Source organism: Plectropomus leopardus, chromosome 5, assembly GCF_008729295.1.
Source record: "Plectropomus leopardus isolate mb chromosome 5, YSFRI_Pleo_2.0, whole genome shotgun sequence".
In the NCBI taxonomy this organism is placed as follows: Eukaryota; Metazoa; Chordata; class Actinopteri; order Perciformes; family Serranidae; genus Plectropomus; species Plectropomus leopardus.
Window position 1 is genome coordinate 25,576,828 of NC_056467.1, and position 101,074 is coordinate 25,677,901.

General features: G+C 38.4%; 1 protein-coding gene across 1 annotated transcript; it reads left to right on the forward strand.

Annotated features, from left to right (window-relative positions):
* Nucleotides 1–3,437: 3,437 nt before the first annotated feature.
* On the forward strand, nucleotides 3,438–95,174 carry b3glcta (beta 3-glucosyltransferase a). The gene is made up of 15 exons (XM_042487441.1): nucleotides 3,438–3,723; nucleotides 18,450–18,493; nucleotides 36,758–36,797; nucleotides 55,527–55,636; nucleotides 64,320–64,396; nucleotides 65,114–65,225; nucleotides 68,141–68,277; nucleotides 68,416–68,479; nucleotides 70,470–70,601; nucleotides 75,773–75,842; nucleotides 78,506–78,619; nucleotides 90,190–90,289; nucleotides 90,760–90,879; nucleotides 91,773–91,917; nucleotides 94,599–95,174. The coding sequence occupies exons 1-15, from the start codon at nucleotides 3,660–3,662 to the stop codon at nucleotides 94,764–94,766; spliced, it is 1,497 nt and encodes a 498-aa protein (XP_042343375.1). The 5' UTR covers nucleotides 3,438–3,659; the 3' UTR covers nucleotides 94,767–95,174.
* Nucleotides 95,175–101,074: the final 5,900 nt, after the last annotated feature.

The window sequence follows — 101,074 nt, forward strand, 5'->3', positions numbered from 1 at the left end:
AGTGATTGTGATGCATATATGTCGGACAGCGGGTGTGATTTAACAACTGTGATCAGAGACATTGAGACACGTCTCTCATTTCAACGGGATCATTAAGCTCTCAGCTTCATTACAGCCCTCAGAAAACCATTCCCTTTAAATTATGTTTTCCATAACTGAGCACATCTGTGAAAGAGACACAATTTAACTTTTATCTTGAATCTTTATGCCTCAGCAGAAGATGTTTGCACTACCAATGTAACAGGAAACACGAGAGTAAGTGTTAATGCTTAACTTAAAGGGACAGTTTGCCCCAAAATTTAAAAAAAAAAAAACAAAAAACATTTTTTCCTTCTTAACAGTCGTGTCATTTTTCAATTTAGATTTTTGGAGTTATCGGCCCTAGAGGTGTCTGCCTTCTCTCCAATAAAATGGAACTCAATGACACTTGGCTTGTAGTGCTCAAAGTGTCAGCTGAGGAGGACGCCATAAACGTTTACATCTTGCACTGCAAACACAAGCCTTGGAAGATGAGAAGATTCCCTCTGCACAGTGATGGTGATGCGGATGTAGTTTGGTAGAGAGAAAATAGTTCCTATATGAAACTACTCACGACAAGGTCTGTGATTTATCTTGAGTAACCAGGTCTTGATATCTGTAAATAAAAAATTGCTGAAGATTTTTTCTCTTTTTTTAAATGTTTAAATTGTTTTTGTACTTTGAGCACCACAAGCCGAGTGTCATCCAATTCCATTATATTGGAGAGAAGACAGAAATCTCTACGGCCAATATCTCCAACACTCAACAACTCACCAAAACAATCTAGATGATAAACAGCACGACAGGTAAGAGGTAAAACACGAAATTTTGATTGAGGTTGAAATGCCCCTTTAAATTTAGGTGTACCATTAAAGTAGCATGCAAAATAACTCAGCAGCACCTTCATGCAATATAGCCATTAGTAATTTCTGTTACTGGAAGTTTCACATGTGCTTAACAGGTAAAACTGTCAAACTAATAACTCAATAACTAACCATACTTATAGGCCTAGGACTTAGACACAGGTTAAAGTTATGCTGGGAATAAACTATGTAATCAAGCTTAATGTGCTAATAAGAATGATAAAGGTGAAAATTCCCACTCCAGTACACCAGTACAACTTATGTCAAAGAAAAGTGAGATAAATTAATGAACCTCTTTATGTACCCACACATTATTTTAAATAAATAATGTACATAAAGTATGACTTTAGTAAATGCTGGTCATGTTTCCTTTCCAAAAAATGAGACACTGTCAAAATATCTGGGTCACAGAAGTTTTGATAAGTTCTTCCCTGTGGCTTCTCCAAGTGGAGGCAGAGTATCCAACTGAGCATGTTTCTAACTGGAAGACACTGAGGTTAAATCGTTAAAACTGTGCCGTGGCTCCACACAGTATCACTGTCAGGGACATAAACTGTGGGACTGGCTTTTTTCATGTCAGACAGTTTGACTTGACATTGCAGGAAAAGCACATTTATAACGTTAACTATGGCAGCATCCCATTTAGGTGTTCCCACTCCAGGGAACACTGGGGAGACCTAAATGTGATGGAGCCATGCAATTAGTTACACCTGTGCCTTTCCTGCTGTGACAGCCAAAATGTAGGGCTTACCTTTGTCCTCTGTATTTTTCCTCAGAACAACCAAAAGTCGGACTTGCATGTAGTTTTAGAGGCTGGTTCTGATATTTGTTTAGCAGTGTGGATACTGAAACACCACTTAGACCATGTCATAGGATTATATTCACATGTTTTAGCAGCAGCATGAAATGTAAAAGAATTCATTTCAAAATTGAAAATCTTACAAGCATCAATCAAAAACGATGTGGTGGTTGTGCTTGGGTAGAATAAATTAATAGATTAAGTAATTTCTAAAACAAAAAGTTCAAACATTAGCTGATTTTAGCTTCTAAATTGTGATGATCTGCTGCTTTACTCTGTTGTATTTCATCATAAATTGAATAAACCTGTATTTGAGTTTTAGTCCAGTGGTGGACCTAGCAAATTTGGCACCCTAGGGCAAGCTTCCTCTGACCCCAGCCCCGAACACACACATTATTATGTTTTACATTTATTGTATTTATAACAAATAAGAACAAGAACTAATGAGAAATCAACACAAAAAAATCTAACAAACAATACTAATGAATAACAAACAAAAATGGTATATGCAAATCTCATTTTCCTTTTCCCTCTGTCTTTACTTTTTTTTGTACTGCACCCTAGATGATATTTGCCTTTTCTTTTTCTCTTACTCTCTTACTGTGATCAAGTCACTGGTGAATGACTAGGACTAAAAGTGATACCCCAACTACTAATTGGTCTTTGTGACTTTCTTTTGATTTAAAAAAAAAAAAATGTTGGGGGCACCCTACCCACCCCCTCCCCCTCTGTCAGTGGTGGCTGCCTAAGTTGCCTTTAGAAGATTCACAACTGTTTTGGTCAGACGAAACAAGACAAGATGATGTATTGACAAAGATGAGCATTAAAAAATAATAGACCACGTAAAAAAAATAATGAGGTAATTCATTAACTGAGAGATTAATCAATAAAACAATCATTTATTAGCCCTTATGGACTGTGAGTGCCTTTTATGTGCTTTTCATTATTCATTATTCATTTTTGATAATTTGCTGTATTCATGCATATGGCATACATTTTATGAGATTGTGTGTTTTTTATTTAATGGTGGAATTTCTAGCTCAGCTCCTATACACCCTGTAAACAAAATTGTTACATTTATACCGTACTTGCAAAAAATGCACCATTGAACCCATCCAAACTGCAATTTTTAATCCCACAGCCATCGAAGCATAAAAACATGCATTGTATTATTTGTGGGTGTCATTCTGGGTTTTTGCTTCGGAATTTGTAATTTTGCCTGTTTTCCACCCGATGATGTCAGATTTACTACATTTGGCATATGGAGAAAATAAATGCGGTTTCCACTAGGTGCACTATCACAATCAATGTTGCTGCTAATCACTGACATATCCCAGGCTGTGATAATCCACAGCCTCATAGTGGCATCATGACAAAAAAAAGTGTCATTTAAAGGGTTAAAATTCCGAAAATAATGATTTTTTATACTAAATGATATTATTATTTGATATGTATGAAAAGAACTGATGTTGGTTAAGAAACTAAATAAATGAAAGTAGAAAATATATTTTTTCTAAAGCTTGATTTTGAAAAGCGCATTTTGTGTGTAGAGCGATACAAGTGTGTGTAATATTAAAGCGGGGCCCTAAGGGTTAAAATAAAACAATAATCATGACATTATTTTTAAAAGCCTGGCTGCGGCCCTGATAAAGTTTTCTGCAGGTTTAAACTGCAGTTCTGTTCAAACTTTGCAGTTTCAACGAGAGTTTTCCAGGAGCACTTGAAGGCAGCAGCAGCAGCGAGCCCTCGCATGTGTGTTTTGTCTGTCAGCAGAGCTCAGTGAACGCGTCCCGCCAGCAGAGCGCGTCCCTGCGCCTCGCACAGAAAACGGGGATGCCTCCGAGTAGAGCACAAACCCACTCCCCGTTTTCCGTGAAACTGTGAAAAGAAAAAGCCCTGTTGTTTTTTTAACACTGTCAGAAAGCCCATGCACTACGAGCTTTCTCCAGCACCTCCGCCGCTCGCAGGACTCTCCCAGGATGCTGTCGAACAAGCCGCACACCGGGCACAAAGTGGCAGGCTGTTTGATTTTCCTCTCCCTCTGTAAGTACTCACTTTACTTTCTAATCTTCATGTCAGGGGGCTCCGACCACACAGCTGCGAGGGACTGCTGACACCCTCAACAGTAAACAGTTTGTGCTGCTTTCAAAGGTGAAGCTTGTGTTTGGGTTGAGGCGAGAGTGTAGCAGCTGCGAGAGGAGCCGAGCTGTGAGTGTTATTTCCAGAACTGTTGGAGAAGTGCGGAGCCATGATTTAACTTCCTGAGGAGTTGAAAGGCGAATTTGCACGTACTGGTTGCCATGTGGGTTTATGCAGACCGCTGACTGGAAGTTAACATTAGAGTTAATGACGGGAAAGGGCCGAAAGTCCTATCGTTTGGAATCACGGGGGTTCTGGTGAAATGTGTTCCCATTCGCGACAAGCGGCGTTAAGTAGCTTCTTCCTGACACATCGACGTTGCACTAGTGGGAGTCGAGCTCGCAGTTGAATGCACCTCGGGCTACAGCCACTGTAAGCTTCACCAAGTCACATTTCTCCCTGTCAGTGAGGAAGTGCACCAGGAATTTAGCAACTAAAGTGGAAGAGTAAAACACACACAGTGATTTGTTCCCCTTTTTGTTGCCGTAGAAAGGAGAAAATCATGTCCTACCAGCCAGTTGAAAGAGTCTCATTGTACATAGATTTAAAAGAAATAGTTAAATTTGCTGCAGAAACATGTTAAATTGTTGATAACTTGCATGTAACTTCCCTTCTCTTGCTTCAGTTAATGGCATAAATGTCAAATATTTCAGGTGAATTCAATTTCACAGGATTAAAAGCATGTTTAAGCCACAGGGCATTTCATACAGTGCTGTCTTGCTTCTCTTAAACTTGGTGATTTCACCATAAAAATCGGGAGATGCAATGATTAGTAGATTAACTGATCACTTGTTCAGACGAAAATCGGTTGTAGACTGTTGTGATAAATGGTATTCAAACAAAAATGTCAAACATTTGCTGTTTCTAGTTTCTTAAAATGTTAGAATGTTCTGTTTTTCTTTGTCATTTGTGATAGAAAACAAAGTCTGGGTGTTGATTGGACAAAAAAAAAAGCATGTTGAAGACATTAATTTGGGCTTTGGGATATCCTAATGAGAATGTTTCACTATTTTTGATGTTTTTTTGACTAAACAATCAATTATTTGTAAAAGATTATTGGTAGATAAATGGATAATGAAAATAAATGGTAGTTGCTGTATGCTCTGCATACAGTATGTCCATGCGTCCTGCACATGCAGAATATACTCAGTCATGTGTCATGGTGACGCTGTCATGTCCAGTGGATGGGGTGAAGGTGCTCAATGTGAGTGTCATTGTACATAGATTAAAAAAAAATCAGTTGAATGTGCTGCAGAAACATGTCAAATTGATGATGAATTACATTTGACTCCAATGCTTAATGACTTAAATGTCCACTTTTTCAGGTGGATTTGATCTCTCAGGAATAAAAGCATGTTTGACTGATAGGACATTGCATACTATGCTACGTCTTTCTATGAAGAATAAAGTTCTCTACATGAGAGCTGCAATGATTGGTCGATTAATCCATTCATCAAAAGAAAATCACCAGCTGTTTTGATAATTTATTAATCTTTTCAGTCATTTTTCAAGCAAATTTGTCTTGCTGCTTCTAGATGATGAAATCGTGAGAATTGGCTGCTTTTCTTTGTCATTTATGATAGTAAAGAAAGGTTTTGGATTGTAGGTTGGGAGAAAAAAGCAACTTGAAGGTGTCTCTTTGACCATTTTTTGCCATTTCTAACATTTTACAGACAAAGGAATCAAATAATTGTGAAAATAATTGGCAGATGAATCAATGTTGAAAGTAATCGTTAGTTGCAGCCCTCCTCTACATACAGTGTGTCCATGCACATGTTCTGCACATATAGAATCAACTCACAGATGTGTCATTGTGTCTGTTGTGTCCAGTGGGTGGGATGCAGGTACACAATGTGGCTGCAGCTGTGGAGAGAATTACAGTGAGTGACCAATATTGCATTGGCCCTGTGTACCATGCTGATGTTCTCCTGAACAGTGTGAGATAAATGCTGAGCGCAGGAGACTCTGCCTGCCTTACTGGGACTGAAAATTGTCACCGTAGGCTCATAAAAAATGCCAGAATACACAATGATCTGCAAATATTTTAGTGCAGCAAGAAAAAAGCAACATCTTCCTGAGTGCATAACACAGGTAATAATGAAATACTGTTGTGTTAAAGACCACAGACAGATTACAGGCTAGCAGTGTGTTTATGACCCCTAATACTGCAAGAAATTGATTCCGGTCACATTTATTTATTATTAATTGGATACGACTTAGGGTAATCAGTTTTTAACCTACAGTTAGTCACTCGTTGATGTTCCCTCTCTGCTTATTTTACACCTGATTGTGCTTATGTCATGTCAAAAATCAGCTCAGTGTGGTTACTATACAGGCTTTGATAATTTTTAAGCTCTCTGGGATCGCAAGAAAATTTGTCACATCATGTAGGATCATTTTTCACTCTAAAATCCTGGTTGTGCATGAAAAAAGATGTTTGTCTCAGTTTAATTTGTATTTAATGACTGGACAAGGCTGAAATGTTGCATTTTATTTCTGAAGATGTTGAACATTCAACTAAAACATATTTCAGAGCTGCTAGTCAAGCTTGAGGATATGTCAGAAATACAGTGCAGTCTGAGCAGTATGGGGACCCAGGGTCAATGTTGCAATCCACCAGTAGCCTGTGCATGTGTTAAAGCTGTGTTTGTGTGTTTGGCACTGGGTCAAGCACGTTTAGTTGGGCATCAGCCTCTGACAAGGCTGCTTGTCTGCTCCCCACTGTATGTAATATTCATGGACCAAGCAAAAGGGTGCAGGGGAGGTCTGGAGAGTGTCCAGTTTGGTGACATTACTGTGCCACCTCCGCTATTTTTCAATGAAGCCGTCCGTGAGACTTCAACAGTCATTTCTGGTGTGCACTGGAGCAGTTTGCAGCCGAGTGTGACGTAGAATAGCTCATTTTGCTTCTTTGCATCACAGGATTTTTTCAGTTTCCTACCAGTGGCGGCCTTTCCTTCCTTCACCTTCTTGTCAAGGTTGGTGCTGCGATATTTGCACATATCCAAAAACCTGTTGTTATCCAAGTCTTTTATAAAGTTTAAAATCAGGAGTGTTTTTTCCTCTGACCAGAAATGTGTTGTTTTTTTGTGCATATATCTCTTCCCCACAGCTTTGCAAATTGTTGGCCAGTTGGTTTGTTTACAACATATCCATGACAAAGCACAGAGCCAACCGTAAACAGACGAGAGGCCGTGTCTTGCAAACTGTGCTGAAAACCCCAGCTGAGACGCATATTCCAAATTAGCTGGGTACATGCCCAATAATGCTCCTAAAATCAAATAATACCAGCATATCCCACATATCTTGTTTGAAAAATGCTAAAGTTTCAGATTTTTATGTGAAATATGCTGTCTGTATGACTGTGTCAAATGCAAAATATTGTCAAACTCGAAATAATAGGGGAATATAGGTGTAACAGTAGCAACTGACAGCTGACTCCTCCCTCCTCTTAATCAGCCAGTAAGAGCCGTACATTTCCTTGAAATTGGCGCGGCTGAAAACAACAAACCGTACATGGTCTGTAGCAGGCCACATTTTGGCCTTCGTTGTGGCTCACAATCTGGCATCTGTAAGAGTTTGGTCTCATTTAGGACAGGAGCATCTGCAGATTAATTCCATACTCGATATGTTGATCTGCTAAAGTAAAGCAAGTTATGAGATGAATAAATCCTCAATTTTGTTATCTCTGCTGCCATCTTAACTGTAATGGAGCCAAGAAGGACAATTCCAACGAGCACAGCTTGGCCACGTTCCCGCTGCCGTGGTTGTGGCCTGGTTTTGTTCTGTCCACTGCACAGCAGCATAACACAGCGGGAGTGTTTCAGGAAGAAGCATTTTGCCTGCCTGATTTTGTAGACTTGCAAATTTTGTTAATATGGTCAGTTTTCCTTGATATTTGTGCTTCTAACAAGAAAGTAGGTTATGTAGTTAAAAGGATACTTCACTGATTTTCAACCAGCTTTGTATCAAAACAGCATGGGTAGTATGTGTAGATGAACTGTGGTAAACTTTGCTCCATCTAACCAGTGCCCAGATTTGCCTTCTCCCGCCGCAGCGAAACTCCTCCAAATGATGTACATTACATCATTCGGAGGAGTTTCGCTGTAGGCTGTACTTATTTGTATTGTGCATATTTTCATATTGCCCGCTGCCGGCCATCGCCTCAAAGAGTACACAGCTAATCGAGAGTCTCACCTGCCCCCCTATAATCTGATCAAACGGTAAAACTAGGCAGTGCTGATCAAATATAAACCAAGACTACGTTACTGCACTGCCTATTTCTTACCTAAAATGTTTTCAGAAATGTGTTTTAATGCCCCTTTTTGCCAAAATGGTGAGCTTGTGAATAGACAGTGGGCACACACTGCTTCCTGCGCAGTGAAAATGGAGGCCTACAAAATCAAACAATCAAATAAAAACCAAGGTTCTGTTACTGAGTTGCTTATTTCTGGCTGAAAATGTTTTCAGAAACATGTTTTAGCTTTCCGTTTCACTGTAATACAATATCCAGCATTGTTTCATGCGGACAAGTCTACATATTACGTCAACCACCAGCGGGCACAATGCATTCTGGTAGGCTGTAGATTTTCTTCCTCTTGAACAAAAGCACCCTTTTTATAAGTTTTTGTGGTCATGTAGCACCAATTTCAAAAATATTCATGTCTTTCTGCTGCAGAGACAGTCTAGTTTTACGTGAGGGTCTTCTTTATATCTGAAATACTTCTTTAAATGCTTTCTTTTTTTGTTATTTTTAATTGCTTTTATTGTTATTTTTCTACTTTGTTGTGCTGTTGCCTGTACAGGCAAAGTTTATACAGTTGTCCAGTTATGAATGACATGGATCACAGATTACTGGCTGTGTTTTAGTTATTGAAAATAAATTCCTCATAATTATATCATATCTGAATTTCATGTGAAGTGCCTGGTAGCAGGAAATCTGTAGACAAAGGTGTGTATTTGTGGGACAAAGAAATGGTAAAAATTGTCTCTAGTGGCTCCGATCAGCCTGGGCGGCCGCCTGGTTGCTTAGTGGATATCTGCTCTGATGTTTGGGGCAGAGAGAGTACTGTATATAAAGTGTGGATTGAATTTGTGAAGCTGAACTCGGAGTTATGTGAGTGTGGAAACACTAAAAATGGCACATTTATTGTGGCTGAAGATCATCTTCATACTCTGCCACTGAGAGCTGTGCCTTGCACCTGTTATTGCTGCTTTGTCATCTTAATATAAGCTTGAACATCTGGAAAGTTGCAGATTGCCATTTTATCTCGTCATCCCTCGACAACCCAATTCAAGTGTCTTATGCTTTCTCTCAAAAGCGACTATGAGGGCTGTGTGATTGATGTGGGTGATGAGCGTGAACTCAGTCAAAGAGAAACACTCTCAAACAACTGTTCTGACCGCCAGCTGTCGTCACAAGTTTTGGGTAGAAAGACTGTGATCGCAGACACGAGCAGCCGTGTGGAGCTCTCTCTGCAGGCTGGACGGCCTTCGCTGTGGGTGAGAGGGTGCGGAGGTCTGAGATTTAAGAGGGCTTGAGGGTCCAGCTGCTGCTGTGGCTCCCACACACTCAAAGGAGCCAGCTGAAGTGGATCAGACACCCGCTAAAGATGCCATCCGCCAAAGAGGCCAAACTGAGATGCAGGATATGCTGGTGAGATTACTGTCTATCTCTGACTGCTGAGGGAGTGCTGGAGGGTCCCGCAGGAAGAGAGCTGCTTGCATTTGCAATTCCATCTGGAAGGAGCAGCTATTGGCTACAACAAGAGATGAATGGATGTACGGAGGTCTCTGATATCCGAATAATTCATAATGAGAACATTTTAATGAACTTCAACTACTATCATACAAGACAAAGAAAAGCAGAACATTTTGGCGCTGGAACCAGAACATTTTTGCCATCAATTATAAAAATTGTTGAAATAAATTTTCTGACCATGAACTAATACATTAATCAGCTTAGCATTTCAGCTCCTCTATTAACAGGAGTGCTTTCAGGCAATGGATTTTTATGCAGTTTCTTCACCTGTGTGATAAAGTACCTTGATTTTTCACTGATTTAATTTCCTGGATCATCTAAAAAAAAAGAGGAGCGGGTTATTTTATCCATTTAAAATGTATCAATTTAATTCCCATGTAAGTGTTCACAATATACATTCACATTGTGATTATAAAATTGCATATACTGTGATGTAAAAATCTGCCCACATCAGCTACCCTTTGATGAACAGTGATGAACAGATTTGGGAGGATTTTTCTGGCATGTAGGATTGCAGTTTGTAACCATCCGAAACTTCTCCCAGTTACAAATCCTTCAGTGTTCATTGTTCTATAGGTTTTTACTGGGAGTTAAATTATCTACAGAGGTGTCTTCCTCTCCAAAACAAACCGATTGTGAAAGGTAAAAAAAAACACTGATTAGTTTTTTTAAAATGTTTTCTTTCGTCGATGGGCTGCTGGACCAGCACCTGCTAATGTTTGCTCAGTTTTTTCCTTGATAACTTAATATTCAGACGTTCAGGAGATTTTTCCTGGGAGCCAAATCATCTGCAGAGGTCTTCTCCTATCCAAAATAAATGGACCTCGTGATTTAAATCCGTGAAAATGCTGAATTAGACAGACTCATGTTCAAAAAATCTGTGTTTTTCTGATGTCCTTCTCTAAGTGAATGGCCTTATCTACAGCCAGTGTTTGTTTAATGTCGTAACATAACCTTTTCAACATGGTGGAGTCCATGGACAAGGACCCCGTCTGTAGATATAAACAGTTAATTCTAAGGTAACAAGGACATGATCTACACTAAAGAAAACAAGAAAACATTATATTACATCTCTGACAATATATCCCACTAAATCCTACCCACCGGACCTTAAGTGGTACCTACCAAAGAAAACACTAAAGACAAAATGATGTTATGTCTTTTCCTGTAAACACAGGCAGAGCCACCTTATAAAACTGTCAAAAATGCCACATCATTCAGTTGCTGACAGTAGCATTTAGAGGTTAACAGTGTGGCCACCGTAGTGAATGTTTTGTAATTTATGTAGTCGAAGTAGAAAGGTTTAAAAAATGACACAAACTGTATTTAGATAAAAATATGGCATTGAGAGAGCTCCAAATAGAAGCAATAACTGGGTTAGGAGCTGCCAGTACGGCTCCTCGATGGCTGCTGGCGGTACTTGAGTGGAAAGAAAAAGTTTAAATTTAATATGACACAATGCCAGATGAAGCCTGTGCTTCCTGCATGCCCAACATACAAATCAGATGCATTATTACGATTGTATGTGCAGTGCAAACTGTGTGCCATCTGTGCCAGTTCTTTGAGGAGCTACTCTTGTTAGAACAGTGTTTGCTGCCTCCGTCAGCACAAAGTGTTTATCCATGAAATAATTACAGAAGAAAACACATTTTGTGATTAACTTTACAGATTTCTTTCACAATGAAAAATGGGTTGAAGCTGCATTCAGTAATTTTTGATTAATAGGGACTAGAGAGTGGAATAAAAAAACTCACAGCAACACATTTATCACCTTTTTGAAATGTTTTCATACTAACACAAAGCAGCTTTTAAAGAAAGAGTGATTACACAAAACAAAAAGATATAGATTTGTTTTATGCCACACAAATTGAGGTCAAGACAGGTCTGAATGAGTTCAGAGTGGTTCTCGTTGGACAACAACTTCATTCTTTGAATGCTCAGAGACAAGAATAAAACTGAGAGGGGTCATAACAGACAAAATTTGAGTTCTTTATAAAGGTCGAGAACATAAAAAACCCTAACGATAAGAGCATCTGAATGAACGATTCTGCAAAACCCAAAACCGTTTCAATGACAGTGTGTTGTTTTCATCAAAGCCAACATTTTAGAAATTCTTGCTTCCTGTAATATCTGTGAGTAGTTTAAGGCCCCGATCAGACTCGCTTTAGCAGCCTCGGGTAGTGTTTTGTTATGGTCTTAAATGAGTGTGAGGAGTTTTGCTTGTTTTGCTTTTGTGATGATGAGCAGCTGGCACTTGCTTTCCACTCTATGCTCCTCTTGTTTTTGCAGGAGCACCCTGAGTGCCTCAAAAATCTTCACCTCAAGGGACACCCGTCAGCTCACCTATTAGGGCGTTTTCCTCATGTATGTATGTCCTGCCGCAGCAGCTGCAGGTTTGATTCCAACCCGTGGCCCTCTGCTGCAAGTCATTCCCTTTCTCTGCTCCTGTTGCTCTAAAGCTCTCATGCCAAATAAAGGCAAAAAGCCCAAAAAATAATTTTAAAAACCCAAAACTTGAACTCAGAGTGGAAAAGTGTCTAACATCATTGGTGGTCTTTCCCGATTGTCCAATCAAATGAAGTGAGAGGCAGGGCGTCTGTAGTGGCTGACCAATGGTAGCACTGAGATAGCTTTAGCTCACTTTAATTTTCCGGCAAGACATATCTGAACTCATTGTAGCCTCAACTACTTTATTGTTATTCTACTGGACAAAAAATCTCTACTTACCAATGTATCGTACATCTAGAGGACAGTACCGTGTGAAATACCGTGAAGCGAAATTATGGAACATGAACTTGAACTTTTGAACAGATTCTATGTCTTTATCCCAACCAAAAAGAAACTTAAAGTGGTTTGATATCAAAAACATTTTACTGTATAGGTCATAACTTTGTTGTGTGGCTGCTGTGTTTCTGTATAGTACTGATTTATTTGATGTTATGTTTATTTTTTGTCATGTTAACAATTTAAACACCTTTTTCACACAAACTGTTTTATATCCCTTAGCTTTTTCCCCTTTATATCTAAATGTGCAAATAAATAAACTAAACTAAACTGATATTTTACCAACTATAATTTGGCCCAACAAGACGACAGATTGTCAAACTCATTCTAAAATAAGCCTTGAAAGGAAAATCATTAAGTCGAAGTGATTCCTCCTCTTTCTGAGGGTCTCATATACCCACATAGATCTCAATTTCCCTTTGTTCGGTCTCCAAGTGCCCTTTGAATGTCCATTTTTATGCTGATTTTAAGGTACAGATATGTGGGTTTATTTCACAGCAAAATAGCTGGATAGGTTATTCAGTGGTTGCCTGGCAACATTAAAAACAAAGATGCAACACGCTGCAAGAAGCACTCTAATGTCTAATATCTCTAATGTCTAATTGGGGCCTATGTATGGTCAAGGTTGGCAAAGTCAATAGACATGGTTAAAATTTAAAAAATTAAAAAAGGTAAGCTTTCACTGATCACCCACCTTCTGCATGAAAGCCTGATTAACTACTCCACCCGCCCTGCACACTATACTTTCCTCCTCACTACATATGGGGCAAACCTGGGTATTCCTGGGTACTGGTGGAGGAAGTTTTCAGTTTCTTCTCTCAAGTAAAAGTACTAATACCACATTGTGAAAATACTGTTACAAGTAAAAGTCCTGCATTGAAAATGTTACTTAAGTAAAAATAAGCAAGTATATTCAGGAACATGTACTTAAAGTATTAGAAGTGAAAGTGGCTAGTGCAGAAAATTCTAAAATAAAAAAAGGAAACAATGCACCCCAAAACACAAAATTATTAAAAAAACAAACACACAGAAAAACACTCTAAAAACTGAAAAGTATATTAAAAAAAGAGAAAAAACCCCTAAGGTCAATATTATTAAAAAGAAACAATCACACACCTAAAACTCAAAATTATTTTTTTAAAAAGAAGAAAAAAACCCACTGGAATAGATGTTTATCAGAACAGTTGATAGTTATTTTTCTGTCAATCAGCTAATTGATTGTTCAACTAATTGTTTTGTTTGCACTTATGAAAAGTTTGTCATTTATTTCTAGTAAAACATCAGATTTTATGTTTCAGATAAATGTAGAGCAGTAAAAAGTACCCTATTTCTTTCTGAGACATAGTGGAATAAAAGTATGAAGTGGCATGAAAAGAGAATACTTACACCAGTACCATGTACCATACTAGAGTAAATGTCCTTGGTTACATTCCACCACTGTTCCTGGGTATACTGGGTTGCAGGCACAATCTGCACACATGCGGTCAGTTAGCTAACAGCTGCAACTAATTTCAGTAGTCTGCACTCATGCTGTGGTGACTGCAAAAAACTCCATCAAATTTGCATGAAAAAAGCAAGATTAAAACACACCTTACTGGCAGACACAGAGCGACATGAGAATTCCATTTGAGTCCACTTTGTCACCATCAGTCAAATTAAGGTTCAACATTCACTCCCATTTTATCTCTCACTCGACTCGTTGACTGCAAAGAAAAAAAGTCTCTTTGGTTTGCTGAATATTTGACTGTCCTCAACAGCCACTCTGCCATTTTTTGCCATGCAGATAGCGTTCCTGCATGAACTCCAGTGCTGGGAGCTGCTGTCTATGGTTTTAGAAGGGGTTGGTTAGAGCTGACTCCAGGTTTAATGGCCCTCAGCTTGGGGATGTTTGTGCACTGGTCTGGATCGCAGCCCCACCATAAATATCAACATTGTGAAACTAACATGATTTGAGACTTTATTGTCTTTGCCAGATTAAATAACTTTGTTTTTTGGGACCAGTGCAGCTGCAGTTCAGACTCTTCACTATTCAGCCTCTCTGGAAGCTTTTCGTTGTCTCATTTTGCTTTGAACACTCAGACACAGATGTGATTATCAGAGCCCTTTTAACGCTGACACTGACTGCTAATTAGCATTCAAGTTAATATAATACACCTGCACAGCCGCCTTTTGTTAATGTGATTTAGTTACTTCAAAGTACTTTCATGTGGTGTTTCCATTTATTTCCTCTCCCGCTGTACCCATTAAATCCTGGATGATGTACAAAGTTCAGTTAGACGCCAACCAACCGTCAAACAAGAAAATCATTGCTTAATTCCTATGAATCCATCAAGATTCTTACATTTTAGACAAGGAAATGACTCCTGGCAGAACAGCTCACCTCGAACAAAAAGGAGTTGTCATCCTGTAAAGTACATCGCCATTATGCATATTTTCTTCGCACACACCAACCTGATTCACTCCCGTTGTTATGAGCGCAGTGTGTCCTGGCTAATTGCATCGGACGTCTGCTTTTATTACAAAGACAATGTAAATTGAGGAGCTTGTTGAAAAGCATTCACAGCTTTCAGCGCGTAGAGTGATTTGCAGAGTTTTTTAAATCAAAGTGAGCGAGTTCCCCTCAGCGCGGCTCAATTGAAAACATGGTTGGAAACAACAGAGTTGATTATGCAGGCTGAGGAGGCGATGAGATGGAGCTGCTCCCATCAGCACTCCTGACACTGTGTAGGGAGTTACACCCCCTCTCCCTCTCCCTCTCCCACTCCGTGCATCTCTGCCTCTCCCTCTCCAGGGTAAGCCTTAAAAAGATGGGAAGTTCAAGCAGCTGGAGCAGAAAGGATTATGAACATATTCCTGTAGGAAGCTTTGTTTCACGCCAAATGTTGCATTTTTAATACTGACCGAAAGCGGGATGCCAGATGACAAAGTAGTCATTGTCCTCGCTCTGTGGTGCTCGTGATTTGCTGAATCATGTTTTATGTTTGTGAACTTCTCATGACAATTAGGATTCATAGATATGGTGATAATAATGTAATTTAGCCCGAATTTGGTTAAGCTGGCTTTTCATTGCTGACAAAAAAAAGAACTCCATGCAAGTTGGGTTTTTTTTGTTTTGTTTTTTTCATTTCTCCTTTACTTGCTCCTTTATCAGCAAGCACAAGCTTCTCTTTTCTTTAGGAGCCATTATGTTCAGAGATAGAGGACATTTGCTGAAAGAGAAAGTTGATAAGAAACGAGTGAAAAACTGTAAAAAAAAAAAAAAAATTAAATTAAAAAACAACAAAAAATGCATCGAGTGTTTAAAAAACAAACAAACAAGGAATTTCTTTTTGAGCTTTGCAGTTTTTTTTGTTAAGATATTTTTTGGGTGTTTTTGCCTTTAATTGACAGGACTGCACAAGTGTGAAATGGGGAGAGAGAGCGGGAATGACATGCCGCAAGGGGCCAAGGCCGGAGTCAAACCCGCGGCCGCTGTGGCGGGGACACAGCCTCTATACATGGGGCGCCTGGTGGCTCAGTGGATAGAGCAGGCGCCCCGTGTATAGAGGCTTTGCAGTTTTGTTTTTTACCTTGGAGATAGCAGTTGACAATCTACGCTTGATGTCCGACAACCACATCATGTCTACATTGGGAGATCGTCACCTCAGTTGTCATGGAGCTGTAGCTGTTTGAACTTTGCGTTATATTCAACCCTTTTATGACTTCCAGTCCATGATGGTTAAAAGTTGAGGGTGACAGTTTATATGATCAGTGATATTAACAATATGTTTATATCATTAGTAGAGCTGTCAAACAATGATTTTTTAAAATCGCTTTAAGTACTTCAATGGTTCTGAAATTTTCTTGAAGGAATACTTCACCCACAATGTGAACATTTGTACATCAGTTAATTATAAAATATTAATGCATTCTCATCCCAACTCGTCAAATACTGACACTTGGTTACAAACCATTAAAATGTGCAGTGCCAGGTACCCTCTTACATCAATTTCTGATGGGCAGGGATGGCCTGTCACTCATTAGTCTTTTCAAAATGTACTTTCATTTCCACAGTTTCTGGTTATTACATGCATACAATCTTTTTCAAAATAGGAACCACACCTGGGTTTTAGGTTTATTTGACCAGGTTTAGGTAACAAAAGCATACGGTTCTGTTAAGAAAAAAAACATTGTGGTTCTAATTTAATGTCATGTGACATATGTTACTAGCGTAGCAACATAAAAGCACACTTAGATGTTTTTAATATAACTCAATTGACTTATGGTTTTGCACCTGGCATGAATAGGGGGTTCCAGGGTGAAAGTCCAGAGTTTGTTTGAACCATGCCCCTCCTGCCTGTTCAATGTGGGCTTTCTCAGGCTTTATTATCTGTATTTGATGAGCTGGAGTGAGACCAGGCTTGCTATGTTACCTTGAATTTGTGAAGATAATGTTTTTCTCGCATGCCTCCACAGAAAACGGCGAACGTATGGATTTATTGATTGGCAACCGTCGTAAACAACAGCAAACCTACATCAAAACATCTGTTTACAAACTCTCACAAAACCAGTGCAGTATAAACCATGTGTTATTTCACCAGTCATATGCTCAGTACTTCACAAAATGCAAGATAACATACTGCAGTTGAAAAATGCATGTGCTCGTAAAGCACTGAGAATACGACTGGTTATATGAGACAGGAGGCAATCGAGAAAAACAGAGGCTTCTTCAGGAGTTCAAGGTAACACGACTAATTGATTTACTCGTTTGTTTTTTTGTCTGGGTGAAGTATTCCTTTAAGATGAAACTTGTCACAGAAGTGCTGTTTTTTACCAGTTTATTTTTCATTATTTCCAAGGACTTTGGTTGATATGAAGGATCAGCAGCAACTCTTTTGTGTTTCCTCCCTATTTGTCTCATCACTTTCTCTGCTGTCATCATCACAAAAGCACTCTATTACTGCAAACTGCAGAGAACACAGTCTCTTCCAGCAACAAACAAAATAGATTTTTGTAAAAAAAAAAAGAGAAAGAAATCCTTCTGTGCATCTTTCTGTGAGAATCAGCAAAGACCTGAGGTGTAATCACCACCTTAATGTGGGTTTTTCTTCTCTTTTTAAGACATCATATACATCTTCTTTTTAAAAGGAACATCAAAAAATAATATTCATTTGGCTCAGTTGCCAGATTTGGACTGTGTGGAAACTGGCTCGTATCCATTGTTGTTTTTTGGTGCTTTCATGACTAAAATAATTAGGTTCATTACACTGTTCGTTTGTTCTGAACTGGTGGCTTTACTCCAGGCTTTACACACTGGAGTGTTTTGAAGTTAAATCAGCTCTTTGAATAATTTAAGACGAGGGTTCCCTTGCAATGGAATTAATATCTGACCAAGTTGCTACAGATTGGGTCATAAAAGCAAAGTCACAGAGAATGTATCTGCCTTAAAAAATATGTACCTTTTATAATGGACTTTGAGTGTGTGTGGTGTGTGTATTGGATATCACACAGCAGCAGGAATTTCAGCTGGATTGTTCCTAGAAACTGTTGCTACTTTTAGGTTTTAATCAACGCTCTCAGTTGCCCTCTGATAGCTCCTGCAGCGAGTCAGGAGAGGAAATTTAACTCTTTCTCGGTTCTGTCACCTAATTAAAGTCAGATTTAAAGCTGACTGATGTTGGAGTGCAGGCTGATTTGATATAAACGGCTGTATAAATTCATTCTCAGAGACACTGCTGTTTTTGATGTATTGATTTGAAACCCTGGGAATCTTTCGGAGAAGATTTTCTCGTCTCAGAATCGATGGCAATGTAATTGGATAGAAGCACTCTGCGCTCTAATTATAAACTCGAATAGATGAGTGGTGCTCTCAGAGATCCAACATAGACTCAGCACCAAGAAATTAGGCTCTGAGTTATCTTTTAAATTGTATTTTTTAGATATAATAACTTTAAGCAGGTTGTTTTGTTTTGCCCTGCTTTTGTACAGCAGATTTTGGATGGCCTGAAGGAAAAAAAGGAGATAGTTTATAGTTCAACTTGAAAGGATTCATTGGTCTTTGCATGATTGTCTAAAAAATATCATTTTTCTCTTTCTGCTCTTACAGTTCATATCAACTTTTCAGCGTGCAGCTCAGGAAAAGGCTCACAGGTAAGAAAAAAACAACTTAACAAATGTGATTCTTTATTTCCTGTGTGCAGATAAACCCCTGCGTGTTTGCTAGTTTCTTGGTAATTAGTGTTAATCATTCATTTGTCCGTCTCCTCACCTCTATTAAAGCCTTAATTACCTGACCAACTGAAATTAACGAGCGTGGTTTTCTTTCAAATGGATTGATTATTGCCCTCAAGATTGGAAGCTTAATTTGCTCTGCAGTACAAATCCATTCCTTACCTCAAGTGCGAGATGATTTTCTTGCTGTTGCATTTTCTAAGTCTGCAGTTGCTGCTCAATAAATAATTAACATGTTCAGTTGCTCTACTTCTCAATGGTGTGAGAAGATGTTGACAGTAAGTCTCCTGGCAGAGGTGCTTAGCATCACAGAAATGGGAAATTACTTTCTCTTTAGACCGCCTTTTTCCCTGCGGAGGAGCTTTAACCCCTTTTGCTTTAACAGTTTTTCACTTTCTCTTTTTTTCAAAAAATGATGTTAGGTAGTAATTGTCATCAACTACCCCCCCCCCCCCCCCCCCCCCCCCCACACACACACACACACCGGACTTTGTCTGCAAAATGTCACTGAAATTAACTATCGAACAGGAAGAGAGACAGAAGAACACAAAGAAACACAAAAGACCCAAAAGACATAGAAAGGAACTCAATAACTATTCCAAGGGGCAAAACAATCAGGAAGACACAAAATTACATGAAAGAAACACGATGACTATAAAGAACACAAAACAACCACAAAAACACACAAAATGACCAAAAAAAGGCACAAACTACTAGTCAGAGACACAAAACAATCACAAAGTCACAAATTGACACAGAACAACTGAAACAGACACAAAAATACCAAAAAAGACAATCTACCACTAAGAGACACAAAACAATTACAAAGAGATAAAAAACGACTAAAAAAGACACAAAGTTTACTTAAAGAGACCAAAAATGATGACAAACAGACCCTAAAAATACAACAAAGGGACACAAAACAACCACTAAGTCACACAAAACAATCTCAAAGAGATAGAAAATAACCTTAAAAAAGACACAACAAAAATGACAAGAGACACTGAATTAAAAAAAGGGACATAAAATAACAACAAAGACACAAAACAACCAAACAAACCAAGCAAATTTCCGCATAACTACAAAGAGATGCAAAAAACAAGGGAAAAAACAGGCAAAGCCACCATACAATGTGTGTCTTGCTCCTGTCTATGAGAAGTGTTGGAGCCTTCTGTATGTCTGTGTCCTGGGTACCATTGTCTCATTATCTGTCCATGTTCCAGTGTAATCAAAGTGAAAATTAAAAACATCCTAGAATAATTGATTCTCTGTTAGGTTGCATTTATGAGAAGCACACAAGGATATTGGCCGTTAATTTCAACAAAAAAAGTTTGCCTAAGTCTGTTTTCTTCCTGAAAATAATTGTGCCACATTATCAGAGCGCCTTTTTAAGAAAGGATGATCAGTCAAAGCAAAGTCTAACACAATCTCAATTTTTTTTCCCCCTATAAAAGAACGATTAGGGACAGCTGCCTGTCAGAGTGATAAAGCATTAAGCAAAGAATTAAATGACATCCATTCAGGAGAAGAAACCCATTAAAGGAATGAAAAGAGCAGTGTTTTTGCAACAATGGAAATCAGGAAGAAAATGTCATGTGTAATATGCTGGAAAAAAAAGACATAAATGTCTAAGAAAAGCCTCAGAAAAATGTATTTTTCTGTCTTCTCATCCCCTCTTGACCCTGACAAGTGGTTGCTGGTGTTTTGTGAAGCTCATGGGGGGTGTTTAGTTACCACGGGACCAAGCGGTAGGTTGCTCACTGCCACATCAGCCCTGTGTTACTTAATACATTCACAATGCATCTGAATTTTTTGAAATCACAGTTTTGACAGGTGTCTCCCAGATGGAGAGTCGGGCCTAAGTGACTTACACCTTGTTTCAGGTATTTGTTGTAGTTACTTTTGTAAAGTGTTTTTCTCACCAAGCCCACCTGTAAAGTGGAAACCAGGTTGTTGCCCCCTTTTCAGATATCCCGAGCAGAAGCACAACATTAACAAATTAGAGAGGAATACAAATTTGTAGGTCATGGAAGCGCTCCAGTTTAGTTGTGGAGAGTCATGGCGTAAGGCAGGGCAGTCATTTACATACATTCTGCAGCACAAGCTTTTTAATGAGTGGACTGTAAAGTTAACACGCTTGATTTATTAATTCCAAAGTAAACCCGTTGCTGAATAAAGCAATTAATTATTACTCTTTCCACAGAGGATTATTGACTTTCTAACAAATTAGCAATTTACTTTATATGGGACCTTTTCCTCAGTGTAGCTTATAAAAGTTTTTGTAGCAAAAAAAAAAAGAAACACTAATTCTGATTCCTGCATCTCCACTTCATGTTAAAAAGATACTGTCCCCAAGAGTGTTTTTGTTTGAGCTAGATAATTCAGGAACTTGAGCTCATGACAGCCATAACTCAGCTGTTAAATTCTGTTAAACTCACCAGACACTGTCGACATACAAAGGTAGAGCTTAGTAAATGATAGTTGGAAGACATCATGCTGGCTTAAACACAGAGGCTGCTTGTTTTTCATTCAATGCTGAAGTTAGCATTTTGGGTGTTTTAATAATTCAGCCCATTTACTATAAATCAGTTACTCTTCATATTATTTTCATCCATTTATTCCCAAGAGTGTAGATAGCTCAGTTTCTTGATACATATTTAAGTCAGTCACTGGTGTCATTGCGGTCTTGCAGAGCTTCATTGTGATAACTGCAGACTACAGTTACTAAATGCTGGGCAGTGGTTTGCAGTTTTTATATTATAATTTAAATGAATGGTAGTACTGTTTAACAGTTGCTATTCAATGGGAGAAAAGAACTTGATAGTTGTCAGAATCCATTAATGATCATTAGTATGTTCATGCTGGGCAGTATGTGGATATTGTGTAAAGAGACTAGATGTCGTGTTAGATTTTAAGTATCATAATATAGCAAGTTTTTTAATTTTCCTGGTTTAAAAGCTGCATTACAGTAAAGTGATGTAATTTTCTGAACTTACAAAGTTGTATTATTTGTCTTTACCCTTTTAATCATTATATCCATCTTATTGATGATTATTTAGCATAAATCTTATTGTTTAAATATTATTTTGAAAGCATCAATAGCCAACCCTTCAATATCAATATCAAGGGTATTTGATCAAAAATATTGCAACGTTTATGTCTATACCCCATTTCCATCTTAAGTCTGACATTACGTCCACACTAATCAGCTTTAGTGGGGAAGGAGGATTTGAGTTTTACCAAATCAATCACTGGAGACCAAAGTATCTGCTTCTCACAGATTTTTATTTTTTATTTTTACCCTTTTAATGACAGGACAGGGCTGCAGGTTGAAATCAAACCCTGGCCACTGCAAAGGCCTCTGCCTATATGGGACACACACTCTACCAGATGAGCTAGAGGTCGGCCCAATGTCAGGTGATATTAAGAAGACAGGTGCAAAAGAACAGCCTCAATAGCAGCATTTATCTTGTCCGTGAAAACTGCTTGACAACAGCTTGACAGCAGCGTTAGCCGATGCCGCTGATTGGCTTATCAAGTCCCTCAGCTGCACTCATTGGTCATTTTTTTCTTTTAACCAAGAAACCAGCGTTTCATGTTGTATTGTCAGACGAATCAGTCAACTCAAACGTGTGGTGGACACATTCAAAGGTTTGGACCCAGGCAATAAGTATGTAATTTATCCACCTTGCTCCTGAGAAGGTCAGACTGTTGTGAGCTTTGAAAAATGGTTGAGAGTGATGTAAACTTTGTTTTATATCCAACGACCCATGGAGGGCTTTAAAGGGATATTTCACCAATTTTCAACCAGCTTTGAAGCAAAACAATATGGGTAGTACATGACATTAACTTACAAAGGCTTTCCTCCATCTAAGCAGTGCCTAAATATCCCTTCTCCCCGTGGCGAAACTCCTCCAAGTGATGTAATTTACGTCATTTAGCATTGTGTTGCTGGCTCTCTGGCTGTAACTCAAACTACAGGCTACTTCCATATTTACATATGTCAAGCCAATCATGCGTCAACAACATAGACAGAGAGTATACAACTAATCAAGAAACTTACCAGCTCCTCCCTCTCCGAAATCCGAAATCCGATCAAATGGTAAAACTAGGCCGTGCTAATCAAATATAAACCAAGGCTATGTTACTGTACTGCCTATTTCTCTCCTAAAATGTTTCTAGAAATATATGTATGTAGCGGTTTAAATAGGAGATGTATTAATTAATTAGCAATTAATTAAAATTATAAAATATTAATTAATTAATAAATCAATACCAAAATACGTAGCTATAACTCATAATGCAAAATTATGACTCAGAAATATGAATTGGTATAAAGATGAAGTGGAGTAATGGGACTCAACTTCGGCTATCAGGAACAATAAGTTTACATTAAAAATTAGAGTTTAAAAACCTTGGAGCACCACCCATTAAAATAGGAAGGTTGATAGCCCATTTTACCGTATAAATTATTCTAGTCTCATAATTTGAAATTTGCTACAGAGCTCTTTTTCCAGGTGTAAAGGGACCTGACATTATGCACACACACATCACAAGATCAAGTGTCTTTATAAATGAAAGGTTTAAACTACTAACTACACAGCAAAACTACTCCTAAAAGTACAAATAAATGAGTTTAAGAATAAGTATGGATAACTGATGAAACAGTGAATACAGCAAAGACACAAAGTTTATAAAATGGCTAAATGAACAACAAACTAGTAAATGAAGCAACAATAAAAATGAGGGGATGAAAACTAGCGAGGAACTGAATTAGATGTGACATCTGGACTCGATCAGGTGCACTGAAATAGTGCACGATGATCAAACAGATGAAAAGTTAAGATTAAAGAAAAGGCAATGTCAAGCATCGATCAACAGCAGAGAGGAAACCTGTCCCATAAAACATTTAGGTAAAAGATAAAGAAGAGGCCTGATCAGAGAATAACCCATAATTGTATTATTGGGAGATCCTGACCTAGGTTTAACACTTCTTATGTTTCCCTACCCTTTAAGAGCATCAACCTCATAACAGCACAGGAAAGATCATTTGACCTTCCTCAGAGGTCTCGATGCTGGGGAAACGGTTCGCTCCGCAAAGTTGCAGTGTGGTCCTTGTGAGGACACTGGACGGGCAGTTCAGTTACGCTCGTGCGGTTCCGGTGGCTGGCCTCGGTCAGTTTGAATGTTGCAAACTCAGCTTGAGTTTGTTTTCTCTATCTCTCCATGAACAGCTGGATCATCTTCTGACACCTCATGTGGCTGAGATGAGATCACCATGAAAGCTTAACAGACTTCGTCTCATTCCAAGTCTCTCTTTGTCTCACAGTCTCTCTCGTGCAAAGTCCTCTGGTTCTAAATCGTCGTTTAGAACACGTGTAGCACGGGCTGTTTCCAAAGTTCTCTCTTTCAAGGTAGATAAATAGCTGCTCACAGCATTTTAGGGCTGCAGCACAAGCAGACACCCCCCCTCCTCAAAGGAGGAAGAGGGCGTAAGGCAAAAGCCCCAAAGAGCCAAAAGAGCCAAAAGACCCTAAAAGACCCAAGTCCTTCAACTTCACTGAGGTTATAACTCCTGTGAAAAAAAGGGGTGTGGTGCTTGACAGTCAAAGCAGGAAAAATACACTCCTCCCCTCTATCACTTCTACTGTTTTAACTGTCTAGATCTAATTTCTTCCTAAAGTGTTGATAAAGTTCACTACAGGCCTTCAAATCTTCAATATTTGAAACCATGATGCTCTCCTCTGCTGATCGATACCAAACACTTATGAGAACACCAAATAATTATTTGGCAGATCATTAACAAAGTAAAACAGTATTAACCACCTTTAACAAACATAACGAATATATGTGAAAATGAGTAAGTATAATACCATGGTGTCAAAACACTGTTAGCAAGAGTTTGTGAGCAGGAAGTGTGCACCCCACTGCTTCCTGCATCGCGAAAAAGGAGGCTGAAGAAACGGAGATCAAACAGCAAAACTAAGCAGTGCTGATCAAATACAAAACGATATTCTGTTCCTGAGTTGCATATTTCCCCAAATTTCCCCAAATTTGCCCCAAATTTTTATGGAAATTATTTTATGAATTATCGTTTAACTGTAATACCAGACCGCTGACTGCCATTGTCTCACTCAGACCATTCCGCATTATGACACCCACCAGCAGGAGCGTCTAGTAAGGCGCAATGCATTTTGGTATTGTAGGTTTTCTATCTCTTGAGCAAAAGCATCATATTCTTTGTTTAAGTATTTAAGTATTTACATTTTTCTACTGCAGAGATGGCAGAGTTTTATCTGAGGACTCTGTTAATGTTGCTGAAATAGTTCTTTAACCCACTATTTGGTCAAGGCTTATATCTCATGAGTTTTGGACCAGTGGTCAGCATATGAGATCCTGCACCAAAAAAAAGAGGATTCCCCATCTGACTTCAAACAGTTGGGCTCATCCCATCACAATTAAAATGTAGGCTTGGTCTGCAGGGGCTCCTGTAGTGCATTATGGGAAACACTGATCTCAGAATGCAAAGTAGCAATAGCATCATAGCATTTCACCTCTGACAACATACATTTGCAATGCGATTGTGTAACACATCAATTTTTTGCCCCCACTATATGGTGTAAGAAAAATGATCATGATCATGTTTCAGGATCTTAAAAAGTTACATGCGCGGCTTTGATCAGTGAAGCTGCAACACAAAAGGGTCTTATGATATGTAAAGCAGGAAACACCGTTGCGGTTGTAAACATTAAAGTGTCATTTTCAGTGGTTGTCTTTGAACACAGTCCATGGCTTGCATACAGAGCACACTTACGCAGCCCCCCCCCCCCCCCACTCCTTTGAAGACAGCCTGAAGCCTGTGATGACTGGCATCAGTTTGAACTTAGAACGACTCAGAGAAGTTGGCAGAGGCAAGCACAGGTACCGTGATTATCTGCTGCTTCAGGGCATCATAAACAACCTAAACAACAAGTGTACTACAAGTTTGCTAATGTAAGCAGATGTGCCTTGATCTGTTGCACTCAGAAGGCTCAGAACAGTGAGGAGGATGCGTGAGGATGACACAGTGTGAGAAATTATTTACCAACTTCCTGCTGAAGGTCCTGCAAAGCCAACAAGTAACTTCAACTTGTTAATGTTCCTGTCACTTTGCCACCATTCAGGTTTTCTCAAGACACATGAGGACACCAGAGATTGCAGGGTCCAAGCAAGAAGCGTTAGGGGCGACTTAGCCTTCAGGCAATGTTCCTGTATGTGGGAAAAAGCAACAACCAGTCATACAACAAGAACACAACCACTACAGCAGAAGTAATTGAAAGTGCTGATCTTTGTGAGTCATGAAGTTATTTCATGTGCTTCCCAGGCTAAAGTGTTGCTTCACAAAGTTACATAATACAAACATTTTCTTGAGTTCATCTTTAGGCTGCAGGAGGTGACAGGAACAGCACATTTGCAACCCAGATAGGAGGCATAAGCACTTCTTATTTGCCACTCTCTGTTTTTTGAGTATAGATCTTCATCTCTGTGCAGATTGCACTCAATCCTAAAAGCTATTTAGTTGTTGACATAATGACCAGTCTCAAAGGAAAAGAGCTGCTGCCTCCTTTAACGACACACTCAATTAAACTCATCATGTCTGATTGGACAATAATGTCCTCTCTGTTGTTTGCAGGTTGTCGAGCTTTCTGCCAAACATAGTTTTGCAAAGATTTGTGTTTAAGCTGTCATCTTTGCTCCTTAAAAGGCTGTCATTGCATTCAAAAGAGCTTTTTCTTATTCTCCAGCATCTCTTTACCTTGGGCAGTTGTAAGAAAATCAAACTCAAGAGGAGTTGTGTGAGACTGCTGTCTACATCACTGCCTCAACTCCTCTGTAATGACGAGATTCTTTTTTTCAGTGATGGCAAAACTGCATGAAGGCTGCCAGTGTGCACCTGGAGATCCCACTGCCACTGCACAAAAACTGTGATTATCAACAGCTGGGCGGATGGTACATACTAACCTTCATCCATTAACATCATCTTTTTCGGAAAGCAAATTACATGGGAAAGAAAACCTGTGGTTCTTGTCAATACCCAGAAGATTAGCTGACAGCATTTCAACAGTACTCAAAGTGAAGTAACCAAGTTTATCCAACTCAAATTACGTTTAGTGACCATTTGCCTCATTATTATGAACTTAAAAACTTAAGAACCCCTTGAGGGAATTTCTTTAAATCTGGCACAAACATCCACTTGGACTTTACAATGAACAGGCAAGATTTGTTGGTCATAGGTCAAAGGTCACTTTGACCTTGTCTGTCCAGTTCTCATTAACACAATATCTATAGAACGCAACTTGATGTAATTTCTTAAAATTTGGCACAGATGTCAAGTCAAGTCAAGTCAATTTTATTTATAGAGCCCATTATCACAAAACATGGTTTGCCTCAGAGGGCTTTACAGTGTACGACATTTCTTCTGCCCTTAGACCCTCACATCACCCAAGGAAAAACTCCCGAAAAAGAACCCCTGAACAGGGAAAAAAAAAAGAAAGAAACCTCAGGAAGAGCGGTAGAGGATGATGAGGGATCCCTCTTCCAGGACGGACAGACAAGCAATAGATGGCGTAAATAACAAATGAAATACAATCATGGCAAAAAAGGAAAGAGAAAGACAGAGGGGAGAGAGGGGGAGAGAGGCACAGCAATAATAGAAACAGATGCATGTCATATTACAATAACGGTGTTGTGAAATTATTAATTGCATTCTATGATGATGTTGAGGGTGATGATAACAGTCTCATGCATATGCTGATAGGGAGGTGTCCAAAGGCAAGATCACAACATCAGCGCACCCAGGACCAGACCACAATCAGGGCCAGCGGGGGGGCACAGTATGTCCACTTTGACTCAAGGATGAACGGATTAGATTTTGGTGGTCAAGGACACTGTGTCCACGCTTGTCTCATTCCTTGAATGCAACATCTCAAGAATGCCTTGGGGACATTTCCTCAACTTTGGCACAAACATCCACCTGGATTTAAGGATGAACTGACTGAATTTTGTTTGTCAGAGGTCAAGGGTCAAGGTCACTGTGACTTTGTCTTTTTTATTCTTGTGAATGTGATATCTCATAAACATCCTGAAGAATTATGGCACAGACATCCACTTGGACTTAATGGTGAACTGATTAGATTTTTGTCCACATGAGACCAACATGTTTTTGAGCATAACTCAAGAAATTTTTACACTTGTTAGGACATGATTTTGCACAAATGTCTAATAGAATAAAAAGATACATTGATGGCATTTCATATCCAAAAGTTCAAAGGTCAACTTTACCATGACATCATAATGGTCTACAAAACACTTTTCCAGTCATTACTCACCATCAAATCTAATGAGGAAAAGGGAAGTCATATGGTCTAAATTGGCAACACTAATCTTGGATGTCCACCTTAAACTGTGCTGATTGTGTCGATCTTTTGTGCTGCCTGGTTAAAGATGTGTAAAGCACCCATGTTTTAGAATATGTAGCTTCTTTGCATAAACATCTGTATTTGAAGGATTGTTTGCTCTCATGGTAAGTTATGAGTCTAGACAGACATGGATGTAAACTGCAACCGCAACTTGACTGGTTTGCGGAGGCATACAACTGTGAGGCAGTAATTCCACTTTTTATTGTTAAAAGAAAAAAAAAAAGGTCAAGTTGCCGTCATGGCTTCTATCTGGCTCAGGGTGATGGTCTGCTCTGCCTGTGATACAACACTGAGGTTACTGCTTTATGACAGACTAGCTGCATATAATATCTCCACCTACATAGACAGATACCAGAGTTGTATTCTGCAAATTCATGCAAAACAAGGGAGAGCTGTCATGAAACCAAAAATATAAAATATAAATGTATCTCTTTTTGGCTTAATTATTTTTTGTTCTTCAATGTATTTTAGATCAAGAGATTAAAAGAGTGGATATGTGTGCTGTAGCAGCCAAAAAAGCTATTTAATTTCAATTGGTATTCAAACTTAAATGATTTGTTTTTCTATTTGTAAGACACTAACCACCCTAAATTAAAAAAAAAAAAGCTTCTGAAACAACTTCTATTACCTTGCTATATTTTATGGAATTGTGCCCTCTAAGTTACTAATAAGTGTGTGCTCATTTGTGTTTAGAGTTAGAGTGTGATCATGTACAGATATAGGTTTCGATTGCACGCAGCAGCAATTCTTAGCAATTATTGTCTTTTTGTAACTTCTTGATGCACGTTTAGAGCAAGGAAGGCCACAGTGCTGATTAAACTGTGGTCTAGAAAGCAGAGGCATTAGAGCCGAATATGTGTGTGGGTGTGGGTTTGTGTGTGTGTGTGTGTGTGTGTGTGTGTGTGTTGGTTTTTTAAAATTAAAACATGGACAAAAATATCTATCAGCTGTCTCATGTAGAGGCCAGTGAGCGCAATGTGACCCGAAATAACTTACACAGCAGGGCTTAACAGTACCAGTTGCCCCGTTGCCCCAGGCAACCAGATTTGGACCATTGCCAAAAATTTAGTGCGGTCTGGTCGCCTCTCTTGGCAACAATTTCTCGTCTGCTTAGAAAAACAAAGTGAGTCCCTCCGTGTACATTCTTCTAACTAAGTGAAAGTGCTGCTGATGAACAGTTCTACTGTGTGGGACTAAAATAATGGATGAAAAATGTCAAATTTTAATCAAGCAACTTACAGAGCAACACACAAGAGATTTGTATTGATCCTGAAACATGGGGTCCTGAAGAAAAGAGAAGTACACTATGTTTTTGATTAAAAGAATTGAAGACAATTTACCAAGCTGTACAACTTCCATCTCATGTGTGCTTTTCCAGGTAACACATTTAGAGTCACAGAGCTGATAAACAAGAGAGGGCAAACTGGGCTCAATAATGAGAGCACAGAAAATCAGGATCCTGACAAACTTTTAATATTGTTTAATACTAGTGTGTCAATAATTTGTCATTTAGTTGATTTAAAATTGCGATCCTTATCAGCACCACAAATACTAGTCATTAAACTTATCATTTAACTTATTTTTGTTATTTTTTTGGAATTGCATTCAAAAGTCCTGTTGTAATAATAGCTTATGGTTTTGAAGATTCATTTTCTGAAATGATAATATTAAGAAAATCAAAGAATATTTTTCAAATACTAAAAAAAATGCCCACTTTTACTTAGTGAGTGAGCTTTTTTTGAAGGATAATGACATTTCAGTGGCATTTCAATACAATTTGGTTCTTGAAAATGTGATTTAACAATTTAAAACAGCTCTGACGGTTCTGACAATGTTTAACCTCATGGACTAAATTGTGCTAAATTTGGACTGTTTTTTCATTGCTTTTGGAGTTGCTTACTACTCTAATTTCAAACTTCCAATGAAAGAGACAATGCAATTGCATGTGGCTAATGTGTTGCATCAAAGATTTATAGCTACTGCTATTATTAAAATAAACATTTCTGTAACATTATAAAACCACAATACACTATCAACATCGAGGGCACAATAAAATACAAAAAACAAAAACAGTATTCTACAGTGCACACACTACAGTACACATACCACAGTATATGCCACAATACACACATCCCAACAGATACCACAATATACAACTTACATACTAATTTGAAATAGCTCTTATAATATACTCAATGTTTTTTCAGACAGTGTTAATCCTCATATTAAATTCTGTTTGCAATTTTGATTGTTTTGTGATTGTTTCATTACTTAAACTAGTTCACTATGCTGAGTCTAAACTTCAGATTGAACAATAAGGAAACAATTTGTTAGGAACATCCCTATTTAATACGGTCTGGACAACATCAAGCCTTTTTCAAGGTTAACCTTGCATCTTCAAATCGAAAACCTCGGTGGTGCATTAGAATTTGCTGGAGTTAAATATTCAGCTGATTGTAATTTATCCTGTTAATTACATTACATACACATTGCAAATGTGAAATGACAGTGCAGTAAAAGTAGTTGTTCACTCTCATTTCTGTATTATTAAATTGCGTTGTTGTCCTTGACCATCCATGTATCTGCTTTCTGACGGCAGTGAAATAAAGTTGTGTTATTGTTGTTTTAAAGGTTGATTGATTAGTTGTTTTACAACACACAGATGCACATTGAAATATAAGTATAACTTCAGTGTTCACTGGTACCTACTTCACTGGGGACAGTGAAGTAGGGTGACACATAAACACAGCATCTAGTTGATTCCCCTACATATTAATGTTACCTTAAAATAGTGCATATAATTGCCATGCTTTTTGTGTTGTTACCTGCACTGTAAAATATATTAACAGCAGCTCAGCCAGCTCCAGTCTCCCTCTGCTCTTCACTGCACGTGTCTTCTCAAGAGGTACAGTGACATATGACAAGTAGAGCGAATCGACATCAAATGTACCTGTGACGGACTTCCCTGAGGTCTGATTACTTCTTCTCTATTTGACACAGAGTCCAACATCTTTTATATTTATCTATTTTTTATATTTCTCCATTCTTGATATCACTTATAATATAGGTAGGAGTTGTAATTGAGCATCCGCTGAACCTCTCCCAGCCAATGTCTAATAAGAGCTTGGCAAATATAACTAAGCAAGGCAGGTCTGTCAACCTCTGGCTTTCTCTGCATGCCAAAACAGTTTGCGTAGAACTCTTTATCAGAGCAAAGGAGTTTAGAAAAGGATGTCTTTTTTAGCCTTTCCAAAAGCATGAGCATGAAAGTAAGGAATGGATTAATCAGAGTGTTCATCTGCTCTAATGTGCGCAGTGGGAATCCCTAAAAACCTAGTATTTCACTCGGATGGGTGTGGTGTTGTAGGACATAGCAGTGCAGGCTTTTGTGAGCTCTGTGACTGTCTCAGCCTGTGCTCTGATTGTACATTCATGATTTTTTCACTAAATGTGATAAGTTGTGTGCATCTTAGTAACTGATGTGCAAGGGTGGTGGATGGTTGAAATTAAGCTGGACTTCGATGTGGGAGTCTGGTGTTTGCTTTCCGTTGATTGTGATGTTTTTTCCTTACACCTTACTATGTACCTCCTTACCCTAATCCTAACCATCCTTCACGTTGTCATCTAAACCTAACCATCCATGTGTGGTTTCTGAATCCTAACCATCCATGCCAACATCTGGTTTGTTGATGTCCCGGCATTAATTGCCATGTGCTGTTGTTGCCTGAACACAACCACATGCAGCATCATCCCACCATGTGCATTTGTTGACATTGTGGTAGCGGCGTCCTGCTATGTAAAGAGCAGATACAGAAGGATACTTAAAACATAATATGTCGACAGGGAAGTCCACTGCAAAGTTGCAACATGGAGTGACTTGGGATGAGAACATGTTGTCAACCACACCTCAAAGTTAGTGTCATGCACATCAATATACACATCATGGGGAAATTGTTTGAATCATTCAGAGCAAATTAGCAGTTTAACTTATCAGTTTTTAAGTTATTTTTTTTTCCGAACAAACTTTTTCCAGATTTTTTTCTCCTGTTGTTGAAGTCAACAAAATGCATAAAAAGGCTGTGAAAAAAATCCTGAAAATAATAGCCTGCTGATGTTCAAAGCAGCAGACGTTCCAAGTCATTAAGTCATCACACATTAAGAGCTTTAGCTTGTGTATGAAAAATGACTATTGAATACAATTTAAATCTGTCAGTTCTTTTGGCACCCTGACATGGAGAAAGGATACAAAAGGGGTTTTGATTCTTGAACCGCTCAATAGATCTGAAAGCATCCTCAAAATGAAGCTGACAATTTGCACTTAACTGACAAATCATTTTACTCCTCAGTCGATGTAAATATGGAGGGTAAAACATGAGTAACAGTGTTCAGCTCCTCGGGTATGTGAGGCGCTCAAAGTCCCTGAAGACAACCGGCTTCTGTAAACATCACACATTCTCCTCTCACATGTCAAAATTCAGAAATCCTGCAACCTTGAGTCATTCTTGCCGTCGCTGAACAGAAAGCTAATAGGACCTGACGGGTCACTCACATCAGTGGAGCGTCCGTGCCCTCGGGATTGAGAGATGTAGCAGGGGGCAGAAGCTCTGCCGTATTTGTATGTGAAGAGCCTCCAAATCAAAGGCTGAGCTCAAAGTGTTGTCTTTGTGGGTGTCCTTGATTACATAACACTCACATTATGTATGTTGACCATCGTTCTCAAGGAGTTTTCACGTGTGCACCTCAGCCAGGCCGCTGTGCTGCTATTGTTCTGAGGGCAAACTACATGTGGCACAATCTTTCTGTCTGTCTGCATCAGTGCCGAGGCGCCACAGACCAAAAGCGCTCAAGGCATGATGAAGCTAACCCTTTCAGATAGACAGTGTAGACTCAAAGCAATTCCTTTTAAACACCTATGGGTGTCTGATTCCAGCTGCAAATGGCTGACAGCATCCTGTCAGATGGGATTAAGGAGAGCGTTACCTGCGTGCAGGAGCATAGAAGGCCAAGAGGAGCCGAGTTCTGTGAGCTGGGAATAATTCATTTCTTGGTATTAGCGAAAATGATGTTAGACCTGATCTGAGTTCACTCTTCCGCAGAATATTGGAGCATTTACCAGAGAAAGATTTGTAGCCATGGTGTCACTCAACTGCAGGGATTTTTTTGAAGTGTGACCAAGGAGCTGGATTTAAATGGTATTTTGTTAAAGGTCCAATAACTTTAAAAAAAAAAAAAAAATCCAATGACGTTTTGCAGTCCAGTCACCAGTAGGAAATGTTGGCATTGAACATTTCTGCAAACCACAATTTTTTTAACTTAATAATATGCAACTGTAACATATCCTTGATTTGCAGAAAAGAACAATGCCATCATTCTTCCTGGTTGTTGAGTTGCTTTTTGACTATGCAGGTTTTAGGTACATTCACTTTGATGTTACCAGGTTGTTTGGATCATGCATTGTGCCTGTAAGGAAAAATACATCATGTAAAATATTTTTCCCTGAAAAGTCTGACATGTACCTTATAAGTATACTAGAATATTGTCAATAAACTAAAACAAACACAAAAAAGACAAAAAAGATTTGTTTTGGCTAAATGAAAATAACTTGACATACCTCAGGGATATTACTACCTCACCTGCAGTACATTGGAGGTTGACAAACTCTTGTGCAAATTATCACTGATAAAGTCGACCTGATATAGACAAGCATAAAAATAAGTCGAAATACACAATATTTCTATCCTAATTTAACCTGAGTCTGAGAGCAGAGTATCTTAACCCAAAGCGAGTTCTGTTTTTTTAATGTCGGAACATGACCGAGGCTGATGCATTGACTGTAAGGAAAACACTCCGCTCCAGTGCTGCCGGTCTTTACACTGCTGTGTCCATTTCCTCGCATCACTTCAACAACAAACTGAACATTGACATAGTGAAGAAGCAGATATTAACTAGAAAAGGAAAAATGAAGCATCATGTCATGTAGGACAAACCTGACCTGAACATCATCAGAACCCGGCCTTGACCAGGTTGGGTATTAGCGGTGAAACCTGGGCATATTGGCTTGATCTTTTCCAAAAATGTGGGAAGAATGCAATGAGGAAATGAAGAAAGAAATGACCCAGAAAGTAGCAGGAAAGTACAAAAAAATTACCTGAAAAATGGCACAAAAAAAACAAAAAAACAACAGCGACAAAATGGGAAAGTAAAAAAAAAAAAAAAAAACAAGGAAAGGAACAAGTTATAACAATTCCACAAAATAATTTTAAATATAAAATTGTGATAATAATAAATACATATTTCACTGGACATTTTTTCCTAGCTTTTGTAAAAATAATTTTCTAAGTCTACCAATTTCTTATAATTTGGGAGACATTTCTCGTCAGGTTGCTAATTGCCTTTCTTTCCCATGTTTTAAAAAGTAATGGCACCAATTTGCTCGGGGTTCAAAGGTTTAAGATACTTGTGAAAGGCATCTGAAAGCAACACAAGAAAAGTTTTGTCCAGGTTTCAAAGGGTTAAAAGGCAGTTCAGGCTTAAAAAATAGATATAGGTGAAAACATAAATTGAAATGATCCTGTACATGGGGGATGAGTAAAGAGTACAAAAGCTTGAGATGGCAAAACACTGCACAGTTGTTTGTATTACAGTGAGACAGATTTTAACAATCACAGCAACAATTATTCTATCCACCATCACAGCGATCGCTTTAAACTAGAATAACTAACAGTAAAAAGTGATCTACTATACAAATAACGTGCACTAGGATGTTACTGATTGGCCAAAGCGATTCTTTGCTTTTTGATGTTGTGTTGTAGAAAGACTGAGCCAGGTTCAACTTTATTGCCCGATGACCCCGTTTTTGTTTTTTTTTTGTTTTTTTTTCTGGAGGCAGCTGCACTGGGAGATCTGCTGTGCCAAAATAGTGGTCTAATTGAAAGGAATGAGGAGGCTGTCTTTGTTTGGACTCCACACAGCTTATATTACAACAGCTCATTACAAAACAGCTCCTGAATACACAGAACATTACAAATTGACATATAACAGTGAAGGGGTAGCTACCCCTAGTTTTAGAGATTTCTAATTAAAGCCTCATTAAAAGCTGTCATAAAACATTAGGTCTTATCTACAGTGGGGTCATGTAAATCATGTAGTGGACTCAGACATACGCACACAGTTGCACACACGCAATCGATATAATTGGTAACGTCTCACCGACCACTTAATTCATCACACTGGAGGTCCTGATTTATTTTGTTTGACAGTGACAGTGCAGTGATTTTCTGTTTCCCCTCCACCCAGTCGGAGACGGAGTGGAAGTCTTTACACCTGCCACTCTTCTGTCACAACCACCACATTCATCGAGACACATTTGTTTCATGATTATTTGTCTGATGTTCTTTTATATGTTTTTTCAAGTTGATAGAAGTGGGGGAAAAAAATCTTCTAAGACTAATTATATGATAACGAGTCAGATTCTCCTGGCTTATGAGGCGCTTTTTTCTTTCCTTAAGGTGCCCTCTCTCTGCAGTGGAGGAAATGATTTCAGAGGAGTAGTGTGTGATAAGATGAGACAGAAACCTTGCGGGCATGACTAATGCTACTGAGTCCAATTAAGCTGATGTCTTGTACCCACTGAATTAAATCACCCTGCTATGATCTTGTCTGCCTATGCATATATTTTCCTTTAACTCTGATCACCTGAAAAAAATTTGTCAAGACAGAGAGCCTCAACATATGCACAAATCACCGCTGTGCATATGGTGAACTTTCTATTATTTCTACATTTGCGCCCGCACTATGCCTGTCAAAACACTGAATTCAGGATTTGATGAATGTAATAGGGAAGATAGGAAGTGCAGGAAGTGTGTGCCCTTTCTAAACTGAATGATGTGTTGTTAAAGGGACGGAAACTCTTCATGGAATGGAAATTGACTGAATTCATAGGTTGTTCTCTATAATGAAAATGGCTAGCCCTCCAAATGTGCTGAGATAGCGGGTTACATATATGCTGTCTCCCCAACTGCCACCAAACTACAGTGATTCCCTGTAACCACTGTACCACACCCACTGAGAGTGAATTTATGACTTAGTTAGGCTCTCTGAAGGCTGCAACAGCTTGCCAGTAAAATGATTGTTAGTCTAAAGGAAGTCATAAATCAAAACAGGCCTCAGTTTGTCATTATCTATTAATACTCTGCCGCTCTCGCTCCAGAGTTCTGGAAACAGCCAGAACTTGCACGTTCTCGCCTTCTCCCAAGACTGCAAGATTTCCTCTGAAAGATGGAGGTAAAAGACAGCTCTTCAAAGTTTGCTCAGCTTGTGATTGATTTACCCATCTCTCCACGGTCTGCCTCGTGCGCTGACAGCTCTGGAGGTGGAACAGTGTTGAACGCCTTAATTGAGCCGAATGCGCACAGCTTAAATGCTGCAGGCACAAACCCACACAATTAGGGAGGACTAATGACGTGGGGTATCACCCATTATTTCTCCAAATAACCCACAGGGCTTTCCATATTTAGTATCACTAAGTCTTAATTAGTGATTAGGAGGATGAAATGGAGTATTTAGGCGAAACTGAGCATCTTCACACAAGCCTTTTTTCTGTCAGTTTCTGCATGTTTTGTTGAAACATAAAAGTGGATGTATATAGGTCATTATTTGAAGATCTGTTTGTAAGGTTTTTCTTTTCTGTTGCTGTAATAATTAAAAAATCTTTCTGTCTTTTCAGAGCCAAGATGATATGCATGTCATCCACAACAATCAACTGGGTAAGTCTTATTTTTTCCTTTTTCACATGTAGCAAAAGCCAAAAATAAATGGTTAACAGTTTAGATTACAGCCCATACATCACATTGTAAATATTCTGTACATATGGGGTGCCAGTGAAATATTAAAGCATAAGGAATAAGGAATAATAAATGTACATTTTTGAGGAGCCCTGAAATAAATGACTGTGTGTACTTTTATAATTACCCAGCACATATTTAATAATTACAGGGTACAGATAGCAGTCCTGTGGGCTTAGCCTTTGTGTCATTTAGCAACAGCTATAATAGCTATGTCATGAAAAGGAGCCAACCTACTTGTGCCTCTTTCAATTCAGTTCAGTTTTATTTATAAAGCCCAATATCACAAATCACAATTTGCTTCAGGGGGCTTTACAACATAGGACACCCTCTGTCCTTGGATGCTCACAGCAGATGAGGAAAAACTGTTGTATATTGTTTTATAAAAAAAATAATATATAAAAAGCTAGATAAGTGCACTCAGTAGAGTGCAGATCTCCGCCAGGCGACCACCCGAGCTGATCACGGCTACCCATGACAATTCTTGTAATTTCATCTGAGGCGCGGCAGCACGGTTCAGATGCGTCCCAGCAGCTTTAGAAAAATTCACGCCTTTTTTGAAGGAGCCTCTGCACGTTGCAAAGAGCAGATTGAGTTTTCCTGCTAACATTCACTGTATGTTTAAAAAAAGTATTATAATGAGGATGGACATACTTATATTAACGGAATCACAGCCACAAATCTCAGATCATGACTGGATTTTTAACAGTATTAACTTTGTCACTAGGCTACAGCACGGCGAAGAATAACAACAATAGGCACAATTAAAACTGACAAAAAAGAAACCATTTAACCACATAACCTGAATACTTACTTTTGGTAGAAGCAAGACAACATCGAGTAAGCAAAATACTCTGCTCTGAAATTTGAAATGTGAAAAGTGAGGAGTCAGCAGTTAATGATAATATAAAACAGTCAAGAAAACAGGCTGTTCAACAATTATGAATCACTGCAACTAAGAACAATCCTAGCATACATATATGGCTTATGGCCAGTCGAAGATAATAATATAATATAATTTAATCCTCCTTATAGTGTCTGTTGTCCAATTAACTACAATAAATGTCATTTCTTGCTAAATGTCATAACCTATATCAGTTTTGATCTTTAGATGGATTTCTCATTGGACCCCAAAACTACATTACTCTTTTATATCATTAATCATTATTTTTTAGACAATACACAGTTTTATTGCCAAAGCTATAAAGACACATCTGTCTTCTGAGGTTTAGTCTAATCATTTTGTAACAATAATTTTCACCATGTCGGTAGTCACAAAATCAACAAGCTTTTTTCTAATGTAATGTAGTGTGAATTTTATCTGTAAGCATATCATTTTAAGATAAGAGGATTATTAACTGCATTATATTTTCAACAATGAGTATCCCTATCTGATTACCCTAATGCAATATTTTTGTACCCTGTAATTATCAAGTACGAGTAAACACTTTCTCTCCTCAGCACAAAGGTGTTTTCTACATATTTGAGAGCCTCTACCAGGTACTTGATGTAATTTTCAGGCTGTAATAGAAGGTGATATGTCTTTTATATGAAATTATAATCCAAATAATATTTGTAATCCTTTAGATCAGTGTTGCTGTATTGCTGCTGTTTTTTTCTTCAAAGCTGCTATTCATAGCACAGGTCATACTTTGAGCACTGTTATTGTGTTTGGTATTTGAATCCGTCCACATCAGAAGATCTCATTTATAATGTTGGATGGCATTCAAACAGATGACCTATTACTGAGTATTTTCAGTTTTAACTCTGTGCTCAAAGGATTCAAACACATCATCACCTTGTATAATCATGAATAGTAAATTTTGAAATGAAAAACGTTGGGACAGAGTGAGATTTGAATAGAAAATGCTGTTAAATGAAATTGTGAAGGGGACTTTTGTCTGTAGTCTGCCTGGAAAATGTAATCTTCAGAGTTCTTCAGACTTTTTCATAAATATAGCCCCATCTCTTTATCAGTTTGACAGCAACCAGGAATTTCATAAGTAGAGCAAATACAACGAGCTCATGCATGCCTTTCATGCTACAGGGGGCTCATATACAATCACCATCTGAGAGTGATTTTCGGGAGCCTGCAGAGGAGTTTGGAGCCAGTTTTCTGGACCTCTGCCTGTTGTTCATTCAACTGGGTCACCACAGACGCAAAAGCACACAAAAGCAACTTCATAATGCTCTCATTTGGCACCTCGGCACAGGGAGGAAATACAAACAGACAGCTATCTGAAAAATGGAGCCTCACTATCTGGCACCGCCATAGTAATTCCCTTTGTCACAGCAGAAAAGCCACGCTCGCCTGCAGAGAATATTGTTTGTGGGCAGGAATTCAGAAGATGAGTAAAGGAAAGTCAGGCTTTCCATTGTTTTAACAATGCAGCGAACGTCAAAAGGTATAACTGGATTGTTTATTTTAAAGGAGCTGGTGACCTTTTTAGAAGATATTGAAAGTAATCACTCACAGAGTGCCTCGTGCAGCAACATTTTAAATTTCTCTTTTTATTCTCTTAATTTTCTGGTAAGAGAAAAAAAATAAGAGAAGTAAACTCCAGAATCTCCAAATCTTCAGACCCATCCAAATCTGCTCTCACCCGGGTGTGCTCAATGATGAATCCCACTTAATCAAAAGTCACCTATTCGCATAGGTAAGAGCGCCTAAACACCATATAAGGGCAGTTTTTGTGCTGTGTGAAAAAACTTGGCACATGGCCGAGACTGTAGACATGTCACCAAAAAGGCTGTAAGGAGAGGAATAACTTCTGCAGTAGTGAAACTGACGCCACTTTTAAATAAACCTAAACAAGGGGGGCTAAATGTGATTCGAGGGAAATTTACTGAAGTATTACAAGTAAAAAAAAAAAAATAATAACTCAAAATAATTACAAGAAAAAGCTACAAGTCCTCATACATATATTAGAGACTGGAACTGAGTTTTTTGCTGGAAAAAAAACTTAAATGATTATCAACAAAGTTGTCAATTAATTTTCTAATTAATCGACAAATTATATTAACTGCACTTTCATATGGTTTATGCACAAAAATCTTTCCCTCCAAAGTAGTGGGGTAGAAGTGAAAAGTTGCATGAGATTAATTTACCCAAGTAACTTAAAGGTTCCTTAGGTTTGTACTTCAGTTCAGTGATTGTGTAAGTGTACTTAGTTAGCATATATTTATAGCTTATTATATTATTTCTCTATAATTTTATAATACAGTCATTAAAATTACTCTAAAACATCCCTTAAATTTGATGAGATGATATTCATGCATTTGTTCATGTTCCTCAAATGTAAAATGTATCTTTTCTTATGCTGGGCAGCAGTTTGTGGACTGTGACTTTTTTTCTCTTATCTTGGTAAGGGTGCTCTCAACCACTCAAATGATTTTCTTTTACCTCAGAGAAGAGCAAAAATAAAATATTGGTAATTCCCAAAACTCAGTGCTTACTACCAAATAAGAAGATATCAGAGAAACAAGCAAAAATAAAAGAAAATGTGTTCAGTTTTCGTTTCTTGCATGCAGGCCCATTGTGTCTTAAGAGGGAACACAGAGTGCCAAATCTAAATGAAATGTCTCACTTAAGTCTGAATAAAATGAGGCTTTATATCAAGTTTGTACCCACTGCACATCTACATGATCACATTACAAAAAGCAGCGTGGGTCCTCGGGCCATATTATGCTGCATGTACTGTTTTAAAAATGCAACTTGCTCCCTCTCAACAGCTAAAGCCTTGGAGAACATCACCTACCAAAATGCCTCAGGAAAAGAAATTGTTCACACCAGACACAATATAAAGATACATAACTGCATAACTTGTTAAAATACAAGTGCTAAAGCGTTCTCCATCAGTGCCCAGGGCCCGAGTCTCCACTGAATTTAACATAATCTCTTTTGGCACAATCAACAAATGTCTGTTTCCCACACATTTTATTGCAGCTTCACAGTAAGAGCATAAATGTTAGCTGACAGGAGAACAGTTCCTCAATTGGCCATTAAATTTAGTTCATAAATGTAGAAATCTTACACTGAAACTGTATCTCCCGTCTCCTTCTCTAAATCGGTTTATATTAAAGGATATCAAAACAACATTATATTCTGCAGTCACGAAAAAACATAATAACAACAATCTTCTAAGGCCTTTGGCTGTCGAGTCCAATCAGTGAAGTCAGTTCACTTCATTCTCAGAGTTGTAGTCCGAAGAAGAATAGATAAAATGATGTTTTTTGCCGTGTCACAGTGATGAATAATAATGCATGTAGAACTTTTTCAATTTAACTTTTAAAGTTTGTAAGGTGGTTTCAAATCATGCCCTGTGTTTTAACTTCTTCTTTAAAAGAGCGATGTGTACAATTTAGGGGGATTTAGTGGCATCTAGCGGTGAGGATTGCAGATTTCAGCCAGCTGAAACTTCTCCAGGTTAGGATTTCTTCAGTGTTTGTTGGAGGTTTCTACCAGGAGATAAATTATCTGTCGAGGTCTCTTCCAATTAAAAACAAACAGACCAAGTGATTAAAACAGGTAAAAACACCAAATACAGCAGCTTGATGTGACAAAATAGTGTTTTTCCTACCTCGTTTGACATGTTGCAGAGGGGCTGCTTGCCCAACGCATGCTAATGTGTGCTCACATGTTTTCTCCAATTTAAGATCCAGATATTCAGGGGTATTTACCGGAAGCCAAATAATCTGCAGAGGTCTCTTTCTCTCCAAAACAAATGGGCCCAATGATTTTAAACCCGTAAAAACACAATATAAAGCCATTATATGTTAAAAAAAAAAAAGAAAAAGAAAAGAAAAGTAAGAAAAGTGTTTTTCTAATGCTGCTTTTTCAGAGGGGTCTATAACTGTGCTGGCCAACACAAATATGTGAAGGGCTGTATCTAGAGCCAGTGTTTGGTTTATCTGCACTGGGCCACTGTAGAAACATGGCAATGAAACATGGTGATCACCATTGGCAAGGACCTGCTGTCTGTGTAGACGTATATGGCTCATTCCAAAGGTAACAAAAAAAACAACTTTTCTTGTTTCCAGGTGATTATACACCGAAGAAAACATGCTTATTTTATTATATTCCATTTCTGCCAATACATGCATCTAAATCTTACACACTGGACCTTTAAGTCTTGCTTGAGAGCACTCATACTGCATACATATGTGCAGTGTGTGGCAGTAATGCATTTTGACAGAAGTAGCTTTTAAGCATTGGTCAAAGTCTTACGTTTTATCCTGATTCAGACATTTTGATGTCTTGTCTGCCAAGCTCAGCTGTTTCAGTAAGTTGATGTGAGGCAATAATGTTCTTATCTCTTATGCAATATATAAAGGAGGCAGCTTTGACTAGAATCCAGTTGGTTATTCACCCAGACCACAGAAATGTTTTACTTTACTGTTAGGCTGATTTTATATTCTGTACCTTTTAATTAAAGCATGTAATGTATTTCTCAGACTTTTTCATTTTAGTTGAACAGTCAGTGCAGATATATAAGACCTGGTAGGGAAAGCACAAGGTCCTAAAAAATCATAAAATTTCACCTTTCAGACTAGTGTTTTGTTGATCAGATTGTGTTTTAAACATTTTATGGTGAGACAGTGATTTTTGGAACATTAATAAAATAGAAGAAAATATCAAAAGGTTAAAATTGGAGTCTAGTACAACATATTTTGTGCTCTCCCAGTAACGACAATTCCTGCTAGTTGTACGGGTAATGCGTGCCTTACACCAAATGGCTTTTCAAGCCATTTCTGTGCTTCAGCCAAATTTCTAATGTCAAGAGTAAAATCATGAGAGTTTTGTCTCTGTTGTTGCGCGCTCCTTTTGACCTTGATCGTTTAGTGTAAGATGGTCATAAAACGCAGTACGACATGTCTTGACTCAGTCTTTTTCTCCTCTTGACATTGCAATCAAATCAGATATGTTTAAAAGTATTCCAAGTCTTGGCTGATGCAAATATGTCAGTTCATTAATGTAAAATCAACAACCAATGGCTGCGCTCTCTCCAGCAGAAGCAGCAAACTGGCTATACAGTAAACATAGGGGGATTTCCAGGGAGATGCAAGAATGTGAACAAGTCTCGGTTCCCTTTGGCTGTGGACAAGGAGGAGAGACTGATGTGATTAATTGTGCGTGTATCTGATCAGGCAAGCAGCACTTACTTTAGGAAGAAATCCTAATTTTTGAAACGGTTCTCCAATCAATCGCATCGTCTCCTCCCACTGAAATAGCGCAGGCTGGTAGTGAGTTGAGGTTGCAAAGTCCAGAATGTAGAATTTATAACCAAATACAGTTTATCTTTATGGAATATATTGATTCAGAATTGACAAGAATACCGTCAACATGTGACAGCTTTTATCTTGTGTTATGTGTTTTTGCAGACATGTAAGGAATTGTTAAAATGTCATTTTTCTCCGGTGGAGTTTGGTGTAATATTTTCCACCAGAAGCAGGATGGGAAAGAATATCAAAAAGAATGTAGTCATACTCTTGCAAGATAGTGACCCTGCTACATGATTTGTAAAAGAAAGAGTGTGTCTAAAAACTCACATTGTTTTGATGTAAGATGGTTTTAGACTTAAGCATTTAAAAGTATTGTCGAAGTCCTTTCAGAGTCTTCTGGTGAATAGAAGGCGTACATGGAAAGAAACCTTGATACAGATACAAGCAGTATTTTAACGCATGTCATTCATGATACGATCTCTTTATGTAAAACCACTTGGCTACATTACATTGTGGTCTAGTGGTGCTGCAATGGTGAATAAATCAGTATTTCACCCTTTTCTAGCCTGTTTTTCTTCCAGTCTCTTCTGGTCGTGGCCAGTATCTGTATTTCTCAGTATGATTGTTAAACTCTGTTGCAGAACATTCCCTCTTTGACCTTCAGGGAATAGCACCAAGATCAAGTGTTCATTGTTGATGTTGGAGAAAAATAAATGACCTTTAGGTTTTGGTTCTAGGAAAAAGAAAAATGTTCTAGCACACAGCAGATGCAAGGTGCATTGACAAAAGCTGTTTTTCTTTCAAGTAGATTTTTCTTTTTAACGTGTAGTGTTTGATCGTTGAGGTCGCAGGGCAACTGTGTTCCACAAACAATGAATGGTATTGCTTGAGAGCAAAGAAGGTGTGCCAGAATTTAAATCAGATTATCACTATAACAATAATTACGCCCAGGAAAGCAGTGCTACTGTCCCCTCAGCAGTTGTATTATATTCATGAAGTGGCTCGTAGCCAGCTCCTTCAGGCCAGGGAGATCCGCATTGTGTCCTCAAGAAGCTACAATGTTCACAAGATGTTGACTGAACTCTTCCTGTGTACCAACTAGCATTCCCTGTGTATTTACTTTTGCTTATTTTCTGTCTGTTACCCTCTCGTGTTTCTTGGTGACTGGCTGCGTGCCAATTCTGTTCTTTCTGTTTTTCTGTCTTTATTATTCTGAACACGGCTGATGACTTATTTTCAAATTAAAGAACACCATCCTCGGAAATGTAGCAAACAGTGGTGGTGTATATTGATGAATGGGGTATTAACTCATCCATCTTTCAAAACAAAAATCAGCTTTTCAGAGGTGAAATAATTCTCAACTACTATTATGGATAATGAATGGATTTCGTAAGCAAAACCTGGAATCTGTTAAGCGTTAATTGCCTTAGCTACCTGAATTATTGATGGAAAGTGACGGTTAAGGGTGGAGTTCAGCTCTCATTAGTCTTCGGCAGGGTTGTCCATAGAGTCATGAACTCTGGAGAACCTCTAATGAGGGTGATGATCACAGATTGTAGACGCTTTTTTCCCAACCTTTACGTGCTGCATCTGCTGTGTGGTTTTTCTGTATGTGTGTTTGTGCCTTACGACTCGGACTGAATTGTAATGAGCTAACTTTTACAGGAGAGTGACTTTTCTCTCTGTTGGCTTTTTCCTCATGCATAGCTCTCACACTCTCACAACCCTGTCCTCCATACTTGTGAGGACCATCAGTTACATAACGCATTCCCCAGCTTCCTTACCCTAACCTTAACCCTCACCATGAAATGCCTAGCCCGAACCCTAACCTAAATGTAATTCAAACCTGAACCTTAAAGGGTAATCTTGGCATTTTTCAACCTGGACCCGATTGTGTCTTAGTGACTGATGTGAACAACATTTTTTCTAAACTGGTCCAATATTGAGAAGGAGGGCTAGAACAACACCCACATTGTTACTAGATGGGTCAATTATGCACCATTACTGTACATCCATTGAAAGTTGTTATTTTAAGTAAGTGTCAGAAGTTACCTTTTTTTCAAATCTTTTAGCTGACACGAAACTATGTCTTCTGTACTTAAGCACAACAAACTATTCCTGGCACTACTCCCTCCACCTTTGACTCGCGTTTCCATTGTTGTTTTCCTGTAACAAGTCACGACCTGTGAAATCTGCCAGATTTTCAGGTGAGCGAGACCAATAAACCCAATAATAATAATAATAATAAAGAGATCAGATTTAGTAAATTCAGACAAATAATAACAATCTTAGCCAGGCTGTGGCAAAGATGACTACTTTTAAGGGATGTACATTAACAGTGCACTGGTCAAGCCATTTCTAGCAAGCTCTAATAATTTCCTTTTTTTTAAAAAAAAAAAAATCATGTTAATGTAAATAGTTTGGCAGCACATAGTGGAGGTTTCCAGTAACCACTTATTAAAAGCAGATGTGCTGAAATTCTATTGTGAAAGGCGCCACGGGGATACAATTTTCATCTGCTGTGTGGTTAGTTTATTCTTAGTTTATTGTTTGATAAATTTGTTTATTACAGGAATTGATTTGAACTTTTTTTTTTATTGTAAAAGTCTGTTTTTTTTTTTTATTTATTTTGACACAAATCAGTTTATATCTTAACGCAGATGCTCTCCATACACATTGGAGCTCACATTGTTCAGATCAAACAACTCTGACACTAACTGACCCACCCTGGATCATCAAACTGTGAGTAAACACAGTTAGTTGATCATATCTAATGTCCTGGCATCTGTAGGCGGCTATTTCAACCATGTTATTTAGAAGCCGCAATAGTGCATAATTGCCCCATCTGGTTACATTGTAAGCATTGTTCCCTTTCTCTCAAACCTGGACCCATTTTTAAAAAATGTTCACATCTGCGACTTAGACACAAAAATATGGGAAAATAGGGTCTAGGCTGAAAAATGCAGAAGTTACCCTTTAAAACCAAGTCTGAACCCTGGAACAGGCCCTTAAATGTCTTTATGAAGGTGAGTAAAATGTCCCAACTTTCCAAAAATGTCCTCAGTCTCAAGGTCTATAACCCAAATTGGTTCTCACAAAGATAGATGCACGCGCGTGCGCACACACAAACACACACACACAAACACACACAAACACAAACTTCCTTGCTTCCTTTGCAATCGTAGTGCATCTCCTTATCTTGCTCTGCTTCCTCATTGCACTCCCTTCCTGTGGGCTGCCCCCTCCCTGCTTTTTCCCTCACCCTGTTTTACTGAGAGATATTTATGATGCTGACCTTTTCAGCAGTAAGCTGAAAGTTAAATACACCATGCTCTTTATTGATATTGTGCGGGGCAATTAAAAGTCTGTATTAATATGAGAAGAAGGCTGATAGAAAATCATTTCACTTGCTGCATGACACATTGGGCCGATGCCACACTAGATGATTGCATATGGGGAAGGTAAATTATTTTTATATGGCTAAATCAAACTCTCAACAGCCTAAAAAGTTGGCTGTATTGAATTTGGGCTTCAAGATTGAATATCGCCGGATGTCTGCGGATTGGCTATTAAATCCTGGTGCTGTCTGGTGTGACGGTCATGCTTAGTTTGGTCGGGAAACTGCAACCCAATTCTCTTCGGTGCAGCATGTCTCTCAGATGCACCGCTTTGGACGTGAGGAAGCGAGAGATGGAGGGGGAATTTTTACGAGAAGGATGATTCTGGGCCATCTTGTCTCGGGGAGTCCAATGATGTGACTCACTGGAGTGTAGCAGGTTTTACACCAGCACAATCAGCTGCTGGATGAGAAAGTCAGGCCCGTCTACTATGGAAATGAGCTATTGACATCCTCTGTCATCTCTAAATATGTGCCGGCAATGAAGAGCTCTGGATCTGTCATGACAGTTTCATTGTTCCCACAACAGCCTAATGGCTCCACTTGCAGAATCTTATCCCTCTCGAGTTCTGCAGACATCTGTCATTTAAATTGCACTATTGATCTGCTTTCCCTCCTTTACGCTCCTCCTTTTTCTTACTGAATTCTGAACTATATTTAAAGTGCCACTCTCCCAAACGTACCCACGCATTCATTTGTGCATGCTTACTGTTGGTTGCCTTTCAATGGATGAGTGTTTATTGAACTGTGGGGCCGGAGCTACTCCGGGCTGGAATGAAACGCTCCTGTGACAGCTCTGGTGACCGCACACACCTGCTTCGTGACACTGATGGAGATGACAGAGCTCCAGGAGTGCCTAGAGGTCAGTGTGCTCTCGGCTCCTCTGCCACTTGGCAACGTCTGCCATCTCGCTCTAAGGAAGTGTCACTATTGATTTGTGCCAATGAGGTGACAACACTGCGGGGCCAGGCCACTACGAGAGCACACATCTACATTCGAGTGCAGATATTTACTACACCCTCCTGCATGGGTGCACACACCAAGAAATACAAACAGATTTTTATTCATCATCCTCAATCCTAGGGCTGTAGCTATCCATTATTTTAGTAGTTGAGTTTTCTACCCGTTAATCCATTAATTCATCATGGATAAGAAATACTTTTGCTTTGAAATAGAGCAAAAATAAATATGCAAGAGGAAAAATGAGTCAGGTTTCTTAAATATACAAGTAATGTTTTTTTCCCCCTTTTTTTCTGAAATTGGATGCAGTAAGTGAAGCTTAGGGTTTCACAAATTGACTCCAGCATTTTATTTTCTGTGGTTATGTCCCCAAATGTGACAATTTTGTTCAAGAAATGCTGCAGTCAATGTGAAAGTGTAACTAGCTGCCATATTGATTTACGTTCTTTAAAGGGAAATTTTGCCAGTTGTTCCTTTGCTCGTTGTCACTGCCGTGTGGGTAGTTTGTGCAGATGAACAGTGTTGGTGGCCTTCCTCTGTTCTGTTCAGAGTGCACTGCTCATTGCCTGGCGGGGGTTTCCCAGGTTTTGCGAATTATGCCGACGGATGACCTCCAGGAGCTGACAGACCAGAGGGAGGCTCCTGTTAATGTTGACATCACCCTATGTCAGGTCTACTCTGTGGACAGGATGCTCTCTGTTGAGATACAAAAGTATTGACATTATTGTGGTAAGCTAGTTTGGTGTTACAATAAACACATAGGGCAACGTTTTAACATTGTCTTCAATAAACTTGTGTGGCTTGGAGTAAGTTTGCAGGCGTTACCTCTTTTCCCTCATGAAAGTTGTTTTTTGATAGCCTTGCTCCTGTATGTGATGTGCATATAACTATCCTTTTTTAGCAATGAACACTCAGTACACAGTTTCTGATTTGTTTCAGGTTGACTCCCGAATTTCCCAAACTATGACAATATCTATAATTTTCTCTTTTTCTTTTCTCTCTAATAATTTTTCAGTCTGCACAGAAGTACATAGCATTTCATCCAATTTATTTCAAGGATGATACAGTGTTTTTTTTCTATGGAGTGCCCTCTGTGGAATACTGAATGAGTGAGGGGAGACAAACGAACACTAGACCCATGCTTTCTAGTTCCATCAGCCTGGCAAAATAAAATCATCTGTTCCAAGGTGACAGGGGCTTTGGCTTCAGCTCCCCAGAAACCTTCAATCTCTTTCATTCGAGGCATATTATTTTCAGCCAAGAGGCATCCTTTGATAATTTCACTTAACCACCGAAAAAAGAGCTTTGTGGCATGTTTGGCAGCAGGGTGCTGCTTCCCATCTTTGTTCCGCTATTAAACAGATGAATTGATAGCACACTATCACCTCTGGTAATACTGCTATTAATACATCTATAGTTGAAACTGCAGCTACTAATAGCATTACCACTGTGACAACTGGAGAATGTCTGTGCAAACATTAAATACACCTTGTCAAGCAATCAGAGTGACCTTAACAGCCATCGCAATGACTGCAAACACCTGGCATCAGCCACTGCCAAGTAAAAGTCAAGGTTTCAGGAACACAAGTTTTATAGTGCTTTAGAGGAAAAGAGAAACAGAGAAACAAGACTAAAGGCCTTTATCACACCAAGTAGTATTATGCCTTTTTTGAAATTCGTCATCAGAAAAAAAACAACATAAACCTTGCACTACAGCTGCCCCTTGAAAGTCAGAGACTCGAATCATCAGTCAGAGACCCCTCAGTTGACTGAGCTTCTTTCAAGCCAAACAGTCATTTTGTTTTGTTTTTGTGCTAGTCCCTGTGCTGTGCAGTGTACTTCTGGGGAGATTTTATAGTGGAGTGAGCGCCCTTGGGTTCCACACCACTCTTTGGTACAGGCTGCTGCGTAGAGGCAGGCAGCGACACAGAGGGAGGCAGCTCTGCACTGTGAGGCTCGGAGTTAACATTATTTTCTCGCTCTTTTGCTGAGAAGTGGTGAATGTGCAGCTCACAGCAACTTAATACGACACAGTCTCTGGCTTTTGTTTGATATCAAGTGTCAACATAAAAACACGCTGCCGATCTGTCGCTGTTAGCACTGTTAGCTTGTTTATTATATGAAAACAGCTGTCACACTAAATGTCCTGCTTACCTAAAACTTTATGCGGAAAAAGACAGATTGTCAAATAATAGTTGAATATTCATATTGATCAGCCAAATCAGATCTGACTGGCATAACTCTGAGTTAGGTATAACCCCATCTTGCACACTGAATCCTTTGTGATTTATTTTTTTTGTTGTTGCAAAAGTTCATAATATAAGATAAAAAATAACACATTTCTTCCCTTGCTCTGCTCCACAGGAGGTAGGCCTACCTCTATGTCATCACGCTCTGCCCACTTCATTTATTTGGCACAGCGGATACCTGAGTTATGAAATGATACTGTGCGGCTATTAAATACACTCTTCTGTAAGCATCATCATTGCTGTTTTACATTTTTGGATACGCTAACGTTACCCTCACTTGTCTTTGAAGATTTCAGGAAGGACACTGTTCCATCTATTTCCTCCAACTTTTCTTGCTGGCCTCCTGTCTACTTCTGCCCCGTTTCTCACTCTTCTTACGGCTGTATGTGTACTGCAGGTTTTGCCGCGTTTTCTTCCCTCTTCTTGATCAAACAGCTCTCAAAAGGCTTTTGACAGATGCGAAAAAATGCAAAAAAAATCAAACCTGTTCCGAAAACTTTGTTGATGGATGAAAGTTTCTTAGTCAGTGTGTAAACGTGATTGGCACAGTGATTTTTAAAGATGAACATACAGACTTGGTGTGCAAAGGCTTTAAGACTAGCAGCTCTGTGTCAGCTGTACTTAGTGGTGCTTTGAACTAAATTCTCACTCGGGCATTGATGGCACTAGAAAAAAGTCAGTGGATCACCAAAGCAGGATTCATCATCCCTGGACTACTGAGACCCAAGAGTATGAGAATTTATTTAAAGCACTTCTAGACAGTATGCACAAACCACCAATTTGATTAAAAACCAAGAAAAAAACAGGCCCTTTTAGATGCTTTTTAAAGATGTGCAGCAATTTGGCTTTTCTAAAACTCATACATGTCAGTGTGTTACTTTACAGATGACTGTCAAGCAGATGATAGAAGAACAAGTGTAGACAATAAAAACAAAAGAGAAGAACGTTTTAACAAGGGATGCACAATGATAGGCACATCATTGGTATTGATAGATATTAGCTTTAAAATGAAATATTGTAATAGCCAGCATATCGATTTCTGCCAATATCACAAACCAATATATTTTTATTTTATTGATAAAGTGAACATATAAAAAAATCCCAAGTTGAATTATTTTTCTTATTTTGCACGATAAATTAATATTAAATACGACAGGCATTGTTTTTTATATCTCAATCTGCTGGTTGGCCAACAAGATGAGAGTATGCAAAATATGAAGTTAAATCCACTAAATGAGAGACTGGATGAATTAGGATGAATTAGGTATGGAAAAAAAGTGTATATATCGATATGGGTAATTGGCCAAATGAGTTGTTATATATCGGCATATCGGATATTAGCAAAAAATCCAATATTGCGCATCCCTAATTTTAACAATAAAACAATAAATATATTTTTTTTTTATTTTATAATTTTATATAATAAATAAAACTAATGAATGCAAGACAAAATAATAATGAAAATGTAATACAATATACCTTAAAGCTATTAAAGCAACAAAAAGAGTGAAATATAAACTAGACTGAGGAACTAGATGAAATTGATTAAAAAGGCATAACAAGAATTAAATGGATGACAATTAAATCATGAAGTTGAGGAGCAAACACAGCAAAAGCATGAAAATGTCTGTGGTGCTATCTTGCCTCTGGAACAGTCAGAGCTACTCTGAAGACCTGAAAAGCCTCCCACTGGTCACATGACACAACATAAAGACGACAGCGCATAGTTGTCAAGGTTGTAAGCTTCGTTTCAACGTTGTGGGGGTCACATATGAAACAAGGGGAGGTTTCTTCCACCAGAAAATATTGTCCATCAAACTTTCATGTCCTGCATTTTTATTGTATTTTTCTGCACTATGTGTGCTTTTTCTGCATCAATTTATTGTGTAAATATCTTGAATTTTGTTAAAATAAAAGTCCTCCGCTACTTGCGTGTTTTTATTGTGGGCAACAAATGCATGTGCTCTAAATTATGAGGGGGACGAGCAATGCAAGGGCAAAGTGTAAAGCATGTTTACTTATTAATATTCTTCTCAGCCCAGAAACATCCCTGGGTAATTGCATTCATCTAGGAAAAAAGTGTTTTGTGGCATACAAAGGCTTTGCCCTATAATTAAATACAGGTAGACGTATTGATTGCACAGTTGTCATCTTGCATGAACTGCTGTGTGTGTCAAGGGAGTGCACAGAGGTGATGTTAACCTGATAGTAGAAGGACACAGGAATGATGGAGGTGAAGAGGAGCGTTATAACAGGATTTTTCCTTTTCTTGCCGTTGTTTGATGATTAATCGAAACCCATTAGTGTGGAGACGAGGCCAGTGAATTCAGTCTTAATTAGTTTCTTTTTTTACCCCTCATTCTCCTTTGCTTTGACACAGGGCGTACGCATTATCTACACAATGAGGGAATGGCAACCTGCTTATCTGATTTTGCCGTTAGTCTCACGCAGCTGGCATTATTGCTATACTGTGCAGTATCAGGGGGCTGGTACCTCACCTGGGGCTTTAAAATGCACTTCTTTATGTGAAACCAGATGCACACACACGTACACACACAGCCATTCATTTAGCAAACTCAGCAGAAGGACATTTAGAGGTGGTGTAGTGGTATTCACTCTTTAAGCCCAGCTCTCTGTGGAGGTTTGATCTGTTGGGAAATGGACATGCTGAGATTCAGCAAGTACATTCAACACCCACCCCCCCCCGCCCCCCCCCCCCCCCCCCCCCAAGCGCACTTCACAAACCAAACAAAAAAAACATAATCGCATACCACCCCCCTCCCCCCCCCCCCCTCCCCCCCCTACCCCCCCCTCCACCCCCCACCCCCCTCCTGCCCATCCTCCTCCATACCCCCTACCCCCAAAACCATGTGAGCTTTAGCAAGTACATTCAACCCCACCCCCCCCACCCCACCCCCACCACCACCAGGGCTCCAGGATCAATGTGATCTTTGTTATGAGCGCCGCAAAAGAGCGACACACCCACCAGCACTTAATTAAAAAAGATGTGACACAGATACTGTTCTGTGACATAGTGTCTGCCCCTGACCCCGCTGCTAATATCTGAACCCAGGGTGGGAATAGGTTCAAGTAGTGTAATTGAGGAGGAGGCAATTCATCTAATCCTGCCATTGTCAGCACTCGCCCTTCCCCTTTTCCCTTGTATTGCTTTTGCACTACTCCACAGGGAAGATTATAGACCTGTCAGCAGTGCTTTTGCTTATTTACGTTTTGAAACACTAAAATACACCAAGTCAGCATATTAGTCTGAAACTTTGAAGAAAAGCTCGTAATTTATGACGTGGTATGCCCTTTATGACTACATTCTGTACAAATAAAAGCTAATTAAAGTGTTAAAAACAACTGAGAATTTTTTGGCAGAAAGCCCTGTTTGTTTGAGCCCAAATTAAATAGAAAGCATGCATGAAAATCCCAAAACTTCCTCATTACTGGGAAGTTTATGAGATGCCTGTCAAAGTGGGAAAACTCTGCTTTTTTTCATACTTCACACCTGGATATTGGCTCCCACCTCTCAGCTCTAAATCCCTGAAAAGCCTTTTTGTTGTCACAGTCATTCCAGCCAGGTGCTGCAGACTTGAGGTTGATGTGAGGGACAGCTTACAGGATTTAGGAGTTGTCAAATGTAATTGTACAGAGCCAAAGACAAAATGACAGACTTTTTTTTCATTCCCTCCCCCTCCGGCCCTTTAGTCTAGTTTTGATTGTACTCGTCGTGAGAGCTGCAGGGTTTATGTGGACGTGTTTGTGCAGCCAATGTCATTCTTAGCTGAGCTGTGTCACTATTACTGCCCTGTAAATGGATTTCACATGAAGAGGAGCTGCAGCAAGCTGTGTCAATGACAAGGATGTATCTTAGCATTTTATCAGTGTTGAATAAGCCTGTCTGATCAGTTTTTTAAACTGACATTATTGATCAAGTGGCTCCCTCTTAAATGAGTATTTCACACACAAATGACCATTTGTATATAAGTGACTCATGCTGTGTTAGATTGAATTTGTGAAGCAAACTTTATTTTTCTTGCATGCCTCCATGGAAAATGGCAAACATATTGATTTCAGGGCCACTGCTACATACACATGCATCATGCACTGTGCATCAGGCATCAAGTGCTGGAGAGAAAACCAACCATCATCATCACAATGATGAACTATTTAAAATTAAGATGAAGAACAACAAGGCCTATAGTAGGAACCATTATACCATTAGATATGACTCATACATAGCTTGAAAAAATAAAATGAATTATGCATTAGGGTCATTTAAAAATGCTGCTAATGCCATACAGCTCTACAATACAATCAGCTCTACAATTCAAACAATCAATACAATGTCTTTCTCTCCCTTGTTGACCAAAACTTTCACTTTCGTGTTGTTATTTTGTGGATTGCTACAATTAAAAAATCGAATTTGTACCTTAAGTTCTATTAAAATCAACGGCAGAAATCAAGCAAGGTTGAAATATAGTGATGTGTTATGTCTTTCTCTCCTCCACTCCATTCAGTACCAGATTGTACTTTGTTGGATGGGTCAGAAAGTGACAAAGCAGCATTCTTGTGGTTAAAAACTCACAAAAACTTTGTGTGCAATAGTCCACGTTCACCGTCTCCACCCCTTTGTCACTCTCTCTTTCTATCTCTCTCACACACACACACACACACACACACACACACACACACACACACACACACACACGCACATACATGGAGAGCATGGAGAGCATTCTGTCCTAGACTCTGTCTGTACTAGTGTCACATGTGGTTATATGCAGAGGATTCCTTTTTTTTGGCTTTTTTTTGGCTTTTATTAAGGTTAGGACACTGCCTTCATTTATGGGGCGCCTGCTTTATCCACTGAGCCACTGGACACTAAATATATAAAGGATTCTGACGAGAAACTATGATGGGGTGAATTAAATTTAGTATCACTTTGATTCTGCTGCTACTACTACTAATAGTTGTAGTAATAATAATAATGATAATGATAATAATAATACTAATCCAATAGCCTACATTAATGTGAAAAAGAGACAAATTGTGTCTTAACAGCTATAGGTACCCGAATGGCGAACAGCAGCCATGACTGATTTATGGATTAATTTGGGACCACAATTAACAACAGCAAAACTACATTAAAATATCTTTAACACAAACTCTCACACAACTGTTCATTACAATCCTAGTCTCATCTATACAATCGTATGCTCAGTGCTTCCCAAACACATGCATTTTTGTTAATACCTGGAAAACTGAAAGTGAAACTCATCTATGATCTATTCAAAGCCAGACACCCATAATAAGTTGGGGTTTTTTTTTTTTTTTGTTTACCATTATCCATTGAGGTATGAAGAAAAAACTGTTTTCCTCACCAATTCAAAGTAACGCGACATGACTAATTGATTCACAGATGGTCATTTTGTATTCCTTTAATGTTGGCCCAAACATGCAGTAACAATAATGAGTTTTACTGCTGGTGCAGTTGTGTCATTTAGTCAGAAGTGGACAGCTGGGCCATGTCAACCTTTTGGGTGTTAAAGCACCTCAGAGGAACACTGTTGCAACTGCTAATCTTTTATTAAGCAACACAGTCTGGGCTGTGACATTTACATACTCTGTCCCCAAGCCAATTAAGCTCTTGATGTGCTGGTTATTATCACCAGGCCAATAATGGAGATTAGCAAAACCACCTCAGTTATTCAGACCGTGGTTCTTATCTTGTCTCGCTCTCAGAAGGTCATCGATTGCCATGATCCTTTTTCACACTATGTGAGCAGCCTCACATCTCTGTCCTTTGTGTTCCTCCAGACCTGCGGGAGATAGTGTTCGTCATCCAGAGTCAGAGCAACTCCTTCCACGTGAGGCAGGCGGAGAGACGGAAAGCAGACTTACTGAAGCAGGCACACAGTCTCACAGAGGTAAGAAGACTTCCTCACTCGAGCACATATGCTACTATTTTGGAAGAGCACATAAAATCCCAGTTTTAGAAGATATATGTGAAGGTAGTTATTGTCACACTATAGTGACATCTGAATACAAGTCATTGTAAGCTGTAACATTTTTTTTTTACTATTGGAAATTCATTTTGTTGACACATTCTCTTTTCCAACTTGTCAAATGCCGATGCTTGGTCAGTGGCCTACATGTCAAAATATGATACGTTAGGTACCCCTCCTGTGTCAGTTTTGGATGCTCAGAAACAGCGTGTCATTTCAGACTTGTTACATGCACTGTGTCTTTTTCAAAATAAACCTACAACCTAGGTAAAACACATTGTTTTTAGGTTTAGTTAGGTTTAGGCAGCAAAAGGCACTTGGTTAGGTTTTAGAAAAAAAAATCATAGTTTGTCTTACGGTAAGTAGTAGGGTTGCACATTGGATTTTTTGCTGATATATAACGACACATTTGGCCGGTAACTGATACCTATATGGATATGTCTTTTTTTACCCACCTAATTTTAGCATTTCAGGTTTCTTCTGCAGTGGAATTAACATCATACATGCATAGTCTTTTCATGATGCCCACCAGCAGATGAAGACACAAAATACAATGCTTTTCAATTTGTGTAATATTCATTCATTGTGCAAAATAAGAAAAATATTCCAACTAAGGGTTGATGTTTTGTGTATGTTCACTGTGTCAATAAAAAAAACAATATCTATTTATGATATCGGCATAAATCAGCATGTTGGCCGATTGCGATATTTTATTTTAAAGCCAATACCTGCTGATACCAAGGATGTGCTGATGTTATCGTGCATCACTAATAAGTATGCTTGTTACTAAAGTAATGTAATGTCAGGTAAAATATGTCACAAGCAAAATATGCCTCACACACTAGCACACTAAGTTGCTCTTAAAACAACTCTGGTTACTTTTGGTTTCCCATGGGACACAAAAAGCGGGCTTCCAAGTGAAAGTCGAGAGTTTGTTTGACCCATTTATCTCCACTACCCCTGTGTAGATTTCTCACTCTTTATACTACAGAATAGTGCATCTCGTCCCACAGCTAAAGGTACCTTGGCGCCTCAGTGCAACAGTGTCTGATGCAGATGGAGCACTGACCAAGTGTTGGTATTTAACAAGGTTTGAGCCAAGGTTGTCCTGAAATAAGAATGTTTTTTTTTTTTCTAATGCACTGTTAGGTCAGGTGACATCAATAACATGACATATGTCACTAGCATAGCATGCTACACATACAAGTACACTACGTTGTATCATACTGAAATAACTGGACTGACTTTTGGTTTCACATGGGACACGAACAGTGGTCTCCTGGGTGAAAGTCTGGAGATTAACAGATCCATCTCCCCTCCAACCCATCCCTACGCTGACGTTTTAAAAAGTCTTTTTACAATCAGAAATTGTGGCCACCTGCTGCATCTCACGAAATGACTGAACATTGATTTTGAATATATATACATATATATATATACATATATACATATATATACACACACACACACATATATGTGTATATATATATATATATATATTATATATATATATATATATATATATATATATATATATATATATATGTAAAAAACCATTTGGTAAACACTCCTAATTTTGAAAATTATTCATGGCACCCGCCATATTAAACCGCCTATTAAACCCGAAATATGAAAGTGTGGTTTGAAATATGCACCATTCTCAGATCCTCAGGATTGTAAACCATGTGCTGCTTACTTAGAATTTTATGTATTTAGGATATGCAGACATTTGTGCAGCTTTGATGCTCAGATATGTATCACTCCTCTCAACAAATCAGCCATCCATATTTGGCCTCTTGTAGGTAAATTTTTAATGTGAAGATGTGATGAAGGCATATGTTCATAAGTAATTCCTGATTATCATTCAAATATTCAAAAAAAAGCTGGAGGATAGAAAAAAAACCTTTATTTTCTTGTGGGACATCAGTTCACTATTTCATGCAATTTCTAAAATATCAGTAAGCTCATAGCATAATGTCAAAGGAAGACAGAGAGTACATGTACAGGTCAGAATGCCTTTTTGCTGCTGTTCATTAAATCAGATGAAATGTGGTGTAATCCATGAGTTATATTCCGTGTGGTTAAATAGCGAATGCAGCATCACTAATGGCAGTATTACAGTAAATTATATGAAGGATCAGCTCGCTGTGTTTCCAGTAGCAGGAGACCAATTAAGATCTCCTATCTGGGTTTATATTCTGTGGTCTGGGATTTGTTGTTGTTGTTGTTGTTGTCTCAAGTCTCTTTCACTGCTGGATGTCACATACCTTTTATCTGCACTATTGACTAGCTGAACCATACTGAAACTAATCACAGAGAGTCATTATTTCTCTGTTAGTGCTGTTGTTATGGTTAAATTATATTTAGTGTGCCTTACCATTTAAATGAGGAATGCAGCGATCCAACTTTTTCAGTTTGCGTGCTCTTCTGAAGTCAAGTTCTGAAACCTGGGCTTTGAGTACCCATCTGATACCAGTGTTAAATTAATAAGCTCTGAGCCTGTTTGGAAGTGACTCAATCATTATATTGTGTAAGGCAACTTTAGGCTTGACTTAAAGGGTTTCTTTGTTAATTTTTAACCAACTTTGTACATTAATGTTATTGGTGTTATGTGTAAATGAAGTATGGTAGACTAACCTCCATCTTACCAGTGCCCAAATTCCTGAGACCCGCCTCTCTCTTTTTCAAACTCTGATCAAACTCAATATAAGCCAAGATTTTGTCACTTTATCACCTATTTCTTGCTAATAATGTCTTCAGAACCCTATTTCAGTGCACCGTTGCAAGAATCTGTGGAAGGAACTGTCTCCTGCATTGTAAAAACAGTGGCAGAAAATACTGAAATCAAACTGTAAAACTTAGCATCTTTGATAAAATATAAACTGTTATTGTGCTGCCTATTTCTCACCATAAATGTTGTCAGAAACCTCAGAGGCTGAAAAATTAAGCAAATGCGGTAGTCCCAAAAAACTGAAGGTGAATTGTCCAACTTTACAGCAGTAATAAACATGTTTACAGCCTACTACAAAAAAACTGTTTTGTTCTCTGTAGGCCATTTCAAAATTCATGGAAACTGTACGGGGGTGAATTTATTTATAACTCATCCATTTAAAGTTTATCAAGCCCCAAATTATACATATTTAAGGACGGGGTTGCTTGAGTGACAGGCTATCCATGAATACCATTACCAGTCACTGCAGTCTGAAAGTCGAATCCACCCCTTGCTTCTCCACTGCTCCACCCTCTTATCCAAATATGGTCACTTCTTGCTCCAAAAAAGCCAAGATGGCGATGACCAGAATCCTAAACTCAAGGCCTCAAAACAGCCGTCCACAAACTAGTGGGTGACGTCATAGTCATAAGTCCAATATGCTCCCATTACGTCACCCAAGAGCAGAAGCATTTATTAGTCTGGTGCGGCACAGGGCATTCTGGTACTTCTACCTCTTGAGCAAAAGCAAATGCCACAGTGCTTTACTCAGTTTCCTCTGGTTGTATAGCACCAATTTCAAAAGTATTGTGTCTTTCTACTGCACAGATAGCCCAGTTTTATGAGAGAAACATATCTGCAGCAGTGAAATACTTCGTTAAACATTACTTTCCCAACTTTGTTAAACCAAAAGTAATAAATCGTGCTCCAGACTCCTGGTTAAAGATGTAATGTTTTTATTCAAAACTAACAGGCATTACACATTTTGTTAAAACCTTTAAATAGGAATCAAATATCCTGTGTAAAACAATGGACATGCATGTGTAATCAAACATAAACACATTACTGAATTGAATAGATCGGCCCCGATGTCACCAATACCTGATCTAGCTATCCGAGTACATGTACAATCTGTTTTGTCTGTCTCTGATAGTGCATCCCTAATTTGAATACCATGCTTTGTTTGTCTCCTATTTGTCTGCAACCCTGAAATCCTTCACTCCACCTTCAGCAACACAAAGACCAAAATACATTTATTATTCAAATCTGATAAGTCAGATTTGGTCCACGATTTGGAAAGATTGTTTCATGTTTCCTGTAATGAATAGTAGCATGAGTTTCTGCCAGTGGAAAAGATTTGTCTTGTAAAAATTTAGTTTCACTAATGGACATCAGATTTTATAACACGAGACAGACTTTATGAATACAACATCATGTTGTGTTTGCATTTATGATCTCAGAGATGTCTGGCGTTTTAGTATCTGTTGCTTGCAATTACATAAACTAATTCCAGGGAGAATTTTAATCAGCAACTTCTTCGAGAGGCGGCTGTAAAGGCTTGACAGCTTTTCAAAGAGATGTAAGACCCAAAGACTTCTTCTAAATGAGTAATCTGCACAGAATCAGAGTGAAAGCCTCATGTGTACCTGGAAAGCACTCAGAGAGCACATGCCTCACCTCCACCAAGGCTGCACAGTCCTCAAATGTATTTATTTATTTAATTGATAAAAGAAAATGGTAAAATTTGAATAGGATCTGGATCCAGATCTCTATAAAGGATCATTTTGCGTCCCAAAAACTGATATTTCTTTACAGCTTGAAAGGCTGTTTAAAAAGAGAGGGATGGAAATGAAAAAAAACACTTTAACTTTTAATATTTAATTCCTTCCAGTTTTCTCTAAATGTGTTTTTTATTTTTCATTACATGTCCGACTTTAAGCTTTTTGCATTTAAGCTTTTAATCATTGCATTTACATATTCTGTTTTCCGTTTCAGGACCTCAACATTCACTTATCTAATTACCATTCCACAAGTTTGTCAGATATAATACTGAAACTCTCCAATCCATCTTGAGTTTTACCGCCCCCAACTTCTTAAGTCAAACACCAGTTTCAACCAGACATCCACCAGTTCACTCCCACCTCGGAGGCACAAACACACACTCACTTATAATTCTGCAGTTTAACAGTCTTTGAGGGTGTTCAGGAGATGTGAGAGATCAAAGCCAAATAATACCAGAGATCCACTGAGTTTATAGCTGTTAAACATGTTTGATGTACAGTATCTTGTGGTGCGTTGCCATGAAGAAAGCTTTGCACAAAACTCTTTTCATATCTTGAAAATATCTTAAGATCAGAAACACAGTGCAGACATTAGAGAACTGCAATAACCTTTGATTTCTAGTCACAAGAAAAAAAAGTTCAGTTTTGGAGTAAACTGTTGCTATGCAGCTGTATTTTGTACTTTGTTTTCTATAGGTCAGAGACAAGGGCAAAAAATATTGTGGTCAAAAGCCTTTTAATGCAAAAATATTTGATTTAAAGCTTCTTAAATGATCTAAGGCTGACTCAGTGTTGGTAATTATGTGAAATTTCAGGCCAACATCGGTGATCAGTTGAAGATTTATTACCTGATCACTGCTGCTTGCAGATGGGAGACGCATGTGTTTTTTTCTGTCTCCAGGCCTTTTTCACCCTCTGCAGATATTTCAATTTTATCCTCGTCTGACTGTGCAGGGTTTTGTGATATCCACAGATTTACACAGACAGGAACTTGTGCATTCTATGTGGCAGCTCACATCCCGTGTTCCTGCAGTCTGACATTCTGCCTTCTGGGAGGAATTCACATTACATTTATACAGTATTTTTGTCGTTTAGCCAATGCTCATGTCCACAGAGACACACATGAACAACAGAATAAGATTCAACTCAGAAAGCTTTTTCAGCAGAGGTGAAAAACACCATGCTAAATTCTCACACATCACAGTATTTAACAATCATGCATTTTAAGGTCCAGTGTGTAAGATTAAGGGGTAATATTGGCAGAAAGTTAGTATTATGTAACAATATGGTTTTTTTGTGTGTGTAATCACCTGAAAATAAGAGTTGTGTTTTTGTTACCTCAGAATGAGTCATTTATATTTACATAGGGAGCAAATTATTGGAGATTGCCATATTGTCACTACCATGTTTCTACAGTAGCCCAGATCAGACAAACTAAGCACCGGCTCCAAGATTTTTTACATTTTTTTTCTGAAAACTGCTTTATTCTGTGTTTTACCAGTTTAAATCACTGGGTTTATTTGAGGAAGAGACCTCTGCTGACAGTTCAGCTCCTAGTCAAAAACTCATGAATGTTTGGATCTTAAATTATTAGAGAAAAAAATGAGCACATTAGTGATTTTGAAAATGAAACTGTGTGATTTTACTGGTTTATATCACCAGGTTTGTTTGTTTTGGAGAGGAGGAGACTTCTGTGGATCATTTCAGCATCTGGTAAAAACCTCTTGAACAATAAAAACTGAGGGAAGAGGGGAAGTTTCAGCTGGTTGCAATTTGTAATCCTCACTTCTAGATGCGACTAAATCCCCCTAAATCTTACACACTGCCCCTTTAAAAGGCCACTTAATATGGATCCCTGTTTCTCAGTGAGAGATTTGGCCCTCAATAACATCAATGTCATTTTTGACTGCTGCTCGTCACAAGTGGATTTGACAGGTTGCTATCTTCAGTCTCCCCCTCAGCCCCTCCTATGGCTAAAAGCATAGCTTCCTGTCCGTCCATTACAACCAGGTCTCAGTGACCCCCATCTTCTCCAAGTCATCAAACAATCAGTGTTGTATTTGTTGCATGCCTGTCCACATGAGGACCAGCTCTTACCTGTTTAGACGTCTGCAGCTTGCACATTGAATCAGCCTGTTTTTATTGAACGCCTCCTTCATCACAGGAGTATCAATAGCTCTTTGATGCAAAGGCTTTGTTTTTCAGATTGTGTTATTATCTGAAGACAATTCTTTTTTTTTATTTAACTTTTCTCTAAGTTGTTCTTTTTTCATGATGGCGAAGAAGAAAGCTGTTCAGTAGAACATAGAGGTGTCATATATAGCATTAGCGTTTAAATTAAGTTCATAACAGACAAGGGTTAACTGACTAATAGGGTTTACTGAGTGTACACAGTGTCAGACTCATCCCCTAAATCAAACAGGCTGCTGTTAGACAGAATGGCTCATAGGAGACTCTTCTCCCTGACTACCTGCATGATGAGTGGACCGTGCTATAATGAACCACAGGGTCTTTCGCTCTGCTGCTTTGTTTTCCTCACAGTGTGAAACACTGGCTCTCTCAGACAATCCTCTCACACCTTTTACTGTCTGTCCTCACTCTAGCATATTTCCTTGAAACAAATTCCTCTTATTTGGAAGTGACTGTGTGTTCTGTCCATGTCCTGTCATATCCGGTGCTTTTTTCCACTTATATATTTGTCTTACTTACAGTTTATTTCTTAGTAAAAGTGAGAGCAGAAACCTGGAAGGCAATATGGGCTTTAAAGGATAATATCAGTATGTTTACAAGCTTTATTTCCTTAAAGGGGCAGTTCACCCCTAAATGAAAAATGCACATCTTTGCTCTTACCTATAGTGTTGTTTATCAGTCTAGATTGTTTTGGTGTGAGTTGCACCAGTTGCAGAGTTAGAAATGATGACCTTGTTACTCAAGATAATCCACAGACCTTGTTGTGGGCAGTTTCATGTAGGAACTATTTTCTCTCTCCTGATCTACATCCGCCAACCTCATCACCATGCAGAAGGAAGCGTACATCTACTGCTAGCTCACCTAGCACCGCTGAGATAGCTAACATTACAGCTTAGCCGAGGATCCTCTCATGCTGTAACCACTCTCTTGTGGTTACAAGATGCATGCTCCCTTCAGCACTGTGGTACAGTTTGGCAAGTGTAGTACGGTAAAGTAGAATAGTGAAACTGCTCACCACAAGGTCTGTGGATTATCTTGAAAAGTCATGGTGATAAAGGAAAACGTCAGTGCAACAGGGATCTGTTTTTCAACAACAATGGTGATCTGTGGCACATTGAACTCTGACAACACAGCCAGTGGCTGTATGATATATTTATTGTTGGTTTTGATCTTTTCATGGGATTTGCTGACACATAAAAGAATATAGAAAATCACCAGCGTTATCAGACTTTTGCAACTTTGCAGTCTGTTTTCATTCTTGTCATCATTACACAACATTGCTGTGAGGTCAAGCAGCATTGATTTTTCAAATTGCATTACCATGCAGTGAAAATGTAACATTAACAGAAATAACTGCAGTCTTAATGTTCACTGAGATGGATTAATCAACTCAAGCCAGTTTTAGCAGAATCTGCTAATAGATCATTATGTCGTACACACGAGTAAAACCTGCATGATAGATTGGTAGAGAGATATATTCATGAAAAAAGCACAGTAGTCATGCAAATCTTAAAAATGTTTAAGGCAGATGCTAAAAGGTCAGCACACTGTAGCTCCCTTAAGTGCAGTTTATTTGCGCATCCACAGTGCACTGCTTCAGACTAGAAAAATATATTTTAAAAAAAGTAAAACTGGCCAGCCTGGATTGCATAATGGTAAGCTTTAATGTGGAGCATATGTGATTTGTATTAAAAAGGCTAAAATGTGCAAAACTACATTTCCTTTAAGAGACTGGAAGGTCAGCAGTGTAACGAGCCAGTTTTGGACCATGCCTGTCTCAGTTACAAGATAGCATCTCTTAACAGCAGCCCACCCTCGGGTACTGTGCTGCTGAGAAATTGCTTTTACTGTCTTTCGCTTTGTGTATCTGCAGTACAGTTAATAAGATTCACTGTATCTCTGTTTTTTTTTGTTTTTTTTTCAGAAACCACCGGTGGTTTTGCTTCTTCACACTTTATCAGATAACGAGGGAGATTGGAGTATCCTTCCTCTGCTGCCTTAGTGAGTATCCCTGAACTCTCAGGATCGAACAAGCATGTCATTAAAAACAGATTCAAAATGTGCACAAAATGTTCTAAACATTGTGCCTTTCTACAGTTGAGATTTTTGAGGTTATATATTGGTTTTGAGGACATTTTGACTGCCACTTTTTAGGGCTACAGATTGCCGGAAAGCAATTACCTCCACAAAAACTGTGATTGATTGCCTAACAGTCTGATAAATGCCTTCCTAATGTGTCTATAACTGCAACAATAAGCCTATTACTGCAGTTATCCAGTGGTCTGAACAGCATGATAATAACATTAGTTACAGTCGTCTACATGCTTGGACTTGTTCAAGAATCCAATATGTGTTCGATAATTGTTTCGGGGAGATGTGGAAGAACATATAAATCTGCTGTCTTCTTCCATCATAAAGATTTAGGACACAGATCACCAAAAGCACCCACATCATTACAGAGCCGCCCTCCCTGAAAGAAGTCTGTGTGCTTGTGATGTGTTTTTTTTGTCTTTCTGCCCTCTAGGGAAAAAAATGTGTCTGCCTTGATGTGACTGGGTCAGGAGCCTCAGTTAGATAGCTCCTCAGACTGGACTGAAATAAAAAAATATTTTTTAAAAAAAATGTCTTTTAGAGCTTTTCTGTGCATGTTCCGTTTATTCTTTTTTTGTTATTTAACTCAAGTTTTGATCGTACTTTATTTTTTGTGTGCATCTTCAGCTTATCGCACTCCTTCAGGAAAAACTCATCCTGGATTTTATTTCTTGAGGAAGAAACAAATGTGAAGATGACTAAGCTGGTTCAGGTCCTTGCAAAATTTGACAAGAATAAAGTAAGTATATAATATTCCTTCTAAACCAAAATCTCTCTTTGTGTCTCTGTCTGTTGCTCTGTTTCTCTTTGCCAAATTCATCAGCGAGCTCCAGCCTAGTTGATCATTGGTTCAATTAAGAGTACAGTATCAGTTTGGCTGCAGCTCAGCAGCTGCAGCCGAGCTCACAGTGTAACCTGTCACACATGTCACTTCAGTCTCTGCTGTAAACCTAATTTAAGCTCTGTCCTTCCACTCATGAAATTATTTTCTTGCATGTGTGTTGGTGTGATAGGTCGAATATAAATATTGGATAAACGCTGCAGTCAGAAAATCATTATGAAAAGATTTTCTCTTTAATCAAGCTTAGAAAAATAGCTTTCTCCATCAATAATTTGTTCGTTTATGAATTTTTAAAATAATCCAAATAACTGGCGCATTTTTATGGTTTATGGGGATTTGTTTTGCTATTTGTTCTTGTTGACAAGCCTTCATAACACAAGTTTGAGCTGCCTTTCAAGTGAAATAGGGCCAAAAGTGATGCTAATTACACTTTGATGTAAAGCCTTCAGGAAAAAATAATTCATTTTTCTAAGCAAATGGTGAAGTTTGCTTCAGTTTGCCTTAAAACAATTCTGCACAGAAATAACTTGAAACCTTTTTTAATGTCATCATGAAGTATTTCGACCCTGCATGGTATTTCACTCTCAGGTCCTCATCGTTATTTATAGGGTACCTTTCATATGGCATGCAGCACAGACTGCCTCAGAGAGCAAGATTAAAACAGCGCAGACCAAAGGGGTTATCTGTCCGTCAACCACCAGCTACTGTATATACTACAATGACTATACATAAGTATCTCATAAAAGCCCCAATAAAAACAAGAACATAAGACAACAATAAATACATTTAAGACTGAAAATTACTTTTTAGCATGTTATTGTTAACTGTTGTCATTTCCAGTCTTAAATGTATTTATTGTTGTCTTATGTTCTTGTTTTTATTGGGGCTTTTATGAGATACTTATGTATAGTCATTGTAGTATATACAGTAGCTGGTGGTTGACGGACAGATAACCCCACAGGGGTTGATATCAAAACGTATTTTAGCCACTTTTAAAAAAAAAAAAGCCTACTTATAAAATCAATATCTGTCTAAGTGGATGCTGTATTTTGAGTATTTTCACAGCCTTTTCCTTTGGGACTACATTTCTCACCACCGCTGGTCAGCTTTTTGGGTCACAAAGTGCTGTTAGTGGCTGATATACGATCCGACTGAAATGAAACTTCATGTTGAAAACACTCTCAATACAGCGTCCACCTAGACTGATAGTGTATTTTTTAGGTAGGCCACTTTTAAGTGGCTAAAACATGTTCTGATATCAACCCCTCTATACAGCATAGTAATGCTGAGCTGTGGCATGCGCGCATTTGTCTGTTTCTGAAACCGGGAGCACGTGGACCACCAGCTACTGTATGTAATATAATGACTATACATAAGTATCTCATACAACCCCACTTCAGAAATCCCAAACTATCCCTTTAAGTAAAAAAACAAATAAAGCAAGGCAAAAGCAGTTAGTCTTAACATTTCTTTTAAAAAGTTCACAGAAGTGGAGTCCTTCAGAGGCCTCAGAGGCGGACTGATTCAGAGACTATAAGGCCACAGTGGTTGGGGTCGGGCCAGGGTCAGAGGTGGAAGTCATTATTGTGAAGCTATCCATGACCTTTTCCTGAGAAAGAGGAGACAATGATTTGAAACATTCATGATTCATTTGGGCCCTAAAGAAAAGTCTTGTCTCTCAGGTGTTGCAGTGCAGTGTGCTCAGCCATGTATCGTGATAAGAAAGACAAAAACACCGCTCAGTATAATGCAATGTTAAATGACAGTGCTGCAAACTGTTTCCTCAATGAACACCTCTGTGAAGCACTTCTAAAATACCCTCAACTTTATAATCTTCTGTTATTTTTATAGTGGGGCTGTTGTTGTGACTATTGTTGCTATGTGTATTTAATATTCAATTAAAACATTTTTTAGCAGAATGACTACATGATCCCATCTTTTAAAGCAAAAGCATGACACTGTGGGGGGGTGGGGAGGGGGCATTATCCACAGGTACAATTGCTGCCACCCACCTACTTTAATTTAAGTCTGAAAGAGGCTGTTCGCACGCACATCTTCTAAGCTAGCATGAATGAGTATCTTTTTTTTCAAATTAGTTGACCTATCAACATGCCATGCAACCATGATGGCATGTGGCAAATAATGCTCCAAAGATAATTTTTAGTGAGGGACCAACTGGCAGAACCATATTCAAAGGGGCTCTTTGACCTCTGGATTATATAAACACAAAATTTAGGGTTTTAGGGTATTCATATGTGCCATAAGAAACCAAAGTATGTCAGTATGCCAATTTATCAACTCTCATATTGAAAGTTTCCAACTTTAAACTACAACAGCATAATTGAATTCCTGAAATTCAGTTATGGCTTTTGGTTATAGTGTGACACCCCAAGATTTTTGGTGGCCCTATCTGGCCGCCCCTCTTAAAAATTTCTGGGTGAGCCACTGATTTTGGCAAAGAAGCTTATTTACTTTCTGGCCGTGTTGCGTGAGATTGACACTATGCTCTAAACTCTTTTTCAAAAATTGATTTTTATACTTTGGATATGCCAGTAATGATGAGAGCCTTTGTGGCTACAATATCTGGTTTCTCTTGAACCTTTTTCCCATCAAGAAATCTCATTATTTTCACAGCCGGTGACAAACTATGTCACCGCAGAGAATTTCAACGATTTCCTGGCAAGTGTGGTGTTGAAAACTCCCAAATTAGGCCTGTTTAACAATAAAAAGTGTTTTAAAGACAAACATCACAATGTAAAGAGAAGTAACCTGCACTCATGCTGACATCCTGTTACCTACATCTCATTTATCAGGAGTGGTTTCTTGGTAAGCCCCTCCACGACAAAGAGTCGACCATCATCCATCACTACGCGTTTGCAGAGAATCCTTCCGTCTTTAAATATCCAGATTTTGCCGCTGCTTGGGTCCTAAGCACCCCCCTTGTTGTTCGGTGAGTATGTGCAGTAAATCTGTTTGTCTGTGAAATTGAGTCATTCAGTTTATATCAATGCACTAATGTTTCTTGAAAGGATATATTGTGTATTTATTGCATACTTCAACAAAAGAAATCTGTGATTTGTTATTTTAGGCTCGCAAACAAAGTGAAAGATGAGCCACTTAAGTCTGACTTCACCATTGATCTGAAACATGAGGTGAGACATGAGGCACATTCGGTTACATTCAGGCCTGTTGTCTATGGAAAGTGATGATGAGGCTGCTGGTTTTCAGCCATTTTCTAACCATTTTCTCATTGCTCACACTCAAACCAGCGGCGACCTACTGTAATTTATTTGCACAAAAAGCGCAAGGCATGAAATCCATCTAACCTTGAAGTGAAATCTCATTACTTTGGAGAATTGTCACGGTGCGGCATTGAGGTTCTTATTTTTATCACTGAAATTCAGTCAGGGAGGCATCTAGGGATTTCGTTGAGTAAACACGACATCAGACTTATCGGGTGCAGTGTGGAAAAGGTGGCTCAGTTAGAGATGGCAGGAGTTCGCTCCTAGAGATTCAATTATAATACTATATATTCTTTTGTGAAAATAACAGGATGTGATGGGGAATTTTTCTGCTGAGGCCTCAAACTGAATTAAGGAATTTTAAGTTGTGATAAAATAATGCCAGATTTTTTGCAGATGCACATGAAAAACATACACATGCAATCTCATGCAAGTCAAAATAAAGACAGCATATATGCAAATTTACAGGCAAATATTGCATGAATCCTCCGTGTCAATCAGTAGATTAGCTCCAGGCTGTAAGGCGGCAGAACATCACAGTTTCCAGTTTCTGTATTTCCTTATTCTGTGAGACAGTTGCCAGTATTCAGACATCTCTGATTGTACTGTCCTCATTATGTATTCTTTTACTGTAACGTCTGGATCTTTCCCTGTAGAATAGTTCGACTAAATCCTAGATTTTATTTTCTTCTTCAGAAAGAGGTACAGTAAACCCACCGGCTCTCAATTTCTCCTCCTTCATCATCCTCTTATATCTTTTGTTAGTCATCTTAAATAGAACATTTTCTCACTGGAGTTTTTTGTGGGAGCAAAATAATTGTTATTTATTGTTAAAAAAAAGAAAGAAAACATCCAACATCTCTTCTGTTACGTTTATGATAAAGCATTATTATCTGAAAGATTGTATATTCTGCAGGGCTGTCTGCATTTCTTTATGTAGTTTTAAAGTGTCCTATATTAAAATGTATTGATAGAAGGCCTTTAAAGTTGTTAATTACATTACATCTAATTTTGGGAAGTCTTAAATTACTTTAAACTCTTTGAACCCTAAGCAAATTGGCTTGATTTTTCTTAAAACCATGGTAAGAAGGCAATGAGCAGCCAAAGAAGTAATGAGCCAAAAATAAGTAAGAAATTAAAAGCAAATAACCTGAAAATTAGTCTAAGAAAACAACCACAAACAAATGAAAAATAACAAACAAACAAGGAAATGACTCACAAAAAGTGCTTAAAAAATACAGAAATTATATGGTGTATTAATATGTAATAATGATAGTTTTTCCTCTACCCCCCCCCCCCCCCCCCCCCCGCCACTCTCCTTTTCCTTTTTTTCTCGTCATGTTTTCTCTTTCCTTCTTTCTTTTTTAAAATAGTTTTCAAAATCTACCTATTTCTGGCAATTTGTCATACATTTCTTACCCAGTTGCTCATTGCCTTTTTCCATGTTTCTGAAGGAAATCAAACCAGTTTGCTCAGGGTTCAAAGGTTTAGATACTTGTGAAATATGTCTGAAAGCAGCATACAAAAAGTGATAGTGCTCCAGGTTTTAAGGGGACGATTTCTTTTTGTCAATTAAGTAAAGCTCTTTTGCATAAAAAAATTCTGATGTAATAGATCTTTAAAACCTATGACTGAACCTAACACAGTCTTTTTACCCATTTGCAAAATGCGGATTAAAGTAACCCATTTTAATAACCATATTTCTATATAAAATCTACCTTTGCAGGACCACATATATTTACATTTATTCTTACCTCCAATGCTTGAGTAAGAAAAAGATGATTCATCCAAAAAACAGTCTTAAATTTTGGTTAAATATGATCTTTAAGAGGTTTTTAAAAGCATTAAGGAGAAGTGTCTTGATACCTGTAGACACCCTGATCAATCTGTGTTATTCTAGGTCGCCCTGTATATCTGGGACAACGGGAATGGTCCACATCTCACTGCTGTTCCCGAGCTGTGCACTGAGCCAGAGGACTCTCCTCAGACCCACCACTGTGCCACCACTCTGAGTGCAGAGCCACCTCTCTGTGTGAGTATCTGATCTGTGTGCAGATCAATTAGATAGACCTCAATTCCCAGGAAATGTCGAAGCACAAAATAAAATATAAAACAGAGGGAGCTTCACTGTAAGATGTTTGCAGTTCTGTGATGTATGATATACGGCCAGCCGTCAGCCTTCGAGCTCACGGCCGCATCGAAGCAGCACCAATATTTCATGATGCAGTATGGCCTTGGAACGTTATTGCCCTTCATACACCGTTCAGTAGAACATTGTCCATTAAGCTAAAAAGATAGGAGTCTTTGGTTTGTTTGCTCGCTTAGTTTGATTCAGTTCCTCCAAGAGAGAAATTCTCCTCCATCGCTAAGCAACATCCATTTGTGTCCTCAAATTATATGGAGTTACGTGTGCCTTTTTTTAAACTTGTTTTTGAAACTCCTCTAAATGCATTCAAGTTCATTCATCTCTAACATTGAATGTGTATCAGCTTCTACTAACATTAGAAGAAGTTTTAACAGGTCTTTGGATAATCTTCTTCTGTTCGATTATTCTGTTCATTATTTCTGGAATAAGGAAATCACAATTTTCATGCAAATTCATGTTGTACCCAGCTGGTGACTAACCAGCTCCCAGTTTTATCCCCGTCATCTCTTCAGCCATCTTACACTCGTGCTCATCAGCATTTTCTGACATGAACACAGTGATTGTATTTGTCACAAAAAAAACATAAATCATTCCACATGTTTTGTGATACATTTAGACCAATTGATTTAAACCAGTAAAAACACTCAATGAAGCCATTTTACATTTAATTTTTTTTTTTTTGCTGCTTAACATGTTGGAACATAAAAAGCCCATCACCTGCTAATGTGTGCTCACCTTTTTTTCCTCTGATATCTTAAGAGACATTTGGGATGTTTTTTTAACAGGCAGCCAATTATCCGCAGAGGTCTCTTCCTCTCCAAAACAAACGGACCAGCTGATCTAAACCAGTAAAAACACAGAATAATGCAGTTTTAGGTTAAAAAAATCAATGTTTTTTGACAAAATTGTCTCGCAGGGGTTGAAAACTACAGTGACATAACAATGCAAAAACACAAATGGTCCTATAATGAGCTGTTTGGTGGTTAGCTCTGGGATACTGTCTCATGGCTCACTGTAACTTTTATTTTCAGGTGATTATACACTAAAGAAAACATTCTTATTGTATTACATTCCCTGTCTGTTAAATCCCCTAAATCCTACACACTGGACCTTTAAATGAAACTAAGCAGAATAATGACTATAAAAGACTCAGTAACTGGTGCAGCTATATTATATTTTTTAAATATCTCATCTTTTTTTTGTAACGAAAGCTTTACAACATTAGTAATGATTTTCAGTAATTGATCTCGTGTCGTTTGCTGTATCTCAGAAAATACCGAGAAAACTCATTGCAGTCTGTTTTATGTGCGAGGGAGAATTGTCAGGAGGCAGGCAGAGTCTTACTTTAGAATAATCCTGCAGGAAATAATTGGCGCTGTCTTGAGTTCATGCTTGATATTTTGTTGCATCTGAGTGGGAGCCAGTGAGTGGGTGTGGCTGAGGAAAAACATACAATGATCAGGTCACAAAGTATAGAGGCTCAGTACTTTCAGTGTCAGATAGAAGTAGCAATTTTAGTTTGCTTAAATCATGACTGCTCTTGGGTTTATTGTAACACTTTTAATGTTAGTGTATTATTTTTCAGACCATCTTGGAGTGTTATTATAAGCATGCTGTGCCACATGATCCATTGTTCGTATTATGTTTGCTCTGGTTGAAAGAACATTGTTTTGTGAGCTGATCAGGACGGTCAGCCATCCTTTTGCTGGCGGTTGTTTACCTCACATGCACCCTTAAACGATCAATAAAGTTGAGAAGAACGGATGTGTGCTCAGATGTGTACGTGACTGTAGCCTTGTTAAAAGCGGACAAGGTGAGTTGAATTTTGGGATGTCAGAATTGCAGTGTCCCAATTCTGATTAGTTTTTTCTCCCTTCTTAGATTTGACAGAGAAAAAAATCTGATCTTTAGTGATTCAAATCACATGCTGCATGTGCAAGTGGTCTTGAGTCTTACACGTTTTGGTATTTTTAAAGTTTTTTTTTAAGTCTGAATGTCAGAGTTATATTTATGTAGTTTTTACCTCCCAATGGAAATCACTATCCTCATAAAACTACATTTATTTGACCAGAAAGCAAGACAAAGGCTTGAGCAGCCAGTGGAGAGACGTGAAGGTCACAGGTTTAATAAGTATTCAGGGAAAAGTTTCCATTCATACAAAACAAGAGGGGACATTTTGTAATCGGCTAGTGTTCGAAACACTTGCGAGAAAAATTGCCAAGTGGGGGCCACGGCAGCACTTGGCTGCAGTGTCAACAAAGAGTCAAGAGTCTCAAGAGGCAGATTCAAGGAGGCAAAGGATGACAATCAACAAAGTGGCCACGGCAGCAAAACATGTCCCTTTTATTTCAGGCTATAAACTTATAGTGATGTTGCTGCTCTCGTCTTGTAAGACATTTCAGGACAGATGCTGGCTCAAATTTTTATCAGACGTGAGTCATTTTATAAAATGAGTAAAATAGAGTTCAAATATAAAAAGAGGCAACATGGTCTGATGAGAAAACTAAAAGCCACAATAAGAATGTATTTTGAGCTTTATAGAGTTTTGGGGGGTCTTAGGTCAACAAAGCATCTGTGCTCAATCCTGTAATATTTGGATGTGTTGCTGCCTGTCTGTCTTTCAGTACTGTAGAGCTCTTTTTGCTGCTAGAGACGTTCCAAACCATTTTTTTTTTTTTGATCTCTGAACTTGTGTATTGGCTGATACTGATGACCTATCCAATACCATTGCATTCAAAAAAATGAATAGCTGTTTGCTACAAACCGTGTATGGACATGGAATGATTCCTATCATAGTTGTATGACATGGCTCTTCTTTGTAAAAAATGAGCAAATGCATAGAGAATGAATGTCATAGAACTATCTAATCTGACATTTTGCTGAAGGCTAACAGTACAGTATTTATTCATTCATTATTTCAGTACACCCTGCACAGGTCGTCAGACTATCACAGGACTGACACATAGAGACAGATGACATGCTCACATTCACATCTACAGCCAATTGAGAGTCACCAATCATCCTAACCTGCATGTCTTTGGACTTTGGGAGGGGGGTCTGGAAAGCCAGGAGAACATCCACGCATATACAGGAAGAACATGCACACTCAAACCTGGAACCCCTACAGTGCTAACCACTACATCACTGTTCTGCACTGCAACGGTATACTATTCACCCAAAATATATGCTTCCTCACCGCACTAAAGTGGTGAAGAATCATTTATGTCTGACAAAACTAGTGTGAAACTACTTTTAAGTTTATTCATAAATTGCATTATTTCAGAGGAGTGCATAGACTCATGTACTTGCCGATACCTGATCCAGCATTTTAGGCAGTATCTAAAGGCATTTCTGATATTGGTATGGGTATGTAACAGCTGTAGGTGCAGCCTGCTGCTCTGTATGATCCACATTTTTAGGTTCCAAAGAAGTAGGATTGTCAAATGTAAAATGGAGGCGTTTGTCCGGATTAACTTATCACCATTATCACCATCATTTTTCTGTTGTTTTTACTGATTTGGTGGACACATAGACTGTATAGAAAGATGGACAACACCTCCCCACTAATCCCAGCTATGCCTCTGTGAAACTAAAATATCCCAGATACAGCTGCTACCATCTTGCGCTGGTGACATCATTTGGAGCCAGAGTCTGTGCTGCACAGTTTTCTGCGGTATGGGCATTTCCCACATAAAACACCCTGTTCAACCAATCGCAAGCAGCCCCATTGAACGCTAGCGCATGGATTGGCTGTCATAGCTGTCAGTCATGGCAGAAATTCCCCTTTTTATAGTATCAAATTAAATTAAAAGTGAACTTATATACCATAAAAGTGATCACTTAAACAAACAGCAGGGTAATCATTTATTTGGGGTGTATTTTGAGTCTTTAGTTTGATCTCATTCACTAACATGGAGGGGAGGGCGTTATGACCTATACTGTAGTCAGACACCAGGGGGCGATCCAGACTGAAAAGCTACATTTAAGGGGAACTGTCATGTTGTCCATCTTTATATATGGTCAGGCATCTGACTTAAGGGGGCGCTCCAGTTGCAATTACAGACTGTATGCATGCACAAAATACAACATAATGCATTGTTTTCAACTGAAATCGCTAACAATGGCTGAGTGGGAAATGGAACTCACCAATAGTGGAGCAATAATTAGCTAAATAGGCCGATATTTCCCTCAGGAGTTGGCAAAGACCAAAAAGGAGAGTCAATATTGGACTCCAAATTAAAACTGATGATGCTCTTTAACTGCTGAATGTGTAAATACAACAAGCATTTGTTTCTTAACAGTAAATGAATGGAATAATTAAAATAATCCTTGGCTGCAGCCCTAATTTGTACATTATTGTTTAAATTTCCTGCTTTTGGTTTCTAAGTGGTGCTCAGGCCTTATCAGGGCACAAGAGATTGTTACTGTACATCACATCCTGTCTACAAATGTTTTTGGAAGAGTGATGGTTTGTGTAGCAGCTGATGACATTTTTAGTGTAGCGTACATTTTTAATGCTTTCTGTCTGTTGTTGATTTAGTGAATCTTTCTGTGTGACTGTTTGAGCTTGTGAAAAAAGAAACACAAGCCTCTTCCATTTTTGGCTCTATGTGGTAACAAAGGGCTCAGAGATGCACGCAGAGATGTTCAGTTTTTAGTTTTATATTCTTTTTGATTTAATTTATCATCTTTTCCACTCTCACTTGTTGCTTGTCTTTTTATTCCAGAGGCTTTTACATTTTGTAAATGTACACCCAATTCAGCATAACGTGCTGAATCTTTTACGTATGCTGCAGTGTTATCAGCTGCTGTGTGTCTATAGTTTCATAGGGAGAACCAAAGACAATCAGAGGGCCAAATGACCTCAGACCATTTACAGAAATATCCAATTCTAATTTCGCTGTGAAGATAACAACTCCCACTGATCACTTAGACACTTAATAATGCCTGGAAAACTCAATTTCAACCATTTGGCAGCATATGAAGTAGAAATGTGATTTATGTGGAATGGTTATGTGAACATTTTCTCTGATTCATGTCTTGTATTTTCATCAAAGGAGGAGCCTGTAAATAAAGAAGATATATTTGTGGCTGTGAAAACGTGCAAGAAGTTTCACAGTGAAAGAGGTAAGTCACACTCTTACAGAATCCACCAAGGATGCACAATTTCCCTTTAAGTAGTGCCTGCTTTTTGTCCTGTTGTTAAAACTAAATGGGTTTGTTTTACCTTTGACATGTGTGACTGTATAAGAGCTTTTCCTTAGTATCGTAATTATATCTTTCTCTGAATTATTCCACTGTCATGTCTGAAAGGATTTAATAGTACTGAGGCAAAAAAATACCTTGAAGTACTTAACTGCGTGCCCCCCTTGATGCTGGAAATGCATGATCATCCAACATTCCTGCGGATGTTAAGAAATCACTTACTGATGTTAAGTCATTTATTTCCAAGCTCTTCTGACATTAAGCTGCATCTCTTTTAACCTGATAAAAATGTAGTGGGTTCAGTCAGTAGATCAAACTTCAGATTCATTTCAGAGGGATCAGACAAATTGTACGCTACATTCAAAGAGTGGTGCTCAAAAGTAATTGCACTAATTACTTTAATTACCATTTCCTCTGGCAAGCTGCCATTATCAGTTTAAAATGTAGACAAAATGAAATGAATATTAGATTTATATATCAAAGGTTAGCTCTGATCAATAAGCAATAGACATGTGAGAGCTGTGTATTTAATTTACGATGTCACTAAGTGTTAAGGCTCTTTTCATCTTCTGTCTCTGTATTGATTATATAGAACAAAAACAGTGATATGGGGACGAAAATGTACATTCATCTATTTAATATATTAATGTAGAGTTCATTTGGAAATTGTTGCAGTGATTTTCTCTCCTTTTTCTTTGTATGGTATCTCATGTTAGTTCTGTTACTGTCTCAGAAACCTACATAGTTGTTAGTTGTTGTTTTTTTAGTCATTTAACCGTCAAAGAAGAAATAGAAAACACAGGCCTCCACTCTGTGTGTGTGTGTGTGTGTGTGTGTGTGTGTGTGTGTGTGTGTGTGTGTGTGTGTGTGTGTGTGTGTGTGTGTGTGTGTGTGTGTGTGTGTGTGTGATGATCCAGATTTAATTCCTACATGGGGAAGATAGTACAGGTAAATCTATAAAATAAAATATTAATAGCCTTTAACACAAATAACGTGCATCAAACTGAAGAAAGCTTTGCCTCTGTCACACTGTAGAATCTGACAAGTAGATCTTACTTTAAAAAATATCTAGAAAACCAATTGCCTTGAAAAATGTAAATGAATATAACTACTAATAGTTAAGATTCCTTAAAATTTTGTTTTATTTCTTTCCTTTCTAGGTGTTTTTCTTACTAGGTGTTAGCAACTTTAATTAAACTTGCATTATTAAATTAAGCCAAGTTAGTCAGACTTTGTAAGATTATGTGTCATGACAAAACAAGTTAATTTCAGCTGGTGATTTTTAGGCTATGGCTTCACAAAATAAGTTTATACAACTACATTTTCATTAAAATTAAAAATCATATATAAAGTAAACATAATTTAAGACTAATAATTATGTTCTCTTACCTTTCTCAAGTCCGTTTCAGAGATTTCAGTTTCAAGTAAGATCAAGGTCTCACGTCATACAGTGTACATTCCAGATATAAGTGAATGTTGTGACATTATGTCACTGTACAGTGTACAGTAGTTATGTGACTTGTATTACTCATACAAAGGGTACATTTTTTGCTAAAATACTAAGTTCATTCACCGTTCTCTTCCCATTCTGTTTTCTATAATAAGACATTCTTGCAAAAACGTTAATACATCTCATGTTGGTATATAACTCCACCAATAGTCTCATAAAAAGTTTTACTTTTCTGTATGCCTTTTTATACGTTTAATGTGTAGGTTGTGTTTTTTTCTTTTAAGATGTGTAGGCTGCTTATCTTTTTTCAAACTGCTCCTTAACATCTATTGATTGGCTACAACAGTACAGCAGGCAATCAGCGTTTGCCCTGCATGATGCACTTTAACTTTAACAGTATTTGGTGCTTAATTGTACCTACTGTTTTGGTGAGTTCAATTCTAAGAGCCTTTAGAGGCAGTGAAGGCCAGCCAACTCAACGTTTTGTGGTTCATTCTTTCAGTGTTAGATATGCCACTCTGATTCACTTTTGTTGATTTATGAGAGTTGAACACAGCCTGGAGCTGCTGCTGCTGCTGCAGATCTCTGGGTATTCTGTGTTTCTCAGTCCACATACACTCTGGACTCCAAAAGGCAGAAACTCATCACAAAACCTCCAGATCTCATCAGTCAGTTCCCAAATCAAATCTACCAGAAAACTTAAAAATAAAAATAAAAAAAATGCTGAAACTGATGTTTTTTTGTTTGGCAGCATGAGAAAGTGTTGATTTTTATAACCATAAATAAGACTAATGGAACTCCAAACTGTAATACACAGTATTATACATAAGTCCTGATTTTTTTCTTCTTCTGATTTTCAAGTTATCTTCAACAGGGTCAGAGGATTTAAGAAGATTAACATTTTATCCTAGTTTTCTCTTTTATTTCCACTCTTGTATCTATTGATGATTTATTTCTTTAGGAACTGCCTCAGTGGTCCTAAATAGAATATTTTACCAGAAGCATCAGACAAACCATGTATTTTAATAAATATGAAATTGTCATTGGCTCAGGGAAGCCTACAATGCAGAGAACCAGAGGGCTGCTTATTGTGAAACTTAGTGAGCACTATTGATTTTTCTCCCCTTTGCTCTAGTTCCAGTGATAAAGAAGACGTGGGAAAAGGATGCCTTCTTTTTAGAGTACTACAGTGACTATGCTGATACTTCAATACCAACCATTAATTTAGGAGTTCCAAACACTGAAAGAGGTAAGTGCTCCTTTATTAAAGGCTTAAATCCTTCAGCCTCAGGTGCAACAACAGAAACAGTTACTGGCCTTGGCTAAATGTGCAGGGTCAGCTCCATATGTAAAGCTACATGAAAAATGAAATGGGCATTTTTTGTTTTTTTGCGTGCTTTTGTGTTTATATGGCTTCTCAGAATAAGGTGATGAATGGGTCTGTGCTGTCTGTTTGTTCTTGAATTTGAGGAGCTTCACTCAGGCTGAGAGCTATAAACTGCACATTTACTCACCACAATCTTGGCCAACATCCCCTGCTGATTTCCACAGACTGTGGGACTGTCAGTATTTAATGAAATGTTTGCCTCCGATAATCCGACATTAGTTCATTTCATCACTTGTATTAGTTTATTTTTAACCATGGCACACATGAACCTGTTGAACTTTGTCAGACTCGCTGTCGCTGCTGTCTTTTCAAACTATTATACCAGGGACAAGTATTGTTCAAATAAATAGTCATTTTTAAAACATGTTTCATGCTTTCTTGGCTGGAGTTGGATGAAATGAGTGATCCCACTTTTAGGTCCAGGACACATGCCACATCTTTAACCGTCTGGAAAACAGGCAGTGGGTGTTTCTCTGTGCCAACCTCTGAGTTGCTAAGACCATAATCAGCACTGTGCTCACCAGAAATCCCAAGTTTGGAGATGATCCTCCTCCAGAGTTGTTTTTTTAAACTGTGTATTAGGCCTAAAATATGTCCTTGCGGCAGATATGAGGCTCTGCATAGCTCTGCACTAAAACTATAACTTTCTCTTCATATTTATTATGGACTGATACCAGCAGTGATCGATTGTTCCGATCGCATGCCACAACAGCTTTGCTCTTGAAAATGGATTTTAGGGTGCAAAAACACAACATGTGTATAAGTGCTTTGATATGAGAGTGGTATTTATCTTCTCATTTGACTTCTTGCAAGAAAGGCAATATGCTTATTTCCTAAAATGACTAACTGTTCTACAGATTCAGAGAGCCTGATTTTAAATTGTAGACAAGAACTGAGGTGTTATCATAGATATTGGAATTAGAGATTTGGGAATTACATTTAAAACAACACACAAGACGTCTTAAGTATTTTTACCTCATAAAATGATGCAGACAAAAAAAAAATCAAGAATTAAATCAAGAGCACAGAGTTAATGAGCACTGCTCCTCTGCATTCAGAGGCTGCACCTGGTAACAAAGCCCAAAGGCGGCTCCCTATAGGTGCACCAGATACGGCTGAGTGGGAAACCCTGGAACAGTCCAGGCTTCTCTGGAAAGAAAAAAACTTCCCCAAGCTGGTATAAGAGTGTGGTGATCCCTCAGGAGGAGCTTTACCACAATAACATCCTTCAGCTTCTCCCGAGGAAGACGCTCGATGCTAGAAATGCATAATACATGATGATCAGAAACAAGTACGAGAACATGGAGCATCAGACCGCTCAAAGCGATCTGGGGTAGTTTGTAAAGACAGCGGCAGCTCTCTGCTTCAGCACCCTCCTGGTTGTCTGAGCCAGCGGCCATTTGGGTGCAAATTATTTCACAGTCTGATGGCACAAAACGGCACCTAAAAACTCTTGTGTAGCACCTTAATGGGGTGATGCATCGGCTGCAGCCACTCTTCAGTGGGGTGAGGGTTTTGGTTGGAACAAGTCTGGTTTTAGCCTCTAGCCCCCCTTCAGTTACTGTCTCCAGGCAGCTCAGTTCTTTAACAGGGACCTCTTTACATTGAAGCAGTGAAGGATGCAAACTGCCACCGGCTACTTGCTGGAACGTGCGGACGAGTCTGTTGCAGAGCTTAGCCTCGTCAGGAATGAAAGTCAACCTTTTCTTGTAAAGTCACTCTGTTATCTGTCTGGTTTGTTGTTGATATGCAACCTCTGTCCTTGAGGGCCACCTCATCTCCACCTCCTCGCTGTGGATAGTGACAGGTCTCAGCGGCTTCTCGCTTTGTTACAAATCCACTACCAGCTCTTTGCCTTCCTGACACTGAACTACAGATAGTCTTCTTGCACCAGCTGTCAATGCTCCCAGATTTTGGGAATACTGTATCTTTGCTTTATTTATAAAATTTCATAGGAGTAGATTTTTTGATGAATTTAATTAAATAAAGTTTGATCAGGTTTAAGAAAGTTTGATCAGATTTAAAAAGATGTGTCTCCCCCCAGCTGCTCAAATGTGATTTCAAACTGATTTCAAACCTTTTCATCACTCGCAATGGGGAAAAAACCTTGATGTCACATGCATGATGTTATCGTCGTCAGCAGACCACATGACAGCAGCAGAAATCTGCAGCACTTTTATTAGATATTTCAGTGAGGCCAGGATACAGTATACTGGTTGTTATGATGATGTAGTTTCATAACTGCAGAACGTCTTGAGATGGCTTACCTGGTGTGCAGTTGGAAGTGTGACATGTGCAGAGTAAAAGGAAGGTGACAGTGCAATCCCCGGGGCCACTCAGTGCCACTCTGCAGCTGAGGAGGCGTCACTAATGTGTAATTGTTTGGAGTCGGGCCACATTTGACTGAAACCAGCCTGCTTTAGATTTAAAAAAAAAAAAAGAAAAGAAAAGAAAAGAAAAGGAACAGTGGAATCCCTAAGAAATAATTGTATCATACATGGAATAACTGATTAAGGTTTAGTATAGGTTAAAAATGTTCAGTTTTAAAAGACTTGCTGAATTTACATTTATAGGGAATTTTTTGCCACCTTTATATGGATGAGCAATAAGTTTTGATGGTAAATCTTGTCAATTAAAGCAATAAATATTCTCAGTGTGTGCTAAATTGACTGAGAAAGCTGAGTTCTGCTTGCGGAGCCATGCCAGCAGTGCCTATGTGTACCAAAATACATTGCATGCAAGCTTCCAAAAATACTCACTCAGTGGTCATCTGAACTCTTTGCCCAAAAATGTTGTCTGTACCAGTTTATCTTTGGGATCCTGAAAAAGCTCTCGAGCACATCTCTCTGCATGTGAGAAGTAAAACTTTCATATTACTGCACACATGTGCTCTCTCAGGGTTGGGGTCGGTGTCTAACAAAAAACGCCCATAATGGAATTCATTGAAGCAGAATGATTCCGTTTCTGTTGGCATCGGAGGGCAATATGAGCAAAGACACCACCAGTTGGTGTTTGCTTACGGCTGCTCAGGTTCTGGAGGGTCAGTGCCGGCCATAACCTTATGCATAGCTTATGCAGCCACAGCCTCGGCCTCTCTCCACTACATTTCTTTAGCCATTCACTCTTGCTTGAATAAACTTGGTTGAAAATCTGAGTCAGCCAAAACGCTGTAAAATGTATCCTCACCCATAATACCCTCTGCACTCATATTTTGCGCTGCCATTTTTGCTGTTTGAAACATAGTTTGTAAGACAGGAGAAGACAACAAGTAGGTTTCTGTGTTTGAGCTGCATGTAGAACACATAATGGTGAGCTGAAATAGCCTGTAGTTATTTTCTTCCCCTGAATGCGTCACTGTCATGTCAAATACGGCACTGGATGCAAGAGGAACAACAGATTTTGTAGCTGCAAACTCAGCTTCCTCAATCAATAAAGTACACACAGGAATTTATTTTTTCAATCAACTACTTGCACCATCACTACCGATTGGACATCTACATAGTTGCACATTTTTCACTTTAATGATACCCCATGGTTTAAACACATAATTAAACTGGCTGCTTTTTTGTTTACATACTCTAATTCTCTCACTAGACGATGGGTACTATATAGACACACTATATGTTTTTCATCACATTGATGGTGTGGTACTAGTTTGCATTATACAGAAAGGTGCTTCTAATATCACATCTGCCTGCATTTACACACATGACAGGAAAACAATATAGAAAACAACACTGAATATAGTTGAGTCCACTTTGATATGTTGGACAGAAGTAAAGAAAACATTATAGCCTCACAAGATGTATTGCAGAGCTGCTATAGTAGATAACATTAAATAAAGTAGATAAAATGGCTGCAAGTAACTATCATTTTGATGATTCTGCAGACTATTTTCTCAATTTAATCAATCATGTGGTCTGTGGGATGTCAGAAAACAGTAAAAATATCTGTTCTAATTTTCCCACAGCACAAGGAGATCTATGCAAATAGCGTGTTTTAGACCTACTGGACTAACAGTTAAAGATATTAAGTTTACTATGATATGATATATAGCTAGTTAACTTGTCATATCTTGACATTTGACAAATGTTTGGCATTTTTGTTTGAAATATTAATTGACTGACTTTTTCTTGCAGCTCTAGTCAGTACACAAGCTGGTAACTTATTCTGACCTAAAGATTTAGTAGACTGTTGTCTGTTCATTGCACATCTTTGCTGTCCGGTGAATTTTTGCACATCGCCCAAGTAATATTTCTTTACATCCTGCAAAAACTGCACAGCTTTCTTATTCTAAGCAGCCATATTTTTCATATTTGTTATATTAGTTTTTTTTAAGTTGTTTTTTCTCCCATATTTTTATTGTATTGTTTTATTGTATCGTATTTTATATTTATGCCCCTGACTGTTAATTTGCCTTTATTTCTATTTCCTCTTAATATATTTATTGTGTGTTTAACACATGCACCTGTAGGTGAAAAACTGCTTGGTAATAAATCTTATTCTGATTCTGATTTCACTAAGCAGAGCAACATTAATATTCTACATTATTACATGATGTTTGTTGTGATATTCTCCCACCACGCGACAGATAGTGGGGTCAGGGTAAGAGATGATGTGCGCTCCCATTCACAGTTTGCACACTGCCAAGCTGACAGGCTGGCAGCTGGTTATGCCATGACAGAAAAAAATTAAGTGGAAGTTGTCTGGCTTCTCAAACGTACTCATTTGCATAACTCGACATGTTACCTAACCCAGTTGGTGTAACTTGCCTGTAAATTTGATGTCTTACTCCAGACAAAGCCGTGGCTCTGCTCTTCTCCTCAGATAAATTGTGTTAAAATTTTGTGAAACCAGTGCTGGATAAGTATTACCCATAGATCATTTTGGAGAAAATATCTTATTTTTCTTGAATTTTACCTATCACTGCATGCCTGTATTTTTACATTTGGGAGACATCAATTGAGTGTTGGAAGTTTGGCAGCAGTCCATCGTCCATCATCAAGGCAGGAGGATTTTCTCTCGTTTGGGAAGCAGTCAGATACTGAAGCTACTCTCAGTTTAGTAACTATGCATACTGTCAATCAAACAGACCACCCATAATGGTATTTACATCCCGCAATACATACACAAGATTGGATCACAGTGGTTTGAGTCTGATGTAGAAAAAGGTAGATTTTAAGCATATAGTATGTGAAATGTGTGCATTAAAGTGCCTGAAAATGCCTGTGTACCTACATTATTCCAAATGTTTCCAACAATTTCAAACACAGATACCATTGTAATTTTATTCAAGAAAACACAATGTTTCATTTGGTCATCTGTCAATGGCATCAAATCCACTTTACCCTCTCTAGTTGCTCAGATGAATAAACACCAGATGAATCATAACAGTGTCACTGAATTATAGTCAAAAGCAGTAATACAGCATTTTTTTTTGCAATACACACACATATGGTTTCATTTATTGCATGCTATTTTGCAAAACAGTAATCCAGTAGAGACCTAATTTATTGATGTGATATTTTAATATTGATCCAGCTAATTATGATTTGCTATTGTAACTAGTGACAGCAAGCCACCAAGCTAATGCGCGTAGTATACAATCACCATGTTCATGAAGTTATTTATAATGTTGAGCTACATTGAGCTACCTGTCAGTGCTCCTCCAGCCAGCTGCCACCTTATTCAGGTTTTTGTAGTGTAAGGAGGAGGTACTGAGCAGATAACTCTTCATTTTGACCTCACAGTTGTTCCTCATCAGTGTTGGCACTTTCAATGTGAGTGACAGAAGTATCTGACCAAAGTCCAGCTCAAAATGGCAAGCCACCTTGTGCTGTGCCTCTTACGGCCCATTAAGACATTGCAATAGAAAACAATGCAGTCAGACTGATTTAGTTACTGTTGCTCACTCATGTCATATCCAGTTAGGACACAGTGTTATGGTAGGTTAGCAAGTTAACCATAAGTTAGCCAGCATAAGTTGAAGCTATTTTATTAGAATGAAATGACACAAAATGAATAAACGTTACTTAACAGACTGAGAATAGAACAACTCTTTCATGAACATGATTTCTACTGTTACATCAGAGATTATCATCTGTGATAGATCTCTCGATACATCATCAAAGTCCATCTTTGTGTCATTGTTTTAAATGAGAGCTGCTGAAATGTAATACTGTGCATGTCAAGGTGACTGGCCCTTGATTAGAAAACACCATGACAACAGAGAAGAAAAATATGATAATATACATAATATGATAGTATTATCTCTATCATTAAAAACAAATATGCAGTGGAGTCAGTCAGGAATACAAAATAAAACCACTGGCCACTGTGGTAATAAATTAAGCAAACATTGAAAGTGTATATCATTGAGGTCAAATGGAAAAAAGCAGTTTATCTATCCCTCTGTACCAAATACCCGCATGATACTGAATCACTTATCGGACTAAAATTGAGTTAAAGTCAGGACATGCATAGATTTGTTTTCTTTCGGTTTCTTCTTTCTGCTCTTTTTCTAAGACCTTAAGGTTTATGCTAATGATTGCTGAGAGCAGCCATGGAGTTCATCAACAGTCAACAGGCATCAATATGTCAGGAATCTGTAGTCACCACCATTGGTCTTTATTTTTTCACCTTCCACTGACTCCATTGATTTACTTGATGTGCCAGCATTTTGAGAGCCAAGTCTTAAAACTATGTCACTAATATTTGTAATTTGCAGCATTTTTCGTATTGTTTGAAGAGAGTGTTTAGAGTTTCAAGGTAGCCAATAAATTTAGAGCAGAATAAAAACTGTTAACAAAACGTGGGATGAAAACCATTATATTTTCATTATAGCAGCCATGAATGTAGGTGTATAAGCAATTATAGGAATGTAGAGAACATGTACTTGAATTCTGCCTCTTTTACAAGTATTACATTCTTTGAATTAACACCATCAACCACAAACAGAAAGAAAAAATATATTATATACGCTATATAATATATTGAAAATATATAATGTGGTACCAACTGGTCATTTTACCTCATCCCCTGCATTCCTTGGGGAAGACAAACACTCTGAAACTGTGATTAAAGGAGCAAACAAAACAAACATTTCAAAATTAAATGTACCCTAATAGATATTTAATGCAGAGCTAATATACTTTAACAAAGCGTTGCGTTAACATGTTGACTTTGTAGCAGTAATGAAACTGAAGCCTGGGGAGCTGTCTCGCTCCTCCTCGTGATTCTCATACACAATTTTTCTCCTCTGCATTCTTGAAGACCACATACATTTAGATCATTTTATCCATTCATTTACCATGCATAGAGGTACACATATACTATTGTAATTTTTGCAAAACATTACATCTCACAATGACAATACATATACTAATTGCCATCTAGAGGCTCTTTTTAAAATCATTGTGATCTATTTATTCAGGTTTCATTCAATGATGATATTAATTCACCTCAGGGCACCACCGGTTCTGAAAAGGGAGGGCTGATAGCCAATTAATGAACTTAGTTTCATAATCTGAAGGCTGCTACGAGTTCTTGGCTCAGGTGTACAGTGACCTTTATATTTCATACACAAATCACCTGATCCAGTTCTTTATAATTTAAATGTTTATTAATACTAATACTACTAATACACAGCCACTAAACAGACCAATGAAAATAAATAAATGAGAAATAAATGATGAATAAATGTACACTGAATACAAGGATGAACAATTTATGAATGAAGGACAGACCAATGTGTAGAGCAGGTAAAATGTGTAACTGATATCCTTGATTTGTAGCAATTAATTTGAATTTTAATCAATAATTGTACTATTAGCAGTTTAGAGTTTATGAAGCACTAGGAAAGAGTGTGAGAGGAAATAATTTCTTAAAAAGTCTTGCATCAATAAACAGGCCATCCGCTGGCAGACATGGTCAACTTCCAAACGTCAAACTCAGCTTGAGTTGGTATTGTAATGTCTTTCTCCATGGTTAGTTGGATCAGACCTTTTGCGCATTTGTTTAAGGGGGACACAGCTATTTACGGGCAAAGTTTTTGTCCTCAATGATTCAAGAGCAAGAAGCATGAACAATAGAAGAGCCAGAGAACAAGAGTGTGATTTTTGAGATCTTTGCATTTTTATAGACTGCTCAGACCTTTAGCAGAGTTTGCAGCGAGTCCATAGTTCAGTTGGACCTGCCATCATAGTTGGCAACCTGGAAGAGCAGCAACAAGAACAAGAATGAATTCGGGAGAAATTAAGAGCAAGAGTGATCTGTGGGCATCGTCTTGTTTTGTTTTCACCTGAAGAACAGTACCAAACTCTTCAATAAATTATTGTATTACTACCTCCACCAAGGAGGCTATGTTCTGTGCGGTTTGTTAGTTGTTTTGTTAGCACGAGACATGGAAGAACTATTAGCATGATTTTCATGAAACTTGGAAGGATGTGGCATGGGCCGAGGAAGAACCCCTTAAATTTGGGAGCAGATCCAAATCATGGGGTAGAAACATCATTATTTTACACTCGTTAACATTGTGAGATAGGGCATTTGGCCTTGGCAGAGGTCTGCACTTGCCTAGAGCCCTCCTAGTTCAGTAATTGTTTCTGACAGCAGAAACTAAAAACAATCACTCTTCTTCACCTTGTGTACATTGTATTTACATTGCATAATTTTGAGTTATTGATTATCGTTACATATTTTTGTTTTAACTAATCAATTCATGCTTCACTTTGTTGTAATGTGAAACATGAAAGAAAACAGACCCAAACATTATTTAAACCATAAAGCACATGTACTCTGTTGACTCTATAAACAAGCTTTGACCCCATTTAAACCTGTCTGGGTAATCATTCTGCCATCTGTAGTCACAAAGAAATATCAAAACTGGTAAAAATGCAAAAGCCTTACAGTAGATGTATTTTGAAGTTGGAACAATAAACTCAGCAGTCTGAGGTTAAAGAAATTTTATTGTGAAGATAGCGCAAGTGAGGGGGGAGGTGATGCAAGACCTTGAAATTGGAAAATGGCATAAGAACTTTATCAAGTAGCCAAAGTACTCAAACAATTCATGGATCAAGTGTATTGTGCCCACCTCAGTGTAGTATGTGTAGTATTATGTACAAAAGTAAATGTGACATTGATAGGTCCCTTTTTTGTGCTGACATTTTAATGTTATATTCTGCATATGACATGAACATGAAAGTTACTGCATCTTTCCAGGCTCCTGAACGCCACTCACTTACCTCCTCCAACTAGAAATAAGATTACCAGGCTTGTCTGGAGATCTGCTTCTAAAAGTGCATTTTTGGATTTTATTCCTGTCAGCAGTTCAAGGTGTCCTTACTTATTCTATATTCAGATATGAGGGGAAAAAACACCTTGGGTGCCTTATAAATAAAACAGTAGGGCCTCAGTATTCTTTGTGATGCTTGCCACCAGGGATTTCCATGTCTCAGCTCTCAGTCCTGATGGTGTGCAGATATTTGGATTCTGATGAGTACATTTCTTTGGGTTCCTTGTATTTGTTATGTACTACCACATCACCATTTCTTGTTTTTGGGAGTTGGCAGAACATTTTGTTCCATCTGGCAGTCATGTCAAACATGCCAGGGTAAAAGTTTGATCTTCCTGGCCCATCATGCCAAACATACCTTATTATTTCTTTGAGATGCCAGAGTGTAGACAACAGCTCTCTCCCTTCTCTCGAAGCTCCAGAGGACACATCGTCGCCTTGAAAAGATTTTCTTCAATGCTGTACAATATGAATCTTAAAAAGGTGGCAAAGTCATTTTTGCCCCTTGAATGGTTGACACTTGTTTGATCACTGCAGTGGCTGATGTGTCCGCCTACAGCCACGTTTGCTTTCAAAGGTGTCCTTGAGCAGAATGCGGAATCGCTACTTATTCACCCTTTGTAATTTATGATGCATACAACTGCTGAAATGTATGTGAGAGTGAGGCTACACCCTTGTTAGGTTTGTGCACAGTAGTCCTTCTCATTTGTATTGCCTCCTCAAAGGCTGCTATCAAGAGAATGAAAGTTTAATTAACAAGTTGTTTGTTGTGATAGTTTCCTTATTGTTTAAAGAAAATCCTATTTGCTATATTAAATGTTTCTTTTTTTTTGTCAGTAAGAGAATGATATTAACATTACCCAAGCCAGATTCCCACAGGAAGCATTCATGCTGAAAGAATAATTCCCTTGTTGTGCTCAATGGAGTTGTGGTTACTGCCTTAAAAATTAGGCCTGATAAGATTTTCTTCTCCTCAGTGAAATGCTGCTGTTTTTGTAGTTACTAATTGTGACTGTCGGTTAACCTGACACCGTTGATACCCTTTAGCATTTTAGCATTTATGCCTCTTTGCTGGTGACAGCTGTGGCTGGAGACATGATATCTCAAGAAGGCTTTGAGGGAATTTCTTCAAATTTGGTACACATGTCCACTTGGACTCAGCGATGAATTGATTTAAGTTTGGCTGTCAAAAGTCAAAGTCACTGTCAGCTTGCATCCATTCCATCCTTGTGAACATGATATCTCAAAAACACCTTGAGGGAATTTCTTTAAACTTGGCACAAACGTCTGCTTGCGCTAAAAGATAAACTTATTAGATTTTGGAGTTCAAAGGTCACTTTGACATTGCATCAGTCTTATTCTCAGGAGCACAATATCTCAAGGACACCTCAAGAGAATTTACTCAAATTTGGCACAAACATCCCCTTGCACCCAGGGATGGACTGAGTAGATTTCGGTGTTCAAAGGTCACTGTGACCTCACAAAACACTTTTTGGCCATAACTCAAGAATGTGTGGGCTAAGTATGACAGACATTTTGCACAAATGTCAAATAGAATAAAATTATGAATTGATGGTCTTGTATATACAAAAGGTCAAAGGTCAGCTTCACCAAAATATCATAATGTTCTACAAAAACCTTTTTGTTGCCATTATTCAATGCCATGACTCAGGAACGGAAGGGGAGACATTTGGTCAGACAATGAATTGGTAATCTTGAAACTGTGCTAATTGTATAGATCCTCTGTGATGCTGGGGAGAACATGTGTGTGAAGCAACCACATTTTAGGAAATGAAGCTTCTTTGCCGCAAAATCCATATTTGAAGCATTGTCAACTGTCATGGCCACGCATGACTCTGGACAGACATGGATTTAAACTGTAACTGTAGCTTAACTGGTTTGTGGAGGCATACAACTGAAAAGAATTCTTGTTTCTTTTTGTGGCAGCTGTTGTCCTTTGTGTAAGTCTGTGCGCACGTGTGTGTGTGTGTGTGTGTGTGCATGTAAATACCTGCATATGCCAAGTATGTTTTTCTTACCATAACAGGGACATTTATCTTTGTAAACCAGAATACAGCACATGGTCAATATGTGATTAAGATGTACAGGCCAGTGTATTGATAGGTGTCTCTGTTTGCAGGCCACTGTGGGAAAACATTTGCAATCCTTCAGAGATTTCTGAGCAGCTCTGTCCCAAACACCAAGTGGCTCCTTGTTGTGGACGACGACACACTTATCAGGTATGTATTCATGATGTGAAAATGGGTTTCCGACATGGTGTTTTTACTCTTTTTGCAGCGCAGTGTGTCATTCTTTAAATGCCATGCTTTCAATTTCTCTCAAAGTTTGAGTGACATTTATTCATAAATTTTGTAACAGATTCTGTCTCACAGCCATGAAAAGGTCTGAACGGTGAGAGAGAGAAACGCTTGGAATGGAGTCATTTTGGGAAAATGAGTTCCAGAGATATTACCATCCTGTCGAACATCTAAAAAGCTCAGTACATAAATTCAAGTCCAGCTGGCTTCACTTTATATCTGTCAGGTTGCCCCTTCATGTGGAAGCCCCTGGATGTGTAATAGTGCCCGAGGGAGAGCAGTTATTTCAGCTTCTAAATGGACGGTTTCATGTGTGTGTGTGCGTGTGTACATGCGGGACATGTGTGTACAATGATGATGAGAGTGATGAGTTTGATCTGTGCTTCCTGTAGCCTCTCCAGACTGCAAGTCTTGCTGAGCTGTTACAACCCCTCTGAACCAGTATGTCTAGGGGAGAGGTACGGATATGGTCTGAGCCAAGGCGGCTACAGCTACATCACAGGAGGTGGAGGGTGAGTTTCGCAGCTCAGATGCTCGGGGAATAATGATGAAAGATACAAATGCAGCAGAGGGACTATAAAATATGTAATGGAAAACCTGTAATCTGTAATTTACAGATAAACCATTTCATTTCAGCTTAAAAGTGTGTTCCTCCCTTAAGGGAAATTGTAGTTCACAGGCTGTATTACAGTTAAGACACTCAATAAAAATATGGAATAAATCAGCACAAAATACAGTAAACAGACGGTCATCAGTTGATTAGACAAGACAGGGAGTCAATGCTCAATACTTCAACTACATCATAAAAGCTGATGGCTCCTGCAGGAACACATATAGCACAAAAATAACAAAAAAGATCCATATTTTCTTATTACGTGCAAGAAAAAGTGGGCAATAAGCACAAGTTGTACGTCAGCTGTCATTGCTGGAGGAAAGCTGCACAACAGATAAATCTCGAGCTGTGAGTGAGCTGTGTGAGAAACTCTATTTAGGGACACTTCAGTCGCTGTGACACTTTACAGCACTGCAACTGCCAGTTTTCTCAACAGTGATATCTTCTAATAACTGTTTTGAGTGGCAATGAGCGATTTTTTTTGGCAGCCCAGGATTTGTTGTTTCATGTGTAATTGCGTCTCTCTTCAAAGAGATGTCACATCATTGTTGTGCAAAGCCGATTCACAGAAAAAACACATTTCCTTCTCAGCTTGATTTTCAGTTTCACTCACTTCTCTGTCACCCTCTCACTGACTGAGTACAATAAGCTTGCTGAACCTTAAGATGACAGCTGAGAGGCATGCTTATTATTTTCCGGTCATTTCCAACATTTGCTTCTTCACTGATATTTTATAGCGCAGCTATGTTATGTATCTATTTTCACGTTTCTGACACCTGTGTGTCACTGCAGTATGGTGTTCAGCAGGGAGGCTGTGGTCCGGCTCCTCAACAGTGGCTGTAAGTGCTACAGCAATGATGCACCAGATGACATGGTGCTGGGAATGTGTCTCAATGCCCTTGGACTTCCTGTCACACACAGTCCTCTCTTCCACCAGGTTGTATTCACACTCTCACAAAACATTCTTTGTTGTCTCTCTGTGTATTTGTACCCGTGGTGAGTCAGATGTGGCTTTTTTGTAAGGAAAATTTCAATTCCAAATATTTTCTGCCAAAATACACTGAAAATAAGTTTTTTTGGCTCAGTAAAAAAAAAAACAAATCTCATTTGAAATCTCCTTCGTGCCTGTTCAGTTAACCCTTTGAAACCTGAGCAAATTGGATTGATTTCTTTCAAAAAGATGGGAAGAAAACAATGAGCAACGTTACAGAAAATTAGCCAATATAGCAAGAAATATATTTGTATATTTTAGTTGTTTATATTTATATATTGAGTTCTTTGCTCTTTTTTGTCATTTTGCATTGTTACATTTTGTCCTTGTATGCCTGTATGTGTATTTGTTTCTGTTGGGTGGGTGAGGGGGGACCCAACCCTCTTGGAAGGTGAGTGAGACTGGGATCCAGGAGGATGAATAGGAGTGGGTTGGGGGTTATTATAGGCATTACAGGACCCTGTTTTCTTCACTGTGTTTGTTACTGCTGTTAATTTCCCTATAAAGACTAACAAAGAGTGTTGGGGAAAAATTCGAATGATTTCTCTCTCTCTTTAAAAAAAAAAAACCTAATTATCAGTTATGTAGTTTTCTTTTCACCTTTTCATAATTTCTTGTGGTTTGCGGGGCATTTCTTGCTAAATTGCCCATTGCTTGTTATTCCGCAAAGTTTTGAGAGAAATTAAACCAAATGCTCACCACAGCGCAAGAAAACTGAAGTATCCCAGTGTTAAGTACATTACGCCCATACTAGCATCTCTCCACTGGCTCCAAACTCACCTTAGAATTCAGTTTACGGTCCTTCTTGCATGTTTTTACATCTCATTTAAAAACTCATTTATTCTCTTTGGCTTTCTCAGACCATGTATGAGAGTTTACAGTTTCTGTAGTCTTTACCTTGTGTTTTTACTGCCTTTTTAAATAGCTTGTTTTTTTTTTTATTCCTCTCTTGCCTTCTTTTATGTTATTTATACTTTTTTTGTAATTATTTCTATCACTATTGTTTTTTTAATTTATTTATCGATGTACAGTACTTTGGTCAACTCTTATGTTTTTAAATGTGCTTAAATGTATAAATAAATTTGGATTGGTTTGGATTGGAAAAGGTTAAAGGAGAAATTTGCACTACGATACATAATGCCTTGAAACGAATGTGCAAAGAAAGTCAGATTTGATCACAGATTTTACACACCAATCATCCAGACACAGATGAAGTCCTCTATCTTATTGGTAGTCATCAATACAACTGGCCGATATCTAATAGAGTCCCTGCACACCTCCACATGTGATGCAGCGTTTCTAGCTGATTAAACGCCTGCTTATATAGTGTTTAAGTCATATCTTAAATCTCTGAAATCATAACTCTGAGTCAAGGATATCTTCGTTTTCTGACAGCCATGAAATGTCCCACTTTGCAAGCAGAAGAAAAATGACTGCAAAAGTGGCAGATATATGAGGTTTTCCTGTTCCTCCCATTCTGCTGACATGATGTGAATGCATCATCGTTTTACATTCATGCCACATGGGAAAGATGGGAAAGATTCCCACAGGTATAACTTGCTACTATTCACATTATTATTGGGCTACTCAAGATGGTGCAGCATTGGTTTTGTGAATCATAAATGTATTGTGCATTTTCATTATAGCACTGTAGCTTTTAAATATGAGTTTATCTATCTTGAATGATGGATTTAAATGGAGATCCATATTTTTCAACCTTTTGGGTCAGGTTGTTAAATCTGATGTATCTGAGCTTTCAGAAAAATCACAGCAAACATTTTGACTTGTCACTGCAGGCAAAGCACAGGTGTTTTAGTAGCTTAAGGGAATGTACTGGTACAGCAACAAGTCTGAGACAAAATCATTTTGTAATATGAAGCTTCAAAGTTTTATCAATACTTTTGTTGCCATAAAATACAACTCATCTTCTTTGTAGAGTCAATTTTGTTTCTACATTATGACCTAAAGCTCATGAACACACCAAAGTAGGGAGTCCCAACTTGGAAAACAGGACCATCCAAGAAGCATGTGAATGCAGCATGAGCCACAATAGTGTGACAGTAAGATAGCACGCACAATGCGGGACCCTGAAACTAAAACAGCTAAACGCAATTCAGCCATTATTGATGTTATTATTTACACCTGTGCTTTCCGACACTGATATATCAAAATGAGCTCTGTGAAAAAGCTGTAATTTGTCCTGCACAAAAAAAAAAACAAGAGAGTAGGCGTCAATCAAGCAGAATGGATGCACACTTCTTAATTGGAACGCTCATTAGCAGAGATAAGTGAAATCACCTGTGTGAGTGCATTGTAAGTGTGAAGGACCTTTAATAAGACACCAATTTTCTCATTAGGTGACAAACCAATACATTGATTTGTTGACATGAGCCAATAAAGTCAACAAAGTCAACAAATTGTTACAGTTAGAGATAGAGAATAATTTTGGTTACTGATTTTTGGTTGACACTAATTTCTTAAAACACAACAGTCTCAGTTTTTTAGTTTACAGCATCTGTTTCAACATATACTTTCAACGCCTTCACTCCTGCTCTCTGCAGCACTTGCACACAGTCTCCTGTGGCTGCTTCCAAATATAAATTACTGTACTTAATCTTACCTTTCAGGCGCGCCCAGAGGACTATGCCAGAGATTTCTTAGCTCACCAGGTGCCCATCTCTTTCCATAAACACTGGAACATCGACCCCATTGCTGTTTTCAACAAATGGCTTAAGGATGACATTTGGGCAAAAACTTCAGATGGACTTAATAAGAGTGCTAAGACGGAGTTATAATCATTTTAAGCACACCACTTGCCTGTATGAGTATGTAAGTATGAAGCGATTGTGTGTGTGTGTGTGTGTGTGTGTGTGTGTGTGTGTGTGTGTGTTTGTCTTATGAAGTCATGGAACTGAAATATTGTCCTTCACAGATGTAAATGTTTTTGTATTGTTGATGTTGAACTATTTAGAGGGACCATGCGAGCGTGTGTCCATGACTTTTATCTTTTATCTGTGAATGTCTTCATGACTGAGCTGCATGTTGAGGTTACTGTTATTTTGGAAAATGTGTATATTTATATCATATGAATAATCTGAACCTTACAAAGGAGGCTCTTCTCCTCTGGGAGATACTGTACCTTTCAAAAAGTATCACTAATGCTGTACAATGTGCTCTATTTTGACATAAAAGTATAAATATTTGAGGATGTTTTGCTCTTCTGTTTCATCGGAGGCCCATTATAGGATTTAGTTTAAAGCCGTTATGTATAAATTATGAAGTTGTTAAAGGTTAATTGAGGCTAAGACTAAGATGGTGAAACACAGACTGTTTGGTGCAGCTAAAAGGCATTAAAGCTCTTTAAAGCAGGCTGAAGGTTTGTAATTACTCACAATATGTGGTCTCTAAAAGGGTCTGGGCACTGCTCAGGCAGATAAACATCTTACCTCAACTTTAGACTCACCTAAACACCCTCATTTATTACATTTTTGCTCAAGGCCAGTGCATTCCAGTACCCATACTAGTATACTGGAAAAAGACTATGTATGTCCCAGGCCTGAACTGTCAAATGTAGTATGCCAAAAATACCAGGATGTTCTACTTCATTTGATGAAATTTTGCAGCAGGCTATGTAAGCCAAAGAGTGCTCCAGGGATGATGTTTATCTGTAGGCCAACCTAGAAGCTAACATCGCCCTTGTGTCCCTTGTCAAAAAGTCTATGGGATTTTTCCATTGGATTCTGGATCATGAAAATCAGCTCTGTGGTAAACAAGTATTTATGATAACTGACACGTTTTCTTCTGCCAGATAATCCTCACAAATAAACACTACTTTCAGGGTCATGTTGCCACCGCATGTTCATCTCAGTTTGATGTGATGACGCTTTAGTCTCATTAAGCTACTTGAAAGCAACCGACAGAAAAAAGCTTCAAAGTTTGCAAGTGGGGTATTTACTGACATATTTTATTTATTTAAAGTCTGTACAGCTTCTGTTAACCACAGACCGTATTTCAGACTTCTAACAAAAAACTCATTCAAAACCATTAACTTTGAGACGAGGGAACTGGATATGCTAAAATGCTAAGTCATTCGCAGGTTTTAGGAAAAGAGGGTGGAAAGTGGAGAGGATGCACTGTGAAATCTGGTCTGCAGTGTCTAGGCAATAGATCATCAAGGTTGGGCAACTACAGACCACTGCACATGTGGTGTACCCCAATTGTGTGATGCTATTTAAGATTGTTACTTCTCTTCTTTCCACCCTTGTTTGTGTCAAGATTGATTACTGAGATTCTTTTTAAGTATACATATAAGCCAGCAGGGACACCACATGGGAATGAAAAGTTGGGGCAATTCTAAGGGCCCATGGCTGACAGGGGCCCTAAAAAATATAAGAACATTAAGATTTTATTTTAATTATTAAGCTATCATCACTAACAGTGGATTTTATTTAGATTGTGGTAAATAATACTCCCAGTGTATTTTTAATTTCTTGTTTCTGGCAAAAAAAAAAAAAGTAAACAAACAGAGAGCCTCTGTGTTGCCTAGTCCCCCCTGTATTTCTGTGAAATGGTTTGGTCCTTTCCCTGCACCTGGCGCATAGGGAACATGCTAACAGAGAGGAGTGAGTGCAATTCCTCATAATACATCCGTGAGTGAGTGTCGGTGGAGTTCAGCATGGCAGCCTCCAAAAGGAAAGTTCTGCGTACCAAAAACCAAAAGAAAGAGAGTCAAGGGAAAAGAAAAGAAAAGGTGTTAGTATGTCACGCAATTCTTCACAAAGAAAGGTGGGTCACTGTGAGTTTATATTTTATATTTTATATTTGCATCTTCTATTTTATCTGTTTTTTTCTATATTTATGTTGCACCAACCCACCAGAACAAATTTCTCGTATTGTGTTAACTATACCTGGCAATAAATCTTTTTCTGATTCTGATTCTGATTCTGATTCTGAGAAATTAATGTTTAGTCCATAGTAAAATAGCTAGGCTACGTGTGTTCCCCTAACATTAACGTTAGTTAATATCTTCACAGAAAATTAAGTGTCTACATTTTTCCCTCCTTTATCTGCCATTTATTCAATATAGCCAAACTCTTAAGCAAGGTATTTATACTAAATCATTTATCCCTGTCCCTGGTATCAGGCCAAAGTACAGATGCAGCTTCATCCTCAGCAGCCTGAGCACCCCCCCACCAATGACCCAGCCCAACTTCAGACTGAAGAAGGAGGTAAGTAGCACCCTGTCAAATGACATGTTAGCTGATAATAACTGAAACGTTGGTTATGATGTTATTTCCGGTGTTGGAAGAAGTACTCAGATTTTTTACTAAAGTGAAAGTAACCTATGAATACCACAGTCTAAAAATACTTAACAAGAAAAAGTCCTGGATTCAAAATGTTACTCAAGTAAAAGTTCATAAATATTATCAGCAAAATGTAGTTAAAGTATCAAAAGTGAAAAGTGCTCATTATACAGCATCACTACTTTCAGAGTATCATAAACACACCAATATTATTTCTGTGATTATAGCATGAACTCCTTGGGTTATGATAGGGTGTCATATGATTCTGTTTGCATGTTAATTTGGTAATTTGTCAATGTGGAGCCAATTTCAGATACTGGTGGGGTCCAATGTGACAACTTTTCATGGGGTCAAAAATCCCTGGCAGTGCCTCTACCAGGGATTTGCTTTTGCTGGTAACAGGTATCTGAGCAAGAGGGTCAAAATTAGAGCACCATGTTATAAGGAAGTTGTACTGTACATACTCTAGGCACCAGTGTGTACTTTGTAAGAGCAGCTACAGTAAAAGTTGTATGTGTGTGTGAGATTCAAAACCAAGAAGCAATCTCAAAGACTGAAAAATGTAGCCACTAATGGCCACTTGAGGCTGGCTTCAAAAGAAGAGATCCCTGTGTCAGAATGCCCAACTTTACAGCAGAAATAAATGTGTTTACAACCTAGTAAGTAAAAAAAAAAGCATTGGTTTTGGCCACGACTGCTAATTTTTATAGAATAAGCCCATTTACATTTTATTGAGGCCCAAAGTTGTGCATATTTAGGGTCAGTGCCACTTGAATGACAGGCTTTCTGCTAGGTGTCATTGCAGTCTGTGAGTCAGATCCATCCCTCACTTCTCCACAGCTCCACCCTCGGGTCCAAATATGACCACTTATGGCTCAAAAATGGTAAAATAAAGCTGTGCCGACCCATGTGCCCACAGCAGCACTCGTACTTCATGCCAACCTTGCATAAGTTAGCGCTCCACTAGGGCTATCCCATTAAAAAAAAAAAAAAAAAAAAAAAAAAACTCTGGACATACCACTGGATGTCAATGGCCGAAATGTCAAACTCGAGATTTCAGAACAGCAGTCCACAAACCAATGGGTGATGTTATGGTAGCTACGGTCATTATTTATACAGTCTATGAGTGAAACAAAGCTTACCTCCTTCTTAAGGCATTCTTTCACCTCAGTCACAGGAACATAAAGGAGCATCATTTATTAGACATATTTTTTTGGAAAACACAGCTGATATCCTGAGATACGAGGTGGACATGATCAACATCAATACCCATTCTTCATTTTCACATTTTTTACCTTACAAAATTAACTGTCGCAGATAATTAATTGGCAAACTCGATGATTTGCTGACCATTATTAAAGGTCTTTCAAAGACCTTGAGCCTCGGTTGAAGAATTAAACCTTTCTCCTGGCTATTTGCCATAGAGAAGAATTAATTTGCAGCTAATGCTTCATTTTAAAAGAAAAAATGGAAGTGGCTGCTGTTTCATGGCCACAAAAGCTTTAGAAAAACCTGAGGATTATGAACTAATGAAAATTTGAAATGCTATCACTGTAAAAACTCATTACTGTCAGTCTGTGGAAGGCACACTGTAACACAGAAGATGCTCCTCCACTCACAGACTCTGTCAGTATTGTGCTGCTAAATTTACACTGTCCTAATAGCACAGTAGGCTGGCTCGAGTTCATGAAAAGTCTATTAGCCTCGGGCATTTGAAGCAGTGCAATAAGTCAAGTAGACATCTTCTCACACACCTATGAATTGTAACCTATTTGTAGGAAACAAGTTAAATGCCTGTTGGGACTCACCCACACACGGAGTGATGAGTGGTGTTAAGACAGCACTTTGCAAGGAGGGAAATCCTCAGCATAATTCTAAGTAGGTCCACACAACATGCTTGCTCCGCCAATATTTCTAGCGTGTCAGCAACAACATCACAGTCGGGTTTGTCTGGTGTTGAATTTTATGCTTTAATCCTTGTCCAAAACAGTGGAACAGGAAGATGAGTGTATCACTGCATTTCCTCTCGTGTTTCCTTTTCAGCTAAGAGTTTGTAGAAATACTGAGGTTATGCACTCCACCCCCTCAGAAGAAAAATCAACAGAAGAAAAATCTTTTTTTGTTGTTGTTTTTTATTTTTTTATTTTGCTTAATTATATTTTATGTACAATTTATTCCCCTACATGAAGGTCGAACAGCTGTTTCATATCCTCTCCATACTAATGGATATACAACTCTGAAGGGGAATTACTGAATTCTTTATTTTAATTTAATCGTGTTGGCCTAAAGAAACCATGATTTAAAAAACACCATGTGTAAATTTGAGCTGTAAACTCAGGGAAATTGCAATTTTCACAGAATGACTTAAGTGTCCTCTGCAGTGAGAGCGCTACAGTTTACAGAGTGACATTGCTTAAAACATCAGCTATGCAGCTATGAATATGGTTTTGATGATCATTTTAGTCACTGGGGGGGGTTTACATCATGTGCCTCAAAAAACACCACAGATGCCTGCCTTACCTAATTCTAGTCATTTGTGCTGCAAAATTGCTCTGTGAACTGTTTTCATAATGTGTTTTTTGCCTTTTGTCCTCTTTGGTATCATCATGAATCCCACATTTTATCCAGTTTAGCAGTCTGCGATTTATTTTTATTTTCTTATAATAATAGATGATCGAATGGTCTAAGAGAATCAACCTTATTGTGGAGAAGAGGCAAAATCTGTAATGGGTCTGTATCTTAACCTAATAATATTCATTCTCTCTGTTAAGCTTTTGTCTCAGTTGATGGGCTGATTCACTCAAATTTCAACAAAAAAAAAGAGAGAGAGTTTCTGTTTTGTTTGTCCAGGTGTTTAGGTATCTGCCTCTGAGATACTTTCTACCAAAGCAGTAGTCCCCATGGAAACTGTGGAAAGCATTTTTGTGAACTACCCCTATATAATTGCTGTGGTTTAAGTTAGGACTGGAGAAAGCAACCTGCGGCTCTTTAGCCCCTCTCCAGTGGCTCCCTGTATCTCTGACAAAAAAAAAAACAAATGAAAATGACTGTTATTTTTTCAAAATTTTAATTTTTATGTGTCATTTTTGTAAGCTTAAATTGTGTCTTATATCCTATAATTGCAAAAATGAATAGCGGTATACCTAATCATTTTTTGTTTTTTACATGTGTCTGGCGGCAATTTTGCCGAACCTCAATAGCGGTGGCTAGTCTTAGTCTAGCTAGTTTAGTTTCCCTAGCTAGGCTATCTGTGGATTCCAAATCCTAAAAAAGGAATCGTCTGGAGGGAAAATTGAGAATTTAATAGCACATAAACAGATTTGTTTTCTTTCACTGCCAACTCTGCAAAGTTAACGGGCAAATAAGCCCACGGCAGAGTAGCCCCCTCGGTGTAAAACATATTTCTGAATGTTCATTTAGATCTATTACTCAGGTCGATGTGTTACTTGAATAAGGAGGTTCAAATATGTTTTCAGGCATCAGACTTTTTTTTTAATCAACAGTAGCTTTTGTTGATAGTAAAGGTTGCTGAGCCCTAATGGCACTTTGCAGACGCTCCCTCTGCACCTGTTTAACTTTATCCTTCCCTGTGAAGACGTTACCTGGATTACACATAAACTGTACAGGAAGTTTAGGTTCTCGTCATATTTCATTGTCTGCCTTCATTCTTGTAACTAAAGATTTGGGTCCACATGGCTGCATTAATATTCATAAAGCGTTATTTGAATGAAAGCATGTGCGAGTCGCAGAGAGTCCTGGCTGGAGAGCAGTTGGAAGATAGTGATTTTTCAGTTTGGGTC

Coding starts and splice junctions, on each gene's coding strand:
- b3glcta (XM_042487441.1), top strand. CDS start 3,660: ATGCTGTCGAACAAGCCGCACACCGGGCACAAAGTGGCAGGCTGTTTG. Junction 3,724..18,449: donor TTTGATTTTCCTCTCCCTCT/GTAAGTACTCAC, acceptor CTGCTCTTACAG/TTCATATCAACTTTTCAGCG. Junction 78,620..90,189: donor AGTTCCAAACACTGAAAGAG/GTAAGTGCTCCT, acceptor CTCTGTTTGCAG/GCCACTGTGGGAAAACATTT.